Source organism: Pistacia vera, unplaced genomic scaffold (genome assembly GCF_008641045.1).
Source record: "Pistacia vera cultivar Batoury unplaced genomic scaffold, PisVer_v2 Contig1008, whole genome shotgun sequence".
Classification (NCBI taxonomy): domain Eukaryota; kingdom Viridiplantae; phylum Streptophyta; class Magnoliopsida; order Sapindales; family Anacardiaceae; genus Pistacia; species Pistacia vera.
Window position 1 is genome coordinate 54,231 of NW_022195037.1, and position 144,179 is coordinate 198,409.

At 35.7% G+C, this 144,179-nt stretch overlaps 7 protein-coding genes, 1 non-coding gene and 1 pseudogene across 15 annotated transcripts; 2 read left to right on the forward strand and 7 right to left on the reverse strand.

The window, feature by feature from the left end:
• The first annotated feature begins 3,075 nt into the window (after positions 1–3,075).
• LOC116146887 (magnesium-chelatase subunit ChlI, chloroplastic) lies at positions 3,076–5,215 on the forward strand. Its single transcript, XM_031432348.1, has 3 exons — positions 3,076–3,226; positions 3,458–3,570; positions 3,917–5,215. Exons 1-3 carry the CDS (start codon positions 3,124–3,126, stop codon positions 4,970–4,972), a joined length of 1,272 nt encoding a protein of 423 aa, XP_031288208.1. The 5' UTR covers positions 3,076–3,123; the 3' UTR covers positions 4,973–5,215.
• Positions 5,216–5,585: 370 nt separating this feature from the next.
• LOC116146363 (nudix hydrolase 15, mitochondrial-like) lies at positions 5,586–7,320 on the reverse strand. The gene is made up of 4 exons (XM_031431797.1): positions 6,994–7,320; positions 6,770–6,912; positions 6,002–6,121; positions 5,586–5,922 (listed from the first exon to the last, which is right to left on the reverse strand). Exons 1-4 carry the CDS (start codon positions 7,244–7,246, stop codon positions 5,722–5,724), a joined length of 717 nt encoding a protein of 238 aa, XP_031287657.1. The 5' UTR covers positions 7,247–7,320; the 3' UTR covers positions 5,586–5,721.
• Positions 7,321–8,051: 731 nt separating this feature from the next.
• Positions 8,052–11,915, reverse strand: LOC116104960 (nudix hydrolase 15, mitochondrial-like). 2 transcript variants are annotated; one of them, XR_004124012.1, is made up of 5 exons: positions 11,472–11,915; positions 10,767–10,909; positions 8,973–9,092; positions 8,392–8,885; positions 8,052–8,323 (listed from the first exon to the last, which is right to left on the reverse strand). XR_004124012.1 is itself a non-coding variant. In XM_031391414.1 (4 exons), exons 1-4 carry the CDS (start codon positions 11,851–11,853, stop codon positions 8,643–8,645), a joined length of 888 nt encoding a protein of 295 aa, XP_031247274.1. In that variant the 5' UTR covers positions 11,854–11,915; the 3' UTR covers positions 8,052–8,642. The 2 variants fall into 2 exon arrangements, 1 of the variants encoding a protein (XP_031247274.1); XM_031391414.1 differs by having other exon boundaries at positions 8,052–8,885.
• A 13,097-nt stretch (positions 11,916–25,012) lies between these two features.
• LOC116146541 (protein IQ-DOMAIN 1-like) lies at positions 25,013–30,473 on the reverse strand. 4 transcript variants are annotated; one of them, XM_031432093.1, is made up of 6 exons: positions 30,251–30,473; positions 29,568–29,674; positions 29,056–29,220; positions 27,236–27,463; positions 25,992–26,105; positions 25,013–25,902 (listed from the first exon to the last, which is right to left on the reverse strand). In XM_031432093.1, the coding sequence occupies exons 2-6, from the start codon at positions 29,634–29,636 to the stop codon at positions 25,225–25,227; spliced, it is 1,254 nt and encodes a 417-aa protein (XP_031287953.1). In that variant the 5' UTR covers positions 29,637–29,674; positions 30,251–30,473; the 3' UTR covers positions 25,013–25,224. The 4 variants fall into 4 exon arrangements, with proteins under 4 accessions (XP_031287953.1, XP_031287850.1, XP_031287894.1 ...); XM_031431990.1 differs by having other exon boundaries at positions 29,562–29,674; positions 30,251–30,471; XM_031432034.1 differs by lacking the exon at positions 30,251–30,473 and adding an exon at positions 30,158–30,211 and having other exon boundaries at positions 29,562–29,674.
• A 1,896-nt stretch (positions 30,474–32,369) lies between these two features.
• Positions 32,370–32,443, reverse strand: TRNAI-UAU. The gene has a single exon. It is a non-coding gene; the product is annotated as a tRNA-Ile (tRNA).
• A 2,650-nt stretch (positions 32,444–35,093) lies between these two features.
• On the forward strand, positions 35,094–36,056 carry LOC116145405. Its single transcript, XM_031430894.1, has 4 exons — positions 35,094–35,277; positions 35,362–35,687; positions 35,773–35,907; positions 35,997–36,056. Exons 1-4 carry the CDS (start codon positions 35,094–35,096, stop codon positions 36,054–36,056), a joined length of 705 nt encoding a protein of 234 aa, XP_031286754.1.
• Positions 36,057–56,010: 19,954 nt separating this feature from the next.
• Positions 56,011–60,947, reverse strand: LOC116146981 (sodium/calcium exchanger NCL2-like). 2 transcript variants are annotated; one of them, XM_031391272.1, is made up of 7 exons: positions 60,446–60,947; positions 57,936–58,169; positions 57,659–57,840; positions 57,286–57,407; positions 56,889–57,141; positions 56,485–56,790; positions 56,011–56,348 (listed from the first exon to the last, which is right to left on the reverse strand). In XM_031391272.1, the coding sequence occupies exons 1-7, from the start codon at positions 60,813–60,815 to the stop codon at positions 56,100–56,102; spliced, it is 1,716 nt and encodes a 571-aa protein (XP_031247132.1). In that variant the 5' UTR covers positions 60,816–60,947; the 3' UTR covers positions 56,011–56,099. The 2 variants fall into 2 exon arrangements, with proteins under 2 accessions (XP_031247132.1, XP_031288298.1); XM_031432438.1 differs by having other exon boundaries at positions 56,485–56,796.
• Positions 60,948–67,612: 6,665 nt separating this feature from the next.
• LOC116145495 lies at positions 67,613–74,611 on the reverse strand (annotated as a pseudogene).
• Positions 74,612–86,941: 12,330 nt separating this feature from the next.
• LOC116146152 (probable pre-mRNA-splicing factor ATP-dependent RNA helicase DEAH9) lies at positions 86,942–108,742 on the reverse strand. 3 transcript variants are annotated; one of them, XM_031431588.1, is made up of 23 exons: positions 108,582–108,742; positions 108,327–108,471; positions 107,629–107,703; positions 106,462–106,551; positions 106,181–106,260; positions 105,698–105,767; positions 105,506–105,591; positions 100,751–100,820; positions 100,479–100,574; positions 100,101–100,206; positions 94,068–94,114; positions 93,871–93,954; positions 93,720–93,773; positions 93,167–93,267; positions 92,566–92,656; positions 91,465–91,629; positions 90,357–90,446; positions 90,051–90,122; positions 89,427–89,525; positions 88,941–89,027; positions 87,838–87,891; positions 87,568–87,647; positions 86,942–87,089 (listed from the first exon to the last, which is right to left on the reverse strand). In XM_031431588.1, exons 1-23 carry the CDS (start codon positions 108,683–108,685, stop codon positions 86,942–86,944), a joined length of 2,094 nt encoding a protein of 697 aa, XP_031287448.1. In that variant the 5' UTR covers positions 108,686–108,742. The 3 variants fall into 3 exon arrangements, with proteins under 3 accessions (XP_031287448.1, XP_031287502.1, XP_031287568.1); XM_031431642.1 differs by lacking the exons at positions 105,506–105,591; positions 105,698–105,767; XM_031431708.1 differs by lacking the exons at positions 108,327–108,471; positions 108,582–108,742 and having other exon boundaries at positions 106,181–106,265; positions 107,629–107,653.
• Between the last annotated feature and the right edge of the window lie 35,437 nt (positions 108,743–144,179).

Sequence of the window (144,179 nt, forward strand, 5' to 3'; positions counted from 1 at the left end):
CTCTTTCTATTAACAACTTCAAATTTATGGACTTGGCTATGTTTATGGTCATGACATCAAACCTTCCTCCAAGAAAGTAAGCTCTACTCTATTGCTCGAAACCAACATCATGCTTAAGATACTTAGCAATTCTATCATCCTTGATTCGGATTTTTCGAAAGTGCTCCTCGAACTCATCAACTCAACAAGCTTTTGCTGCCATAGAGTATATCTGAAGGAGGCCAGTACACTTAAACTTTTGTTTTATGTTCTCACCAAGGTGCCTCATACAGAATCTGTGATGTGCTTTGAGGTAAATAGTGACAATCCCCTTCTTTGTAGAGTTGTGCCTATCAGATATCATGCACAACTCGTCACTGTCAGGCACTATCGTACGTTATTGCTGAAAAAACCAAGTCTATGACTTGTCGTTCTCAGAGTCAACCACATACCATGCAATGGGATATGTGCGATTCTCACTGTCTTGGGCAATGGCCACCAACAATATACCTCCATACTTTCCCATCAAAAAGCAACCATCAACATCCAACACCTTTCTCATGTTTACAAAACCCCTTATAGCAACACCGCAAGCAACAAAAAAATAATTAAACCTCATATTCTTGTCCCACTTCAAAGCCATTTTGCTACCTTGGTTTGGCAACTCAAGCATATAATGGTACGCTTCTAATACTGCGTACCCATGCTTTGGCATGCCCCTTACAAAATCTTATGCATGTTGTCTCCCTTTCTAGCATTTCCAATAACTAACAGCGCATCCCAACTCTGTATGCACAAGTCTCTGAATGTCCTTAGGAGATGGACATTTCCCTTAACAAACTGACTTTTGACAAATTGTCCAATAATATCAGCGGAGGCTTATTGATGCTCACCTGAAATATGTCCCAACCCACATGTGTGCTCACAGGTATATATGCTAACAATAAATGTTTCGAACTCCGCCAACCTTCTACAATAAACCCGCCACTTGCACTTTCGGTCATGACATGCAACTGTTACTACCAATGAATTAGACTTTTTTGTGATGAACTCAAAATTACCTCTCGCGACAACAAGTTTTAGCTTCCTCACAACTTCCTCTTTGTTGTCAAATAAATACCCTATGCACAAGTCTGATCCATCAGTAAAAACATGAGCTGATTCACTACTATCTGCAATTGCCGCCTCTGAACCTGCATAAAGGACCATAGTGTTCTCTTCCTCACAAACTACACATTTTACATAATCTGTATTTAAAGGAATCTCTACATCTGCGGGAACATGTATGGGGTCCTCCTCATCAACATTTTCATTCTGCCGCACATGACCAACCTCTTCTACAGTGTTCTCCTCACCACCCAAATCATCGCCTACTCTTGATTTTTCAACTAAGAAATCAATGCCCTCGTAGTTCAAATTAAAACCAGCATTCTCTCCACCAACTTTCTCGTTATCCCTTTCCTTTGAACCAACTTCCAACGATTGTTCTACAAAAGAAACCTTTAAAATCGGCCTCAAACCATTATCGGCCACATCAATCATATATAACTTCACCTTCATCCTACTTTAATATAGCAGGAGGTACCTTATAATGTTCAGAAACTCTGCTTAAAACATACTTCACAACGATATCACTACGTAAGCAACTCAAATCACCTCTTCTAATTATTTCATCAATCAACTCATCAAAACTAACCTCTGTGCTCACAGCAATTAGTATAACTTCTTTGCTCTTCCCAATCCACTTCCAACAACTTTCTTCCTCCACCCACTCACCAAAATATTCAACGCCCAAAACAACTTGTCCCATATCTAATAATAGCCAAGTACCTATAATGCAAGAAAAAAAATTATTAACTGATGTATTAAGGGTTGATAGATTTTAAAAAGCATCTGCAAAGTCGCTTGAGCGATTTGGTGTATCGCTTAACTGATCTGGTATATCGCTTATTGGATCGCTTAAGCGATCTGGTATAAATAAGCTTGATCACTTAAGCGATCTTCTGCCATTTACCTGATCGCTTAAGCGATCTGCTACCATATACTAGACTTATAGCAGATCGCTTAAGCGATCTATTACCATATACCAGACTTATAGCAGATCGCTTAAGCGATCTTCTGCCATATACCTGATCACTTAAGCGATCTACGATCTGCTTCATTATACCAGACATACTAGATCGCTTAAGCGATACACCAGATCACTTAAGCGATCCATCATATCTAGAACACATTTTCAGTTATCTCCACCTACAATCGGTGCTACCAACCCAACTACCCACAATGCAAGAAAATATTTAACAAATTTCACTCATTTCAACTTGCATTACATCAAACACAAGCCAACAACCTAAACAACTAAATCAAAATCATAACCTAAACCCAGTCCATCATTAAATCTTTGTAAATCGAAATATAAAATAGAAAGGGGAAATATACATACTTAGATGAAATGTCGGGAGAAGGCGGATGAGGAGGATCTGTGGCGAAGAAGATGTTAATAGCGGAGGAAGAAGATAGTGTTAATGGCGGGAAGAAGAAGATGTACAAGAAGGAGGAAGAAGAAGATATGGACGAAGCTTACAACAAATAGCAACTAGGGGAGGGATAAGTTAATGACGAGAGGAAGAAGAAGATGTTATGTTTGGGTTTGTTTGCAAGAATTTCAGGTTTTTGGAGATATATTATAATTTTTTAAAAATTACACAATACTTCATTAATCCTAATTAAGCCATGATTAGTGTTCAATCGTTATTAGTTTGTCTTAATAAAAAAATAAAACTATTTAATAAAGACTAAAAAACTACATGAGCTTTTAGTTAAATTCAAGCTGGGCTTTTAATCATTTGCCCCCCATATGAGGTAGTTAAATTCTTAAGAAATTATTACTAAAAAATCAAACAACGTCATCCTCAATTGCCCTTTTCTTTCAGAAAAAGAGAAATTATTTATTTAAAGTTAAAATGCGACGAAAGGGACGGCCAAAAATACAGAAGTATATAGGTGATATGACTGAAATCTATCCTCTTATCCGGAACCCAACAACCCAATCAGAAGCCATGTCAAGCTGTGAAAACCTGTAAACACACACCCCCACCCCCACCACCACCACCACCACCACCAAAACACCACTTGAACATTCACATGGCGTCGACACTCGGAACTTCTTCTACTGCTATCTTGGCTTCTCGCTCTCTCTCTTATCCAACCTCTAAGCCTACCTTCTCCTCTTTCTCCTTAGCCTCCGGTACATTTCTCAATCTTTTACTTTTTACTCTTCAGAATCTGAATTTAAGTTCACATTCTGTTAAGGTTGACCCAGTGTATGTTTATTGTTTAAATGTGCGCAAGTTTCTTTTTTTATTTTTTTGGTTTTTTTTTATTTTTTTTATTTTGTTTGTGTAATTAATTAGTGGGTTTTTTGAAGTTTTCGGTAGGGTGTTAAAGTGTTTGATCTTTTTACTGTTGTTTCTTGCAGGGCTGAATTATGGGAGGAGGTTTTGTGGAGGAATTGGGATTAATGAAGGTAAGAAGGGGAGGTCTCAGTTTGCTGTCACCAATGTTGCTACCGAAATCAACTCTGTTGAACAGGTACTGGTTTGCTTTCTCTTAATATTTCTAGTTGTTATATTTTGAGATCAAACTTTAGTTGGCTGTGAAAATGTGCTTTATACTTGGTTAAAGTATTTATTGTACCCTCAAGAATTTTGTAGCTTTGAAGAAGATTGAAGAAAATTCAGTGCAGTCAAAATGTTTTGAAAGCATTATTTGCTCTATTAATTATTGAAATTGAAATATTTAACAAAAGGGAAATGAAATTAGGGAAATTATATCCACGGTAAAGTATTGCTTTTGGGAGAATGCAGATGGCAAAATTATTAAGAATAGCTTTTGGAAATTGTGTGAACGGAGTTTTTGAAGTTCATGGTGTTTTCAGGCCCAGAAGCGTGCAGCTGCTATGGAGAGCCAGAGGCCGGTGTATCCCTTTACCGCAATAGTAGGACAAGAAGAGATGAAATTATGCCTCATATTAAATGTGATCGATCCCAAGATTGGTGGTGTGATGATTATGGGTGATAGAGGAACTGGAAAATCGACCACTGTTAGGTCATTGGTAGATTTACTTCCTGAAATCAAAGTAGTTTCTGGTGATCCATATAACTCAGACCCAGAAGATCCAGAGTCCATGGGGAATGAAGTCAGAGAGAGTGTTATGAAAGGGAAGGAGCTCTCTATTGTAATGACGAAAATCAACATGGTTGATTTGCCATTGGGTGCTACAGAAGATAGGGTCTGTGGGACAATTGACATTGAAAAAGCCCTAACTGAGGGTGTCAAGGCATTTGAGCCTGGCCTTCTTGCTAAAGCAAACAGAGGAATTCTTTATGTTGATGAAGTTAACCTTCTGGATGACCATCTAGTGGATGTTCTTTTGGATTCTGCTGCTTCAGGATGGAACACAGTTGAGAGAGAGGGTATATCTATATCACATCCTGCAAGGTTTATTCTCATTGGTTCTGGAAATCCTGAAGAGGGGGAGCTTAGGCCACAGCTGCTTGATCGGTTTGGAATGCATGCCCAAGTGGGGACTGTAAGGGAGGCTGAGCTCAGGGTAAAGATTGTGGAGGAGAGAGCTCGGTTTGATAGAAACCCAAAGGAATTCCGCGATTCTTACATAGCGGAGCAAGAGAAGCTCCAGCAACAAATTGCCTCAGCTAGGAGTACTCTTTCTTCTGTTCAGATTGATCATGAGCTAAAGGTGAAAATCTCCAAGGTTTGTGCAGAGTTGAACGTTGATGGATTGAGAGGAGACATTGTGACTAACAGAGCAGCAAAAGCTCTTGCGTCTCTCAAGGGAAGGGACAATGTTACTCCTGAGGATATTGCTACTGTCATCCCCAACTGTTTGAGGCATCGCCTTCGCAAGGATCCATTGGAGTCAATTGACTCTGGTTTACTAGTCATTGAGAAATTCTACGAGGTTTTTAGCTGAGGACGGAGGTTTTTAGAATTCCCTTTGCTTCTGTTATCATTTTTACGGAGATCTTTCTGCTAATAGTATTTTTGTCAATTTTCTCCAATTTTTCATGATATGATCACAATTGAACTTTGGAAGTATAGTTGAAAATATTGGTGTGATCATTAAAGTTGATATGACTACATATACGGTCTGTGAAATTGTAATGAATTGGAGGGAGAATTGTTATTAATGCAAATTATGCTCTTTGCACTTTTATTTGTGGAGTAACATTTTCACTTGAGAAGCTTTATAACCCTGGTCAGTTGCATTTTGTTGCAGAGAAAGGGTGCTTCCTTGCTGTCTGATGTTATTTTTTAATAAATCCTGCCATCAGCCATCTACGATGGCAGTTTTTGTTATCAATTCCATGTTTTATTTTAATATTTTATATTTTAACAATATAAAGTTTAGTATTCATCAAGTCTGTCTACCTTCAAACATTTTGTAGTTGATCAAACAAATGATGCCTTGAGCAGATGCTTTATGGATTACTATACTGTGAAACCCGTAATCTGCATTGTTTCTATTCATTCTGTTAGTTTCTGGACATAAATATCTCATCTATGATCTTAAAGCAACATTTCAATAAACTATCAATAGGAAGATAAATTATAAATGATATGGCAGGGAATGTATATATTCTTGCCATGTTCTGTTTCTACAATTCATTAGACAATGCAACCGTCAATTAAGAAGAAATGCTATAATTCTACAACTTATTATCACAAACTTCTACTCCAGAATTTAGGCCTCCTCTCAGAAAATGCAGGCAAGCGTTGGTACACAACTGATGCAACTTTGATCAAGATTCCAGCGGTTAAAGCCCATATCATGTACTCCTTGCCCTCTGCTTCATAGTCAAAGAAATGGAGTAAATACTTGTCTCCCATCCATTCTTTCTCTACTTCTCTCCGGTTCTCATCCTATGTCACAATCACGAGAAATAAGCCCCTAAAGAGAAGATTATGAGATGCTCAAGTGTAAAATGGAACAGTGTATAACCTTGAGAAACATTTCTAAGGGAGCATCAAACATTGCTTCTACTTCATCTGTACTTAGAACCGGAATGAAAGCTTTCCTTTCAGAAAGTATACCAATGACAGGAACTACTGTCATTCCAATCTGCACATAAGACCACTTCTAAATTAAAACTTAAGTTACAAATAGTCGCGAAAAGTATATATTTGCAGATGAATTGTGACCTTTCAGGTTCATAGAATGGTTCAAAGATACTTAAGTACTCCCAAGGAAGCTTTTAAAGCTTTAGAACTGACAACAAACTTAATTGCTAGAATCCATATTCACATCAGATATGATATATTGATTTACAATGATAAAGTGCAAGAAGTGGCTAAAGTTTGTAAGATTCATCCTTCGGTTAATAAACACTAGAAAATATATGATGATTGGTTACTTGTATGTTAGAAAAAAATTGAACCGTCAATGTTGATTAACCGAAGAATGAATCATAATTCTCAACGAGGCATTATATGTTGCCAGTTTTGTATCAAATCTACGACATACTCGCATCATATCATAAATTTGACTTGCAGTAAGAACAAATGGTAGTATAGATCTTGAAAAGCTAGACTCATGTTTTTCATCAAGAATTGCTCATACTTATCTCCCAATTACGACAGGTGACTCCAAACTCTAAACTCAATTCGTTGGAAGACATAAAAAATTGAGCAGTGCACCTGAAATTATGTAAAAGGGCCAAAAAATTTCAGAATTAGGAAGAAAAAACACATGCTCCTAAACAGAATATACCTTCGTAACAAAGGGTTGAAGAACTGTAACAACATTAACAAGAGAAGGGTCCAAACCGATCTCCTCCTTAGCCTCTCTCAACGCTGTTTCTACATCATCAGCATCGGTTTCCTCTCTTTTCCCACCGGGCAGTGCCACGTCACCTGAAACAAAACCCACCCATTTGGTCTTTCCATTAACTTTCAATTCAAGATAAAAAAAAAAGGTAAGTTTAGTTTTAGTACCAGAGTGAGAAGAAAGAGTTGAGGAGCGTTTGGTGAGGATTACACGAAGATCGCCATCGTTTCCTTCAAAAATGCAGACAAGAACTGCTGCTCTCTTGGTTGAAGATACTGCATTTAAATTTGAGTCTTGAGAAGTTGTTTCTCCTTCACTCCTTGGGATCTCATTCTCATCTGGTTTTTCCTCGTAGACACGAAGCTGTCGGGCTAAGGTTTCAAGTCTTCCAGATCTGTCTCCGGTGTTGTTGGAATCCATGAGCTTCTTGTCACGGCAATTCAAACACTTTAGCCGCCACTACTTACCGCATATATTATATTATTGGAATGAAGTTTTTTATTTTTCCTTAACTGGGTTTAGTTATTGAAATTGTCATATATACATACTATGGGAGGGAACTTGTATCCAATTGTCTATTACACTATCACAAATGTAATGATTTATGCATTTATGTTATGTTACAGATGTGGTCATGATATTCATGAATAAAAGGATTTGTTTGTTGAGTAACCGATTTTTTCTAACCCAAATAATAGTTTAAAGAAACTTTACCACCCTACTCTGACCGATCCGATCAATAGCAACAATCGAGCTATTAAGATTTGTATAATTGCTCTTTCCAAATCAAATTCTAATAAATCTCAACTACCAAAATTTAATATTTCACTATTAAAAGATTATCGATCTCCTCTCTTTAAAAGTCTCAATAATCTGGATTATCAAAAAATTTAAATAATAAAATAATATTTTAAAAATTAAAAGTCATTATTTAGATGGAGAAAAATCGCTAAGTCTTGTTTGTTTGTTGGTTAGTAAGGAAGATCATCACATTGAAAATTCTTGGGCCTGGTGCCGCCGTAGATAGCCGAAATATAAAACGATTAGTGTTGGAATCATGCAGGTTTCTGAATGGATTAGATATGAATTTTCAAATGCACGTGTCATTATATATTAGTGGGGAAAATGAAGTTGGACTCTCAACCTGATATTTATCAAGGTTTAAATAAAGATCAAAGTGAAACAAGTGAGAACAAGGAAATCTGGAACAGCAACACAATTTCCATACCCATTGGCCAAGAGGGGACTTCCTCGTGTTAATAATAATATCAAGCAGGGTTTAACCATCATTAGCCCATATCAATTGGCAAAAAATTACAGAGAAACATCCACTTCCTATAACAAAAACGTAAACTTCAGCTTCTCACAGTTCTCTAGTCCAATGCCTCCTTTGATCAAATACAGAAGCTCGAACCCAATGAGAAGCAGCTCTTCCAGTACCAACATTCATGTTGTTAACAAGGAACTGTGCAAGGTCTTTGCACCAAGATGCAGGTCCTGTTAAGAGTAACTTACAAATGAGATTCACATGAAACAAGTAGTTTTGAAGTCGTTCAAGAACTAACCTGAGGAAGGTGAAAGCAATAGCTCCAACAATTATGTTGTAACAACTATTTAGTGAAGAAATCCTCCAATTGCCTTCTAAAGTCCGGATATATTTGGCCGCCTCAGATTAGGGGCATCTGAGAATGAAATATGCATATAGTGGTTACTTGTTTTGATACATGAATCAGATTGTCCTTTAAAAGTTATACTAGTTCAACAAGTGAGGGCCGTGATGCATTTATTGCAGAATTTTATCTCGAGTACACCCAAGCTATTTCGTCTCAGAATTCGTTTCCATAGAGGTGTCTTTGTCTATTACTCTAGGAAACTTGAACTTGGGGTTCTGCTCTAGAAAAGCTGCTGGCTTCTGGAATACCACTGAAGCGGCCCTAATCAAAATGGCGGCAGTTAAACCCCATATCAAGTACTTCTTGCTCTCAAATTCATAATCAAAAAGGTGAATAAGATACTTGTCTCCCAGCCATTCCCTCTCCTCATCCCTTCGGTTTTCATCCTGAAGCAACATTTCTTATATAATTCCTTAAAAAATAATAGTAATATAAACAAAGGAACTGAAAGTAGATAATGTTGAGAGAAAAACCTTAATAAACATTTCCAAGGGAGCATCAAATACTTCTTCTACTTCAGCAGGATTTGGAATAGGCTTGAAGGCTTTCTTATCCCGAAGTATGCCAATAACAGGTATAACTCTGAGGAGGTGCTGCACAGAAAAATGATGATTACTAAACCCCGATAGTAAAGCCAAATACAGCTCAAGTTTCAAATATGCTAAATTAAAAAGTTTTCTACACTCTATACCATTAACCACATGCTAAATTAAATAGTTGTTCATTCATGAAATGTTGTAGCCATTTTAATATCTCTGATATTCTGCAGAATCATTCAGATTAATGCAATGGTTTCCCAAGGAATTTTATTCAGAAAAATTGACCCAACTATATCTTTTGCATATCAAACTGACAATCATTGCTTGTGACAAGTGAATAAATATTGTGGTGACCCGCACATATATATCAAGTCATTCATTAACAAGATGTGTGCATCATCTCATAGTGTGGTGCAAAAATTCTTCCACAATAGCCTGAATGTCATTAGGTTTCGTTTTAACTCTCAGTACCCATTGTAAATTTAATAATCCAATCTTTTATTCACAATATATATATCTTGATGAAGAGAGTTAAAAACGAATAGATGTGAAATGTATGCAAGCAAGGAAGTCCCTATACATGGATTTGTCATGATAACAATAGAGTTGAACTGGCCAAAAAAAAATAAAAAAAAAAAAATTCCAACAAATTGCAACACCAGAGAACTTGAGATGTAAATGCATGCATGTGCAACCAAATGCACAGAATAGAAACAGCAAACTTTTCATTTTTACATACCAGTAACTACAGTACCAAGCAAAATTCAGGAGAATTTAAGTATGTAAATTAAGATTACAAAGTAGACAAATTTTAAATTTTAGAATGAAGTCATGAATATAAGAGACCTAATGATTCAATTATTAAAGAATTCGAGGCAGGCAGAGGAAGTAATTGAGCAATTTAAAATTTGGGAAGTAAGCTGAGCTGTGTCTGTGGGTTTGTAATCAAAATACTCAATTTTGAAAGCTTTTAGCAACATATACAGCTCTATAGAACACCATATTCTTCCAAGATCCCATCTTTTATTCTCATATATATAAACTGAGACCCCAGATCCACGACAACACTTCAAACCATACATCATAAGTATTATATAGAACTCTTAGAAAAGTTCACACATTACACTATTTTCAAGGTGCACACATTCAAGATATAGATGCCCAAACCTGCAATTTTTGATACCATTTCTACTATGATGAAAATTTAGGGAAAACAGAAAAACAGGAGAAAATACAATTCTGTTTTCGACTCACAGCACCAATCTCAGATTATTTAGGTAGATAATACTAATTCAAAAAGATTTTACAAGGAATTGGAAGGAAAAATAATTCTGAAAAAGAAGCATACTCTGCTGCAGCCTCCTCTATTTACAGTGTGTCACTTCCATCTAATTTATTAAACACAGGAAATACAACACCCCTTTTCCACTCATCAAACCTTCAACTAGAGAAGTTGAAATTGCAGTCAAGAAGAAAAAACAACGAGAGGATTTACCAAGTTTATAGTCCAGTTCACATCAATTGCAGTCACCATAGCAAGACACCCATAATTCCATAAAATAATAACTACTTATAGGTCAATTTCCAGAATCACATAATTCAACTGAACCCAGGTTAGCACTCATTCAAATGACAAATAATTCAAAATCAAGAGATAAACTATCATGAGATTCTTTCAGGAAAACTACTGAAAAATGTAATGAGCATAGAATAAAAATTCTTCCATACCTTGGACAAGAATGGTTCAAGAAATGTGACAACATCCACAAGTGAAGGATCCAACCCAATCTCCTCCTCAGCTTCCCTTGTGGCAGTCTCCGCATCACCTTTATCAGCCTCCTCGGCTTTCCCACCAGGCAATGATACTTCCCCTGAAGCCAAACACATCAACTGAGTCAAATAGCCGATCTCCAAAACTCTCATTCCATGATTGTCATCAGTCAATAAATCTCCAATTGTTTGCCAAAAGACAAAGGGAAAAAAAATGAAATTGCAATCTCAAATATAAGCTGATACCAAATGCAATTAATAAAAGCAAAAACTTAAGTCCACTCAATTGAGCCCCTTTAACTCAGTAGAGGTGAAGCTTTCACTCAAAATTTTCTACTTTTCCAACTGGGCCATATACGAGCATAGTACTCAAGTAAATCCAATTTACCACTCCCCTCCTTTAATCAACATAGAACACTCAAAATTTAAGTTCTTTCCATCCTACAAAGCCATCAAAGCCACTGATCAAAAGTTCTATTTTCCTTCTAAATTCCATAATTTTCCAGGAAAACAAACAAAACCCCGGCATTCAACTAAGCCTTACACAACTAATCAATGAAGGTAAATCATCCATCATTTCAAAAGCACCGAGAAAGAAAATTCCAGAAAACAAACCTTTCCTCAATTGTCTCATCAAACAATATGGTGTTCAAAATTACTAACCAGAGTGAGTAGACAATCTTGAAGACCTCTTTGTAAGTATGACCCTCAAATCACCAGCATCTCCTTCAAAGAGACAGATCAAAACAGCAGCTTTTTTGGGTCTAAACCATTGAGGGTCCCTCACAACTGGAGTAACAGATTCTTCAAACCCCAGTTGAGAGACAACCTTGCCAGTGGTTTCCTGGATTTGTTGTTCCTCCAATTCATCTAAACAAGAAGGCGGTGGCTTGTAATGACGTAACTGTTGGGCTAATATAAGGAGTCTATGCATTTGTGAGGAGGCTTTTGCTGCTGTTGATGTTGAAGATGATGATGAATCCATGAGCCTGGTCAATGTAGTTGGTGATACCGTTAATGGGAGTTTTCTTAGAAGTGAGATCATGAGACGATCAAAGCTGGATGGACCGGAAAGTCTTATTAATGGCGCACAGTTTGATGCAATAAATAACAATTTAATTATAAATAATTAAGCTTTTTCCCTTTTATATAGCCCAATTTATTATTTGAAATTTAACAGTAATTCAAATTTTAATTAATTTAGTTTAGACCCCATCTACTTTAATAACTAAATGGGGGGACTTATACCTACCCAAAGTTTACTGTAAAGACAAATTAATACCCAAAAAGTTTTGAAACGACAAATACCCATCTTTTGTCAGAGTCTATCAGTAAAAATCATTTGAAAAATGATAAGATGGTAATTTTCTATATGACCAAAAAATCTAACACTACGTGAATACCTCCACCAAATCATCCACCATCTACACCTCCATCAAAACCTCCACCATGGCCAGAACCACGGTGGCCTGGAAAAAAATAATTTACGTACTACATAATCACCTTCCAACTTAAAAATTTTCAAATCATTCTTCTCAACTCAAACTCTCAATTGCTCAACTCATATTAAAACACAAATTTGGATTTTTTTTTTTTTTTTAGTAATCCAATAATTTTATAGAAAAGAATAAAAAAATACAGCCAAAAGGAGGGGATTCCCCTCCAAGCAAAACACCTTGGGGCAGGCCAAGGCAGCAACAGAACAAGAAACAAGGAAAGGTCCTTACAATCAAAGCTGAATAAGGAAGAAACCTTAAACGGACACAAACAGAAACAAAGAAAAAGGTAGCATGCCCAAGAGGACCGAATGCACCGAATCTGCAACAAGCACCTGGCAAAACTCCACAGTCCAACTATCCCCATTTATGCCACCTGCAATCATCATAATACGCAGTGGTTCTCCTCCAAAAACGCAACACGAACTGCAAGCAAAAGAATCAACCATCTTCTTCACCATTCTGCCTAACCAAACAAAGCAAAAGCAAAACATAGGCATTCCCGTGAAAAGCTTTCACAACAGACAAGCACATAATTTGGTTCATTTAAGGATTTACTTCACATTTAAACAATAGAAGGGAGAGGGAAGGAGGAAATGGTGGAGAGGAGGAGCTCGAGGCATGGGTGGAGGAGGAAATGGTGGTGGGTTTGGTGGAGGTGTAGGTGGTACGATTACGGCCTAATTGCATGCCGTTAGATGCGATTTATGTTAGTAATTGATCTCCTGTACGCAGCAGAAAAAATAATAATAAATCGGAAAAATCAATTACAATTGCACCAAGATTCGACTATTGATTACAATATTTTCATGTTAAAACAATTTTTTGTATAAAATATTATTAATCCATTCAAGGATTAGAACAGTTACGTATTTTTTGAGGCTCCTTCAAATGTCTCTAATTTGATTTCGTTTCCAATTCAATATAGAATCGCACAAACGTTGATCCACACGAAGACAATCTAGAGAATCGACAATTGTTTTGCTAGAACAATTTGTAAGCTTCAAGAATCAAGTAAAGAATCAAAGAAAAATTCTTTGATTCACTCTACCAAAACGTGAGAGTGAGAGTGAGAGTGGCTAGGTTTTTTTAATTTATTGAATAACGTGTTACTTGTTTTAATTTTAAGTTGCACTTATATAGTACAATTTAATTAAAACTCTATTCCACTAAGGAATAGTTATGAGCTCCAACCTTAATCCACTCTCGTAACCAAACACCCTTTAATTGATATTTTAAATTTAATTAATTATTATTATTAAAATCAATATATATATATATATATAATTCATTTAAATATATGTGCACATATATGTAAATATAATCTTATTAATTTTAATTTCAATATTAAAATTGAATACAGGCAACAATCTCAGTAAATTTAATTGCAATGTGAGATTACCAAAATACCCCTTTCACAAATTGATTCTTAAATTATCTTCTAAGTGTGTGACCTATAGACTCTTTATCATATTGACAGTGAGTAGTATCGTGATTAACACCAATTAATTGTCTCACGACACAAAGACCAAAATTGGCCCCCAGTAAGGCATCATGCTACCCAATATATTCAGATTCAGCAAAATAGCTACCTATCAACGATATGATTACCATATAGTCAAATCATTTCATTATACGTTATCTCAACGAGGCTGAGATACATAAATAGTGTCAACCTAAATTATTCTCGACATCTTTGTATTCAGTTACTGGACCAATGATCGGAATAATAAATTAGATTGAGCAACAACTTAATCCCACTATGGCCACAAATTTGATGTCATTTCCATTTACTAAATTGCGTAGTGAGATAACTTCTTCCATACCCAGGAGTGATGAATCCTTTGTCGATCCACCATAGTCTTGATGCACTCCTCGATGTAGTCAATCACTACCGTATTGATAGCTCTGAATAGAACTATGTTGGACTAATGTCAAACTACACTAATGGGTGCACAAGGTGCTCCGGTGATCTCAAGTCTAAGGATCACATGCACCACCATTTGTTAAAGGACTTATTCCATAGACACTAGGGTTATCATCCATATGGAATCCTCTAGTGGGTCTGTCTAGTGAACTTGCCTCCAGCAAGCACCCATGTGTTACATCAGGTTGTCGGCAAACAACCTTGACAAGTGCGATCAGTCACTGTCTTTTGACAGAGTCGTTCAACACTATGATAACTTTATCGTATTATTTGTGTCTTTGGTTAGAATAATACTGGGTTCCTATTCCTCCTCTCAAACACTCCATTGTGTTAGGGTGTATACGGAGGGGTGAGTTGTGATACTATCTCACATTCCTTCAAGTATTCAAAAAACCCTGAGCTCAAGTGTTCACCTCCTTGATCTGATTGAAGAGCTTTTAATACTTTTGCCTAACATATTTTGTACTTCATTCCTGAATTCTTTGAATTTATCAAAGGCTTCAAATTTATGTCTCATAAGGTAGACATAACCATATCTACTGAAATCATTAGTAAATGTGATGAAGTATGAATATCCACCTCTGGCTTCAACTATAAGTGGATCGCATACATCACTATGGATGATGCCTAACAATTAAGTAGCCCTTTCATTTTGCCTGTGAAAGGCGATTTGGTCATCTTGCCTAAAAGGCATGACTTGTATACCTCAAATGACTGAAAGTCAAAAGGGTCCAAAACTCTATCCCTTTGAAGTTTTGCAATACGGGTCTAATTAACATGACCCAATCTACAATGCCAGAGGTGTGTTTGGCTTTGATAGCTTTCTTAGTTTCAACATTGAGAATATCTTATTCAAATCAAGAACATATAATTTATTATATAACCTTGCAATTCCAAATGGAATTCCATTCAAACTAAAGGACAAAAATCCATTAGAAATTTCAAAATGATATCCTATATTATCTAAAGCAGATACTAAAATAATGTTTCTAGAAATAACATGTACAAAATAACAATCTTTGAGTTCTAATAATAACCCCATAGGCCAAGTCAAACAATAAGTCCCTATAGCTAATGCAACCACATGTGCTCTATTTCCAACTTATAGGTCCACTTCTCCCTTGGCGAGCAATCTACTCTAACTTAGTCCCTACACATCAGTACAAATGTGAGTACCATATCCTGTGTCAATAACCGAAGATGTTGAAGGAGAGAAATTAATCTCAATCATGTACATACCTAAAGTCAAAGCGTCTGACTTCTTCTTATTTGTTAGGAAAGCCTTATAGTGTTTCCTCCAGTGGCTAGGCTTGCCACAATAGAAGCAGACTACCTTCCCACCTTTCCTAACGCCACCTTCAGGTTTGAGAGCATCATGTCCTTTGGGCTTGGGCTTGGGATTGGCCTTGGCCTTTCCCTCGCCCTTACCCTTTCTTTTATTGGCAGCAACTAGAAAAACAGGCTTGGACTTTTTCATGTCTTGCGTCACAATCCTAATCATGTTCATAAGTTCTGACGGGGATTTCACCATCGTGTTCATATTGAAATCCATTATGAACGGTGAAAAGAAATCAGGTAATGACTGCAGAATTAAATTCACTTGTAAGTTTGCATCCACACCAAACCTTAAAGTCTCAAGCCTCTCTATGTACCCAATCATCTTGAGCATATGAGAACCAACTTGAGCTCCCTCAGTCATATGACTCCTAAACAATGCACTCGACACCTTATACCTCTCACGATGAGCATTTCCTTCAAAAAAACTCTTTGAGGTGTAGAATCATGGCAGCAACATCCATATTCTCATGTTGCTTTTGCAGCTTAGGTGTCATTTATGCTAGCATAATGCATTGAACATTATCAGCATCATCAAGGAACTTTTGGTAAGTGTCATTTTCTTCCTGAGTGGCATCGGGATCAGGCTCAGCCATATAAGGCTTGTCAAGGGTATACAATTTCTTTTTTTACTTTAGTACAATTCGAAGATTTCGATACTAGTCCGAGAAATTGGATCCATCTAGCCTATTTCCCTTTTCAATTATTGATCGCAGGTTGGTATTGCTCATTTTAGTGAATCTACAAATGCAAAAAAGTAAAAGTTATTACAATGTTTATTATTATTTAATAAGGTCTTTTATTAAATGCTCCCACTATTTTCCTCAAACCAATAGTCCTCACTATTAACTCGAGAAAGCCCGTTGGCTCTCCTAATGGACTGGGATCTCATCTAGCCTATTTCAAACCTTCGCTTCGGCAAACAAGCCAAAATGGGTTGATTAGGTAGGCCAACATACTTAATCCACATCAATTGATAGCTCCTACTACCAACTTCAAATGCGAAGTAAGCCAACAAATCAATCACACAATACGATGACTGAAGCCATTGTCCTCAAGTGTGATTCTCAGTATCAGTAGAGTGGACACTACATATTATCACGTACATACAACAAACCAATCATCACGTTATGGTGATGGAAGACGTTTTAATTACTAAATTAATATCCTTTATTTGAGGATTTTTATTTTATATCTCACCAATTTTTTATTTTATATCTCACCAATTTATTATCTTTGTTAGAATGTCATTGATCGACATGTTATTCCTTTAGCATGCATTCTAGGCAAAAATTAAGCGTGTCGGTATATTGCCCACTAAAACCGATTTCCTCGAGCCTAGAGAAATTAGTAGGTCAACCTAAGGTTTAAAAAAAAAAAAAAAAAAAAAAAAAAAAACTTGGGTCTTCAAGTTAATCCTCGTCATTGCTCCTTCGTTTCTTGATCACGATCATTACAAAGATTTTACAAAATAAAATCCTATTTTAATTTACATTAATAAAATAGAAAACTCGCGTTACATACGAGGGGAGTGAGATCAGAAAAAGAAACACATGGAGATATTAGAGAGAGGCAGGACAAGTAGGTCCTATTTATTTAAAAGATTACAAACAAGCCCAAAATTAAAATTAAACAAAAGGTCTAAGGGTCATGTACCGGGCACCATGCAATTATCAAACAAGAACATTGCATACATTCAAAACAATCAATTTTGAATTGGGTGGGTGAAATTATTAAATTACCGTCTTAAATGTGCAGAATATTTATTGGCTTTAAAGGTTTTGAAAAACTGTAGTTCGGACTCTGCGCAAAAAACACAAACTGGTCCAGCAGCTATCTCACCGCGGCGGAGAAAATTCTTCATTGTAGTGAAGTTCAAATACCACATGGTCGCCACGGCAAACGTTTATTTCTCCGCAGTGAGATTGAACCACCAGATAGCTCCAGAATTCCCTAATGCATCATGTTGCGGTGACGTTTTATTTCGCCCCGGCAAGATCTACTTTGTCATTTTTCGCCATGGCGAAGTGTTATTTCACCGTGGCCAAAAGCCACGATCCCGCGATTGCCACAACGAAGCTTTATTTTGCTGTGGCGAGTGCTACAGATCTGTGAACGTACAGTTCACATTTTGCAATTTTTCGCGATTCCAAATCGAATCGAATGCTTTAGTATACGACCAAGATATCAACCGACCAAAAATTCATTCATCAACACATTGATTATCATTTGATCAATCAAATCATGCAATATACAGAATTTTATAAATTTTAAAAACAGTTTATACAATAACATATTATCAACCAAATCTCATGTTATCAAACATCAAATAAAATACTACAATCATTTACCCGAGGTTTTGATACCACTGTTAGTAATTGATCTCCTGTACGCAGTGGAAAAAAAAAATAAATTGGAAAAATCAATTATATTTGCACCAAGATCAGGGTATTGATTACAATATTTTAATGTTAAAACAGTCTGTATAAAATATTATTAATCCATTCAAGGATTAGAACACTTACATACGTTTGGAGGCTCCTTCAAATGTCTTTGATTTGATTTCGCTTCTAATTCAATATAGAATCATATGAATGTTAATCCACACGAAGACAATCCGGAAAACCGACAATTGTTTTGCTATAACAATTTGTAGGCTTCAAGAATCAAGTAAAGAATCAAAGAAAAATTCTTTGATTCACTCTACCAAAACGTGAGAGAGAGAATAAGGGTGGCTAGGGTTTTTTAATTTATTGAATAATGTGTTATTTGTTTTAATTTTAAGTTGCACTTATATAGTGCAATTTAATTAAAACCCTATTCCACTAAGGAATAGCCATGAGCTACAACCCTAACCCTTTAATTGGTATTTTAAATTTAATTAATTATTATTATTAAAATCAATTAATATATATGCGCACATATATTTAAATATAATCTTACTAATTTTAATTTCAATATTAAAATTGAATACATACAACAACCTCAACAAATTTAATTGCACTGTGAGATTATTAAAATACCATTTCGTTCTAAAAGATGAAAATACCCCTTTCACAAATTGATTCTTAAATTATCTTCTAAGTGTGTGACACGTAGGCTTCTTATCATATTGGCAGTGAGTAGTATTGCGATTAACACCAATTAATTGTCTCACTACACACAAACCAAGATTGGTCCTTAGCAAGGCATCATGGCCACCCGATAGATTCAGATTCAGCAAAATAGCTACCTATCAACAATATGGTTACCGTACAATCAAATCATTTCATCATACGTTATTTCATCGAGGCTGAGATATAGAAATATTGTCAATATCAGTTTTTCTCGATATTTTTGTATTCAGTTACTGGACCAATGACTAGTAGAGCTGGGCATTTGGGACAGGGCCCAAAAGCCCAACTCCAAAAACCGGTCCAAGGATCGGTCCTAGGAGGCCTGGTCCCAAAACAGGACCAGGCCTAAGGAGGAGGGCCCGGGCCCTCCGCTGGGCCCTCCTCCAAGGCCTGGGCCTGGGCCCAAATTTTTTTTACCTTTTATCATTTTAGTCCTTTGTAAAATTATATAAACCCCCTAAAATAAGTATAAATTATAAGGACTAAAATAAAATTTTATAAAATTTATTAAAAAAAAAAAAATTAACCGTTGGCTGCCAACGGTCAACTGACACCAACGGTTATATTTATATAATTATAAGTTTTTTTTTTCATTTCCCCCCCACAACTACACTATAAATAACCCTAAAACCTTTAATTTTTTTCACACCAATCAATCTCTCATTCTTTCATTCTCTCAATCTCTCTACTCCAAATCTCCAATCAATTTCTCATTCAATTTATATTTATAATTTATTTATATTATTCAAATTTTTTTCTATTTTTCAATATCATCATAATTTCATATTATTATTTAATTTCTTTTCATTTTAATTATTTATTATTTTATCATAAATTTATAATGTCTTCCCCAAATGAGTTTTACGTTCCATCCACCGAAGAAATTGAAGCCTTCAATCCATTTTCACCATTTCCTCCAGAGGATGCAGCTGTAATTCCACAACCACATTCGGTCGGGACGAGGTGTAGCCAAACACATGTGAGCTGCGAGTCAACGGGCACGGACATAGCCCAACCCCCCCGACCGTCAAAGAGGGTCGTGTCCGATGTCTGGCGATACTTCACCAAATCAAAACGGCCAAAGACAAATGGGGAGGGGGAAGAATCGTGTGGGATATGTAATTTATGTGGAACCATTATTGGGGCTGAGAAGGGGACTTCGACGATGCGACGACACGTAGAGAAGAAGCATCCCCAAATAAATGCATCTTCAAGCGGATCAGGTAGACAAATTCAAACTCAACTTAATTTTAATCCACAATCCTCAACTCTCTCAACATGGCAATACAATACACATGTTGCACGAGAGGAAATAGCAAGATATATAGTTGCTACAGACTCTCCCATTTGTTTATCTGAAAATCCTTTTTTTGTTAATATGGTTAAAACTGCATTTTGTCCAGCATATACCCCTGTTAGTAGAACTACAAGTAGAAGAGATATACTAAAACTTTATAACAAAATAAATAATAAACTTAAAAACGAATTTCAAAATTTTAGGAATATATCTATTGCACTTACATCAGACATATGGGCTTGTAGATCAAAAACCGATTTTTTAACTGTTACAGTACATTTCTTAGATCATAATTGGGGTTTACAACAAAAATTGATAGGTTTTAAACCATTATATGAAAAACATAGTGCTGAAACTATTTATTTTACAATTCTTGAAGTTTTGCAAGAATATTTATTAACTGATAGAGTTGTAGCGCTAACGCTTGATAATGCAGCTGCTAACACCACGGCAATATCTTTATTTGAAAAGAAATTGGATCCGCTTGGTGAAGGCAAATTTTATCACCAGAGATGTGCTTGTCACATCATCAATTTGATAGTTAAAGCAGGTTTAGATGCTATACATTCAAGGATTGAGAGGGTGCGTAGAGCTATCGGATTTATCGTCGGCGGTAGCAATAAAAGATGGCAGGAGTACGTCAAATATTGTAAGCAAGAGGACCCACCGGTTCGACCTTTGAAGTTATGTACAGACATGCCTATCCGTTGGAACTCTACCTACTTGATGTTGGAAAAAGCTTTGCCAATCGCGAAACAAATTACAGATTTCGTCAACCGGAAGAACTATCCAGAGGAAGTTGTCAACTATGATGATTGGGCGGTTTGTGAACTTTTTTATTCATTTCTTAAAATTTTTTATGATGCTACTAATACATTAAGTGGTATTTATTATCCAACTACTAATTTAGTGTTAGATATTTTAGTTCAAATTGCTAAAACTTTTGATCAATATAGACATGATAACATTTTTAGTGAAATTGTTTCAAGTATGGAAGAAAAATATAAGAGATATTGGTTAGATATTCCATTCTTATATGGATTAGGCCTTTTTCTAGATCCTAGGTTTAAATTATCCTTAGTTAATGGTGTAATTACTGAGTTAGGCCATTATTTAGGACATGATTATACGTCTTATTTGACTGACTTTAAACACAAATTGGATAGGCTTTTTTCTTTATATGAGAACAGATACAATGGAAGTAGAAGTGGAAGTGGAAGTGGAACGTCTAGGAGAGGTGATCAGGACCTTGATGTAGCCCCCCCTCAAGGATCGAGCAAGTGGGCGTATGTGGGACGTGGCGGAAGCTCCAGCTCTAGCTCCAGCTCGTACATACATAGACCAAATGAGATGACTCGCTACCTACAGGTGGACTTGACCTTTATGACGATGAAGGAGCAACTTGACATGGATATTCTTCAATGGTGGAACCAACAAGAAAGTCAATTCCCCATTATATCCCAAATGGCACGTGACATTTTATCTGTGCCGGTTTCTACAATTGCATCCGAGTCAACATTTTCAACGAGTGGTCGGATTGTTGAAGACAGAAGATGTTCTTTAACCGATGAGATGATTGAAGTGATAACGTGTTTACGGGATTGGACTCATGGAGAAAGAAGACTACAACAGCACCCTGAAGATCCCGAACTACTCGAACTCTTTAGGAATACAGATTTGAATAATGTAACTAGTGTTGACGATGAAATTGAAGATGAATAATTTAATAAAAAAATTATTTAATTGTTTATTTGTGAAGCGTGAATGTGTGAAATGTGAATATTACATTTACGTTAAAAATTAAAATTAACTATTAATTTATTATTTTTTAAAATTAATTAAATTTTTAGAAATTTACTAATCAACCCCTAAAAAATACTAAAAACCCCCTATAAAATTTTGTTTTGCCCCCAAAATATAAAAAAAAATTGAGAGGGGGAAATAAAATTTTCCAAACCCCATGGGACCAGTCCCGACCAGGCCTAAGGCCTGGTCCAGGTCCTGGTTTTTCTCATGGGCTTGGGACCGGTCCCAGGCCCATGAGAGACTGGTCCCATTTGGACTAGTCCCAAGGGACCGGTCCCTTGCCCAGCTCTAATGACCAGAATAATAAATTGGATTGAGCAATAACTCAATCCCACTGTGGCCACAGATTTGATGTCATTACCATTTACTGAATTGCATGGTGAGATAACTTCTTCCGTACCCAAGAGTGATGAATCCTTTGTCAATCCACCATAGTCTTGATACACTCCTCAATGTAGTCAATTACTACCGTATTGATAGCTCTGAATAAAACTACGTTGGGGCTAGTGTTAAACTACACTAATCGGTGCACAAGGCGCTCCGGTGATCTCAAGTCTAAGGATCACATGCATCACCATTGGTTAGAGGATTTATTCCATAGACACTGGGGTTACCATCCATATAGAATCCCTCTAATGGGCCTGTCCAGTGAACTTGCCTCCAGTACGCATCCATGCGTTGCACCAGGTTGTCGACAAGCAACCTTGACAAGTGAGTTCAGTCACTGTCTTTCGACAGGGTTGTTCAACATTATGATAGCCTTACCGTATTATTTGTGTCCTTGGTCAAAAATAATACTGGGGCTATGAACATTCATAGAATAGCCACCATATGTGATCATAAGGTTCTCATTATCAAGATTTTAAACACTTGATACCCTCGTCACGGTTCTACCATCCTAAGGACATATATCAATACACACAATTATGATTTACATGATATAGAAGAATATGTCTTTTATTGATAAATAAGCATTATTACAAAGAGTCGATTTTACAATAATTGATTGATTTTAGGGAACCTACTCTAATAATTTGGTCGGAATTGCACTCACCCCAGGCAGAATCACCCCCAATCTGATACAATTCCGACTGGAATCGCACCAGTCGGTGTGATTTGGCCAAATGGGAAGATGAAGACGATAAGAGGGGGAGATGATGATGATGATGATGAAGAAGAAAAAGAAGAAGAAGAAGATGGGAGGAGGAGGAGGAGGAGGGAGAGAGAAAAGAGAAAGGGAGAAGAAAGGAAAAAAAAATAAGAGAGAGAGAGAGGCGAAGAAGATGAAGTGATGAGAAAATGGAGTAAAAGACAATAAAGAAATAGAAAAAAAAAATGGAATTCTATAAAATATAAAAAGTCAAAATTATCCCTTAGAGATGAAAGAACATCAATAATGGCATATCAGTTAACGGTTTTTATTAACAGACTCTGACGAAAGGTGGGAATTTGTCGTTTCAAAACTTTTTGGATATCAATTTATTTTTAAAGCAAACTCTGGGTAGATGTAAGTCGTTCCCCCATGATAAATACATCAAACCTCATTAAAATCTCCTCGCCAAACCAAACACAATTACAGTATATTCATTTATGACCAGTTTTCATCCCACACCAACTTTAAAATTTACAAATATTTTCATAAAAATCAATATATTAATGCCTAATTAATTATTATTATTTGATAATTTACAACTTAAATCCTAATGTTTCCCTATAATTATTAGTTAAAGGTTTACTAATTATATATATAAACATATTTGTAATTGATTTTTACAGATATACATTATTTCATTACATCATTCATGTGGTATTACAAAGTTAATTGTGATTACATTATTGAACACGTGAATTTGGTGTATTAATTTTAGTTGCAGGCTGCGCTGTAAATGACTTTATCTTGAATAGAGGATGTTTAGCTTTGCTTTGCAATTAGGTAAACAGTCGTTAACTTGCAATTAAAGAAGGAAAACGTGCAATTTTTTGTCCCCATCATGTGGTTATAATTGTCAATGCAACATAATAAAATGACCCCACTACCGACCCTTTTTTTTTTTATTTTTTATTTCCTTTTCTCTTTTTCCTCAAACGTAGACCTTTCTATAGTGGACCTATATATGAATAACTTTTATATAATTATAAAAAATTCTGGTCTTAACTTGGCAAGTTTTAAATAAAAATAAATTTTATATTATAATAATTATAATTTTTTTAAGTCCCGTCTAAAGGAATTTGCTTCTACATAATAATAATTATATGTATATTACAAAAAATATATGATATATTATATTAAAAGTTTAAGATAAAATAAAATATTTATCCAAAGTTGAAGATGACAATGATTTATATTATAGAGTTATTACCACATCTTTCATCTTACGAGTTCATAATAAGTCACCAACATTGACATCTTCTTATTGAAGTCAAAATATTTCTAGCTTCTCAAGTATGTTTAGAGCTTCTGGACACAAAACTTTTGGTATTTCTGTACTATCATCCTCAGAATTATCTCATTCCTCTTCTTGTCTAATTCTAGTAATATTTTTTTTCTTCATTTAAAGCATACATGACTTGTTACTTATTTGGATTATTGAGGAACACATTAAAATCTATTTAATTAGTGTAGTGAAGTTGTCAAATTTAATCACTTAATTCAATAATAACTCTTTGATATCCATTTCATACCATCCTAATACTACTAAAACATGAATGGAAATCATAATACTGCTAAAACATGAATTAAAAAATAAAATTTTTTTTAATAAAAAAAATAATTATTATAACTATACCTTTATTAAATTATAACCTCCTCATAATAATAAATTTAGTTAATCTCAACATTATAACTAAAGAGCGGTTCTACTATATAACTTATAGACAAATATGAAAATTAATCATGGTACAGATGAGTAGAACGGATACACCGACAATCACCCAATGAAGGTCCACCATATCACTGTGCATGTCAACACGTGTCCTCTCATTGGGTGATTGTCGGTGTATCTGTTACACCTAAGATTTGCTCTAAGATACATGTAGAGAGGCTCGATCTTGCCTTTTGGAACTATATATATATATATATATAAAATAAGTTATTTGGAAGATAAAGATAGAATGAATTATGGTCTTCCTACACATTTGAAAAAATCACCCCAATTTTCTCTATTTACATTATAAATAAATAAAACAAATTTTCTCTGATAATATACAGACCAGAGAAAAGAGAAATGAACAAAATCAATCCAAATACCCGGTTCATGGCTCTGATGTGTTATTCTGTACTACATACCAAAACATATTACTTCCACAAACACTTCATATGCACAACCAAAAAGAACATGGGAATTAAAAAAGAAAAAATGGACTTTCTTTCTGGAAATTTCAATTGATTGAAAAATGAAAACCAACTATATGCCACTCAGTGAATAAAATTGGCAGGGTATTAGGAAACTGATAGCTCCTTAGCGCTAGCTTCTTCGGCTTTGGTGCTCCCTTCAGGCAAAGATTGTTTTTCAACTGTAGGGAAAGACAACCTTCGGTCCTTCGTAGTTATTTCCTTAGTGTTTGTTTTTCCAGCTATAGCGTTCCCTCCAGGGGATGGTTTTTCGGCAGCTGGGAAAGACAACCTTCGGCCCTTTGTAGTTCTTTCCTTAGTGTTTGTTTCTTCAGCTTTGGTGCTCTGTCCAGGGGATAGCTTTTCAGCAGCTCGGAAAGACAACCTTCGCCCCTTTGTAGTTCCACTCCCATTTGGCATTGGAGGTTTCACTGAAACTGATGATTTTTGTGTCAGTGAATTTATGTTTTTACCAACCTTGCTTGCTTGTCTATGCTGTACCTTCAAGGGGCTTTTGAACCCAGAAGGTGAATTTATGTTTTTATCAACTTTGTTGGCTCGCCCCTGCTGCCCTTTCTTTGGGCTTTTGGACTTAAAAGGTGAATTTATGTTTTCAACAACCTTGTTTGCTTGCCCGTGCTGGACCTTCTTTGGGCTAATTAACTTCGAAGGAACACGGCTTTCCCATGGTCGAGCAGCAATCCAGCGTTCCTTCCAACTCCAACCCCAATCAGATTTGCCAAGTTCATATTTACTGAACCCAAGAGGATCAGAGTTGGCCCTCCACTGCAAATCATAAATTTATTTGGTCATGGCAAATTTGATTTATTCGTTCCACCACATTAAGAAGAAGACTACTTCAGTGGTTAACATACCTGATGAGAAAAGGCATAAGCCATAGCTCTCTCTCGCTTGATTGAGGCTTCTTCCCTCTGATGTATCCTTGAAAGAGTTTCATCGATTGTTTCAAAGCCACCACTCCATTCAACCTGTCACCCTTTATACTGTTACTTGTATAGAAAGAGAGTTGATTGATTTTAAATAGGCCCTATATCTAAGCACAATGATTCAAGGAAATAAAGATGCCTTCATAATTATGGTTGACAGTAAAACAAGAAAATTTTACAATTTCTTGCAGAAACAGAAACAAACAGGACAAAAGATGGATGTTTTGATAGACAGTTGTTAAATAAGCCTAGTATTTTATAAGTAAGATCACCCCTTCGATCCCTTCCAGGTTTGGGGTGCAACAAGAATGTGACATTGCAAAGCAACAAAAAATGATGGATGTTTTGATAGACACAGCTCTTAAATAAGCCTAGTATTTTATAGGTAAGATCACCCCTTCGATCCCTTCCACGTTTGGGGTGCGACAAGAATGTGACATGGCAAAGCAGAGGTGGCTCATGAGTAAAGGGAGTTGTTAGTCCAAGCTGGGTTACAAGCTGGAGTTAGTTGATAAAGGCTTCAAGTCATGTCCTAGATTCTAGCTGAAAATTCAGGGAGTGATTAAAACTGTACTTAGAGACATTAAGCTTCTGGAAAGTTCAGAACTTTTATGTAAACAGAATTTACTCCTTCAGTTATATTCAATGAAAAATAATAAGCCATTTCAGTACACTATTCTCTAGAATTTCTCACTTAAGTTTCTGCAATTTTTCTCTTTTTAAGTAATAGTAATTTTTTTGGTTTCAATTTAGGTCAGGTGATTTTACAGATTTGGATGGCCAGATTGCCAGCAAATGGTAAAATTGTGATGTTGGTAATGTGTTGTCCTAGTGATATAGGAGTACGGTATAGTTGTGGTGGTGATAGTCTGATGAAAGCAAAAGATAAAATGCATATGAGAAATTATGTTTGAGTCTTTCAAAAGAAGGGTACATAGGTCTTAGGTATTCTCAAGATAAAAATTATAATTTTTGACAATAAATTTTCTGTTAATGCCATTAATTTTTCACTAACATAGGGCACATTTGTAGGCCTTCAGAACATAAAGGGTAATGTATTTTAGACCTAAGTTTTTTACAATTTGCCCAAGAAAAACTTTCATCACTCAGATATTGAGAATTTTAGCGATGCTAGTTCCCAGAAGTGGGAAGTTTTTGGTCTAAGTTCTAACCTCTAGATCATGAAGCTTTGCCTCAAGTTTTAGTTGATTCTCTAATTTCTTCTGTTTGAGCCGGCCTTCCATTACCATATTCAGTCGGCGAGCACGAATCTCACCCTGTATTTTGCTCCATGTATGAAGATTGCTCAATGTGGTTTGGGCTTGCTTTTTAACAGAATAACGTTGGGTCGCAGCCTGTAATCTTACTATCCCTTTCAAACGACGTAAACTTTTTCTAGCCTGCAGCAGGAGCAAAGAAATGAGTGAATATTTAGTGTATATCAATAAGATGCCAAAAGCATATGATTTACAACACAGAAAGGTACAGTTATATCTCAAATACAAAACTAGCAAGCAGATAGATGCCAAGACACCGATAAATGCATACGTTTCTCCTCTCCTAGAAAAACAGTTTTTCATTAATTTTAAGGAGTAAAAAATAAAAGTTAAGAGGTTCACTTTCCCACTCAGTACATACTGGCCAATGAGTGACCCCAATTAATTGGAACTAACGCTTTGCTGAGTAAAGTGAAAATCTTAACCAGATTTATAGTTGGAATCATTAAAAAGTTCAGATTGCAACCTATAACTATGGTTGGAATGGCAGAGAAGCTATAAGACATCTCTCTGCCCTTGTATTAAAAGGAGATGTCTGAAAAGCCCCGCAGAGCACAAACATCTAGCTACTTATCACGAACAGCTCCATCTTTTGTTCAATACTATTTGGAAGTTGGAATGACCTAAAACAGAATGAAAAAATTGTAGTTTCTCAAACTACACCTTCTATCATAGAAAGTATGACAACTCTTCATACTCTAGCACAAATATCAGACCTCCGATGAGAACTGTTCCCTGAGGGAGTTCATGAAATTGTTCTATAAATGGAAATTATTTTCAATCAATATTTTTATTAAAACAAACCCAAATACAGTTAAGAAAGGTGCTGTATTTGAATTAGGCCCAAGGAGACACAGGCTATTTGCTGATTACTTTAAGATCAAAAAGAGGACTGACAACAAAACATTGCAAACAATTCCAATAAAAGAACATAGGCCAGGAAACTTATAATCCAGCTTACACATCTGCCCAGGAGAGTAAAATTATCAAATTTCATCTAACCAGTCCTTGAGACTTCTAAGATCTGAAGTCTCCCCTCCACATCATGCATTAAGAATTGTCACAGAAGAATTGAAATATTAATGGAGCAAAGCGGCTAAATAAGCAAAATCATAAGCCTTTCCTCATCCTTCACCCCCTCTGAGGCTCATTTCGTAATTTTCACATGTGAAATGTCAAAAAAATAAATAAATAAATAAATTAAAGGACAAGTCATAAGTGCAGCAAAGATGCAATTTGGGCTAAAAGTTTAATCCAAGCTTAAACATCAGAGGGTTAGGACCAGATGCACAAACAACTAAAATTTACTTGGATCTTCCCTGAAGAAATTCACAAATGGTCAAAACATTGAGTGCACTGTCATCAAAATATGATATACAAACTATGAGTTCAGTGGCAATTTAATGAAATGATTAACTTTTTTTCATGATACAAAGCAAAATTACCTCACTCTATGTTATACTGTCAGTAGTTTATTTATTAGATGGATAGGGTTCTTGCATGATAAATTCAACTCTAGATCCCCTGTAAACAAGCACGTTGCATGCATGTGCAGAATTTTACTATACACTCTTCCTAAATTGCAAAATTGAACAATGAAATTCTACATGGATAGAAGCACAAAGACAAGGAGGATACAAATAAATACGACCAATGCGACAAAAAATTGAAGAATGAATTTTTATGGCATTTTTTCATATTGGTTGTCAACATACCATGTATGCCCGGAATGCAGTTTGAATCCGCATTGCAGCTATATCCTCAACCGGCATGCCAAGAGCCCCATGATTTCCACTAATAGCGTTAGCAACACTGCTAGACTCTTTGCCTGAACGTTTTTTCCATTTGAAGCCATTGGATTTTGAAGAAGCTGAAGACCCCTGTCTCAAAAAATGAAGGAACAAATGAGATAGTATACATAACATTAATAAAAGATATCAACTAATGATAATTTCTTAACAACTACCCTCAATAGCAACAATATCACTAAATTCAAGTGATGGGTCTTCACACATATTGTATAAATGGTAATCAATAGGTGCTCAATGGGCAATAACATTGAAAAATGAAAACTTTAAATGACCAAACATAATTTCCAAAACTTTAGTTTGCTTAAAAATGAATGTTACAATCATGAAAAAGTAACAAAAAATGCATAACTTGGTTTATATTAAAATTTGAAGGAAAGTAAAAGTATCCAGATAGTTATTAGTTATTATACCTTCACCTTCTTTGAACTGCCGACCTTGACCTTCTTTGAGTTAATTATTGTCTTAAACCAATCTCCAGAACCCATTATTGAGATTAAATGTCTGTCTTTAATTCAACATAACCCTGCAGCATTTTAATGAAACAGTACGAATTAGCATTGAGCCAGCTTAGAAAAGAGTAAATTTGATAAGCTAAACGCCAAGAACTAGCAAAGTCATGTTAAATGCATATCGATTGCAGTAACAACAAAGCATCACTTCACCATATAACCATCAAACTTTATTCAGAATACTATATTATACGATTATATTTCAAGAAATTCATATTGGAAAAAGTACCACTAGTCTCTCAAACCAATCTACCAGAGACCCAGTTATCCTCACTCTCTCACAATTAAAACTCAACTACCCTCATCCAAATATCCAATAACCAAATGGTAAATCCAAATAAAATCTCCAACCAAGTAACAGGTAAATCACCACAATAAAAGCAGATAAATTGCAACATGCTTATAAACCACATCAAATATAAGTAAAATTTCAGCAGCTGTTCCTGTAAAAAAACTAACAACTAGTTTCCAAAACAAAATTTATCAAGTCAACCCACATCTCGAAGTCAACAAAAGGACATCCCAGAATCACAATTTTCAATCGAAAAACAGAAACAAACAACGCAAAATCTGAGTTGAAGACAACATACCGAGAAAACAAAACAGCAAAAGGTGATAAAGAGAGTGTACTTAGAAAATGGGCAGTAACAGAAACAAGATGGGGAAGACAGTAGGACTTGTAAAAGTTGAAGTAAAGAAGAAGGAAACTCAGGTCTGGTCTTGATATTATTTTATTAGTAAATTTAATGAATAAGAAAAATAGGTAGTTGCAAAATGTGGTATAATATGGGCCATGACCAGCCTTTTTTCCGCTAAAGATATAACACAAAATCTGTCTCTGTCTCTGTCTCTCTCTCTCTCTCTCACCAATCAAGGATTTTGAACAACTGGGTTGTGTTAGAGATTCAATGTTAGTGTGGAGTTTAGTGTTAGTTGGTCTGTTTTTGATTTGAATAATTCAACAAATGAAGGCTGATAGTGACAGCAGAACCAACTATGACAAAGTCTGATCGAGATTGCTTGCTTATCTTAATTTTAAATAATGTTTTTGTCATGAAAAGGGAATTTTATTGTCATAGCTGTTGTAACAAAGAATGGAACAAAAAGGGATTTCAGGTGTGATTTCTTCGAATTGAGAGGTGTTTTAAAGTGAAAATCTGATTTCTGATAGAGATCGAATAATGTTTTTACATTTTTTATTTAATAAGGCGATTTTTATTGTCTATAGTTGTTGTGAAAAATATAATGGAACGATACGAGATTTGATGAGATTTGATGGGCCTCGTTGGATTATTATTTCTACCCATATTTCCAATCCTATTCTCCAAATATTGTTTGACACATTATTCCAGAAATATTAGACTATTTTTTTAATTACTTTTAGACCCTTTAAGTTTATTAATTTCATAAATACCCTCAGAAAAAAATTTAAAAATTAATAAAAACACCCACACCCACCAACACTTACCAGATTCCGGCAACCACCGTTGGTGGTAGCCGGAATCTCTCACAATAGACACACCACCACGGGAAATGGCCGGTAACTACCAGATATGACCTTTTTCGGCCAGATCCATGTCGACGATGACCAAAGATAGACTTTCCTAGCCATCGACGGCCACATCCGACCTTAGATCTGGCCTTTTCCGACCAGATCCACCACGGATCTGGCCGGAAAAGGCTATATCGATGGAATACGGGCCAGATCCGACCGGTATGTGTCCTTAAAAAATTTTCCAACCAGATTCCGACGGTGGTGGCCGAAATCTAGCATTGCGGGTGGTAGGGGTGTTTTTGTTATTTTACAATATTTTAATATATTAGGGTGTTTATCAAATTAGCAAACCTAGGGGGTTTTTTTATAAATTTTTAAATTTAACCTCGTAATACTCCCCTATCCAACTACCCAATGGTTGCGTTTGGTTTATTATTTTGGATAGGATTTTGGAAATAATATTGAATAGTTAAATAGGGGAGTATTACGAGGTAAAATTTAAAAATTTATAAAAAAAGCCCCTAGGTTTGCTAATTTAATTAAACACCCCAACATATAAAATGACAAAAACACCCCCACCACCCGTAGTGCCAAATTCCGAACACCACCGTTAGAATCTGGGTGGAAAATTGCGTTACGACATAGACCAGTCAGATCTGTGTTGTAACCCGTAGCTATGGCCTTTTCCGGCCAGATTCACCACGGATCTGGCCAGAAAAGACCAAAGAAGATATGGTCGTCGTTTTCGATCAAAGATGGCCAAGATTTGGCCGTCGTTGATCGGTGAACTAACGACCATTTCTGGTCGTGGTGTAGGTCGTCGTACAGATTCCGGCTACCACCAACGGTGGTTGTTGGAATCTGACAAGTCTGCATTGATGGGGGTATTTTTGTTAATCTTTAAACCTTTTTTTGGCTATTTAATAAAATTAATAAACTTAAGGGGTCTAAAAGTAATTAAAAAAATATAATAATATTTCTGAAATAATGTACCAAACAATATTTAGGGAATATGGATAGAAATAAGGAGCCAAATGCACCATGTGATTTCTTTGGATTGAGCGTTGTTTTAATATGGAATCAAATTTTTTAATATTTGTGAGCCGTTGATCTGTTGGCAGATGATTAGATACCAACCGCTGAAAAGATAAGAAAATGATTGGACAGGGCTGAACTTCTAGATTGGAGAGAGAGAGGCTGCGCAAAATTCAAATTGGTCCCGGCGGGGCTCGAACCCGCGACCTTCGGCTCATAAGACCAACGCTCTAACCAACTGAGCTACGGGACCTTGATATTGTTTGATAATATTTTTAAATTTATTTAATGTTGATCTATTTTTTGTATATTTTTCTCCAACAACACATCCCATCAATTTAATTAGTCAAATTTGAAAGGTATGTTTAGGGATTTAAATATCATTAAATCCAAACGAAGATAAGATTTTCAAAAGAAGAGAAAGCATCATCTGAAATTATTGAAAAATAAATTGCTTTTAAAACACTATCTCATTATTAATTCATGATGGTGAGAATGTATTTTGCGTAGATCCTGATCCCACTGTGTGTTCTATAGTTACAATTTTTACATAACAATTTCCTTCATGTGTTATGTAAGTTACCAAATCTCTAACTTATGATTTTGTTAAACGATTTTAGATTACCAACAAAATAGGTTTAGTTATATGAGTAATGTTAGATTTACAACTTTCTCTCACAATCTCTGATGTGACAGTTCATCATGGTTAGTTTGAAAATGGATAAATAAGACCCATACAAGTAGACGGGACCTATGTTGTGAGCTGACCAATAACAAACTTTCATATCGAAGATTGTGAGATTGGGTTGTTAGCCTAGCATTACTCTAGTTATATAGATGCATAAATACATTTGTGAAAGAAAACCTCTCTAAGAACTGCGAAGCAAGTTCTCTTTAATCTAATCTCATTCGGCTAAGTGAGGATTTCTATATGAGCCCAACCCATCTACCATAACAAGCCCACATACACTTAATTGAGCCCAGCCCATCATAATAAGCCCTCATACACTTAATTGAGCCCAGCCCATTTTGTAGATCACGCAAAACAAGGAAGTTGGTTTTTTTTTTTTTTTTTTTTTTTTTTTTTGGGTAATCTTGATATTTGGGCTAGCTTGTGCGCCTTTAGAGTCCATTGAATATTTTACAAGCCCAAAGAAGTAGATAAGTTATAATGTTATTGTGGTGGGTAACCTCAAGGTTTGAACCCAAGCATTCAAGGAAGTAAATAAACCTCATTGACCGTCAAACCAACCTTGAGGTTTGAAATTTTGTAAGAATGAGGAAGTTGGTAGTTTTCTTTCAAACAAATAGTATTACTATCTATATATAAATTTCATTGACTCCTTGAAGCAAATGTCAATAACTCATAACACAATTTTTTAAAGTTACAATTAGGTCAGAGAATGAAGATGGTAGGATGGTTCCATGTAAAATATGTCAAAGGTCAAGTATGAATGCATGACTTTTTTCAGTCAGCAATAATGATGGAATATCATCATTTTTATTCTCCTAAGAAGAATTGATGCTCCAACCACTTCATTTGGTACCCAATTTTAGCTTTTATCAATTACATGACTATCAGACTATGGCGTCATGCAGTATATCTGGATTTATCTCTTCTATATTTTCGAGGGTTATCAATAAATGACTGCATGAGTTTTAAAATTAAAGCAAAGTGATTAGGTTATTCCAAAGCATTTCATATCATGACAGACAATGACCAAATATTCTGGCTTTTACACTGGTAAAGAAATTTGCCTTGGTTCATGTATGCATGATTAAGTTTCCAATTCAATTAACAGAGTGAAACTTATATTTGGTAAAGTTGGTGTCATCAGCTTAATTATGATATTGGGATCCTCTTCATAATGAGATAAGATAGTTGTCTCATAACCCATGTGATTGTATCTTACTCAAATATTTGTTTCAGTTTCAATTTATGGGAAAAAAATTTTGGTCCTTTCTTTCCATATCTATTATAAAGAGTAGAAGATTGGTTACCTTAAAGAACTAGTTACAGATGTCTTCAAAGCAAGCAATAAATTTATGGTTCCAGCCTGGAGAGATTTCTTTTATCAAATGAGACCTCATTTCATTTATTACCACAATTTATTTACCTATTGACAGTGAGGCTCCCTTTAATTCACTAAGAGTTTAATAATATGAAATAATAGCTGATTTTTTTTGGAAATTTGAAAGAATTAATTGCATTTGATAAACAGGTTAAAAAAAACTTAAAAAAAAAAAAAAGTAACTCTATAAAGTATGAAGGTCTTTTTCCAAAATGGGGTCCAATGGTTCATAACCAACTCCATAAATTTCATGCATTGATACAAGAAAAGAACAACTGCTTATATAAATGGCAAAGATTTCCTCAGATTTCAAGACGAATTATGCATGGCATAGGTCATATTCTGCAATACTTTTGACATTCACATAGTGACTTGAGAAACAGAAACAGAAAGTTGAGGAATGAGAAGATTTTGGTTTGTTTTTACTTCTCCTTGAATTTCTGGGCCTCCTGTGATTTTTCTTTTCTTTCTCAGACAGACAAAATTGGCTGAGAAAATCCCGAAAACTCTGTAGATATCTTCTCTCTCCTTTGTCTCTCTAATATCTTTTTATTATGAGCTGAAAACAAGGGAAGACTTTCCTTGATTTCACTTCCGCATTACGCTTGGGTAGCCGGTTTCAACTCCTTCCCTTTTATCTAGGATTTTGAATTTATTCTGGTTACTATTTTAGATTTTGTGATCTTGAAAATGGGGAATCTTGTTATTTTCTCTATTCTCTCACTTGGGTTTGCTTTATTTTGTGATTTAAATTTACATTTTGAAAAATTTATTGCTTATTACATCTTATATTACAGAGACTGAAAAATCAACAAAACAAGAGAAGAAGAAATGTGTAGCAATACCAGCAGTAGTGGTGCAGGTGTGAGTGGTAGTGTTGGTGATGATGGTGATTACGCTAGTCTTATTCTGAAGAAACCTAAGCGACAAAGAGTCCCTAAAAGAGGCCCTGGAGTAGCCGAACTGGAGAAGATCTTGAGAGAACAAGAATGCAAAAATAATGTAGACCACCAAGGCAAGATTGAAGGCAACACTATTTTTAACTTCTCTCCAATTTTGATTATCATTCCATAATTTGTTTATCTGATTCTTTTTACAGGAAACGTTTCATTTGTTCCGGATCACAATTACTTCAGTCCACCTTCTCCACCGATGTCCATGCTCTATGGTAATGGTGGTAAAAATGCAGTCTTGGGAGGTGGCAGTAAAGGTCTCAACCTTGGTGGATCAGCCATGGCGGCTTTGCCTGAACAGACCTTGCTATCCACAATGTGGAGTTCCGGTGACTCAAGCTTCTGTGAGGAAGCTCCTAAAATCTCATCTGGATATCCATTTTTGACAAATTTTCCTAACAGATCCGATCAAATGCATCATCACTCTTCTTCTATGCTTCAAAATAAACATAGTCAATACCCTTCTTCCACGGTATTGTTTGTGTTTTAGTACTTATGTTGATTTTTCATAATTTTCCTTGCTAACTTTTTAAAGATGGGTCTGAACTGTGAAACAGAAAAATCTTTTCCCCAACTCTGGATCACTGTCTTCACCAGACAGCCAATCGGCAGGATTTTTTCTCCGTCTAGAGCCCCCTTCAAACCAAAGATTACATCACAACTATATATCTCTATTGCCAGAGGAAGATAAGGCATGCAAAATCCCCATGGTTAATCTTTTGTATTTTTTTTTTTTCAAGTTTCTTTAAAGTTATACATCAAACACTTTATTTCAGCACAGATTCGTTTAGGGTTATTTGTTCATTTGTTTAGACTCCCATCATCTGATTTAAGTACATGAATTTTATTTATTCTTGGTGATAACCATTTTCAAGAATTTTAAGTTGAGTCTAACTCATTGATTTTACCGAGATTTTTTCGCCGGATCAGTAATAAAGAGAGGGATTCAATTCCTTCACATAGCGTTAAACCAAAGGGAAATTATTGTTATTGGGAAACGACTCTTGTATCCGTGTTCTACTTTGTATGGATTCATCTGATTTTATTTAATTGATTGATGAGTTAGGCTGCGAGGAATCTTTTTCTAATGTAAAACTCGGTTCCTATGAAACTAGATGACAAGCACGAAGCGGCTAAGGACTTTCTCCGTGGAAGACCCATCGGGTCCATTCCACTACCCAGTTTCTTCACCTTTCTCGCACATGCATACGCTAGATCAATCGCCCTCTTATGCTAATCATTCTGCATTTGGCCTTAAACGGAATGACAGTGTTTCCAGGTTTGTTAAAATCGACATTTTTCCTCACTTTCCTGAGTTTTTAGCTTTAATTTTAATATCATCACTTCACTTGTATCAGAGACCATCCGAAGCCTGGTGGCCCTTTGGAGCTCAACTCAAAGAAGAGCATAACAGATTATGGAACACTGAATGGAAATTTTCTATTATTTGGTTGTCCGGCAACTCCTCCTCCATTAACTCAAACTCCTCAACAAGAATTCTCCAGCTCCCAAGTAACACATCAAAACTATTCATTTACCAGTTACAAACTGTCCTCTGAAGTATGTGATGTTTATTAATTCTGTTATCTGAATTATGTCATATGATTTCAACTTGAAGGAAAGCATGGAAGGCTCACACAGAATGTCAGGACAGAGTGGTTCAGCTCAGAAGAAGCCTTATTACAGCTTCTTGATACCAGAGGATAAAATGGGGGAAACAGAAACGACTCTTAGCCTAAACCATGAGAGAGGTGGAGCAAGGGGAGAGGCAATTGATCTCAACCTACGGCTCTATATAGGTGGTTCACCCAACGCTTAATTTTCATGAACAACTACTTTTGAGTTTCAGAAAGCTCTTTGTAACATGGATGTGATGATATATATATATAGGTGGGGGCATTACTTTTGCTTTCTTTGTAATTGAAGTTCAATATAGTGTTTAATTTTCTCTTGTGGATTAATTTGATGAATTAACTATGAGACAAACGTGTATTTTCTTTCAAACTTTTTGTTTAAGAATACGTTTGCAGTAGCCTCCTGTTGGCCTATTTAAGATCGCTCTCCAAATACTTCATGTGATTACATAACTTATTCTTTTGTCAATTACTCGGATTTGACAAAATATAACACCCCAACTGATGGTTATTACTGGTTTTTGTACATATAAGCTTGCAAGAGCTTAGACAACATTTGTGCTCAGTGAAGGAATTTTAATTTCAGGGAATGGTGATTCTGTGAAGCACAAAGAGGAAAAGAAATAAAGATGACTTCACATTAATTTCGTAACCTCCAACAATACCTTGTCGTAGAGCCTAGAAGAAAACTACTCGAGAAAAAAATATTCATACCCCGCCAAAACACACTTGTTTACTCAAGTTGGATGTGAGTTCCTAGAAGGCTCGTTGGGCTGCTAAGCCCATAAAAATGGTTTTGGATTTGTAGCACAATTGTTTTAAATTGTTAAATCCAAGTAAATACAATATTACAAGTACAAACTTAAATATAAAAAATTTATGTATTTAGTATTATCTAATACAGGTAATATTATACTTACAATCTAATCTTATAAATTTTCTCTAATAATTCTAACATAATAGCTTACAATTGGTTTCTGATAAATTTTTCTCTCTGATCAATTACAAGTTATCATGTTGGGATTGTCATACAAAGTTTGTGAGATTAGATTGTGATATAATTTTTATTGTAAATCTTTTATCAAAACAAGTGACAGAAATAGTGTTAAACCCACCATTTTGTTCATGGACACAGCTCCATAAATCTTCACGCAAAAACCTTTCAGGTATTAAACAAACAACAAATCTCATATTAAATGAAGGAATTGAAAACGGATTCTTAGATGGATACGTTAAATAAAATCTGCATTGGAGAGAGAAATAAAAGAATAACCCGAGAAAGTGTTAAAGAAGAGGCCTTTTGTGATTTCTGTCTGGCAGAAGTAATTGCTCCCAGTAACTGTCCCATGCCGAAAGCTGAAGGTAACAGAATATTGAGATAAAGAATGAGGGAATATTTAGAGAAGCAGTTTCCATGAGGGGATCTCCAAGTCGAGATGTAATATCAATTCCAACCGATACTGTAAGAGTTTTAGTGGTTACCCCTATTAGTATATGAGAAAAGACTCAAACTCATGACCTTTTAAATAATATATCTAAGAGTCTTTATCGAACCATTCAACCAATTAGAAATAATTGATGTCAGTTTGTTCTTGTGTAGGCTTTAACATTAATAAAATTAAAATTAAAATATAAATTTTTTAATATTGATTAATTCATATGTATAGTTTAAATAAAAGATTAGATCTTTTATCAAAATTCTAATTATTAATTTATCTTAACCCGAAGGTGTATGCTAATAAATATGACAATATTAAATGTTAACTTTTTTATTTTAGATTTCAATTTAATTTTCGATCATTAGACCAATAAATGTAGCGAATAATAAAACTTGATATTAAAATTTTAATTAAAACATATATCCAAACCCTAAAATGGCTAATGTGAGAATAATATATTATTAACTGAAAAGGAAAAAAGAAAAAAACTGAGTGGAGAGAGGCGTTTCATACTCCAAAGCCATTTTGGGAGACCATTCAAGAACTCTTTCTCGTTTATAAGAGAATTACAAGAGGTATCAAACTGTTTCATCGCCATTTCAATAATTTTATTCCCATTCCTGGCCACCCCTTCTATTTGTAACTCTTTCTGGATGAAATTTTTCAAGCTCACCCTTGGATATTTCTCAATCATTATTCTTACAATCTCTTCAAATAGCCTGAAAATACATTTATACGATTAAATTACATTACTCTAAATCTTCTTCCACTTGTAATTATTATTACGTAGGGCATTTTGTATATACATATAAAGGAATTAGAAAAATGTTCATGTGAACCCTAAGGAGTTGCTTGACGATCAAGAAAATTTACTCATTTTATTGACTTTTTGAGTTCGACCTTTGGTCACCTATCATATTTGGGATTACTGGAATTTGGACTTGTAGGTATTCAATGTCTCAGAGACTAGTCGAGATGGGCGTAAACTGACCCAACAACCATGTCAACCAAAAAAAAAAAAAAAACAAAAAAAGAAAAAAAAAAAAGAAACATGTGTCCAACAATAACACACCGGTAATAATAATAGAAAAATGGATTAATGTATTTTTAGATGAATTAATTAAATTCATTAAAATTTTGTTTTCACTTACTCTTTCATGAGGGAATGATTAAGCATGCCGTCATCAATGAGAAGCCTTCGAAGTTGTCTCTTTGGTACATAGTTATTGAATAGATATTCTATACTTGTTTTTTGAATCCATGGCTCAAATGCCGGCGATAACATTCTATTATTTATAGTTTCAGTTGGAAATCTAATTATATATAAAATAGTTTGTAAAATAGTAATCAGCTAGGCAGTTCTAAAGTAATTAATTATTTCTAAATCAATTTTTTTTAATTAAAATAAAATATAGAAGAAGATACATAGCATGAAATGCTATAAGAAATTTGGAAGATGTGGTTATTGAAAATATAGAATATGTTTGTATAAATAATTATGTGTGTTTGTTTTATTATTTTGAGTAGTATTTTTGAAATATTATTGGTAGGTAGAGTTGGGTGATTATTACGAGTTAGAATTTAAAAATTAACAAAAAACCCCATAAGTTTGCTAATTTTCTTAGCACCCCAATATATAAAAATTTTGTAAAATGATAAAAACACCCTCATCACACACAGTTGCTAGTTCCAGCCATCACCGTTGAAATCTGTCTAGAATCTGGCGTTACGGTGCATGATCAGCTGGATTTGGTCGATCGTGTATCGAGATGATCTTTTCCAACCAGATCCATCATGGATCTGGTCGGAAAATGCTAGATCTATGGCTAGATCTAGCCGTTGATGGCCAGATCTGGCCGTGTTTGGTCATCAACAATGACCAAAGATATGACCATCATTGATTGTCAACGATTACCATGTCTTGGCTGTCGTTGAAGACCAGCTACAGCCAAAGATCTGACCGTCAATGACCAGATCTTTGGTGGTAGATCTTGCCTTTTTTGGTCAGATTTACAGTGGATCTGGATGGTAAATGATAGGCATTATACTAGATTCCAGCCACGTTTCGGCGGTGGCAGGAATCTGGCAAATGTGGGTGGGGATATTTTTGTTAATTTCTAAACTTTTTTTGGGGGGGAGTTTAGTTAAATTAATAAACTTAGGAGGTTTAAAAATAATTGAATAAAATATAATATTATTTTTAGAATAGGGAAAGAAACATGTATTTTGGAAATAGTATTAATAGGATGGGGAAAAATAATTAAACAAACGGATTATATTTTCAATTAATATGATTGTTGATATGTCAGTCTACAATATGATATGATTAAATGTTTACTTTTCTATTATTAATTTAATGTTGGTCCAATGTTTCAATTTCTTGAAGCATTTTTTTGAGTTTATGTAATGAAATAATTACTCATAATCCTCTTATAAAGAAGCCCTGTAACTGTAAATTCTTCAAGGATAATAGAATAAGTAGTAAATCTTATTTCTCACCAGACAATTTAATTTCTAGATGATTAATAAATCAGATGCATGCATAAACTTGGTCGTTTTGGATTTTATTATACATTACTTCTAACGAGTCGAGATGGGAGGAGGAGAAAAACAGTAGTACCGAGAGAGAGTTCAACGACGACCGGTGTCCTTGTGGATGAAGTTATAAATACTAATAGAAAAAGGAATTATTAGTGGGGCAAATGAAAGAAGCATGATAACTGTTGTACCTCTGGTCATAGTATCAGTTTCCACACCATAATCGCCACCTGTATGCACACCACAACATCCATTATTCAATATATATTAGCTGGTTCAGAGATTCCATGGAAAATGTTACAAATTTGAAAATGCATTGTAGGAATTAAAGTTGGTTATATTTCAGGGCTTGTGTTTTTAGTAGAGGTGTTCAAAAGAATCGATCATAATCGGAAATGGCAAGTACCCAGAGTTTGGTTCCGGTTCTTACCTGAAACCGGTCGTTAACGGGTATGTTCTGGTTCCAAAAATTTGGAACTGACATTGTGCGATTTCGGTTCCTGCAATCAGAAATAGGAACCGGAATTGGGAACCAAACTATCTTTGTTAATTTGTATATATTATGCTGTTGAGTACTTAATTCTTCTGTACGTGTTGTTAGCAGCAATAATCTCTTTGTTTTGATCATTGAGTAAGGGAAAAGAAGCATGTAAATAATACTTTTATCTATTGATAGCATACTATCACATAAACATTACATATATAAACATTATATTTACTTTAAATTCTTTTGAAGTTGAATTTGTGATTTTTCAACGGATTATTATAATTAATAATGTGAAATTCTTAGTTTTTATAAAGTTGAATTGGAGGTGGAAGGCTTGAAGGCTTTATAATGTATTTGTAATTTTTTTTTTTTTTTTTTGTTAACAAGTGCTAGGTAGGGAGGTATTTGTAAGTTTTTAAGGATTTTTTTTTGTCATTTTATAAACTTTTGGGGGGTAAAGAATTTTTTTAGGTACCCGAAACTAGAACCAAAACCGTTGTTTCGGTTCTAATTCAGGTATCATTGGTTCTAATTCCGGTTCTGAGTATTTTAAAAATGTAAGGTACATGGAACCGATGACCTGTAGTTTTCAAGGTTTGTATTTTGCAAGAATGGCCCAATAAAAATGTGAAGTAAAGAAAAGCAGTTGCGAAACAAGAAGAGAACAAAAGCCTAGAGAGAGAGAGAGAGGGGTCACGTGGTAAGAATATTGAAATATTCTTTATTAATTGAAGGGTATTTTATTCAAATAATATTGAAATATTTAGTATCTATATTGATAAAGTCGTCGTTCCTTAAGTTCAAGATACAAGATTCCTTGCCAAACAATGTCTCAGGGAATCTGAATTTTTTTTTCTTGTTAGCTGCCTTTGAGGAATCTGCAATATTATAAGCCTTTGTCTATTACACTATTATGAATAATTATTTTATCATCCTATTTGGATTAGAAAGTACAATAACTGTTTTTTACTTATTGGAATCATTATTCTAAAAATTAATCCAAATTAAATTAAATAACATTTATTTTTGTCTAAAATGAAAAGAGGGGTGATTAGTTTTCAGATTATTCAACTCTATTCAACTCAAAACATTTTTTTATCCAACTCTATTCAACTAAAAACATTTTTTTTTCCCTTTCTTTCCTTCTATTTTTCTCATATTCTAATCTGAAAATTAATTCATCCAAGACCATCACCGCCTACCAATAACCACCACCGGCCAACGTGGTCGGAACAGCGCATGACCGGCCGATTTGGCTGGAAATGGCCATATCAGTGCATGGTTGGCCAGATTCAACCAGTCGTGCTCTATTATGACAACTACCAATTATTGTTCGGCGGTGGCGGTCAGCGATCGACTGTCCTCTTGGGAGGCTAGGGTGCTTTAGTTAATTTTTAAACTTTTATTATAGATGTGTTTAGCTAAATTAACAAATGTAGCGGGTTAAAAAAACAGTAATAAATATTTTCAGAAAATTCACCAAACAACTATTCTGTCTTAACAACCTTTTTAAAAAAAATGTACCAAACAACTATTCTAGCATTTTATCCAACCCTGATATAATTTTCAGATATTTTACCAAATACATTTTCAGAATTTGATCATATTTGATTTAATCAAACTCAACTCAACTTAGAACACTTTTTCAGAATAACATTTTTCAAATAATCTACCAAACATGCCCATATAGCTTCCCTAAACAACAACACTTCCCCAAATAATTTTGAGAGAAAAGATTGTAGATCTTGCAACTAAGGACATTACCATTTTTGCCATTGATTCAATAGTTTCTACATCTTCAATGAAACCAACCACTGCAAAAGTAGAGAAATTTATGCTAGTTTTAATTTTTAATTAACCATATTACATTTTTTTTTTTATATGGAATTTATGAAACAAAGATGCATGTATATATGCATCCATTATTATTTTACCAATTTATAAATTAAACCAAAATCCCTATCCACAGTATGAGTTAGATTCACTTTTAAAAGCTCTCGTACAATCTTAAAGGATATATTATGAATAATTAATTATATTAATGTATCAAAATACTATTTGTTATGCAGGAATAAAAATCCAGCTTGAGCTCGAAGGAAGCATAGAGATTCTAGCTTAGATGCCACGCTAAATAAAACGAGCAAAATACCCATCCAAGACAAGTGTCAACTTGCAGCCAGGTGTCGACAAACCTCATATCTCTTTGCAACACCTAATAAGCCTATTAAACTGCATTAGCACCATGTGCAGTACATGCAACTACTTCATTTAACTAGTGACTACTCTCTGACAAACTCCAATTAATTACAACTATAACTAGGATTAAGTGTAATAATGCCCTGATGCCCTCGGTGGCCCAAAACTTGTTAGGGTTGACAGTAATCATTCTGCTGACGTATCCCCACTAACAATCACCATTACAACCCCTTATAAATACCAAGTTAAAATCCTGAAAAAGGGGGTGAAAACATATAGAGAACGAAAGTAGAAAGAGAGCATTTTGGTATTTGTTTTAGTCAAACTCTCTGTAATCACTCATCTCAATAAAAAAAAATCACTAGTCACAGGCTTGATTTCTTGCTTGGCCAAACCACTTTGAAAAGCTTGCCTCTTTATTGTTATTACTTGTCAATATCGCCTTTGATTCTAATCTTGTCCTAATCACCCACGCTCGCCTTCACTGGTTCCTTGGGATCATGCACCCATCCTACTCGGTTCCTCCCATGGTTAACCGAGTATCTCTGGTTGATGCATGTCTTTGTCTCAGTGCTTTAGTTGATGTGAAAATTAGCATCAACATCTTGTTGTATAATAATTAATTAAGCTAAGGGAATAAATTAACAAATAAAAGAGAGAAGGGACAAATCAAGAGAATTGAGAGCTATTGGACTTAATTAATATGGACCTCTCAAATTTTGGATTGAGTTAGAATGAAGGGGAGGGGGGGTATTTATAGCCACTACACCCGCCACCCCCCCTACTTTCACCACCTCAAGTTACCTCCACTAGGTAAATGGTGGAGATTCACCACCTCAAAGTTACAAAAGCAATGGATGACCACCTTTTTTACGACACTCCCCTTTGAACATCCACCATTTACAGATAAGTATATTTAACCTTACTCAAGAAAAATCCAGTGGGAAAAAACATAAGTAAAGAAATACAACTCTACAATGAAACTATAACGTGAAGTTGAACGTGCTTCATATAACCTCAGCTTCACCTTACATTTTCATTGTAGAGTTTATTTCTTTACTTAGGTTTTTTTTCCCACTGAGTTTTTCTTGAGTAACGTTAAACACATTTATCTATAAACGGTGGATGTCCAAGGGGGAGTGTTGTAAAAAAGGTGGTCATCCACCTTTTTTGTAACTTTGAGGCAACGGGGGCACGTAAATATAGAGGGGGTGATTTCTATCAATAGCCCACCTCCCTTTCATCCCACTATATGCAAAATATAGAGAAGGCTAGTAACATTCTAGTGTTATTATTCTTTTTCTATACATATTAGTCAATTTGCTATTGCAAAGTGTGAACCTCCATTATTTACCTAGTGGTGGAGGTAACTTGAGACGGTGAAAATGAGAGGGTGTAATGGCTATAAATACCCCCCTCTTGTTCATTCTAAATCAATCAAATATTTGAAAGGTTCATATCAATTAAGTTCAATAGCTCTCAATTCTCTTGCTTTAGAATGAATTGAAAGCTATTGGACTTAATTGATATGGACCTCTCAAATTTTGGATTGATTTAGAATGAAGGGGAGTGAGATATTTATACCCATTATATTCCCCCCACTTTCACCACCTTAAGTTACCTCCACCACTAGGTAAATGGTGAAGGTTCACGTCCTTAAAGTTTCAAAAGCGGTGGATGGCCACCATTTTTACAACACTTCTCCTTGGACATCCATCGTTTACATATAAATGTATTTAACCTTACTCAAGAAAAACCCAATGGGAAAAAACTTAAGTAAAGAGATACAACTCTACAATGAAACTATAACGTGAAATTGAGGCAATATGAAGCGCATCCAACTTCACATTACAGTTTCATTGTAGAGTTGTATTTCTTTACTTAGGGTTTTTCCCATTAAATTTTTCACGAGTAAGGTTAAATACACTTATCAATAAATGGTGGATATTCAAGAGGGAGTGTCGTAAAAAAGGTGGCCATCCATCGCTTTGTAACTTTGAGGCGATGGGGGCATGGAAATTTAGGGGTGATTGCTATCAATAGCTTCCCTCCCTCCCTTTCATTCCACTATATGCAAAATATGGAGAGCTAATAACATTCTAGTCTTATTATTCTTTCTCTATACATATTAGTCAATTTTTGTGAACCTTGACTATTTACCAAGTGGTGGAGATAAGTTGAGGCAGTGAAAGTAGTGGTGGTGGTTTTTTTTTTTTTTTTTTTGGGGGGGGGGGGGTGGAGAGAGGAGTTTTGAATGCTGTTCTCATATTATGAAAACACACGCTTAAAACTATAAGTTGATACTAAAATCTGTGAGCTAATACTGAAAACTATGAGCTGATAGCTTATTTTGAAACTGTACAAATACTTAAAACTCTCTCAGTAAATTTGAAATCCTATACTGTAATTATAGCTCATACTAATACTTAAAAACTCTTACCACAAGGGGCAATCTGTCATACCTAGTGGATATCACACACACAGGCAGGGCAAGGGATGAACCTATCATAACCGACAAGATCTAACATCGCACAGGTAAAGCCTCTGAAACTGTCATACCTGGCGAAAAGTTCATTGCTCAAGTAGATCACTAAAAATTGTCATACGCATGCGTAGAGCCAAAATCTGAAACAATCATACCCAACGGAAAGCTTGTCGCTCAGGCAGAGCACTAAAAATTTCATACACATGCGTAGAGCCAAAATATGAAACCGTCATACTTGGCGGAATCCTGCATTGCTCGGGCAGAGCCAAAATCTGTATCACTAGGGGACTGTTACTTCGTAGGGCAGTTCTAGAACTACAATAATCTCATGCATATTCTTAATTGACATATAACTCATGAACGTATCACATATTGGCTTATAAATTATGCATATTGACATAATAATTAAATATCACATCTAGGGGTGAAACTGCAAACTTTTTAAATATGTTTCAAAACTGAGAGTTTAACCCAGATTTAAAATTACTTCAACATCACATTACCATAGCATATGTACGATACCAATCATAAGCGAATATCACTTTTAAAAGCCAAAAATCAAATAACACATGGTAATTATAGTTAAACCAAAGAGCTAAAAATTAATATATAAGAATGTCACATACTAAAATAAAATAAACCTGTCCCTCCAAAATTAATAGCCAATACCATCACTTTTTCATTATCAATATCTGCACTTTTTGACATTCTTCTTTCTCTACGATTCAACTAATCCGAAACCAACATCAATCTCTATAGTATGGTTACACTCCAATTAACAATGGCGTGACATTTAATTATAAATATGAAGCCATCTTTTTACGTATAAATATACCATGCAAAGGAGAACAAGACCTAAATATTTAGAACCAAACAAATGCATTTTTCCTCACCAAAGTTTCGGCCCAGCCGAGATATACAAAACAGACCAAAAACATTACACACATACAAATGCAGATTTTTCACTCTACAAGTTAGCCGATTCTACCTCCTTTCTAAATTACCCATTTTGTTTCAATTACTCATTTCATATATCATTCAACTTTATAAGAGAAAACACACACACACACACACACACACACACACACACACACATATATATATATATATATTATATAATACAACATATAATCACACACTTAGAGCCAAAACAAATGCAATATCACCCAAAGCACAAGGCAGCCGAGACATGCAATATGGAGTTTAGCAAAATTTCACATTTTACGCACGAATTCTCACCAAACATCATAATTGAAACCTAGATTTGACATGCAAGCAAGGATTGAGTTTTTTAAAAAGAGGTTTTGGTGAAACCACTCACAAACAATTATCACTTCTACATTAAGAATCACCAGCCAATTTAGAAAAACTCCACTAATAACACATTAATTCTATATAAAATATAACATGAGTGCTAACCATTATCTACCCAAATTGACATTTGATTAAGTGAAGAATAACCATTTCTATTGTCTTGTAAAACACCTATTTCTTTCTTTTATTAACTGGGCATGCACTTAAAGTCATCATATAAGCAAAATATATGAAAAATTAGAGTATAGGTCGCACAGGGTCTTTCAAAGTAAAAAAGAATTTTGGACATTTCAAGTTATTCCCTTAAACTAAGCTTCCTTTCAACAACTCAAACTATCTCCACCCATGTAAACAAAAATTCCAGCACTCAATCATAATCAAACACTTCTCAATAAGGCTTAACCAAAGCATGGTAAAGCAATATTCAGTAAACTTCACAATTAACTCAAAACTTGCATCAAACAATAAAATGGAAAACACAACTTACACATGTAGAAATGAATTTAAGTTTTTAAAGAAAAATTTTGGTTTGATCCACTCACCAATTGAGATTTCACCCATGTATAAACATACTGATTATTCAATTTAAATGCAATTCTAAGAATTTCAACCAAAATCTTCAAGAAACAACATGCAGCCCATGATTCAAACATTTGGATGTAATGTATCTCCATGAATGTAAAATCCTTCATATTTTCAAAACAAAACTCAACAATTAACACCTAATTTCAACACCAATTTTCAAACCCAATCAAATGTCCATCTCAATTAACACATGCAAGCTTGAATATTAAGAGAAAGGTTTTTATGTTTACCACTCACTAATTCAGCTCTGTCAAACTAAAATTGAAGCCTCAAACATTCTTTTCTTCTATACCTAACACCGAAAGGCAACCAAGAATAAACAAAACCACACTTAAATTGAAGAAAAGATGAAGAAATTCACCAATTAAACCCCATGCATGTGTTACCCGAAACCAAATGGGAGTGATCTGTTTCGAAATTTCTCCTCCTCCATTTTTGCTTCACTTTCATCCTCACTCCTCTCTCCCTCTACCTCTCAGCCAAACCCATTCTTCCATCTCTTCTCTTTTTCCTTTTCCTTTCTCTCTCTCTCCCTTTGTTTTTTCACCTTTTCCTTCCCCTTTTCTTTCTCTCTTCTCTCTTTCTTCTTCCTTTCTCTTCTCCCTTTCTTCTTTCTCAGTTTTTCTCTTTTCTTTTTTATTATGGGTGAACAGCCCAGTTTATGAGAAAACAACTTCTTGAAATTATGAAAATGTCCCAAAATCCTCTTATTCTCACCATTAGGACTATTAGACGAGTCGAGTGGCTCGCGAGCTGGCTCGACTCGACTCAGCTCGTCTGGAGCTCGTTAAGAGCTCGACTCACGATTAGTCGACTCGACTCGACTTGAACTTGGTGGGGTGATCGAGTTGAGTTCGAACATGGGGAGGCTTGATTTGTGAGCTCACGAGCCTGGTGTGGCTCAAACTCGTAGGGACCTTTGGGTTAGTTTTATAAACCATGTGGGGCAGATCTGTAAATTTGGACTTTTAAAAAACTTCAAAAAATGACATTTACCCCCTGACTTAAAAATAGTAAAACAAGACAGTTTCTCCCATAAATTAGTTTCCTCTAAATCGCAAAAGAACCCTAAACCTCTCCACTGTGAATCAGGCAAATTCATCTTGTCGCGTTGCCATCACCGACCGCAAAACCAATTGGAGAAACAACGACTCCATCTTGCAAACATTGTAATCATTTCTTCACCCCCAAATCGACACAAACTGTAAACCCCCAAATCCACTTCAACCCTCAAATCTTTAGTCCACCGTGAAAGCGATGCCTCTAATCATGTCTTCTTGTCGTCGTCGGTCAGAAATTGAAGGAAGAATTTGGTGAGTTAACCATATTTGTTACAAATATTTCATTTCAATATGTATCAATGAGCTTTGGTGCCATTTTCGTTTTCTTGTTTGGCTGGAAAATTTGTAACACATTGATGAATTGGGTTTATTCATGAACATGCAAATATCAATTCTAGTGACTCAGTTTGTTCTTTCATTGGTAGAAAAATTGATGCACACCAACACATTGAGCTTGAGCAACAACCAACATGTTACTCAACAATTAGGGCAATTTCACAAAAATTCCATTTCCAGATTAGATTATTTCACTATTAAGTAACATAAAATTACACATTGAGCTTCACACGTCCTAGTAATTTTCAAATTCAGATTCCCAATTACCACAATTTTATTTGCATTTCTTATTAAATGTAAAATTAAACATCTTTCTCCTATGATACTCAAAACTATTCAGAAACATGTATATGGCCAAGCATTCTTTACTTGGGAGCATCATTTACAATCGAATACTAAAACCAGCCAGCCAGCATTCTTTACATGTATATGGCCAAACATTCTTTACTTTAAGCATTCTCCTATGATCTATATTGTTATAGAAGGTCTTAATGTATGGTTTAGGCTTAAAGTAGTGTAAAATATCCCTACAAAGTGGTAGTAAATAGTGCATATTTTTGCTTTATTTGTTTTGTTATAAAACTTGGTTATGTAATGAAAACCAGCAAGAACCTTCTCTCCAATTTGACTATTTCTTTTCTTAGTGATGTAATTTGACTATTACTTTTATTTTCTTGAGTGTTGATTTGGTTTTTCAATTGTAGGAATGGCCTTGGATGATACTTCCTCAAGCACCCCTTTATCGGATGACGTCGATGATTGTGTGACAATCAGAGCAGTTGATCAGCGTAACATTTATGCAAGCATAGGTGGTATGGAAGCAAGTGTGAGTAGCCTCGAAAATGTTGTGGACAATGACAATCCACTACAGAGGAAGGAGAGGGCCAAGACATTAGCGGTGTGGTTAGAATTTAGGGAGGTGGTTCTCCCTGGGGGTAAAAAGTAGGCGGAGTACATTTACTGTAAAACCAAGCTGAAAATGACTACCATTGGAAGCACTACCCAATTCAATAGAAATTTGGAGAGGTGTGCGAAGAGAAAACATTCCTTGAGGCAACAACAAATAATTTTTCTTACCAATTATCAAGGTACCAATACTATCCTTCCTACTCTACGGGGCCAGTTCAGTATGCTTAAGATGAGGGAGCTTATTGCACATTGGGTGATGATGCATGAGCATCTGTTTTCTGTTGTGGAGGAAAAAGGGTTGAATAATATGTTGAAGTGCGAGATTCTTGAATGGAGTCTGATTTCCCGTAATACTTGCAAGAATGATTGTTTTAAAGTGTTTAATAATGAGAAGCAAAAGTTGAAGACCATATTGAAGGGTGTTAGGAAGATAAGTCTGACCACAAATCTATGAAGTTCAGACAATCAGAGGATGGAATACATGGTGTTGATTGGGTGTTAGATTGATGAAAATTGGAAGTTGAATAGACGAGTCTTGAACTTTGTTTATTTCTCTCCTTCTCTTATCTGTGTTGCCATTTTTGATGCCATTTTCAAGTGTTTAATGGAGAGGGGAATGAAAGCAAAGGTCCACATGATCTCAATGGACAATGCTGCAACCAATGATGTGACAGTCAAGATCTTGAGGGAAAATTTCTAAGCTATGGGGAAGCTCATGTGTGGGGGCAAGTTGTTTCATGTTAGGTGTTGCGCACACATCTTGAATATGGTTGTCCAAGATGGTCTTTATTAGATTAGACACATTATTCAGGACATCCGTGATAGCGGGGTATATATAAATTCGTCAGAGAGTAGGGTAAAGGTGTTTTCAGAGATTATTTTGTAGCAGAGATTGCCGTTTCGCAAGCTTATTCTTGATTACAAAACACGGTGGAATTCAACATATGATATGTTGACAACAATAATCAAATTTAGACGTGTTTTCCCTAGCTTTGAGGAGAGGGATTTCAGTTATCAATATTGTCCCAAGGAGGAGGATTGGGACATAATAGAGAAAGTTTGTGAAATTTTAAAGGTGTTCAGTGGTGCGACCAATCTCATATCGGGGAGTAATTATCCAACATCAAACTTGTTTCTAAAACAAGTTTTTTCAATCAAGATTATGTTAGATAGTAAGAGTGAACATGAAGATGAATTTATAAGGACAATGGTTTGGAAAATAAAGCAAAAGTTTGACAAATATTGGGGGGAATGTAATTTGCTGATGGTTGTGGGTACTATATTGGACCCTAGACTCAAGATGAGGGTGATTCAGTGGGCGTTCCCTAAGATGTATCATGAGGCTGAAGCGCGGGCAAATACTATTACTATTCAGGATGCCTTGTATGAGGTCTATGGGGAGTATGTCGATGCCAGTAGAGCCTTGACTACTGCCCGCGCTTCTACATCTAGAGGGGATGGACTTCAGGTAGTTGGTGAGAGGTCGGGGGCAGCGGCAGATAGGCTAGAGGTTTGATATGATTTTAGTGAGTTTTTGGGCGTGGTTGAGATGGTTGAGCCAACTAAATCAGAGTTAGATTGTTATTTGGGAGAGGGGTGTCATAAATGTGTGGGGGATCCTGCGACTTTTGATGCTTTGACATGGTGGAAGGCAAATGCAACGAAGTTCCCTATTCTGTCTACTATGGCCCATGACGTATTAGCCATCCCTATCACTATAGTTGCTTTTGAGTCTGCTTTCAGCGTCGGGAGTAGGGGTTATTGACACTTATCAATCGTCATTGGCTCCCAACATTGTGGAGATGCTTTTATGTGGATGCGATTGATGTCGGACTTTGAATGGAGTGAAGAAAAGATGCAAAGTAAGTTTTATTGAATATTCTTTTGATTAAATTCATTAATTACATTATATTTATACTAACTAAATTCAATTACTCCTCCTATGTCATTTTCAGGAAGATCAGCAATCTTTGTAGATCACGCTTCCTATCCCGTAAGTTCCTGACATTCAGTACAAGGTATGGCTGTGGTAGGAGGCACACGCAGGTAGAAGTTTGATTAATTTCGGTTCTGTTGCATGATTATTCATTTTAGTTACCTAAAAAGATACTTACTAAATTTAACATTTTTTGCAGTCGGGGGAAAATGGTGGTTTCAATATAGGACAACCCATCTACAGAAGACAGCCACCTATATTTTGATTGTTGGACAATTATTTTTTTCATTTTCTGAACTGTATTTTTTTCATTTTTTGGATTGTATTTCGATGAAAACTTTGAACACTTGTATTTTGTTGTATAACTATCATGGTTAATATGATGCAAGCTATGCAGTAGGTATTAATTGACACAAATTTGTGGATTTAAACAGGTTCTGGAGGAAAAAATAGACTGTAGGGCTAGAATTTGACTTGGTCAAACCAAGTTTGACCAAGCCTTAACGAGCTAGGCTCGAGTAAAGGTTCGCGAGCCCCTTACCAAGCCAAGCTCGCGAGCCAGCTCAAGCTCGAGCCTGTTTTTCTTGACTCGATAGGCTCGAGCTCGATCCTTTAGCACACAAGCCGAGCTCGTTAAGCTGAAAGCTAGGCTTGGTTTGGCTCGTTTACACCCGTACTTACCATGACCCCGCCACATTAGCTTTTCCTTACAAAAACCTCTAGATTTTGCCCCCTAGTTACATGCAAACCCAACAGCTTCCATTTCTTTCAATTTCACTCCAATAAACTTTTATGATAGGGTTTGGGACATGATCTGTTTATATGAGGAACAGAGACCTCCAAGAACAAGAGATAGAAAGATTAGTTGACAAAATTCTTTCTTGACACAATCTAGATTTAGGCTATTATATAGCCTTACACTTGACTCCATTGACTCCCGAAAAGACTGTAATTATAAAGGGATAATAAGTCACAAAAGGACTCTAATTATAAAGAGCTAATAAGATAATCCTAATAAGATAATAATGAAAGATAATTATAAAAGACTTAACATAATTATAAAAGATAATAATAAAAGACTTAACACACTTATCCTAATTCTAAAATAATCCTAACATTGCCTTCCCCTTCGCCTCAACCTTGTCCTCAGGTTGCAAGGTACGACACCATCAACAACAATTATCCTAGTTCATCCTCGTGCTCATCATCATCCTCCTCCTTCAGCAAGAGAAAGAACTTGGCTGTGCAACAATGCCCAGGGTGAAAGTGCTCATCGCAATTATAGCACAAACCTTTGTTGCATCGTTCTTGCATCTGTGTTGCTGTAAGTCGCTTAACAAGCAAGGAATCCGATTTGTTTGGAGTAGGCAAAAGGGCTGCTGCATTGAAGGAACATTAGGAGTTGATTTACTAGGATCGCAAGATACAGGGTCGACAGAATGCAAGTATAGGTGTAGATCTGCAGCTTGTCCTCCTGTAAGCGGGCAAGACTCATGGCATGGTTGAGGGTGTGAGGCCGAAAGGACTGCACCTCCTTTCAGATTTCTGGTTTGAGCCCTGATACAAAGCAACTTAAAAGGAACGTACCCGGAAGGCCAGAAACTTGATTAGAGAGTTCCTCAAATTCTGTTTGATAAGCGACTACATAACCTGTTTGAGTAAGTTTCGCCAATTGCCCTTGGTAATCCACAAATTCCGAAGGCCCAAAACGAACATCTAAATCCTGTAGGAAAGAATGCCAAGAATGGATCTGCCCATTGGAATGCATCCAGTGATACCAGGAGAGAGCTGGCCCATCCATGTGGAAGGAAGAGATCATCAATCATTGCTCAGTAGAGATATTATGGTAATCAAAGAATTGCTCGGCTTTAAACCTCCATCCACACGGATAGGCGCCATCAAAACGAGGGACTTTTAAACGGAAAGATTTGGGAAAAAAAACTCCCGAAAGTCGATCCACCTCGCCCAGCCAAATTTGAAGATGATTCATCGGAATGTTGGTTTTGTTGTTGGTTTTGCTGGCAGGTTTGATCGAACTTGTTGTTTAGAGCTGAAATCTGCAAAGTAACATCTTGAAAACCAACTGTCAAAACTTCCAATTTCTCTATTAAAGAAGTGAGAGTCTCTGCCTAGGTAGATTGTAGAGCCATAATTTTAGCAAGCTGCTCATCCAAAAGACGCAAGCGAGTGTCTTCAGCCATAACTAGGGAATGAGAGCACCAATGATAGGGCTTGGGACATGATATGTTTATATGAGGAACAGAGACCTCCAAGAACAAGAGATAGAAAGATTAGTTGACAAAATTCTTTATTGACTCCCACAATCTAGATTTAGGCTATTATATAGCCTTACACTTGACTCTATTGACTCTCAAAAGGACTCTAATTATAAAGGGATAATAAGTCCCAAAATGACTCTAATTATGAAGAGATAATAAGATAATCCTAATAAGATAATTATAAAAGACTTAACATAATTATAAAAGATAATAATAAAAGACTTAACACACTTATCCTAATTCTAAAATAATCCTAACATTTTAAAAGCTAACAAAAATCCCCTTCCATAACAGTAAAAATCACAAAGAATATATAATAGAGCAATGTTAGTTTTACAAAGACACATACAAAGGAGGCATACACAAACAATCCCCACCTTTGATTTTCATGATTTCTCTCTCTCTCTTTTTTTCCGTTTTTTCTTTGTTTTTTTTTCTTCTGGATGATATCACTTTGTAACCCTCTTTATATGGGTCTTTGTAAGGATAACATTTTTGTATGTAATTTATCCAACTAGGACAAAAAACGGGGTTTTACACTTATCATTGTCATGGAGACACTTACAATTGCTCCAGTGCTGGTTAATCAAATCGCAACTCTTAGGCTCGTTTTATAAAGATCCCGGATAAATAAAACCTTTAAAACTTAAACATTCATTATGGGTAGGTATTAACGCCCTCTTATGTCAAAATCAATCATAATTCTAACCTAAAACCAAAGTACAATATTGTAAATTAAGTTTATATTGACATGTATTCCGTTAGGTAATTGGATACCAGCAGTTGGAGTTCCTGAACCTTTTTGAAGAGTTTCAAATGTGAAATACAGTTGACATTATGTTTCCATAGAATATATAGCTGGAGCTAGTGAAGTCACATCTTCTGATAAAGGTATGGATCTGTGGTTCGTTTCACATTAATTTCAAGACTCGCTATAAAGAGCCTATCAGGGCTTGGACAAGTTCGGACGAGATGCTTGCTGATATTTGAAAGCTAGTCAGCGCTCCCCAGAGCCAATATCTAATAATTAATTAGAATTATATTATTGTTAATTAATTAGCAACTCCAGGTGCAGCGTGTAACAAAAGTATATATCCATATTAATAAAGTGGGTTTGGGTAACCCAAGCCTAAAAGCTAACTTAAGGGAAAAGAGAATTCAATCATATATATATATATATACACTATAAAAATCCACAGATTAAGTGATGTGAGATAAATTCAACTTCAATATCCTCCTTCACGCTTGACTTGCAGCTGGATCCAAACCCAACATCACCTTAAGCAAACGTGACTTCGATACCATAATAAAGTAAGTTTGCACAATAGGATATATAATTATGTGATTTCTATATACACTGGTTTTGACGTTGTAGATCACGGTGAACTATTTGAATTATCAAGAGGGAAGTTACCAATAATGCAAAATATGCCAGAAATTAATGGTTAAAATATCAACGTGACTAATATGTTAATATGTGTTTAAATTAAATTAAAAAGACAAAACTTTGATTACTTTATGGTTGGATGAAACAATGATTGTTGTGAATACAGAAACAAAATAAACATGTACTTGATTGGAAACATACTCCTCTAGTAAACTGTTCAGTACATAATTTTTTTTCAAATTTTGGAATTCGCTTGCCTCCAATTATTCTTTGTTAATTAATATCTTAATTTGCTTGCTTAAGCCCAACCAAGAACTTCAGTGAGAATGTAAAGCAGAAGCAGAGATATGGGGTACAGAAGATATACTATTATGCATGTCCAAAATGGAATCTTGGTGGTGAAGCTCCCAAATAACCCCATCGCAGTGCAAATTACTAAAATAACCAGAACTTCTGCCGACACATCCCAGGTCAAATCTCTTATGTAAACAAGCAGCAAGAAGATGGCTAAACCCATTATGTTATTCATGAATACTCCACCATAAAGCTGCACAAAAGCTTTCACTTATCAGACCACCAACAGATTAGAAAAGTAGCTATATTGATTCTTTTCCTTTATGTTTTTCCATTCATCAAATGATCAATTGAATATCTGAATGAAAGAGGGAAATAATTTGATTAACCTCAGAAAATGTTAAAGAGGCAGCCTTTTCTGTTTTCTCTCCAGCAGATTTAATGACTAAAAGCATCTGTTTGTAGCCCAAAGCCAGAGGTATCACTACATATGAGACCGCGAATGAAGGAATGTTTGCAGAAGTGGAGAATTCTTGCACCGTTTGCATGAGGGGTGTCCCAATCACTATTGTAATTGTGGTTCCTGCAATCACTAGAATAGCAGCTTTAATGTAATTCCACCAGGATTTGTTATCAGCCGTACTCTTGCTTTCCTTTTTCTGAGCTAGCAGACTCTTATTCTCTTCACTAGTATTCTGTAACTGCAGTTCAATTAGGATATATTGCAATTTGATTACACTAATTTAAATAAACATATCATGTATACCATATAAACGTGGGTTTACATATGTACCTGTGACTCGGTGTTAGAAGATTTCGCTTTCTTGTTGGAGTTATTACCCTTTGTAAGCCATTTTGAGAGACCATTAACAAACTCTTTCTCATTAATATGAGCATCTCCTGAGATATCAAACTCTTCCATCACCTTTGTTGCGAAATCCTCCTCATCCAAGCCCACTTCTTCAAACTGTATTCCCAGGATCAGTGCTCTCAGTTCATCATTCGATATATACGCGTCACCACTCTTGTCAATCTTGCGAAACAAGCTGCAAATTTATTAAGGAAAGACTAATTAATGAGATAACTGGACAGCCGACTCCTGAAGCTCACATGGTTTAAAGGTTGAATGACTGAAACATTGTTTCCGGCAGAGACTCGCTCAAGAGCTGGGTATAAATCACAAAACTTACTCTTTTATAAGGGTAACATTAGGTTGGCCATTTCTGGCAAGAAGGCTCCTTAGTAGTTTCTTCTGTACAAATTTATTCAACAGGTAATCTAGTCTTCTGTTTTGAATCCATGGCTGAAACACCTGCGCACCAATTTTTTTTTTTTTTTTTTTAGATTATAGAATTAGATATATATTCGTGAAAATGTGGAGTGAATCTATGAAATCATGCATTGTCTGTAAAAGATCGTGCGGATAAAAACGTTGTTAAGCATAATACTACAAATCCCCTTGTTTAAATTTGTTGTAGCTTCTAAGTCATACTTCTTTCTTTGAACTATAAATATGCATAATCCATATAATTGCTGCGGATCTATTCACTTTTCTTATTTTACCTGATAAGTCATGTAGCAGATGAGGAAAATTAACGTTATAACGAGAGAAATTAGGACGATAATTCGTGTCCCGGTTGATGAATTGATAACTTTTGCTAGCTGAAGAATAAGAACTGGGATCATTGATAGAAGCATGATCATTGAAGTGTACCTCGTCTCCTTATCAGTTTCTACACCATAACCTGCATAAATAAAAGCAAATTAGTTTATCAATTTATTGAATTACAAGATGTTCGTTTTTATTAATTAAGAGAAAATATGAGAGTAGAGGATATACCTGTTAAACTGAATGGTTTTTTGTTTTCTGAATTTGATGATGCTGAAGCCGTCGTAGTGTCTGAAGCAGCAGTTGAAGTTTCTGAAGTTGAGATATCTGAAAGATCATAGCTACCAAAAGCAACAACAGAACCCCAACTCACAGTGAGTTGCATAATAGCTGATCCTGCAAGCATGGCCATTCCCATTGCTGCCATTGATTGAATTGTGCTTGAATCTCCTGAGACTCCGATCACTGTATAAGAACATGAATCATATTAATTACATAATTTGAAATGGAACTATATAAAACAGATTAGAGTATAAAGCACATGGAATTGCTTGGATAAACATTACCTTAGTAGATTAATTGACATCTATGACTATATACTTGGTGAAGAATGAATAATTTCATTCCAAAGTTCATGACATGATTAAACATTAAGATATCAACCGAAATCCGACCGTCAAGCTCCACAGAAATACAGTTTTTTTATGCATAAATAACGACATTGCATCTCCCTTGGTGATACAAACCTATAGTTAAACTATTTAGAGAAGATGAAGACAAATTCTCTGTTTATTTTCCAGATCAACTCGAATTGTGCTTATATATACCTTCTAAGAATCTTATGTTCGTGTCTTCTTCTTTCTTTTTTCAATAATATTGCTCCCCAATATTTAGGGTTTGCTTAAAAAATATTTATATCTTTTATTGGGTAAAAGCTTAGATCATGATATATTCACTAAATAAACCCATAGCTATTTTTGATAATATTGGAAAATGTAGGATAAGTTTGCATTTTCTGCTAGAGTAAACCACTTTTTCCCACCCAAGGTTTGCCTTCATGACACTTTCCCACCTAAAATACCACTTTTCTACCCAAAGTTAATATTCTGTTACTACTCAAAATCGATTCTAATAGCGAAAATTATCTCCGTCACCACCATTTGAATTTTTGGTCTCCTCTCTACAAAATCCCTCTCACTTTAACACCTAATTTCAGGTTTAAATAGAACTATGAAAAGTGAGATAGTTAGTTATTTGGGAAGCGAGAATAAAGATAGTCAAGGCATGGGTACAGAAACCATAGATTAGAAAAGGTAGGATGGGACTCAACCAATACACTCTACAAGATGAGCTAGGAAATCCCCTCATTAAGAAGATCACTGAAGGAATGAAAGAAAGAAAATTGCTTAGTACCGTCAATTATTGGCTACCGTAAAGCTAGGGTTTCCTGTTCTTAACTAATTTTCACGGCGAATATTCAATTGGTCATTACCATTCGATCCACTAACCTCTACTCTACAAAACCTATTTTATCCTAGCTCCTGGTAACTCGTCAAATGTAGGCTAAAAAAGTGAAATATATTTTGGGTATCAACAGAATATTAACTTTGGGTGAAAAAGTAGTATTTTTGAAACTTTTTGGATGGAAAAGTGTCATTAAGTCAAACCTTGGGTGGGAAAAAGTCAGTTTACTGTTTCTGTTAACATTAAAAATCCAGCATGTAATTGGAAACCATTCTAAACTAATGCATTGTAAGGCTACCTTAAGTATTGTTAGAATTCTAGCGGGCACCGAGATGAGATCTAACTTAATATTGACAGACAAAATGCAAAAACAATATCTACCTACATTAAACACTATTACATTATTGATTATTTTATTTTTTTGAGATAAAATTCACTACAAAAACCTTATGATTCATAGAATATTACGCTACATCAATTAAAAAACATGTTGACCTAGAAAAATAATATAAAGTACCAGCGCAGATTGAAATGTTCATCACTTATTGGATATTTGACTGTTTGCTTGTGCTTTTAAAAAGTTGGTTTAGTTAAGTTGAGTCGATGGTGACATTTTCAATTCCTAATCTTGTCAGCTTATATATACAAGCTATCTTTCTTCCAAAATAATATTATTTATTCCTATTTTCAATTTCTAACATCTCTATACCATATCTTACTCTTAAAAAGTTCAAAATATTTTTTCTTAAAAAAAGATATTTTTTTTTAAATAATGTTTTCATTAATTAAAAATGACTCAAAATTTAGATCAACTCCTTAAGAACTTATGATAGAAAAAAATAAAATGAGCAAATTATCCTATGCCAAATCTTAATAATTGACAACCAAATCAATATCTTTTTGGAAACTTTGACAGAAGAAATTATGTGAGCTATACTGTGTTCACACTACAATGGTCAACGGTTACCCTTCCTAATTATAGCTACACTAAAATTAATTAATTTGCTTCATTAACCATTGACGAAGCTTAAAATAGCTACATATACTATATTATGAACATGGTGATCGATAAACAATATACCCATCCAACATTTACTTGAAAAAGCTGTGGAATGGTGAAAAATAAACAGAAGTTTGCATGAGATGTTTACTGCATGCAGTTGAATATTTCATGATAAATATAAAAGCATCAAAATTTTGGCTTCTGTGAGTGAGTTGAACCATATTTGAGAAACAAAGAAGCCGGCCAAGATAAGAGCTAGGTAGAAGGAGCTTACCGATAACCAATATGATTTGAGGAAACATGCCAAGTACGTTGAACAAACTTGCACCAAATATACCAGTTCCAAACATTTGAAAGAAGAGGTTTGATCCACTTTGAATGATTTGCTGAGACAAAGACAGCAACAATTCATATACTACCAACATGAAGAGCTGACCCCAGACAGTGGATGAGCAAGGTAAGAAGCTGTAAACTGGCTCACAAGTCACTGTTGTTCCAAGCTCGATAAGTTCCAGGACTTGAGACTCATGGGTCGTTCGATTCATGCCATCGGATAAAAGATTGAGATTTTGTTTAATCGAACGACTACTTCCGTAGTAAATCATGGGGAGGAGTAGAAACATAAACAATGCAGCTCTAGCCATTCTCCAGAAATGGTTGATTAGGATGAGAAAACTGCAACTCAGGCGTGTTTATAAAGACTTGGATGAAATAATAAAGAACTTGCAAGTTGAAGATGGAACAGATTTTTTCCATTACTCTTCCCCTTGTTTGCGAAACTCTTAAATCTAAACCAGTTAGTTAACTGTATTTCAGCACAATGCAGTTGAACTCCGACTGTAAGCAACTATATATTTAGTCAACCTATGAATTATCAACTAATCCTCTCAACAAGCAATTAGTTTGTTCTTAAATCTTGTATTTATCTGAAAGTGCAACCCATAGTTGGTCATTATTAATCGATTAAATTCATTGATCAACATTAAATATTGAAATGTAATCAATGGTGAAGCGAGCTAACAGTCCATATGGTTGTCTAGTAGATGGAGTATAAACATTCTTCAAAATCCAAAGGGACGTAGTGGAGTGGAGATAACTTGATTTTAATAAGTCATGGCAGACCCGTATTAGGTGAGGTAACATGGCTTCCGAGTTCGATTTACGCTATAGATAATAGATAATTCTTAGAATAGTCCACGTACGACTTTGATTTACGTGGATGGCAGATTAGGTTAGGTTGACTATTCTTATTTTTCCAAGAATGTAACTGTTCGATGCCAAACAAGATTTAAATTGTCCGTATATGGCTATGTATTATGATACGATGATGAATAATATTATATTTACAAAATCATTTCACAACTATATCTATACACAACATAATAGTATGATATTATCCTTTATAATTGACATACAAAATCATTCTTAATTAATAAATTAACTTTTCATATTTAGTTTTTCATTTCATTTTTTATGACACAATGCATCATTTCCTTTTAAAAGTCGTTTGGTTCAGGGAATATTGTATTACTGAAAGAATAAAAATCCTAGTGAGATAGATTACTTTGAAGATTAAACGGAAATGTTAGATTATATAGTTTAGTTGATTACTTTGAAGATTAAACGGAAATGTTAGATTATATATGTTTAGTTAGATTGGTGGGTATAAATAATTAATATGTTCGGTTGGGTGGAATAAAAGAATTTTGGGAGACCCTTTTACAGAATTGCCCTTTTTATAATAATATTATTATAATATTTTTATTTTTATTTTATCATTTAGATTATTAATTTTAACCTCATAACATTTGAGAATTTAGCTAAACCCCATAACCACAATAAAAGTTTAAAATTTAACAAAATACCCTAGCCACCCAAGACAACTGCCAGTTGTCGGCAGTCATCGGAATGATGCATGCTCCCTAGATCGATGGGTCTGGCCGAAAATGACCATGAATCTAAGTGGAAACAGCCAGATCCGATCGTCGTGCGCCTTTTCGATGATTGCCCACGGTGGTGGCCGACAACCGACAATCATCTTGGGTGGTTGAGGATATTTTATTAAATTTTAAACTTTTATTTTGGCTGAGGTATTTTAACCAAATTCTCAAATGTAAGGGGTTAAAAGACATTTTGCATAGTTGGGCTAATTGCTATTTGATAGACATACGAAGACATTTATGTCTGAAATGTTAATTAATTAAGGGTTAAATGAGAACAAAAATTGGATTACCTCAGTAATATTAAATTAACACATTTTTTTCGATAATCAAGGGTGCGTTTGTTTTGTTATTTGCAACCCTATTCGTTATCCTATTTTCAAAATATTGTTTGTTTTATTATTCAGCAAACAGTATTTTCAAAATCTGATTCTGACACATGTGACCGTTGCCTGCAGATTTTGCGGTCTTCTTTTCTTTCTCCACTTTTTTTTTTTCTGTCTGTTTGTTCTGTCTTGACTCTTTCACCACCGTCACAACATCTTCCTCTCAATTCCCAAATCCACCGTGAGAAACCATCTTCCTCTCAATTCCAACAACACAAACCCACCTCGCATTGTCTGACCTTCCACCTGCAAACAATCTTCCACCTGCAAATACAATCTTCCACTTGCAAATACAAAACAAACCCACCGCACATTGTCCAAACGACCTTCCACCTAAATCAGAAAACAACCCCACAACACCAACCAAACACATTATTCCACCATCATCACAATAGAAACGCACAGCCACCACCCATCACCATTTGCTTTTATCATCACAAAACAAAACCCACCGTCACAAACCATCTTCCACTGCCACCATCATCACAAAAGCAAACCATCATCACAATACCATCGTTAATCGTTCATTGTATGCCACCTTAGAACCACCACCATCGATCAAGATCTACCACGAACCACCACCGTTGTGGTCTTTTCTGCCACGAACCACCACCATCATGTTTTCTGCTAGGAACCACACCCATCGTCATCTTTTTTGCCACGAAGATTTCCCGTCGTCATCGATCTGCCACGAAGATCTCTTGTCGTTGTCTTTTCTACCACGAAGATCTCCCGTCATCATCGATCTGCCACGAAGACCTTGCGTCATCGTCGATCTTCTGTTAAAATCTCCCGTCGTTGTCGATCTGCCATGAAGCGAAGACCGCCGTCGCTGATCTGCGATGAACCACCACCATCGTCGCCTCAATGTGAACCGAATCCCACCATCTGATACTAACCACCCATCACCATGCAAATGTAATGGCGTTTTTGCTTTGACAATTTGCATCAATATATGTAAATATATAAAGCTAAAAAAAGTGAAAAAAAAAAAAAAAGTTATTTATTTTGTTGGTATATATTATTTTTAACATTTCAATCTTTACAGGGAAATTTGTAAATCGTGAAAGGGACAAACAATAAAAAGAACATATCGGTAATGGATGAATTTTGAGAGTAAAAAATTGTTGGATTAGTGGAAATATTTTTTTGGGATTTTTCTAACTGATATATTTGTTTTGCAGATTCGGCATCGTTATTTGATCGTAAGAACAAATTACGATCATATGTACAAATGTCAGTATAATTTGTCCCGATGTCGCAGGATTGATTACTACTTGTAGCAGAGGCGAAAGTTTCAAAGTTTTTCCAGACTTGGAGTTCGTCATACACCTTGTTGGTCAACATTGCATGTATTTTCCCCTACATTGTCAGCTGCAAGCAATGTCGGATCGAATGAGGTAACAGTTTATCTGTGTTTACTTTATTACGTTTAAATGTGCGTATGTGTATTTGTAATGTGTTTGGTGATTGGTATGGTGTCCTAATCTTGGTTGTCGTTCTCACCGTACTGTGATTAGATGAGTGATATTGTGAACTGGTCCGCCGAGATGACCCACAAATTTCTGATCCTGTTATCTGAGCGGGTGAAAACTTCGCATAGTACTTCAATGAAAACAGTAGATTACCAAGAAATGTTGGATGACTTATCATCATTGGTTGGGAGGAGACTGACTGAATGTGACACAATTAACCTCTTAAGTACTTTTGCCTGCAAAAAGTATACCAAGCATGGCGAAAATTACTGCAACACACGGGCTTCGAGTGGGATTATGAGTCGCAAAGTCTAACGTGTTCCGTAGAGGTTTGGCAAGAATATGTCAAGGTAAAATTTCAACTTTTTTAACTAATATTAATCAACGACCCCGTATTTGTATGCAATTTTTTTTTGGGACTGTCAAATATTAATATATTATTATTTTGCATTACCAGCAAAACCCACAGGTTCAACAATTCTACCACAAGGGACTTCCTCACAAGGAGCTTTATGAAATCATATTTGAGAAGCAAACTGCCATTAGGAGATATGCGTACACATCTACATCTCAACCGGTGGACACCTTCACTTTTTCCAATCAAGGCACGGTTGACATTGATGATAGTGACTTTGAACCTGATCCAGATCGGACGACAGGGGAAAAACGGGCAAACACATCTGGCCATAGAAGAGTGAAAAATAGGAGGAAGAGAAGCGGCTCGGGACAAGCACTTATGGATGTCATTGGTAGATTGACGGACGTGCTTATGGAGAGGCAGAGTATGGGATCGAGGGCTAGCAATTGTAGTGGAGATGAGGGGGACGAAGAGAACACCAGTGGTCTATCTAATCTGTTTTCTATGAGCAATTGTATTGACATCTTGACGGCCATGCAAGTACCCACAAAGTTTTACATGCCGGTTGTCAAGTACTTATATCAAAATCCAGGGTGGCGGGAGGTATTCGTGAAACTCCCGCCTGAAGAAAAGGCTAATTGGATTTATAACGACTTTCGCAATTTGTAGATGCCACTGTATGTCCTAAGTGTTTGCCAACACTTTTGTATACGCCCGTGGGCACTTGTCCTTTTATGGCTAAACCAAACTTCTGTTCAGCACCTTGATTTGAAAATGTCCCCAAATGTGTGCTACTATATGAACTTATTAATTGTGCTATTGTTTTATGTGAGATTACGTGTTTCATATGAGTTTTGGATTGTCATTAGAATTAAATATTGACTCTTATATTTTGCTAAGTAGTACAACATCAATGTTTTGGAAATGTGCAGGTTTAAATGGCGTCGTCTAGCCATACAAGAAGAAGACGACGTTCTAAAGATGAGGAAGAAGAATACTGACAGATATAACCATTGCACTCTATGGTGTTGCCGCATTAGAAACAACTAGGCTTCAACTACGACATACATCCATATTAACTGGTCATGAGTACATGTTGGAAGTACTCAATTGGTCATGCTGACAGGATCTTTGACAAGTGTCGCATGGACAAAGACTGTTTTACATACTTATGTTACATTTTGGCACAGCAAGGCAAATGCAACCAACCAGAAGGACGAGTTTGGAAGAACAAGTTATGATATTTCTAACAATCTGGTAAAACGAGACAATTAGAACGATGACAGGGGATTTTCAATATCGGTGAGAAGATCTCTAGATATGTTGGCGTAGTTTAAGAGGCGATATGTGAGTTGAAGATGAGTTTATCAGGCCACCTGACTTCATGATGTTCCATGGGAAATATCAACCAATCGAAAATATTACCTTTCTTTAAGGTACTTCTCATTATGTTTTCTATTAGTGGATAGTTAAGTTCATCTGTTTTTAATGTTGATAGTCGTTAATTGACTAAAATTCAATTTTGATGATAGGACCCATGTATATGCTTCGGTTCCACATGAATTTGGCATAGTACCAGAATCGCAAATGAACGTTGTCATAGAATGTAATGGCTGTATGCGACTTAGGATGATGTTCACTTATGTTGTTACTGGATGGGAAGGATATGCGCATAATTCAAGAGTTTAAATTCAATTCTTGATGATCCTAATTTTGGATTCCCATATCCTCCACCAGGTACAGTATTTTCTTGACCTATTAAGCGTATTTGCTCAACTGTTAGGCCCTAGAATTCAAATAACATGTCTGATTTTATTACAAGGAAATACTATTTGGTTGATGCGGGTTATCCAAATAGAGAGGGGTTCCTCGCCCCTCACAGGCGAGTGTGTTCCATATTTCTGATCACCGTCGTAACCGAGGGGGCCACAAGAGTTTTTTAACTACAGACATGTTTCACTCCGCAATATTGTCGAGATAACCTTTGGTTTTTTTCAAAGGACGGTTCCGTATTCTGAATGGAATGAACATTACCTGTTGGACAAACAAGGGAAGATTGTTATGCATATTGTGTACTTCATAATTTATCAGAATGTACAATATAGAGGACCCTTCTTGAACGGTATACTGAAAATACGGGTAATCAGCAAGTATATTGTGATTGCTAAATGGCGCAGAAGATGACAGAATTGGAAGACCGAGTCAACCGCAGTAAGGTATTATAGACACATGACGACTGTACGGATAACATAAAACTGAACTGTGGGCAACACATATGACCATGTCATAGTTGTTAATGGAGTATATGTGTAAGAACGATTGTAAGGGTTGATAATTAGTACCTTGTCATATATGTATTATGTGGTGTTTTTAACAATTGGATTAGTACTTGAAATTAATATGAGTTTTTTTTTTTTTTTTTAATATTTACTGTTACAAATTACCAATAAAATGTTTAATGTTAGTAAAATGTAAATTGATAAGTTTAAGATTATAATAATACATTTTTTTAACAAAATGTACAAAATATTATATTAATAAATCATTTCTAAAATATATTATCAAATATTCACACAAATAACAAAGTCAAAATACTCTACCAAACACAATTATTCAAATTATATTCTCGTAATAATAACCATACTCAACTACCCAATATTATTTACAAAATCCTATCCAAAATACAAACCAAACGCACCCCAATTACCCACAATATCACTTACAATAATCACTATTTGTATTAAAAGATTACTAAATATTTTATTACCAAACAACTAAATAAGATAATCCAAATTTTAAGATAGATTACCGGTATAATTTTATTGCTGCTAAGCAAACGGCCCCTTGGGAAAATAATGATGTACATTAATTTTTAATAATATTGTATCAGAAATTTCAATAAATTCTTAGATCGAAATTGATTCAAAGCAATGGCCTCCATAACTTAAATTATGTTGCTTATGAATAACCAATTTCGGACTAAAAATGGGTGAAAGTTTCATCATATTCATATAAGATGATATCTTTCGCATTTGAAGTTTAAGAAGCTTTATTTATCTTAAGCCCTAACCTTTAAGGAATGGAAAAACGAAAATACACATAAATGATGAAAGAAGTTGGCCCAGAAAGTCATAATCAGAACAAAAATTCTATTAAATCTTCAAGAAGAGCAATAAACAATGCAGGAACTATTATCCTTCCATGCTCTATAGTACAATATATTTTTCGAAAACTTGGGATCATGATTGTTAATGGTATTGATAATCCACAACAATAGGCCAGTTAGTGGCCGATGGGGTTGAGCCGCTGGTGCTGGTAAAAATGAGGAGCAGCTTCTAACAGCCAAGAAGGATCAATGGAGATGACATTACGCATGTATTGTTGTCTGTTGAAACCAGGGAGTGGTATATTACCCACTTTGGATTAACTCTGCAAGTAGAAACACCATATCACACATATTTAGCTTGCATAAATATAATTAATACTGAAAAACATACATTTTTTTCTCACGATTCAAAAGGAAGACAATCATAAGCAGCAACCTGATTTCATTGATAAATCAGCTATATATACAGAAATACAAGTGAACTACTTGAATCACTGTTGTTATATAAGATCTTGCGAAGCAAGAGCCTCCTATACATTGAAGTGCCATGATGTGTCTATATTCCAGAGTATCAGTAATACCAGAATTGAGAAAATATTTCTAGATTGGAACACCATTGGCAGCAGCAGGAATACAGTTAGGCGTGCAGTGACAATTCCCGAGAGGACTTTCCAATTAACCATGTATTTTATTTTACGATCCTTGTATAAACATAATCCAGTAAACCCTGATAATTATTTAGCACATTTCCTACTTGAGAAAAAAATATATCCAGCCTCTACACTGACCTGAATAACACCGACGATGGATGAATATAAACTTCTTGAGAACCTCTGACAGTCTGTACATCCCATTTTGACTATATGCCTTTTAACAAAATAAACAACTCAATTCATCAGAACACACCTAAGAAAACTTCTGGAAGCCATTTTAATTTGATTAATGAATGAACTAAAATACGAAAATGGAGATCCGAAAATATTTGACCTACTTAAGAAAGACAAAGCAAAAATAGGTGAATACTTCAAATTGTGGTGATAAATATTACTCACTTCTAAATGGCATGCATTGGCGAAAAATCCTGCAGTAACTGCCTTTTTACAATCTGCATGTGAATAGTAGAATAGCCACAGGCTCCATTTGGTTAGTTTTTAGAATAGAATTCTATGCTAAATAACATTTTTGGGAAATAGGATAGGATTTTGAAAAGTTTTTTGTACATTTTAATAACATTTTCTGAAAATAGATTGTTTTTAATCCCTTGGTTTATTAATTTAACTAAACACTCCCAACAATAAAATTTATAAACTGACAAAAACACCCCTACCCACCCACATATTGTGGCAGCCGACCACCATCACTGGAAGTGGCCGGAATCTGTCGGAATGGCGCATGACCGGCTAGATTTGGTTGGTAATGAGCCGTTCTGGCCTTTCCAGCTAATCTATGACCACAATTTGTCCGTTGACGACCAGATCTAGTCGTTGTTGACAACCAAACGACGGCCAAGATATGGCCGTCATCAACGGCCAGATGCGCTAAATCGCCGTCATGTCCAGATTTTTGGCCGTAGATATGGCTGTTTTCGCTAGATCCATGAAATGACAATCAACGATGACCGACCAGATCCAACCGATCATGCATCGTTACGGCACCAGCGGCGACGGCTAACAATGGCTGTTGGCGGTGATAGTGGCTTGGATGGGTGAGGGTGTTTTTTAATTTTAAAACTTTTATTGAGAAAAGTAATTGTTAATATTTTGCTTGAACATGATTTGATTGAATTTTGAATAATATTGAAACAAATGCATTTTTGGATTTTTAGGATAATAGTAGAATAAGATAGTGGAAAGGTAGTGTACCAAATGGACCCCATGTTTCTCATTTGATTAATGCGTCTGCCAGCAGTTCACAAAATGACAATTTATAGTGTAGCTGTACTAAAATTTAAGACAATGCCCAGAAAGGCTAAATTATAGCAATGGCTAATCAACAGAAGGTATGCGTTGTCTCTCTCACTTTTGGTAAATCATATTCCATTTTAAACTTTTATTCACTAATCAGTAAAAGCGTGAAAAATACGTTTCCTTCAGTAAATCATGAAAGCATGAAATATACTTACTTGCATATCACTTTCACAAGATTTTAACACTATGCCTATTCTCTGGGCAATTCTTCTGAGTTGTTCTCTAATTTCAATAACTTTTTTCTGCAACACAAAACATAAATACTAACATCAACATAAGTCCTATATCTATGAATGCACCAAATAATTGTCCCTTAAGGAGAGTAAATCTAAAAATATCAGATTCTCTGCATGTAAGTCAAAAGATATATTGAAAAGTTCTTATTTGTTAAGAGCAACTAAATCCAGTTATGTACCATGGCCTGGTAGTTTACAAAGTTCTATGACACCACCGTGAAGATTTACCAGACTGAAGAAAACCTTTGTAAACATTTAGAATGTGACATGGTCACCCTGCAGGTATGACAACACAATCAATGAGATAAAACATACACAGCACACGCAGAAAAAAATAAAAAATAAAAGAAATAGTAAGAACAGTTGAAGAAATATCTATGGTGTAGTTAAAGTATTCGAAGGCATGGATAAATGAATTTACACAAATATTGGATTTTCATTTCAGGAAATGATTATACCAAGTGAATTTCAACATGCAATACAATTATAGTCACTCCAGAATTCTAACCATATACCAGGAGTCAACAATCACAATGAAGGTCCATTTTACACCACAGAGTAGCAAGGGGGAAAAAAGTGTAGCACTACTAAACAATAAAAAGAATAGCACTGACAAGGCTTCGTACAATGCACAGGCCTAAAAGGCAAACACTACAAGGGCTACAAGTATCTCACCAATGATTTAAAGTACAGGAAAAACAAAGATAAAACACATGCAGAAAAGATGTGTAAATCTAGTCTAAAATTCATAAAGTTCATTAAATCTTTCACAGTTTGAATCAAATACCTCAGCAGCGCAAACCTTAACTTGGCTTCATCCAGTTCCTTTTGTGCTCCCCTAGCAGAAACCCATATAGACTGCAAACAAAAAATTTAATGAAAACTAGAACTCACCATAGCTTATTTTTTCTCTTAGGTAATTACAGGTAATTTTCAATATTCCTTATCCCCTATACAGCTTTTGCCAGGTTTGTTACTCTAAAATTCTAAATTCTAATATTGTCCAAGTAATGATATAAGTAAACTTATATTCTTGTCTCCAACCAAAAAGAGGGTAAACTGACTATTGCACAATGGAGTAAGGGTAAAACGTTACTTGGATGGAGAGAACCGCAGCAACTGTTATAATCTCCTCTGACATCCAAGTTCATTTGAAGCCAAGATCATTTTGGAGATCATTGGGTCCTAAAGAAAATAGAAAAATACACAAATGCATTCAAAAATTCAATTTATAACATAAATCACCATCAGATAAAGAGTCATAAACATAACTTGAAATTTCAATGCCATCCAAAAACAGCAGCCAATGGTTCATCAGACAGCAGATAAACATTTGAAATGAAAACATGGTGTGAGAAAAAGATAAAACATCTACACTACTCAATAATAACTAAAAAACACCAGGGTGGAAGGCTTTTAGCTCAGTGATTATCACCCTCCTAACTACTTCAGCGATGCAGATCTCAAATTGCAAAGGAATGATAACATAAAAAATGCAAGAATCAAACATGAAGAACTGATATATGCAACGTAGTTCATATAGTTTCACCTCTTCAAATCCCTCGCTGGATGGACCATGAATAAATAATGAAGTGCAAGAGATCTAATGATTCCAGGAAACTCAACATGTTTTAGCTATTTTGCAAGTCTTGGCATGATTATAAATTATATTTTGATTACCTATGTCACAAAACATTTTGTATCATGCATCATAAAAAGTGTAACAGCCTTCAAACTAGAAAATAAATTTTGGATGAAACTTTTTCGAGGATAAGATAATGACTCTCATATGAATGTACCATTCAACATTTTACAAAACGATGGATGTTCAATTTAACACAAAATCCACTGAAGATTAGGACATAAACTCAAAAAATTTTATCGGTTTTAGAAACATGCCACCAAATCAGGCAAAACACAGAGAGAAACATAGTGTCTTTGGGCTATTCATAAGAAAGACAAGATAGGCACATTTTTAAGCACATCCATCCAACAAAAATGTATGCCCATTTCTATATTTCATGTTGCATTCATCTCCTTTGTGAATGATCCTAACCTCAGGCCAGGGTGCAGTTATTTGTTTTACATGGACAGGAAAGCACCCAACACAACATACATAAACATCAGCAGAAAGCGTAAATTAGTTATATATATAATGTAACGTACCAAAGGAATCTCTGCAACTTGAAACCCAGTAGGTGATGTAAGTTTGGCATCATCATCAAGAACTCCAAGTGAATAAAGCACTTCAAGTGCTCGGACCATTGCTTCAGGCGGTGGAGATGCTGGCCATCAAAGCCCAATATATTGTCTATCCCAAGGCTTTTAACTGAAAAATCAGAATAGAATAACAAGCATTTTAAACAAAATTAAGCATACACTTGCGTAGGACACTCAATTGCCTACAAAACAAAAGAATAAAATATATTCACAACCAGCATAATATTACTTCAATCAATTAAACATGGATAACCTCCAGAAGTAATTTCAATTTAGCAAGCTGTTGTAAGAATATCTAACACAAGCGACAGTTTAGGCAAATGATACAACAAGAAGACTGTAATACTTAGTTGGCATTATACCTAGTGTCAAGGAACGGAAGCATGCCAACTACACCAAGGGCTAGTCTATTAAGTGATGTTGTCTAGCTACCCTTACAACCTAAGACCAAACCTACTTATACACGATGTGGGATCTCAATATTATCCCCAGCTAATCACATGACACCCTCATCACATTTGCACTATTCTTGACCAGCTCAATCCACCCTTGGTTTGTCCACCCCCTACTACCTTGACCTTTTTTAGGCACTTGGTGTGGAAATAGGGAACCCACATAACGAATGAGAACTTGGACATGCTCTACTATCATTTGTTACGGGTCGGGCACTAGCTCACTACCCAAAAGTCTAGCCTATTAGTGATACTGGCTACCCACCCTTATAAGCCCAAGACCAGTCTCTTTCTATTTTGATGTGAGACCACAACACTAGGCAATATGAAATAAGGAATTTCTCTTCCAAAATTTCTTCTTGTTGATGGCATATTTTTCTTTCTTCAAATAGAGCATAGATACCCAACCATAAGTGAGAATATTTAGGAAGCAACCATTGCAATAAAACAGTTTAATCTCATTAAGAGCTTTGGGACCAAAATGCAAGCAAAAAGAATGGGGTGGTCCAGAGTAAGGGTTCGAGCAAATGCAACACCATATGATAACGCTACCTATAGCGATTACAACAAAATGAACCTGAATGACACAAAACCAGGTTTGATCTCTGCATCTCTGGGATCCCCTCAGCAGACATCTCATTTACAAAGTACTCTTCTGTGTATAACCTGCTTGCAGACACCAAAAATTAATTTGTCACAAAAAGCTAAGATTAGTGGCAAGTATAACTTCAAGTTGTATGGTAGATAAAGAGATGTCAATAGTATCATCACAACTTCAAGATGCAACTCTTGCTCATTACTCAACATACAACACAATATCAAGTATAAGAAATATATGGATATAAAATTAAAATAAAGGTGAGGATCATTCCCTAGACAAGATAGAAGAGAAGATTCCAACAAATAAAATGTAGAGAATATGGACTGATGAACCTACAGATCACAAAAGATTAGTTTGTTATAAAATCGGAAGCCACACCTTTAGTTTTGAAGTGGTTAAAAAAGGTAGAGATGTCCTTCATAAATATTAATGCTAAGGTTTAATAACTGAAAGAAAATAAATCAACACTGATAATATAGTAATGATAATGAACATTCAATTTACACAACTACAGACAAAAATTATCAACACCAATGTAATATATTGACTGCAGTCAGCACCTGTAACATTTTCCTGGCCGAACTCTTCCAGCCCTACCAGCTCTTTGTCTAGCAGATGCCTTTGATATTGGAGCCACTACCAGATTTTCAATGTCTGAGATCTGTAACAAAGTATATGCAAGAGATAAAGCAAATCAGTAATAAAAACAATATAACTACCAGTGTACAAGTAGCGGTATCATCACCAAAAGACGGAGGAAAAATTTAACCAATAATGAAGATTTATGTTACAAAGAGAAAAAATTAACCAACAATGAAGATTTATGTGACAGAGATAATTGAGGGTAAGTTTTTCCTAAACAGTACAAAATAGCAAATCTCCCAATCTATTAATATTTACAGTGATAGATGATTTTAATCTCATCAACAGAGAAAAACTTCACATAGAGAAAAGACTATAAATCATTTAGATTCATCACATCACAAAACCAGTCACTGCATTGACACAAGATATAAATTTGCATAAGAAAAGAAAAAGATGCAGCTCCTATACCAGCTCAGGAAACCATAGCAATACATAATTTAAGCATAAAAAATTTAGCAAAGAAATTACTGGATTGTAGAACCGCTGTTTCGAGAAACCACTGTCAACAACATAAACAATTCCCTGCATACATCAGAAATAAGGGTGAATCAGAGTACCACTTGATCACTTCAGACAAATCACATCCAATGGATACTGATCTAATCAGCAGAGATGTTACCTCCAAGGTCAATGATGTCTCTGCTATATTTGTTGATATCACCACTTTCCTCTTTCCTCTAGGAGTGGGAGAAAATACTAGCTCCTAATAATATCAAGAGAGTATAAAGGTGGAGTCAGCAAACCAAAAATTTTATGAACTAAAATCCAGAAAAACCAGCATATCAGAACCCAGATACTTCAAAGTACATTACTAACCTGTTCTGCCCGAGAAAGTCCAGAATACAAAGGCAATATGATCAATCCTGAAATCGAGAATCAATAAAATAATGAGGTTTAATAACTTCATAAAACAGTGAAAGACACAAAAAGATAAGAATGTAATCTATATATTCATTATCGAGAAATTAGTCCAGTGTGGAAAGTAATAAGCAATGATCAGTCTTTGCTAATTAAGAAAATAATGTTGTCTTTAAACACTGTAATCTTGTATCATAACTGCACAGTTACGAAATTTTTAAAAAGTCAATTATTTGGGAAATAATTGTCCTCATCCACTATTGCAAGCCACCTTTGATGTCAAACCTTTAATACCTCAACTCAGAATAGTTACAAATGCATTTGCAAATAGGTGTGTGAATGAATCCTTTCATTTATATCTATGTATGTGATGAGCAACCAAGGGGAAGGGTATACCGTAGGAAGAAGTGTGGTAAGAAGCAGGGGAATAATTGCCATGCAGGAGGTTAGAATTTGTTATGATGGGGACAGGTGGCCTGATGGGAGTGGAGAGAAGAGAAACTCTGTTATGAGTAAACTTAGGTGCCAGGAGGGAATAATGAAGAGGAGGAGAAAAGGGAGAGGCATTCAGAAAAGTTGATTAAGGATTGGAAGGGAGGTGACTGACCCTCGAAGTTCAGTCTAATCCTTTTGTTTTCTCTTTTTGTACTTAGCTTATTTGCGGGATTCTCATTTGTTGATTGTTGATTGAACGTAGTCTGGATGTATTATTCGGATGTACTGTTATGCTGCTATTAATATAGAGATTCACTTGTTGGTTGTGGAATTGATTGTGAACTGTGGCTAGTTTGTTAGCGTTATTTGGTAAATTGCAAGTCAGGTTCTCATCGAGTGGTATCAAAGCATTGAGTTCTGGGTTATGGTCTTGACAAGAATGGATAATGTGGAAAGAGAAGTTACGAAGTTGGGAGTTGAGATGGGTACCATTCGAGAATGTTTGGTTGAGATACAGTCATGGGTGCGAAGAAAGGATGAGGAAGAAGCAGGTAGAACTGAGATGCATTCATCGGAAAATATTCGATCTCATCAGGAAGAAAATCCAAATGGAGCGAGCAGGTCTGGCAACAGTAACCAAACCCGTAGTGAAATGGCTAGAAGAAAGTTGGAGATGCTGATATTTTCTGGCGAAGATCCTTACGGATGGATTTTTAGAGTAGAGCGCTACTTCCACCTCAATGGAATAATTGAGGAAGGAAAGTTGACAGCAGCAGCTGTCTGTATGGAGGAGGAAGCCATTAACTGGTTCCAGTGGATGGAATCCAGAGCTCCGGCGAGTTCATGGGCCATGTTTAAGCTGGCACTACTTCAAAGATTTAGTGGGTCTCAAGAGCTCAACCCGTATGAGTCATTAGTTATTTAGCACATTTCCTACTTAGAGAAAAATATATATCCAGCCTCTACACTGACCTGAATAACACCGACGATGGATGAATATAAAATCTTGAGAACCTCTGAAGTCTTGTACATCCCACTTTGACTATATGCCTTAACAAAATAAAAAACTCAGATTATCAGAACACACTAGAAAAACTTCTGGAAGCCATTTTAATTTGATAATGAATGAACTAAAATACGAAAATGGAGACCCAAAATATTTGAGTACTTAGAAAAGAAAAAGCAAAAATAGGGGAATACTTCAAATTGTGGTGAATAAATATTACTCACTTCTAAATGGCATGCATTGGCGAAAAATCCTGCAGTAACTGCCTTTCTTACAATCTGCAAAATGTGAATAGTAGAATAGCCACAGGCTCATTTGGTTAGTTATTTAGAATAGAATTCTATGCTAAATAACATTTTTGGGAAATAGGATAGGATTTGAAAAGTTTTTTGACATTTCTTAGTAACTTTCTGAAAATAGATTTTTTTAATCCCCTGGTTTATTATTAACTAACACCCCCAACAATAAAAATTATAAACTGACAAAAACACCCCTACCACCCACATATTGCCGAGCCGCAAATCGCTGGAAGTGCCGGAATCTGTGGAATGGCGCAGCACGGTAGCTTTGGTTGGTCATGAGCCGGATCTATGACCACAAATTTGTCCGTTGACGACCAGATCTAGTCGTTGTTGACAACCAAACGACGGCCAAGATATGGCCGTATCAACGGCCAGAGTCGCTAAATGGCCATCAATGTCCAGATTTGGCCGTAGATATGGCTGTTTCGGCTAGATCCATGGAAATGGACAGATCAACGCATGATCGACCAGATCCAACCGATCATGCTCGTTACGGCACAACGGAGCGGTACAATGGCTTTGCAGGTGATATGGCTGGTGGTGGTGAGGGTGTTTTTGTAATTAAAAAATTTATTGAGAAAAGTAATTGGAATATTGATGAACATGATTTGATTGAATTTTGAAAATATTGAAAAATGCATTTTTGGATTTTAGGATGGAAGTAGAAAGATAGTGGGAAGGTAGTGTTCCAAATGGACCCCATGTTTCTATTGATTAATGGTTGCCAGCAGTACAAATGACAATTATATAGTAGCTGTACTAAAATTTAAGACAATGCCCGGAAAAGGCTAAATTATAGCAATGGCTAATCAACAGAGGTATGCGTTGCTCCTCTCACTTTGGTAACCATATTCCATTTTAAACTTTTTATTCAACAATCAGTAAAAGCGTGAAAAATACGTTTCCTTCAGTAAATCATGAAAGCATGAAAATACTTACTTGCATATACTTTCACAAGATTTAACACTATGCCTATTCTCTGGGCAATTCTTCTGAGTTGTTCTCTAATTTCAATAATTTTTTCTGCGAACACAAAACATTAAATAATAACATCAACATAAGTCCTAATCTATGAATGCCCCAAATAATTGTCCCTTAAGGAGAGTAAATCAAAAATATCAGATTCTCTGCATGTAAGTCAAAAGATATATTGAAAAGTTCTTATATTGTTAAGAGCAACTAATCCAGTTATGTACCATGGCCTGGTAGTTCAAAGTTCTTATGACACACCGTGAAGTTTACAGACTGAAGAAACCTTGTAAACATTTAGAATGTGCATGGTCACCCTGCAGGTATGACAAACACAATAATGAGATAAAACATACACAGCACACAGCAGAAAAAATAAAAAATAAAGAAAAATAGGTAAAAGAACAGTTGAAGAAATAATATGGTGTAGTTAAAGTATTCGAAGGCATGGATAAATGAATTTATACACAAATATTGGATTTTCATTTCAGGAAATGTATTATACCAAGTGAATTTCAACATGCTAAATACAATTATAGTCACTCCAGAATTCTAACCATATACCAGGAGTCAACAATCACAATGAAGGTCCATTTTACACACAGAGTAGCAAGGGGGAAAAAAGTGTAGCACTACTAAACAATAAAAAGAATAGCACTGACAAGGCTTCGTACAATGCACAGGCCTAAAAGGCAAACACTACAAGGTGCTACAAGTATTCACCAATGATTTAAAGTACAGGAAAAACAAAGATAAAAAACATGCAGAAAAGATGTGGAAATCTAGTCTAAAATTCATAAGTTCATTAAATCTTCCAGTTGAATCAAATACCTCAGCGCAGCAAACCTTAACTGGCTTCATCCAGTTCCTTTTGTGCTCCCCTAGCAGAAACCCATATAGACTGCAAAACAAAAAATTTAATGAAAACTAGAACTCACCATAGTTATTTTTTCTTAGGTAATTTTCAATATTCCTTATCCCCTAATAAACGCTTTGCCAGGTTTGTTACTCTAAAATTCTAAATTCTAAATTGTCCAAGAAAGTAAACTTAATATTCTTGTTCCAACCAAAAAGGGGTAAACTGACTATTGCACAAGAGTAAGGGTAAAACGTTACTTGGATGGAGAGAACCGCAGCAACTGTTAAATCTCCTCTGAGCATCCAAGTTCATTTGAAGCCAAGATCATTTTGGAGATCATTGGGTCCTAAAGAAAATAGAAAAATACACAAATGCATTCAAAAATTCAATTTATAACATAAATCACCATCAGATAAGAGTCATAAACATAACTTGAAATTTCAATGCAACATTCAAAAACAGCGCCAATGGTTATCAGACAGCAGATAAACATTGAAATGAAAAACTGTTGTGAGAAAAAAGAAACATCTACCTACTCAATAATAACTAAAAAACAAGGGTGGAGGCTTTTAGCTCACAGTGATTATCACCTCCTAACTACTCAGCGTGCAGATCTCAAATTGCAAAGGAATGATACAATTAAAAAAACGCAAGAAATCAAACATGAAGATGATATATGCAACAGTAAGTTCATATAGTTTCACCCTTCAAATCCCTCGCTTGATGGACCATGGATAAATAATGAAGGCAAGAGATCTTATGATTCCAGGAAACTCAACATGTTTTAGCATAGTTGCAAGCTCTGGACATGATTATAAATTATATTTTGATTCACCTATGTCACAAAACATTTTGTATGCATCATAAAGTGCAACAAGGCCTTAAAATAGAAATAATTTTGGATGAAACTTTTTCGAGGATAAGATAATGAACTTTCATATGAATGATACATTCAAAAATTTACAAAACGATGGATAGTCAATTTAACACAAAATCCACTGAAGATAAGGAGCATAAACTCAAAAAATTTATCGGATTTTAGAAAACATGCCACCAAATTCAGGCAAAACACAAGAGAGAAACATAGTGTCTTTGGGCTATTCATAAGAAAGACAGATAGGCACTTTTTTAAGCACACACCACAACAAAAATGTATAGCCCATTTCTATAATTTCATGTTGCATTCATCTCTTTGTGAAGATGATCTACCTCAGGCCAGGGTGCAGTTATTTGTTTACATGGACAGGAAAGCACCCAACACAACATACATAAACATCAGCAGAAAGCTAAATATAGTTTATAGTAATATAATGGTAACGTACCAAAGGAACTCTGCAACTTGAAACCCAGTAGGTGATGTAAGTTTGGCATCATCATCAAGAACTCCAAGTGAATAAAGCACTTCAAGTGCTGACCATTGCTTCAGGCGGTGGGGATGTGGCCAATCAAAGCCCAAATATTGTCTATGCCCAAGGCTTTTAACTGAAAAATCAGATAGATAACAAGCATTTTAACAAAATTAAGCACACTTGCAATAGGACACTCAATTGCCTACAAAACAAAAGAATAAAATATATTCACAACCCGCATAATATTACTTCAAGTCAATTAACAACATGGATAACCTAACAGAAGTAATTTCAATTAGCAAGCTGTTGTAAGAATATCTAACACAAGGACAGTTTAGGCAAATGATGACAACAGAAAGACTGTAATCTTAGTTGGCATTAACTAGTGTCAAGGAACGGAAGCATGCCAATACACCAAGGGCTAGGCTATTAAGTGATGTTGTCTAGCTACCCTTACAAGCCTAAGACCAAACCTACTTACACAATGGGATCTCAATATTATCCCCAGCTAATCACATGACCCTCATCACATTTGGCACTATTCTTGACAGCTCAATCCACCCTTGGTTGTCCCACCCTACTTACCTTGACCTTTTTTAGGCACTTGGTGTGGAAATAGGGAACCCACTAACGAATGAGAACTTGGACATGCTCTACTATCATTTATTATGGGTCGGGCATAGCTCACTACCCAAAAGTCTAGCCTATTAGTGATACTGGCTACCCACCCTTAAAGCCCAAGACCAGTCTCATTTCTATTTTGATGTGAGACCACAACACTAGGCAATATGAAATAAGGAATTTCTCTTCCAAATTTCTTCTTGTTGATGGCATATTTTTCTTTTTTCTCAAATAGAGCATAGATAACCAACCATATGTGAGAATATTTAGAGGCAACAATTGCATATAAAACAGTTTAATCTCATTAAGAGCTTTGGGACCAAAATGCAAGCAAAAAGAATGGGGTGGTCCGAGTAAGGGTTCAGAGCAAATGCAACACCATATGATAATACGCTACCTATAGCGATTACAACAAAATAGAACCTGAATGACAGAAACCAGGTTTGATCTCTGCATCTCTGGGATCCCCTCAGCAGACATCTCATTTACAAAGTACTCTTCTGTGTATAACCTGCTGGCAGACACCAAAAAATTAATTTGTCACAAAAAGCTGAATAGTGGCAAGTGTAACTGTTGAATGTAAAATAGGAAATAGATTATTCTCTTTGTATATAGGAATAGAATTATTCCATTGTAAATAGGAAATAGAATTATAATAGGAATAGGAAATAGAATTATAATAGGAATGTAACAATTTACTTCCTAGATTACTTCCTAGATTAGTTTTTTGTTTTTGCTATAAATCATTCGTACATCTCATTATGAAATACAAGAAATATTTCTCCACATGGTATCAGAGCCAGGTGTCTGAAATTTCAAATTTTTTTTCTTCTCTCTTTCTGGAATTTTTTTTTCCGACAACTGTTCTCCGGCACGATCAGAATGGTCTGTCACACTAGACTGATCGTCTTCCCATCGTCGTCATAACCCGAGTGATTTCATGCCGGCCGCCGCTGCACGGCCGTCGTTTTTCGGCAAGTGTTCTGTTTTTCGGCGAGTATTCTGTTTTTCCGGTGCACGTAAGTTTTGCTTTTCTGTCAGCTTCAAGACACTCTGACCTTCTCATGGATTCCTCAAAATCAGCCTCTCAGTCACATACAAGTGGTTTTTCTTTCCCTCCCATCACCACTGAGCGACTACCCGAGCTGCTAAATTGCCAGGCTGATCACTCGATTCATTCTGAGTCCTCTAAGTGCCATCCAGCCCTCCTTAACTCTCACAGGTACTGATTATGATGAATACTTAAAGTATCAGGCCAGTAAGCAGTCTTCTTCATCTATTGTCTCCGTCGCTCAAACGGGTAATTCAATTGCTTGCCTTTCTCAGTCTTCCGCTTTAGGACCTTGGGTCCTAAATTCAGGTGCCTCGGATCATATTTTGGTAACCCTGTTATTACTCAGATTACAAATAATGTATTTTACCTCTGTTACTTTAGCCAATGGGTCTAAAGCGATGTTCAAGCTATTGGATGTGCAAAACCCCTCCCCTCTTAGCATTAGACTCTGTGCTTTATATTCCCAAATGTCCATTTAATCTCGGTCTGTTAGTAAACTTACCCGCTCCTTAAATGCTTATTCGTTTGATATGACGGTTGTATACAGGATCGCGACACGGGACGGATGATTGGCACAGGACGTGAGTCAAGGGTCTCTATCATCTCCATATCCCATCTACAGCAGCTTGTCTCCGAGTCTCCAGATCTCCTTCATAATCGTTGGGGCATCCTAGTCTTTCCAAACTTCGGAAAATGATCCAGGTCATCTACATTATCATCCTTGAGTTGTGAGTCGTGTCAGCTGGAAAGCATACTCGTAGTTCTTTTCCAAAGCGTGTCAATAAAGGGCTAGTCCCCCTTTGAGTTAGTGCATTCAGATGTGTGGGGTCCTTGTCGTGTTAACTCTACTTTGGGATTTAAATATTTTGTTACATTTATTGATGACTATTCCGTTGCACTTGGTTATTTCTTATGCGCTCTCGTTTGAATATTTTCCATATTTTCATCATTTGTGCTGAAATTAAGACTCAACACAATACACCATTCGTAATTACGAAGTGATAATGTCGTGAATATTTCTCTGATTCTTTACTAAATTCATGACATCTCAGGGAATTCTTCATCAGTCTTCTTGTGCTTATAGTCCCCAACAGAATGGCATTGCTGAGCGTAAAAATAGACACCTCATTGAAACTGCTTGCACTCTTTTTTACATAGCCACGTCCCTTTCGGTTTTGGGTGACGCGGTTCTAACCGCCTGTTACTTAATAATCGCTGCCTTCTTTTCTTACAGATCAGGTTCCCCACTCCATATTATTCCTGATTCTCCATTATTTTCTCTTCCCCGCGTGTCTTTGGGAGCAATGTTTTGTTCACATTTCTCCTGGTCAGGATAAACTGTCAGCCAAGTCTACGAAAGTATTTTCTTAGGGTATTCACGTCTTCAGAAGGGCTACAAGTGTTATTCTCCCGCCACACATCGCTATTCATCTCTGCTGATGGTACGTTCTTTGAGTCTTCTCCATTTTTTTCCTCATCTAGTGGAGTCTGATCCGGTAGTGGATGTTCTACCAATTCCATACGTTGCTTTCCCACATTCGTCTGTTTCGATACCTCAGGCTATACTAATACCACTCTTCCTGTCGACAATAGTCTTGTTCCTTTTACAGGTGATCCTGATGTTCCGTGCCGTTCCTGAGATCCCGTTTACTGCAGGTCCTGTGCCCGATTCCTCCAATGCCATGGTCTTGTCCAGCTGATCAGTTTCCCATTGCTATTCGTAAAGGTATGCGGTCTACACGCAACCCTCATCCCATCTACAATTTTTTGAGTTATCATCGTTTATATCCTTCATATTATGCCTTTGTCTCCACCCTTTCTTCTGTTTCTGGTCTGTCTAGTAATGTTATGAGGCACTTTTCACCTCGGGTGGCGTCAGGCAATGGTTGAAGAAATGGCTGTTTGCATCATAATCATACTGGGAGTTAGTTCCTTACCTCCGGGCCATTCGACGTTGGTTGTCGATGGATTACACTGTCAAGGTTGGTCAGATGGTAAGGTTGATCGGCTGAAGCCCGTTTGGTGGCCAAGGGATAACCTCAGATCTATGGGACAGATTTTTTGACACTTTTTTTCCTGTTGCTAAGATGTCTTCCGTCCAGTTGTTCTGTATGGTGCCATTCGGAACTGGCCTATGCTCAATTGGATATTAAGAATGCTTTTCTTCATGGTGAACTTCAGGAAGATATTTTATGGAGCAACCTCCTGGTTTGTGGCTCAGGGGGGTATGGTTTGGTATGTAAACTTCGTCGTTCTCTATGGTCTAAAACAGTCTCTGTGCTTGTTGGACGATTAGCACAGGATCCAAGAGTTTGGTATGATTCGATGTGAGTCTGATCACTCTGTTTTCTATAGACATACATCATCAGGGAGCATGTATCTATCTGGTTGTCTATGTCGATGATATTGTTATTACAGGAAGTGATCAAGATGGCATGACAGTTGAAGCAACACTTGTTCAAACACTTCGACGAAGACTAGGGCTATCAGATACTTCTTGGCATAGAAGTCGCTCAGTCTAAATCTGGTATTGTTATTTCTAGAAGAAGTATGTACTGGATATTCTAGAGGAAACAGGGATGTCAGTTGCAGACCATAGATCTCCTATGGATCTAATTTAAAACTTTCACCTGGACAGGGGGAGCCTCTTACTGATCGGAAGGTATCGAAGACTTGTTGGAAAACTTAACTATCTTACTATCACACGACGATATTTCCTTTTCGTCAGTGTTGTGAGTCAGTTTCTTCAAACTCCGTGTAGTCATTGGGATGCAGTTGTCCGGATTTTGAGGTATATCAAGGGAGCACCAGGTAGAGGCTACTGTATGAAAATAAGGGCCATTCGTATTGCGGATATTCAGATGCTGATTGGGCAGGTTCCCATTGATAGACGTTCTACCTCAGGATTTTGTGTTTTGTTGGAGGAAACCTGTTCATGGAAAAGTAAGAAACAAGCAGTTGTTGCAAGGTCAAGTGCTGAAGCAGAGTATCGTGCAATGGCCTTAGCCACTTGTGAGCTGGTTTGGTTAAAAACTAATTCAAGAGTTGAGATTTGTCGAAGTATCACAAATGAAGGTTCTGTGATAATCAGGCTGCCTCAATTGCTTCAAATCCAGTGTTTTGAGAGGACTAAACACATAGAAATTGATGTCACTTTGTTCGAGAGAAAGTTCTATCAGGGTGTATTGCAACTAGTTATGTTAGTTCCACACGAACAAGTTAGCAGACATCCTCACTAAGCTTCATAGGTTCTGTGTTGACTTTATGTAACAAGCTTGGTGCATTGACTTATAGCCCAGCTTGAGGGGGAGTGTTGAAATGTAAAATAGAAATAGAATTATTCTCTTTGTAATAAGGAAATAATTATTCTCATTGTAATATAGGAAATAGATTATAATAGGAATAAGAAATAGAATTATAATAGGAATGTAACAAATTACTCTAGATTACTTCCTAGATTAGTTTTTGTTTTTGCTATAAATTCATTGTACATCTCATTATGAAATACAAGAAAATATTTTCCACAGTAACTTCAAGTTGTATGGTAGATAAGAGATGTCATAGTATCATCACAACTTCAAATGCAACTCTTGCTCATACTCAACATAACACAATATCAGTATAAGAAAATATATGGATATTAAAATTAAAAATAAAGGTGAGGATCATTCCTAAAAAAGATAGAAGAGAAAATTCCAACAATAAAATGTAGAGGAATATGGACCGATGAACCTACAGATCCAAAAGATTAGTTGTTATAAACGAAGCCACACCTTTAGTTTGAAGTGGTTAAAAAAGGTAAGAGATGTCCTTCATAATAATATTAATGCTAAGGTTTAATAACTGAAAGAAGAAATAAATCAACACTGATAATATAAGTTATGATAATGACACATTCAATTACACAACTACAGACAAAAATTATCAACACCAATGTAATATAATTGACTGCAGTCAGCACCTGTAACATTTCCTGGCCGAACTTCCAGCCCTACCAGCTTGTTAGCAGATGCCTTGAGATTTCTTTAAGGTACTTCTTCATTATGTTTTCTATTAGTGGATAGTTAAGTTCATCGTGTTATTAATGTTGATAGTCGGTTAATATGACTAAAATTCAATTTTGATGATAGGACACATGTATATGCTTCGGTTCCACATGAATTTGGCAATAGGTACCAGAATCGCAAATGAACGTTGTCATAGAATGTAATGGCTGTATGCGACTTTAGGATGATGTTCACTTATGTTGTTACTGGATGGGAAGGATATGCGCATAATTCAAGAGTTTTAAATTCAATTCTTGATGATCCTAATTTTGGATTCCCATATCCTCCACCAGGTAACAGTATTTTCTTGACCTATTATAGCGTATTTGCTCAACTGTTGAGGCCCTAGAATTCAAATAACATGTCTGATTTTATTACAAGGAAATACTATTTGGTTGATGCGGGTTATCCAAATAGAGAGGGGTTCCTCGCCCCTCACAGGCGAGTGTGTTACCATATTTCTGATCACCGTCGTAACCGAAGGGGGCCACAAGAGTTGTTTAACTACAGACATGTTTCACTCCGCAATATTGTCGAGATAACCTTTGGTGTTTTCAAAGGACGGTTCCGTATTCTGAATGGAATGAACAATTACCTGTTGGACAAACAAGGGAAGATTGTTATGGCATATTGTGTACTTCATAATTTTATCAGAATGTACAATATAGAGGACCCTATCTTTGAACGGTATACTGAAAATACGGGTAATCAGCAAGTATATTGTGATTGCTAAAATGGCGCAGAAGATGACAGAATTGGAGAAGGACCGAGTCAACCGCAGTAAGGTATTATAGACAACATGACGACTGTACGGGATAACATAATAACTGAACTGTGGGCAACACATATGACCATGTCATAGTTGTTAATGGAGTATATGTGTAAGAACGATTGTAAGGGTTGATAATTAGTACTTTGTCATATATGTATTAATGTGGTGTTTTTAAACAATTGGATTAGTACTTGAAATTAATATGAGTTTTTTTTTTTTTTTTTTAATATTTACTGGTTACAAAATTACCAATAAAATGTTTAATGTTAGTAAAATGTAAATTGATAAGTTTTAAGATTATAATAATACATTATTTTAACAAAATGTAACAAAATATTATATTAATAAATCATTTCTAAAAAAATAGATTAATCAAATATTCAACACAAATAACAAAGTCAAAATACTCTACCAAACACATATTATTCAAATTATATTCTCGTAATAATAACCATACTCAACTACCCAATATTATTTACAAAATCCTATCCAAAATAACAAACCAAACGCACCCCAAATTACCCACAATATCACTTACAATAATCACTATTTGTATTAAAAGATTACTAAAATATTTTATTACCAAACAACTAAATAAGATAATATCCAAATTTTAAGATAGATTACCGGTATAATATTTTATTGCTGCTAAGCAAACGGCCCCTTGGGAAAATAATGAATGTTACATTAATTTTTAATAATAATTGTATCAGAAATTTCCAATAAATTCTTAGATCGAAATTGATTTCAAAGCAATGGCCTCCATAACTTAAATTATGTTGCTTATGAATAACCAATTTCGGACTAAAAATGGGTGAAAGTTCATCATATTCATATAAGATGATATCTTTCGCATTTGAAGTTTAAGAAGCTTTATTTATCTTAAGCCCTAACCTTTAAGGAATGGAAAAACGAAAATACACCTAAAATGATGAAAGAAGTTGGCCCAGAAAGTCATAATCAAGAACAAAAATATCCTATTAAATCTTCAAGAAGAGCAATAAACAATGCAGGAACTATTATCCATTCCATGCTCTATACGTACAATATATTTTTCGAAAACTTGGGATCATGATTGTTAATGGTATTGATAATCCACAACAAATAGGCCAGTTAGTGGCCGATGGGGTTGAGCCGCTGGTGCTGGTAAAAATGAGGAGCAGCTTCTAACAGCCAAGAAGGATCAATGGAGATGACATTACGCATGTATTGTTTGTCTGTTGAAACCAGGGAGTGGTATATTACCCACTTTGGATTAACTCTGCAAGTAGAAACACCCATATCACACATATTTAGCTTGCATATAATATAATTAATACTGATAAAAACATACATTTTTTTTTCACGATTCAAAAGGAAGACAATCATAAGCAGCAACCTGATTTCATTGATAAATCAGCTATATATACAGAAATACAAGTGTAACTACTTGAATCACTGTTGTTATATAAGATCTTGCGAAGCAAGAGCCTCCTATACATTGAAGTGCCATGATGTGTCTATATTCCAGAGTATCAGTAATACCAGAAGTTGAGAAAATATTTCTAGATTGGAACACCATTGGCAGCAGCAGGAATACAGTTAGGCAGTGCAGTGACAACTTCCCGAAGGACTTTCCAAATTAACCATGTATTTTATTTTACGATCCTTGTTTATAAACATAATCCAGTAAAACCCTGATAATTATTTAGCACATTTCCTACTTAGAGAAAAAATATATATCCAGCCTCTACACTGACCTGAATAACACCGACGATGGATGAATATAAACTTCTTGAGAACCTCTGATAGTCTTGTACATCCCACTTTGACTATATGCCTTTTAACAAAATAAACAACTCAGATTCATCAGAACAGCACCTAAGAAAAACTTCTGGAAGCCATTTTAATTTGATTAATGAATGAACTAAAATACGAAAATGGAGACCCTAAAATATTTGAGATACTTAAGAAAAGACAAAGCAAAAATAGGTGAATACTTCAAATTGTGGTGAATAAATATTACTCACTTCTAAATGGCATGCATTGGCGAAAAATCCTGCAGTAACTGCCTTTCTTACAATCTGCAAAATGTGAATAGTAGAATAGCCACAGGCTCCATTTGGTTAGTTATTTAGAATAGAATTCTATGCTAAATAACATTTTTGGGAAATAGGATAGGATTTTGAAAAGTTTTTTGTACATTTCTTAATAACATTTTCTGAAAATAGATTGTTTTTAATCCCTTGGGTTTATTAATTTAACTAAACACTCCCAACAATAAAAATTTATAAACTGACAAAAACACCCCTACCCACCCACATATTGTTGGCAGCCGACCACCATCACTGGAAGGTGGCCGGAATCTGTCGGAATGGCGCATGACCGGCTAGATTTGGTTGGTAATGAGCCGTTCTGGCCTTTCCAGCTAAATCTATGACCACAAATTTGTCCGTTGACGACCAGATCTAGTCGTTGTTGACAACCAAACGACGGCCAAGATATGGCCGTCATCAACGGCCAGATGCCGCTAAATCCGGCCGTCAATGTCCAGATTTTTGGCCGTAGATATGGCTGTTTCCGGCTAGATCCATGGAAATGGACAGATCAACGCATGACCGACCAGATCCAACCGATCATGCATCGTTACGGCACCAGCGGCGACGGCTAACAATGGCTGTTGGCAGGTGATAGTGGCTTGGATGGGTGAGGGTGTTTTTGTTAATTTTAAAACTTTTATTGAGAAAAGTAATTGTTAATATTTTGACTTGAACATGATTTGATTGAATTTTGAATAATATTGAAACAAATGCATTTTTGGATTTTTAGGATAGGATAGTAGAATAAGATAGTGGAAAGGTAGTGTACCAAATGGACCCCATGTTTCTCATTTGATTAATGCGTCTGCCAGCAGTTCACAAAATGACAATTTATATAGTAGCTGTACTAAAATTTAAGACAATGCCCAGGAAAAGGCTAAATTATAGCAATGGCTAATCAACAGAAGGTATGCGTTGTCTCTCTCACTTTTGGTAAATCATATTCCATTTTAAACTTTTTATTCACTAAATCAGTAAAAGCGTGAAAAATACGTTTCCTTCAGTAAATCAATGAAAGCATGAAATATACTTACTTGCATATCACTTTCACAAGATTTTAACACTATGCCTATTCTCTGGGCAATTCTTCTGAGTTGTTCTCTAATTTCAATAACTTTTTTCTGCGAACACAAAACATTAAATACTAACATCAACATAAGTCCTATATCTATGAATGCACCAAATAATTGTCCCTTAAGGAGAGTAAATCTAAAAATATCAGATTCTCTGCATGTAAGTCAAAAGATATATTGAAAAGTTCTTATATTGTTAAGAGCAACTAAATCCAGTTATGTACCATGGCCTGGTAGTTTACAAAGTTCTTATGACACCACCGTGAAGATTTACCAGACTGAAGAAAACCTTTGTAAACATTTAGAAATGTGACATGGTCACCCTGCAGGTATGACAAACACAATAAATGAGATAAAACATACACAGCACACAGCAGAAAAANGTAAGTCAAAAGATATATTGAAAAGTTCTTATATTGTTAAGAGCAACTAAATCCAGTTATGTACCATGGCCTGGTAGTTTACAAAGTTCTTATGACACCACCGTGAAGATTTACCAGACTGAAGAAAACCTTTGTAAACATTTAGAAATGTGACATGGTCACCCTGCAGGTATGACAAACACAATAAATGAGATAAAACATACACAGCACACAGCAGAAAAATATAAAAAATAAAGAAATATAGGTAAAAGAACAGTTGAAGAAATATCTATGGTGTAGTTAAAGTATTCGAAGGCATGGATAAATGAATTTATACACAAATATTGGATTTTCATTTCAGGAAATGTATTATACCAAGTGAATTTCAACATGCTAAATACAATTATAGTCACTCCAGAATTCTAACCATATACCAGGAGTCAACAATCACAATGAAGGTCCATTTTACAACACAGAGTAGCAAAGGGGGAAAAAAGTGTAGCACTGACTAAACAATAAAAAGAATAGCACTGACAAGGCTTCGTACAATGCACAGGCCTAAAAGGCAAACACTACAAGGTGCTACAAGTATCTCACCAATGATTTAAAGTACAGGAAAAACAAAGATAAAACACATGCAGAAAAGATGTGCAAATCTAGTCTAAAATTCATAAAGTTCATTAAATCTTTCACAGTTTGAATCAAATACCTCAGCAGCAGCAAACCTTAACTTGGCTTCATCCAGTTCCTTTTGTGCTCCCCTAGCAGAAACCCATATAGACTGCAAAACAAAAATTTTAATGAAAACTAGAACTCACCATAGCTTATTTTTTCTCTTAGGTAATTTTCAATATTCCTTATCCCCTAATAACAGCCTTTGCCAGGTTTGTTACTCTAAAATTCTAAATTCTAATATTGTCCAAGATAATGATATGAAGTAAACTTAATATTCTTGTCTCCAACCAAAAAGAGGGTAAACTGACTATTGCACAATGGAGTAAGGGTAAAACGTTACTTGGATGGAGAGAACCGCAGCAACTGTTATAATCTCCTCTGAGCATCCAAGTTCATTTGAAGCCAAGATCATTTTGGAGATCATTGGGTCCTAAAGAAAATAGAAAAATACAACAAATGCATTCAAAAATTCAATTTATAACATAAATCACCATCAGATAAAGAGTCATAAACATAACTTGAAATTTCAATGCAACATCCAAAAACAGCAGCCAATGGTTCATCAGACAGCAGATAAACATTTGAAATGAAAACATGTTGTGAGAAAAAGACAAAACATCTACCCTACTTCAATAATAACTAAAAAACACCGGGGTGGAAGGCTTTTAGCTCACAGTGATTATCACCCTCCTAACTACTTCAGCGGTGCAGATCTCAAATTGCAAAGGAATGATACAATTAAAAAATGCAAGAAATCAAACATGAAGAACTGATATATGCAACAGTAAGTTCATATAAGTTTCACCCTTCAAATCCCTCGCTTGATGGACCATGGATAAATAATGAAGTGCAAGAGATCTTATGATTCCAGGAAAACTCAACATGTTTTAGCATAGTTGCAAGTCTTGGACATGATTATAAATTATATTTTGATTCACCTATGTCACAAAACATTTTGTATCATGCATCATAAAAAGTGTAACAAGGCCTTCAAACTTAGAAAATAAATTTTGGATGAAACTTTTTCGAGGATAAGATAATGAACTTTCATATGAATGCATACATTCAAAATTTTACAAAACGATGGATAGTTCAATTTAACACAAAATCCACTGAAGATAATAGGAGCATAAACTCAAAAAATTTTATCGGATTTTAGAAAACATGCCACCAAATTCAGGCAAAACACAAGAGAGAAACATAGTGTCTTTGGGCTATTCATAAGAAAGACAAGATAGGCACATTTTATAAGCACCATCCATCCAACAAAAATGTATAGCCCATTTCTATAATTTCATGTTGCATTCATCTCCTTTGTGAAGATGATCCTAACCTCAGGCCAGGGTGCAGTTATTTGTTTTACATGGACAGGAAAGCACCCAACACAACATACATAAACATCAGCAGAAAGCATAAATATAGTTTATAGTAATATAATGGTAACGTACCAAAGGAATCTCTGCAACTTGAAACCCAGTAGGTGATGTAAGTTTGGCATCATCATCAAGAACTCCAAGTGAATAAAGCACTTCAAGTGCTCGGACCATTGCTTCAGGCGGTGGAGATGCTGGCCAATCAAAGCCCAATATATTGTCTATGCCCAAGGCTTTTAACTGAAAAATCAGAATAGAGTAACAAGCATTTTAACAAAATTAAGCATACACTTGCAATAGGACACTCAAATTGCCTACAAAACAAAAGAATAAAATATATTCACAACCAGCATAATATTACTTCAAGTCAATTAACAATATGGATAACCTACCAGAAGTAATTTCAATTTAGCAAGCTGTTGTAAGAATATCTAACACAAGCGACAGTTTAGGCAAATGATACAACAAGAAAGACTGTAATACTTAGTTGGCATTATACCTAGTGTCAAGGAACGGAAGCATGCCAACTACACCAAGGGCTAGTCTATTAAGTGATGTTGTCTAGCTACCCTTACAAGCCTAAGACCAAACCTACTTCTACACAATGTGGGATCTCAATATTATCCCCAGCTAATCACATGACACCGCTCATCACATTTGGCACTATTCTTGACCAGCTCAATCCACCCTTGGTTTGTCCCACCCTCCTTACCTTGACCTTTTTTAGGCACTTGGTGTGGAAATAGGGAACCCACATAACGAATGAGAACTTGGACATGCTCTACTATCATTTGTTACGGGTCGGGCACTAGCTCACTACCCAAAAGTCTAGCCTATTAGTGATACTGGCTACCCACCCTTATAAGCCCAAGACCAGTCTCATTTCTATTTTGATGTGAGACCACAACACTAGGCAATATGAAATAAGGAATTTCTCTTCCAAAATTTCTTCTTGTTGATGGCATATTTTTCTTTTCTTCAAATAGAGCATAGATAACCAACCATATGTGAGAATATTTAGGAAGCAACAATTGCATATAAAACAGTTTAATCTCATTAAGAGCTTTGGGACCAAAATGCAAGCAAAAAGAATGGGGTGGTCCAGAGTAAGGGTTCAGAGCAAATGCAACACCATATGATAATACGCTACCTATAGCGATTACAACAAAATAGAACCTGAATGACACAAGAAACCAGGTTTGATCTCTGCATCTCTGGGATCCCCTCAGCAGACATCTCATTTACAAAGTACTCTTCTGTGTATAACCTGCTTGCAGACACCAAAAAATTAATTTGTCACAAAAAGCTGAAGATTAGTGGCAAGTATAACTTCAAGTTGTATGGTAGATAAAGAGATGTCAATAGTATCATCACAACTTCAAGATGCAACTCTTGCTCATTACTCAACATACAACACAATATCAAGTATAAGAAAATATATGGATATATAAAATTAAAAATAAAGGTGAGGATCATTCCCTAGACAAGATAGAAGAGAAGATTCCAACAAAATAAAATGTAGAGGAATATGGACCGATGAACCTACAGATCACAAAAGATTAGTTTGTTATAAAATCGGAAGCCACACCTTTAGTTTGAAGTGGTTAAAAAAGGTAAGAGATGTCCTTCATAATAATATTAATGCTAAGGTTTAATAACTGAAAGAAGAAATAAATCAACACTGATAATATAAGTAATGATAATGACACATTCAATTTACACAACTACAGACAAAAATTATCAACACCAATGTAATATAATTGACTGCAGTCAGCACCTGTAACATTTTCCTGGCCGAACTCTTCCAGCCCTACCAGCTCTTTGTCTAGCAGATGCCTTTGATATTGGAGCCACTACCAGATTTTCAATGTCTGAGATCTGTAACAAAGTATATGCAAGAGATAAAGCAAATCAGTAATAAAAACAATATAGCTACCAGTGTACAAGTAGCGGTATCATCACCAAAAGACGGAGGAAAAATTTAACCAATAATGAAGATTTATGTTACAAAGAGAAAAAATTAACCAACAATGAAGATTTATGTGACAGAGATAATTGAGGGTAAGTTTTTCCTAAACAGTACAAAATAGCAAATCTCCCAATCTATTAATATTTACAGTGATAGATGATTTTAATCTCATCAACAGAGAAAAACTTCACATAGAGAAAAGACTATAAATCATTTAGATTCATCACATCACAAAACCAGTCACTGCATTGACACAAGATATAAATTTGCATAAGAAAAGAAAAAGATGCAGCTCCTATACCAGCTCAGGAAACCATAGCAATACATAATTTAAGCATAAAAAATTTAGCAAAGAAATTACTGGATTGTAGAACCGCTGTTTCGAGAAACCACTGTCAACAACATAAACAATTCCCTGCATACATCAGAAATAAGGGTGAATCAGAGTACCACTTGATCACTTCAGACAAATCACATCCAATGGATACTGATCTAATCAGCAGAGATGTTACCTCCAAGGTCAATGATGTCTCTGCTATATTTGTTGATATCACCACTTTCCTCTTTCCTCTAGGAGTGGGAGAAAATACTAGCTCCTAATAATATCAAGAGAGTATAAAGGTGGAGTCAGCAAACCAAAAATTTTATGAACTAAAATCCAGAAAAACCAGCATATCAGAACCCAGATACTTCAAAGTACATTACTAACCTGTTCTGCCCGAGAAAGTCCAGAATACAAAGGCAATATGATCAATCCTGAAATCGAGAATCAATAAAATAATGAGGTTTAATAACTTCATAAAACAGTGAAAGACACAAAAAGATAAGAATGTAATCTATATATTCATTATCGAGAAATTAGTCCAGTGTGGAAAGTAATAAGCAATGATCAGTCTTTGCTAATTAAGAAAATAATGTTGTCTTTAAACACTGTAATCTTGTATCATAACTGCACAGTTACGAAATTTTTAAAAAGTCAATTATTTGGGAAATAATTGTCCTCATCCACTATTGCAAGCCACCTTTGATGTCAAACCTTTAATACCTCAACTCAGAATAGTTACAAATGCATTTGCAAATAGGTGTGTGAATGAATCCTTTCATTTATATCTATGTATGTGATGAGCAACCAAGGGGAAGGGTATACGGTAGGAAGAAGTGTGGTAAGAAGCAGGGGAATAATTGCCATGCAGGAGGTTAGAATTTGTTATGATGGGGACAGGTGGCCTGATGGGAGTGGAGAGAAGAGAAATTCTGTTATGAGTAAACTTAGGTGCCAGGAGGGAATAAAGAGGAGGGGGAGAAAAGGGAGAGGCATTCAGAAAAGTTGATTAAGGATTGGAAGGGGAGGTGACTGACCCTCGAAGTTCAGTCTTATCATTTTGTTTTCTCTTTTTGTACTTAGCTTATTTGCGGGATTCTCATTTGCTGATTGTTGATTGAACGTAGTCTAGATGTATTATTCGGATGTACTGTTCTGCTGCTATTAATATAGAGATTCACTTGTTGGTTGTGGAATTGATTGTGAACTGTGGCTAGTTTGTTAGCGTTATTTGGTAAATTGCAGGTCAGGTTCTCATCAAGTGGTATCAGAGCATTGAGTTCTGGGTTATGGTCTTGACAAGAATGGATTCTAGAATGGATAATGTGGAACGAGAAGTTACGAAGTTGGGAGTTGAGATGGGTACCATTCAAGAATGTTTGATTGAGATACAGTCATGGGTGCGAAGAAATGATGAGGAAGAAGCAGGTAGAATTGAGATGCGTTCATCGGAAAATATTCGATCTCATCAGGAAGAAAATCCAAATGGAGAGAGCGGGTCTAGCAACAGTAACCAAACCCGTAGTGAAATGGCTGGAAAAAAGTTGGAGATGCCGATATTTTCTGGCGAAGATCCTTACGGATGGATTTTTAGAGTAGAGCGCTACTTCCACCTCAATGGAATAATTGAGGAAGGAAAGTTGACAGCAGGCTGTCTGTATGGAGGGGGAAGCCATTAACTGGTTCCAGTGGATGGAATCCAGAGCTCCGGCGAGTTCATGGGCCATGTTTAAGTTGGCACTACTTCAAAGATTTAGTGGGTCTCAAGAGCTCAACCCGTATGAGTCATTAATGGCCATGAAGCAAACTGGTTCAGTTATGGAGTTTCGTCGTCAATTTGAAGCTGTCGCTGCACTTCTGGTAGGGGAGAAGGAAGAGATACTGCAAGAAGCATTTATCAATGGGCTGAAAGTTGAAGTGAGAGCTGAAATCCGTTTAGCTCAGCCCACGTCATTAATTCAAATAATAGACCTGGCCCAACGAATTGAGGAGAGAAATCATGCAATAGAGGAGGCCCAAATCGGAACAATTAAAGCCACACGCTTTACCGGGCCTGGACCTTCAAATGGGTCCAACAACCATGGATCCAGACCCACGACCCGATTGGATAGCCTCAACTTAACCAGATTCGAGAGTAACCTAAACCCAAAATTTCCTAACACATCTAAATCCCTAAAATCACACCAATCTTCCCATTTCAGTCGACGATCGCCGGAAACCTCAATACAAGGCTTGTCGATGCACTTCTCCAGTCGCGACCACACCCCGTCATCGTTTCGGCCCTATGAACGACCAAACTTCCAGCGAAGAGACTTTCCATTTCGATGAATGACAGACGCGGAGATCCAGAAGAAAAAGGAGAAAGGTATTTGCTTCAGATGTGATGGTAAGTTTTCGTTTGGGCAAAAATGTGGGGAGAAGCAATTTCAAATTATTTTAGTGGATGAGGAAGATGATCCAGACCCGATTGGTGGTGGGGAGTCTGGCGAGTCTGGAATGGAGCAACGACAGGAACAAGTTGAGCTTTCTCTTAGCTCGGTGGTGGGGATTCATGGCCCAAAAACAATGAAACTCAAAGGAAGAATTCAAGGTAAGGACCTGATTGTGTTGATTGATAGTGGGGCTTCCCACAATTTTATTAGTTCAAAGGTGGTTGAATGCTTGGGAATTTTCGTGGTGGGAACTCAGTCTTTTGGGGTCAAAGTAGGTGATGGATATAGCGTGAGATGTGAAGGAGAATGTAGAAATGTTTGCATGGAGTTATAGGGAGTGACGGTTATTCAGAATTTTTTTTCATTTTATATGAGCAGTGCGGATGTTGTTCTGGGGATTGCGTGGCTGGAAACTTTAGGGGAAACAGCCATAGATTGGAGGAAGCAGAACATGCGGTTTAAACTGGGTGATCAGATTGTGTGTCTGCGTGGGGACCCATCTCTGAACAAAACCATGGTTTCGCTCAAGGCTATGATCAAGGCGTTGCAGAGTGAGGGACAGGGGTGTTTGATAGAGTTTGGTCAGATTCAAAAACAGTGTGATGACAGTGGTGATGTGGATAATCGGTTGATGGAGGTGTTACGGACCTTTAGTCGAGTTTTCGAGCCACTCCCGGGGTTACCACCTGCCAGGTCCAGAGACCATGCCATTCAGTTAGTTCTAGGGGCTCAACCACCAAACCTGCGATCGTATAGGTACCCTTACTATCAGAAAAACGAAGTAGAGCGTCTTGTCAAGGAAATGCTCGCTTTGGGAATTATAAAGCCCAGTATCAGTCCATTCTCGAGCCCAGTTTTGTTGGTAAAGAAGAAGGATGGGGGGTGGAGATTCTGTGTGGATTATAGGGCAGTTAACCAGGTGACCGTTCCGAACAAATTTCCGATTCCAGCCATTGACGAATTATTTAATGAGTTAGAAGGCGCGATAGTGTTTTCTAAACTTGATTTGAAATCAGGTTATCACCAAATCCGAGTGAAACCAGCGGACACACACAAAACTGCCTTTCGGACACATGAGGGGCACTATGAGTTTGTAGTAATGCCCTTCGGTCTCACCAATGCACCGACTACTTTCCAAGCAGCGATGAATGACGTCTTCAAGCCTTATTTAAGAAAATTTATGCTGGTCTTCTTTGATGATATACTGATATATAGTAAGGAGATGAGCGACCATGTGACGCACCTCAGCATTACTCTGCAGGTCCTCTTAGACAATCAATTGGTGGTAAATCAAAAAAAATGTAATTTTGGGCAATCACAGTTGGAGTATTTGGGGCATGTGGTCTCAGCTCAAGGTGTGTCGATTGATCCTTCAAAGATTGAGAGTATTATCAAATGGCCGGAACCGAGAGACATCAGAGCACTCAGAGGGTTTTTGGGATTGACGGGGTACTATCGTCGATTTGTTTGAGATTACGGAAAAATTGCCCTGCCACTCACTGCCCTATTAAAGAAAGATTCGTTTGTGTGGAATACAGCAGGTCAAGAGGCTTTTGAGGCGTTAAAACGACTCATGACCAGTGTACCTGTTCTCTGGATGCCTAACTTTACGCAGGAATTTGTCATTGACACCGACGCTTTCGGGAGTGGATTAGGAGTTGTGCTGATGCAAGAGGGACGTCCGATTGCTTTTCTCAGCAAAGGTGTATCCTTAACTTCCAAATTGAAGTCAGTCTATGAAAGGGAATTTATGGCGATAGTGCTAGCTGTGCAAAAGTGGCGTCATTACTTGTTGGGAAGACGTTTTGTTATTTAGACGGACCAGCGCAGTCTTCACTTCCTCACTGAGCAGAAATTATTGACTGAAAATTAGCAAAAATGGGTTATCAAATTGTTGGGGTTAGACTTCATCATTCAGTATAAACCAGACCCTCAGAACAAGGCAACAGATGCTCTTTCTCGAATGCCAGACCAGGTAGATCTTCATGCTATTTCCGTGGGTTACTTTTCGAGACTAGACAGTTTGGAAGATGCCATTCAGGGTGATGATAAGTTACGTGGAATAATGCAGCAGCTCCTGATAGACCCCAATAGTCATTATCCTTTCAGATTACTAGTCCGCCACCTGCTGTACCATAACAGATTGGTACTACCTAAATTTGGACCTCACATCCAGAAAAATTTACAAGAATTCCATGCATCGCCCATCTGGGGCCATTCGGGATTCTTTCGAACATATAAGCGGCTAACAAACGTGGTATTTTGGGAGGGAATGAAGCATGATATCAAAGAATTTGTGGCTGCTTGCCCTGTTTGCCAACAAAAAAAATATGACGCCATGAGTCCAGCGGGTTTGCTTTAGCCATTGCCTATTTCTAACCAAGTGTGGAAAGATGTTTCGATGGATTTCATCATGGGGCTTCCGAAAGCAAAAGGGGTGGATACAATTTTGGTCATAGTGGATCGTCTGACTAAATATAGTCATTTCTTAACTTCAAACATCCCTACACAGCCAAGGTGGTCGCTCACTTGTTTATCAAAGAGGTGGTTCGCTTGCATGGGTTCCCCGTACCATCGTTTCAGATCGGGATAGGGTCTTCATGAACAATTTTTGGAGCGAACTGTTTAAACAATCAGGGACCCAATTACACATGAGTTCTGCATACCACCCACAGACAGATGGTCAGACAAAGGTAGTAAACCGTTGCTTGGAGACATACCTCAGATGCTTTGTCAATGGCCAACCCCAGTCATGGCCAAAATGGGTTCCATGGGCAGAGTTTTGGTTCAACACTACTTATAGCCGTTCCATAGGAGTGTGTCCCTTTAAGGCCCTCATTGGCCGTGATGCCCCAACAGTGTTGTGTTATTCAAACCACAATTCTTTAGTCGACGAAGTTGACCAGTAACTCTAGCAACGTAATCATGTTCTTGACGAGTTAAAAAGACCATCTCCTCAAGGCCTAACACCGCATGAAGACTTCTGCAGACCACCATCGCCGAGAAGTTACATTTGAGGTAGGGGAACCTGTATATTTAAAGTTACAGCCATACAGATTGAGGTCTATAGCCCGTCGATATAATGAGAAACTCAATCCACGGTTTTATGGTCCATCTGTCATCACGGACAAAATTGGGGCAGTCGCATATAGGCTGGCACTACCATCTTCAGCACATATTCATGATGTTTTTAATGTTTCGCAACTGAAAAAAGCTACTTTTCCTATTTCCAATAGTCAACCTCTACCAGCAGCCCTCAATGAAGACCTCATTCTACAACTTGAACCTGAAGCTGTTCTTAAGAAAAGGAAACTCCTCAATGGACAGTGGGAGGTGCTGATTCAATGGAAAGGTCTACCTCCCTTTGAAAACACTTGTAAGGATTTTGAAACTATTCCCTGCCAGTTTCCTTCTTTCCACCTTGAGGATAAGGTGGCTCTCCTTGGGGAGGGTAATGATGAGCAACCAAGGGGAAGGGTATACCGTAGGAAGAAGTGTGGTAAGAAGCAGGGGAATAATTGTCATGCAAGAGGTTAGAATTTGTTATGATGGGGACAGGTGGCCTGATGGGAGTGGAGAGAAGAGAAATTCTGTTATGAGTAAACTTAGGTGCCAGGAGGGAATAAAGAGGAGGGGGAGAAAAGGGAGAGGCATTCAGAAAAGTTGATTAAGGATTGGAAGGGGAGGTGACTGACCCTCGAAGTTCAGTCTTATCATTTTGTTTTCTCTTTTTGTACTTAGCTTATTTGCGGGATTCTCATTTGCTGATTGTTGATTGAACGTAGTCTGGATGTATCATTCGGATGCACTGTTCTGCTGCTATTAATATAGAGATTCACTTGTTGGTTGTGGAATTGATTGTGAACTGTGGCTAGTTTGTTAGCGTTATTTGGTAAATTGCAGGTCAGGTTCTCATCAGTATGCATATGGACACAAACATGTGGAAACACAAAGCATAAAAGCATACATATGATGAACATCTTTGTACCTGAAGAGTTCTTCCGACTGATCCGAGCTTCTTCAGTAAGTAAATGAACAGCAGTATCAATATCATCTTGACCAGTAAGAAATACCAGGATATCACCAGGAGGTTCCTGATGGGGAAAAAAAAAAGATATAGCAAAAAACTGTTAATGAATCACAACGCAACATCTCTGCTACTATTATAACGAAAGACTCCCTCGACATTATCTAGCACAAATACTAGAAAATGCCGGATAGAGAAGATAAACCTGCTTGCCTGAAAAGAAAATAAAAAAGCTTGCAATAGAAGCTTTCATCTCCTGAAAGAGGGACTGGCCAAAAAGTAATCACCCTATAGAGGAGAAAAATAAATGAAGAAATAACATAACAATCTTCAAGGTACCTGATCATTAATTAATACCATTGTTGAAACAGCTGCCTGTACATAGTCTGAGACAGGCTCCTCAACATAGTGAATTTGTACATTAAACCCTCTACCCTGAAATATAAGCAGATACAATAACACAACAATTTTGTCATTCCCACTTCACATAAGAATGTCAAATAAAGATAAATTCTCTTTAAAAGTACAGAAATTGGCTTCTAAAGAACAAGTTTGAATACATAAACACAGACACAGAGAGAAGGGAGGGATTACTGTATTCTAAATCATACCTCTACTGATAGGATTGCAGGCTCCATCTTGGGTACAAACTCCTCTCCTTCCAAACCTCGACGGTTTTTCCTGTTTACAGGAAATAGAAGATATTTGAAACAATCGCCACGTTGTCAACCAACATAACATCAGATTCTCACAAAAGAGAAAAAGGTCGGAAACTGGTGGAAGCATAAAATTGCCACCACGATGATAGCATGAATATGCTTTGGCAACAAATAAAGTTTTAAAATTGTATGAAAGTTTTTAACTTGTGCGCACCAGCTAACTCCAATGAAATACAATAATAAGAGACTTAATTTCACATCATGGACTAGACAACCTAAGAGTAGCTAGAACAATCTCATGACAGCAAAAAATATCCAATATCATCTGTGCATTAGGCATACATATCTCCAAACAACTGGGAATAAATTAGGTTCATTTGCCAAATAGATATGAAGAAACACTCACAAACAAATAAAAATCTTTCTTTATATACATATGAATCCAACCACGCCATTTTGGGTCGGCTAAAATGAAAGAAAAGCGAACTCTTTAGACAACCTTAGGTCTATGAACTTGCCTAAGTTTTGTAGCCTTTAAACCCACAAAAGCTTCCAACTCTTCAAAGTTCTATCTGCTTAATGACTGTTCCATCCTATAAAATATTATTTTTTTACCTCCGTGGAATGAAACCAGAATTATAAAAGTTCCCCAAGTTCATCCTCTAAAAAGAAATGCTCTGGAACCCAAAACATGAAGACTTGTCAGGCCCAAACAGAGAAGTCATCTCAAGAGATAATTTTTCTGTACGCTTAACAAATTTGAAAATATTGGTTTTCGATTTCCTTCATTCCTTGTACTTCAGTGATTTTCAATTTCAATAGTTTCTCTAGCTGCATTTTCAATCAAAAGATCTTTCATTCCAATAGCACCAAAATTGAAGTTTAAAAGTAAATTTCTCCCATCAAATTGAACTCTCTCTGTTAACCATCACCCTAGCATACCATTACCAATGGAATACTATCATCTTTTCCACTGATTTACACGACTAGCAGAAAAATAAAGTGAAAACTACTAACAAAAAAATTCTTGCGCAGATATCTGTTGTTACCCAAACAGATTTCATTGGCAATCATGTATGCTGTTCAAATGGGCAAATCTTTTCTTCCTTGGGAAAAGAGGGAAAAGAGTTAACCTGAGAAGTTATATTAACATTCTCAGTTAGTTGAGGAACCTGGAGGATAACTCGCTATACCATAAGACAATTGAGTAATATCACTGACAACATGTAACAAAACATCAGAGCTAGCAATCACTAGAATTTCAGTCAGGTTAAGAATACATAAGCAGAAAAAGACTACATTACAAAATGAAACACCCATTTCCAATTCTCAACCTCCATAAATGTCAAGTCATTTGCAATAATATTAACATATCAAACACCAATGACAGAAAAAATAGTGAAAATAAAAACATCGATAAATTGAGGTAAATCAGATGCCTACAGACGCTAAGAACAATTATTTTCATGGATATCAAACTTTTTTGAAATTTAAACTTGTAATTTATTTAAAGATTTCAAAGTGCCAAGGCTAGAAACATTAAACATTTTCTACATGCACAGAGTTTTTATGCTTATTGTCACGACCAATTTGCTTGGCGACGCAAGTACGCTACTTAATGGTTAAGTTAACTTCAAGGTTAAGCATACTTAGTAGCTAAGTTAACTTCATGACTAAGCTTCCTCATTCCTAAAGTTGCCACCTAGTGTTACTTAAGGATTAAGTATACATGTATCTAGTCATATTCCTTGAGGAGATTTAGCCTATAAATAGGTCACTCCCCTTTGTAAAGTTCATAAGTTGTAATCCTTCAATAGAGTTTACATTTTCTCTACACTTATCCTTCTCACTTGCATACTATTAGTCTTTAAGTTTGTGTGAGTGTTAGGCTGCTTAACACATTTTCGAAGTGTTAAGGCCGCACGAATTTAGTAAAAAAGTTAAGTGTGTAACAAGTATGATCTCTATCATCATCTCTATTCGCTTTATCAATTCTCCTATCCCACCTAGGTTTATGAATTTATCTATCAATTCCATTACCTTATCCTTACCCATGAGGTTCCAACATTTGATCCTTAATTGACCTAGGAGTTGTTCCCAGGCATCCTCAAAAAAAAAGGTTATTCCCAACCCCATCTCTTAGAAAGAAAAAGGTAGCACCGAAGAAAGGAAAGAGCGAGATGGTGGTTTTTGTTGTTCCTGAGAAGCGAAGATAGGAATTAGGCAGGACTAAATAAAATTCTGCATCCCCGAAAGTGATGCCCAAAAGTCTAAGATAGGAATGGCTTTAAGGCGTCCAGCTCGTCCAACAGTTTGACCAGCCAGTGAGAGGCAAGTATAGCTAGAAAAAATGCCCTGTTTCGGTGACCGGGCTTACTAATAGGTTCAGATTTCCCAACCATTCACGCACTTAACTTCTTTGCTAAATTCGTGCTGCCTTAACACTTCGAAAATGTGTTAAGCAGCCTAACACTCACGCAAACTCAAAGACTAATAGTATGCAAGTGAGAAGGATAAGTGTAGAGAAAATGTAAACTCTATTGAAGGATTACAACTTATGAACTTTACAAAGGGGAGTGGCTTATTTATAGGCTAAACCTCCTCAAGAAATATGACTAGATACAATGTATACTTAATCCTTAAGTAACACTAGGTGGCAACTTTGGGAATGAGGAAGCTTAGTCATGAAGTTAACTTAGCCACTAAGTATGCTTAACCTTGAAGTTAACTTAACCATTAAGCAATGTGCAGCATTCTTGCGTCGCCAAGCAAACTGGTCGTGACATTCTCCTACACCTAATGATGCGATGCCCTCGTCGCATTATCCTTTTAGCGCAGGATTGAGTCTTGGAATTGCCATAATGAGTCTTGGGTCTCCCAACTGGCTTCGGCATCGGGAAGTCCCTTCCATTTGATGAAGTATTCCCGGTAATTTGGCACACCACGTCAGCGAATGACTCTATCAACAAGTATTTCTTCAACCTCCTTGTCAAAGGATGTTACAACGGCTGTTAGTGCTTGTTTAGAGATTCCTCGTGATGGCTCCTCCGGGTCTTCATGGAATAGCTTTAACAAGCTCACATGAAAGACCGGGTGTATCTTCAGTTTCGGAGGAAGTTGGAGTCGATACAAAACTTTGCCAATGCACTGTTAGAGCTATATTTGAGGCACTATGTGAGTGCTAGCCAACAGGATTGGGCAAAACTCCTTGACATAGCCCAATTCTCATTCAACTTGCAGCGGAATGAGGCAACCAACAAGAGTCCCTTCGAGATCATCATGGGACGACAGTCAAACACACCTCTTTTCCTAACCACACGCTATGATGGGAAGAGCCCCGCAGCCTTCAGGTTAGCCAAGTCATGGCACGAACAAATTGTACTTGCTCGTGCAGTTCTACATAAAGCAGCAAAGAAAATGAAAAAGTGGGCCGACAAGAAAAGGAGGCACGTTGAGTTCCAAGAAGGTGATCTTGTCCTTGTAAAGCTACTGCCCCAACAATTCAAGACACTAAGAAAGGTGCACAAAAGCCTAGTGCGCAAATATGAAGGGCCATTTCCAGTGATACAACGCGTCGGCAGAGTTTCGTATCGACTCCAACTTCCTCCGAAACTGAAAATACACCCAATCTTTCATGTAAGCTTGCTAAAGCCATTCCATGAAGACCTAAAGGAGCCATCCCGAGGAGTCTCTAAACGAGCACCAACAGCCGTTGTAACATCTTTTGACAAGTAGGTTGAAGAAATACTTGCTGATAGAGTCATTCGCCGACGTGGTGTGCCAAATTACCGGGAATACTTCATCAAATGGAAGGGACTTCCCGATGCCGAAGCTAGTTGGAAGATCAAAGACTCATTATGGCAATTCCAAGACTCGATCCTGCGCTACAAGGATAATGCGAGAGGGCGTCGCATCATTAGGTGTGGGACAACGTCACGCCCAGTTGGCTTGGCTTGGCAACGCAAGTACGCTGCACATTACTTAATGGCTAAGTTAACTTCAAGGTTAAGCATACCTAGTGGCTAAGTTAACTTCATGACTAAGCTTCCTCATTCCCAAAGTTGTCACCTAAGGTTGCCACCTAGAGTTACTTAAGGATTAAGTATACATTGTATCTAGGCATATTCCTTGAAGAGGTTTAGCCTACAAAGAGGTCACTCCCCTTTGTAAAGTTCATAAGTTATAATCCTTCAATATAGAGTTTACATTTTCTCTACACTTATCCTTCTCACTTGCATACTATTAGTCTTTGAGTTTATGTGAGTGTTAAGCTGCTTAACACATTTTTGAAGTGTTAAGGCCGCACGAATTTAGCAAAAAAGTTAAGTGCGTGACATTATGCTAAGTAAACTACACATTGCATAGAAAAACACTGCAGAGGCAAATTTGTCAATTCTGTCAACAGGTCCTGATTTGTTTCATCTTGAAACACACTGTGAATCAATGAGAACAGAATATTAAATTTCTCATTCTGACAACATAGACTTTTTAAGTTTACACTACATAATGCCATAAACTAAGTCCAAATCCTGTAGCAGACTATGAATGATTTTGATAAATGGATGTTGATTATTTTCAAGCTCAGAAGTTCTTTTACTCAACGTGAATGGATTTCTCATGCATTTAATGAGGTTCCTAAAGTTTCTATAACAAAATTACGGCGTGTCAAGAAAAAATAAAACCCAAGTGCAAAGCTCAGATGATAACCTCGCCTGAAAGAAAGAAGACATTGATTTTGCTTCAATTGTAGCAGATGAGATGATAAGACGCAGCTGTGGTCGACGCCGTTGGATCTGAAATCTCAATAATTAACAAGCATAAATGAAGACAATGCAAAAAATAATGACTTTTAATTTCTTATGCCAACACTTGTATATCCTTGGCAGCTACAATTGATACCTTTTTCAAGAGGCCTAGTAAAATGTCAGTTGAAATAGACCTTTCATGAGCCTCATCCACCATTATGACACTGAGATGGTCACATGAAGAAACATTAAACAAACAAAAATCATATTACATAACAATAAGAAAAACAACTTACAAAATTTAAAATTCTGATAAAACAAAATAATATGCCAAATCTAAAATGTAAAATTGCAAAAAGGAAGGTACAGATAAGAGTTTTGGTACTTACGAACCAACAGTTATATCAAATGTCAATAAAAGTGCATTTCTAGTTTTCCAATTTCAGAATATGCTTTTGTACTTCAATGACCAATACACCAAATTGTCTATCATTTTCAAATAATACAGTATTCTGGGAAGTTATTGTTAAAACCATGAGTTTCTGCAGCTATACTTTGAGGGGAAAAAAAAAAAATTAAAGCATATGCTTCAGCAAAAGGAAGGTACTAAAAGAATCGCTGCAGTGATAACTAGTACCTGTATTTAGTCAAAAGAGGATCATCCATCATTTCTCTGAGTAACACCCCATCGGTCAGAAACTTTATCATAGTTACACCCTGCACTGCCAAAAGAGGAAGTCCCAGCATTCATAACATAGATTATCATAATAAATAATGTCAAAGAAATTTTCAAGTGATTATGCTGATGCTCAGATATGGCATCTGTAATTAGTATAAAGTTACAAAAGCAAGGAAATAGTCTAATAAGATGATAGTAAAGAGCTTAAACAGAAGAAGAAAGATGATAAGATCTCTCACTTTTTTTGTCAAATCTTCAAATCGAATTGTGTAACCAACTTCCTCCCCAACCTTGACCCCCATCTCTTCTGCCACTCTTGAAGCAACTGCCTGCACATTACTACCACTGAATATTAGTACAAAAAATATTTAGGCATTCTAATAATAACAGGCAATACTTAGTATGAAAATCATACTTAGGCATCTGGGATTTAAAAAAAAAAAAAGAAAAATTGAAGAATCACAACCAAAAATATACCACCCTAAATATAATACTGCATCATGAACGATTCATGCGAAGTTATCAGTTAAGTGAATGATGCTCAGCATTTTAAAACCAGTCAATCTAATTTAATCCAGCAAAACCTAAGAACTGGAGTGATTTTCAAGAATTTCAAATAATCCCAATTGTTTACTCATGGCCATGCTAGAGATTGCTCAGTACAGTTTACACTGATACCTTGAATACCTCAGGTTAAACTAAGACAATAACGCATTACCTATCGCATTCAGCTTTGTAATCTCTCAACAATTGAAGCAAAGCATAATAATAGTAAATTAATTATGAAAACATGTCTCCTCTATGCTTAAAACAAAGAGCTAGTAGTTAATGAAAGTGCTTTTTCTTCTCATAGTAAAATTATGAATATATTATCACCCTATTTGTCCGTCTCAAGAGCCAAATCATTTATTAAGCTAGATATGCCAAGTAAATGCTCCAACTATGAGAATGCCTCTGCACATGAAGTATGTAATAGAGCTAGATAAAAAATATTTGAAAATTCTAATTGATATCCAATATAGATGTCACAAACTGAAAGCCTGGAAAGGTTCTCTGCCAAAGCTATGCCAAGACAAAACCAATTTTAATTTAGCAGGTAGTTTTATGAAGTCATTAGCTTAGATTATGTGCATATGAACTTACACATGGCTCTCGAAGAACATTTCTTATTCATGTACACACAAAGGCACTTAAAGGGTCTGTTGGCCATGAGACAGTAAAAATGTGAAGGTTATTTCGTTTAAACATCGAACTTCACAAGAACAAGAACAAACATCAACCAATTGCTGTGCAAAAATGAGCTCTTACATGAGTCAAATATGATGCTACTAAGAAATAACTCCAAGCACAAATAGTGAAAATCACAAATCACTAAAGAAAAATGACTAACAAAGCTGATATATTACCTGGACAGCCAATCGTCTTGGTTGAGTGCAAGCAATAACACGACCACCATCAGCCCAGCCTGCTTCTTTAAGGTACTGTAATACCATCATACAACAATCACGATTCAAAATTTAAAAAAGAATCTCAGTAGCCCCAACCAATGTAGAAACCACGAAGAGAAAACATTTCCAAAATGACAGTTATTAAAAGATATTACGCTCATCTTGGTCATTTAACGGATATTAAATCATTCATTCTGCTTCGCAATTGTATAGAATTGAAAATGAGAATTTCCTGAACCATTACACATATATTCAATAATATCTATCACATTTGTCTATTCATCAAACACAGCCGAATTAACCAAATCTCTAAAGGGATAATCAAACCCACACCAAGGCTGTGTTTGGTTGTCAATTAACTTGCCAACGTGACAAATCTACAAAAACAAACTGAAAACATATAAAACAGGAAGCTAGATGGTCTATTTTCTTTCATTTGCCTTGACTGCTCAGCAACAAAATATAACTACATAATCTCTAATTATACAATTAAAATCATGTAAGCAATTAACAAAATAATCCACTAGATTGTTACCAAAACTAAGACTAATAAAGCAGCAAAAAAACCTTTTCTCTCAAATTATCTCATCATAACCAACCACCAAACAAAGCCCAAGAAAAGAAGAAGCAAAATGAAACTTAAAAAGCGAAATAACCTGGGGAATCTGAGTGGTTTTGCCACTTCCAGTCTCGCCAACAACGATAGTAGTAGCATGTGTCTCCACCAAATAAAGAAGAGCGGTACGGTATTTGTACACTGGCAATCTCTGCCTCTGTTTCTCAATACTCGCATGCCCATATCTAAGAAAAAACACAAATATAAGTAGAAAAAGGCATATTAAATGGGCGTACCTTTAAGTATGAAATTGAGTAAGAAATACAAATATTTAATAAATGAGGAAAAAACATACCCGGAGGAAGAGGAAGAGAGAGAAGATGACAAGAAAAGGACGCCGCCTTCTTCGTCGTCGAGGAGGCGAGGCTTCTCGGTGCCAGGTTTCCAGAACTGAGCCATTCGTGATTCCTCTTCCTAGTTCCTACTCTCAACTCTGTGCTAATAGCTATCGTAACAGTGAACACATTGGCATTATTCATTATGACCACTTAGTACGAGCAGCATAAAATTGGTTGTTATTCACAAAAATGACCAAATTTTAAAAATAATAACCCACTTTTTGAAAAATAATCAAATTACTTAAAGAGACCAAATAAAAAGAAAAAATTACCCTATATTTTAGAATAGTACTACTTATTGACTTATTCCAATGTTTATTAACCTTAACTCAAAAAATAATTGTTCATTGTTTTCAAAATTAAGGAAGGGTAATAAACATGGAATAAGTCAATAAGTAGTATTATTTATCTAATAAATATTGTTCTATATTTTTGTTCCTTTAGGATGCGTTTGGTTCAGAGAAGATTATATCACTAAGGAATGTTGTATTATTAGAAAGATAGATTACTAGGGAATCTTTAGAGAAATATAGTTGATTGGTTGGTTGATTAGAATAAATTGGTGGGTATGTTATAATAATAAGTTTGGTAGGAAGGATAAATGAGTGGGTATGTTATATAAATTACTAAATTACCCTCCTTTTTAAATAATAATATAATATTATTTTAATCTATTATTTTTTAAATTGTTTCTTTTAACCCCTTATATTTGAAATTTTGCTAAAACACTCTAATCATATAAAACTTTAATTTGTAACAAAATTACCCCCAACCACCCCAAGCCACCGTTGGCAGCTAGCCACAACCGCCGGCAGTAATTTGGCACCAAAAACAGTTAGATCTGGCTGTGAATATGACCGTTTCACAACCAAAGATCTGGCCATGGAATGGTCAAACCGGAAACATCATTATCGGCACACGACCGATAAGATCTCGTCAGTCTTATGCCGATATGACGACTTTCGCCAATGCCCAAAGGTGGTGGCTAGCGGCCAGCGGTGGTCTTAGGTAGTTGGGTGTATTTTGTTAACTTTTATTGCAATGATATATAATATGGCTAGAAAGACGAAATATTTGATGATATATAAATCTTTACTACTAGGTTAACAAAAAAAAAGTATGTAATTGTTAAGTTATTAGAGTTTTACTTGGTAAGTTGTTATTGTTTAATAATCTCTGTTGTTTAGGGAAATGATTGTTTATTTGATCTATTCCTTAATTAGTTACCACGTAATTAGGGCTTGTTAAGCCTGGGTTGAAGTCTTCTATTTTCAGTTTCTTTGTCAGACTATTTAAAGGTCAACTTGTTTTGTTTAATTAAATAAGATAAATTCACTCAACTCTTGCATACTTTACATAAGATATTCAGTTCTTAACATCTGGTACCAGCGCCATTTAAATTTGAGAAGCAACAGTCTTCTGAGTGAGTAGTAGAAAGAATGTGGCGACAGAAAGCAGCTTTGTACAACCAACATTTCTTAAGTTTGATGGGCACTATGATCATTGGTCTATGCTCATGGAAAACTTCCTACGTTCAAAGGAATATTGTAGCTTGATGGAGAATGGGATCCCTATAGCAACAAAAGGAGTTGATCTCATTAAAGCACAAAGTAATTGAAGATCAGAAGTTGAAAGACTTGAAAGTTAAGAATTATCTTTTTTAAGCAACTAATTGGTCGATTATGGAGACTATCCTAAATAAAGACGCATCAAAGAACATCTGAGGTTCTTTGAAGAAAAAACACCAAGGCATGACATGAGTCAAGCGTGCACAATTAACAAGCTCTTCGAAAGGAGTCTGAAGTTTTTCACATGACCGCAGGAGAATCTGTAAATGAGTATTTTGCTCGTACGCTCCCCATAGGTAACAAGATGAGAATACATGGTGAGACAATAAGGGATGTTGTAGTCATTGAAAAAAATTGAGATCTATGACTCCCAAATTTGATTATGTTGTGTGTTCTATTGAGAAGTCTAATAATCTAGACACTTTGTCTATTGGTGAGTTACAAAACAACCTTCTTGTGCATGAGCAACGCATGAATGGCCATGTTATAGAGGAATTTGAAGATCACTTTTGAAGATCATTCTAGCGGGAGGATTCAAGGTCAATAAGGTTTTAGAGGAAGAGGAAGAAGTAGACAAAACTTTGACAAGTCCACCATGGAGTGTTACAATTGCCATAAGCTAGGACATTTTCAATATGAATGTTCTAGCAAGGAGGAGAAGACTAACTATGCAGGGATTGAAGATAAGATGTTGTTGATGTCTTAAGTGGATGTCCAAGTGGATGTCCATAAAGCTTGGAGAGAAGATGTGTGGTTTTTCGATTCAGGAGTAACCACATGTTTGGCAACAAGGCTTTGTTCTTAGACTTTGGCGAAAACTTCAGGGCCTCTATAAAGTTCAGAAACAATTCAANCATCTCTACCATCAAAATTTCATATTGAGAACACATCTACACTCTAGGGTGATTTGGTTGGAGGTTGAGATCTTTTATGCATATGCTTGCAGAAAAACTAAAACCCAGAAATCAAGATGAGAAATGAGATGAATGGAAAAATAATTGTTATAATCAAGTGAATGGCACTGTTTTGGGGTTTCTTTGCCATGCTACTTATTGTTGAAAAAAGATTCCCATAACTCAAATGCAAAATTAAAGTAAACAACTAAAAATAAAGAAAACAAAAACACAAGAATTTTAAAGTGGTTCTGCCCAATCAATTTAGCCTACGTTTGTTAGTGTGTGCCCTAGGAACCAATCGTGTTGTCGATTTAAAGACATTATATCTTGTAAATGTATTATGAATAAAAGAAAGTGTTCTTATTTCACATGTTGATTTACTGCTTCATTTATATTATAAATAATATTGCATGTGAAATGTTCGGATGACACGGATCTTCAAAAGATCAGATCATCGAAGAATTCCCTATGCAAGTAATGTTAATTGGGCAGTAACATTGCATAGTAGGCATGCTGAATGTCTCCATTGAATATCATGTGATGGTATTAGTGTGGGTGATTATAAGAGGTATGTCAGTAAGACATTAGCATGGATAAACGGTTAGTGAACTATTTATCGAAAACGACCGATTACGATGAATCACATGGACGTGGTCAATGATGCATTGTAGGATCATGCTAGTGTACCACTGATCCTTAGACTTGAGACATCATGGTTGAATTCAACATATGATGCATATGGTTCATACGGTGTATAAGCACGAGGCTAGTCATGTCTTGTGTAATAAGTCGGTTTGGTCATATGTTATTCATGTGCGAGGACAAGTGATGGTCAAGATGGAATTCGTTAACTCAAAATAGTCCAATCTTGAGTTCCCAGATGAATATCAATAAACAATGGAAAAAATAAATCTCTGGCTAGAGTATAATGAATGTCAGATGAAAAGTAGTTTTCATGTTGATGCGTTCCATTGTATTGATCGACAATTCGATTAAAGATTAAATTAAGGGTTTTGACATACCATGAACCATTCCTAATTAAGATTAGATAACAAAGAGATTTTACTACACGGTATGTACAATCAGAATATGTTCACTGGAGTTTACACTTCATTATAGTTTAGGGGTTATGGAACGTTGCTAGACGTCTACCATAATCAGTGGGAGTTTCAATTATAAAGAATTATAGTGAAACATATCAGAATCTGATATTGGGCCCACGATTAGATCACAGTGAACCAAAATGGTCACACATAAAACCAAGCTCAAGAAGAGAGAGTAATACATATCATTGATCAGATTAATGATGTTCGGACGTAAACAGTTGCATTCGAAATAGTGTATTGATGAGAAATGATTATCCATGGATAACTAGCACTAACCAAGGGTAATAAGGATTTATTAAATATTATTATTGAATTGGATTCAATAATGGGGCAAAAGTACATTGGTTTTATTCTAAAGAGTTAGAATAATTAATAGGATTAAAATTGGGCTAATTATGAATTAACCATAAAACCAAAGACTTGACATAAATGCTCTTTCCCAAGATTAATTTTAAATTGTTTGAGGACCTTCCAAGACAATTTAAAATTATACTTTGTGCCCATGGTATATAAACCAAGTGTTATACCATTTTCATTCAATTTGCAACAATTGAAAACAAAAGGCAATCTCTCACTCTCTCGGCTCTCTCTCATCTTTGGCTTGGGTGGATTACATTTTGAGTTTCTTCATTCTCTTTTGAAGAATCTAGACTCCAAGTTTCAACATCAAGCATTTAATAGCAAAGGAGTAGGTAATATACTATTCTTTTTCTTTAAAAATTATCATTGATGTTATGTTTGTTTTCTACCTTGCATCCATCATCTTGTTCATCCATTTTACACCATTTCCATGTCCAAAATGCATGAATCCCAACAATGGTATCAGAGCATGTTTAAATTCATGCATGCATGTCGCATTTTTGGTGAAAAATGGCTTGGTTTGGACATGAATATGTTTTGGCTTTAGATGCATGTTGAAGTTATTGTGTATTTTGAATACAAATGATGATGGATATGTGATATTCATGCTTCTATGAATTTTTGATATTTAGAATACATAGTTTCTTGTTTTTGAAGTCATATGTAACATGCATGTATGATTTATTGCATCTTGATGCATTTTTGTTAAAATATGAATATATCTCATTCATATGATACATGCATGTGTAATGTGAGCATGTTTGATGCAAATTTGATGACTTTGAAAAGGATGAATTCGGCCAAACATTATTTGGATGCATAATGTACTTTGAATGCATGTTTGAGAAGTTATATGTGATATAATGGATTATAAATGCATTTGGGTTGGATTGTATTGTGAATGCAAATGTTTGCATGTTGATTAAGGTTAGTGTTTAAGCTTGTTCCATGCATAAATTGTATATGTGAAAGAGGCATGTTTAGTGGTAATAAATATGTGTTTTCTTATGAATTTTGCTTGAAAAATCATGTGAGAATTGAATGCATGATTGATGCAAATTGGTATCATATTTGGCCATATCATAGATTGAATGGTGCTTGAATTGTTCATGTTTTGATAATGATCAAATGGTGTATGGATTAAGGTGATATGCATGTTTGATTAATTCTTTGCTCATCACATGTTTTCTTTTTGGATGGTGATTCAGGTAAAAATCGGTGCATCATGAAGCATAGGTTTGCATTTTTTAATTTTATTTGATTGAAAGTGATGTGAGAGGTTTTTTAATGTGATGGGTAATATAATATTTTCTATAAATATTAGGGTGATGAAATTATGCATGTACCCTTAGTTTAATCATGACATATTTTATACATTTATTGCATGAAATCCTTAGGATAATATATATTTCTTTATATTCATGTGATGGATAATATAATGATATTATATTTTTAAGGGTAATAAAATTATGCATGTACCCTTTGTTCAATCATGGCATGTTTTTATGTATTTATTACATGAAGCCCTTAATTTATAAGTATTGCAACTTGCATAAATATTTATTTATATGCCCTTGATTGAATTAATATTTATTAATGTGATGGATGAATATTAATTAGGGGATGATCATGGGTTTATATTTATTTTTCCCAAAAATATTTGATATTAGGGCATGTAATATTCTTTCAATGGCTTGTAATAATAATTAAATTTATTATTAGGTTTTTATCCGGGTCTGCGTGTCCTAAATTAGTTTATGTAATCGTACGACCGGACGGAGGATGGAGATCCGAACAATCACCGGATGAAGATCCGCAAGGAGTGATAGGATTAGGTGATTAGTTTACCTAATTAGGATGTATTTTCAAAAACCCCCATGATCATCCCACCATGTTTTATATTTATATAGATGCATTTGAATTGATGTATGTGATAAATGTAAAACATTTTTTTTAACGAACAATATTAGATCTAAGCCTTCCATTATGGGCCAATTAATTCTTTAGCATAAAATTAGAGATCCCAAGATTTCTATTATGTGAGGGATGCTAATTTTATGACATGGAATTAATTGTCTTAGTTCTTGGATAGAAATTTTCATAATACCCAAGATTTCTATCGTGTGAGGGTATAATGGGAATTCTATTTTAAGAAAGCATAATGGGTTGGATTTAACTAGTCTAGGGTACCAAGATTTCCATTATGTGAGGTATCCAAAACTAGAGGCAAGGTATGAATCATACATTATATAGTGATATAAAATGAAATAGTTTCTTACTTGTTAAATTTAATTGACCAAGATTTCTATTATGTGAGGTTTAATTAAATTTAATAAGAATTTGATTCCCCACTAGAAATTTATTTCAACAAAATTTCCAAATCGTCATTTAGGGGAGTATGAGATTTGAATAAAATAGTGGGAGCTAATAAGATTAGGAAGGGTCTAAATTTACAAGACACTAATAAAACTTATATTTTTCCTTGCAGTCTTTCGGTATTTTTGTGATATTTAGTTAATGAAAATGAGCAATAACCTGCTCTTGATGATTCTCGATGAGAACAAGTTGATCAGACCAAATTTTAATAATTGGTTAAGGAATTTGAGAGTTGTTCTGAATCCCAAAAAGGCCGGGTATGTCTTGGAAGCACCCCTTCCACTTTCTTTGCCTCCTGATACCACACCGCAAGAAAATGAAGTTTTCGAGAAGGGGTAAGAGAATGTTTTTGCAGCTTCTTCTAGTAAGGCTAAGAAGAAGCAATGGAAGCAAAACAAAGGTCCAAAAGTTGGACCACATAAAAACCTTTTAAGAAGGATGCTTCTAAGACCAAGAAGGGCAAAGAAAAGGTCGATGATAAAGGAAAGTGTTTCCACTGTAAGAAAGATGGACATTGGAAGAGGAATTGTCCTCTTTATCTGAAGAGCTTTAAGAAAGCTTGAGCGGGTATGTTCCATTCTTATGTTATAGAATTTGAATTAATTGTTAGTTCAAATGATCATTCCTGGATATTAGATTAAGTTGCTACATCTCACATTCTTGTTTCATTGCAAGCACTGCGAAATAGTTCTGCACTGTTAAAAGGTGAAGTCATTTTGAGGATGGCAAATAGAGCATAAGTTGCGACCGAGGTAGTAGGGACTTGCCATTTGACATTGCCATCAGGACACATTTTGTATTTGTACAAAACTTTGTATTTTTCCAAAGCAACTAGAAACCTCATTTCTATTTATGTTTTATGTAAATCTGGTTACAAAATACAGTTTAATGGAAATGAATGTCTAATTTATTTTGGAAATGAATTAGTTGGCAAAGCAATTAATACAAATGGTTTGTATATTTTGGTAATGAATGATTATGACATAATTAATACCATTACAAATAAGAGATCTTGAAGTGAAATTAATCCAAAATTACTTTGGCATCATCGATTAGGTCATATAGGAGATAAAAGGATAATCAAGTCAAAAGCAAATGGGCTTTTAAGTCTATTGGGTTCAGAACCCTATCCAGCTTGTGAATCTTGTCTTCAAGGAAAAATGACCAAATCACCCTTTAAGGGTAAAGGGGAAAGATCCAAAGAATTATTAGAGGTTATACATTCAAATGTATGCGGACCATTTAATGAAATGGCTCGAGGAGGTTTTCAATACTTTATTACTTTTACCGACGATTATTCTAGGTATGGGTATTTGTATTTAATGAAATACAAATCTGAATCCTTTGAAAAGTTTAAAGAGTTTAAGAATGAAGTAGAGAAACATACTGGAAAGAGTATTAAGTCTTTGCGATCAGATCGTGATGGTGAATACTTAAGTACAAAAGTTTGAGATTTTGTAAAAGAGAATGGTATAATATCCTAATTGACTCATCTGTATATGCTGCAACATAACGGTGTGTCTGAAAGGAGGAACCGTACTCTATTGGATATGGTACGGTCGATAGTAAGTTTTACGGACTTGCCAACGTCACTATAGGGATTTTCCCTTGAATCCGCTGTGTACATTCTGAATAGGGTACCGTCTAAATCTATTGAGATGATACCATATGAGATGTGGTATGGTAAATCTTCTAGTCTCAAATATATGCGAATTTGGGGTTGTCCAGCTTATGTCAAGATTGTCAAGACAGATAAGTTGGACGTTAGATCTGAAAAAGGTCGGTTTATAGGGTATCCAAAAAATAGCTTGGGATATTATTTTTACTTCCACACTGATCAACGAATTTCAATAAGTAGGAATGCACACTTTCTTGAGAAAGAGTTCTTAGAAGAGAGTGGCGCGAGAAGAAAAAATGTGCTCCAAGAAGAGTTCGGGGAGCCTTAGATCGAAAATACTCAGAGGGGTGGTGTTAGGAAATGATACATTGAGGCAACGGAAAACAAAAACAATAATAACAAGGATCGTTCCATAGAACCAAGATCAGGGTACAATTTTACAGTTTATATCAAATAAGAATCTGCAGAAAATTAATCTAGAGTTTAAGAAATCATACGCACGTTTGGAGGCTCCTCCAACTTTGTCTTTGAACGTTTTGCTACTGATCCAAGTGTAGGATCGAACCGACGTAGTCCACACGAAGACAATCGCAAGGAACTAAGGAGGGATTTGCTAGATCCCTCTTTAGCCTTAAGAAACAAGAAGAAATGAAGAGTTTTTTTGATTTTCAATCAAAACCAAGTCTGGCGTGGGAGAGAGTGTTTAGGGCTGTGGCTTTTCTATCTTTTCAATGAAAATGAGTTAAATGAAATTCACACACTTTTACAATTAACACATTTCTTTTATAGTAATGTCTAATTGCCCTATTCCCATATGGAATAGGCTTGAGCTCCAACCCAAACACTCCATGTTTCCAAATACTCCTAATTAGATATTTTAATATTAGTTCATCATTATCTCAATTAAAATCAATTAATATATATTTAATATATATATTAACATTTAACAATAATTATAATATATTTAAATATATGCGAACACATATTTAAACGTAATTTCACTTATTTAATTTTTCTAATAAATTAAATAAAGGCTACGATCTCAGCAAATTTAATTGCACTGTGAAATTACCAAAATACCCTTTCACCCAAAAAGACAAAAACGCCCTTCCTTCTTCCTGGCTCTTAAATTATCTTCTATGTGTGTGACCTATATGCTCCTCATCATACCGGCAGTGTATAGTATCGCGATTAACACCAATTAATCGTCTCACTAATACACAGACCAAGATTGGCCCCTAGCAAGGCATCATGGCCACCCGATAAATTCGGATTCAGCAAAGTAGCTACCTGTCAACGATATGGTTACCGTACAATTCGATCCTTTCATCATACGTTATCTCGACGAGACGAAGACATAGAAATAGTACCAACCTTCGGTTACTCTCGATATTATGTATTCAGTTTCTAGACCAATGACCTGTATTATAAACTGGATAGAGCAACAACTCAATCCCACTGTGGCCACAATTTTAGTGTCATTGCCATAAACTGAATTGCGCCATGAGATAACTTCTCCCGTACTCGGGAGTGATGAATCCTTTGTCTATCTACCATAGTCTTGATACACTCCTTGATGCAGCCAATCACCACCGTATTGACAACTCTGAATAGAACTGCGTTAGGCTAGTGTCAAATTACACCAATCGGTGCATAAGGCGCTCCGGTGATCTCAAGTCTAAGGATCATATGTACCACCATTCGTTAGAGGATTTGTTACATAGACACTGGGGTTACCATCCATATGGAATCCTCTGGTGGGTCAGTCCAGTGAACTTGCTATGGTGTATTCGCCTATAGCAAGCACCCATGTGTTGCACTAGGTTGTCACCAAACAACCTTGACAAGTGAGATCAATCACTGCCTTTCGACAGGGTCGTTCAACACTATGATAGCCTGACCGTATTATCTGTGCCCTTACTTCAGAATAATACTGGGGATACGGACGTTTCTAGAATGACCACCATATGTGCTCATAGGATTCTCATTATCAAGATTTGAAACACTTGATACCCTCGTCACGGTTCTACCATTCTAAGGAAATATATCAATACATATTGCAATAATAATGATTTACGCGATATAGAATAAAATGCCTTTTATTGATTAATGAACATTATTACAAAGAGTCAATTCTACAATAATTGATTGGCTCTAGGGCATCTACTCTAACAGGTGGCCCCTCTCAGGAAACCTTAATACCTGAAATGGTTTCGGTTCATAAATTATCTAGAGTATCTCAACCTTCGGAAAGATATGGGTTACTTCATAAAGAGATTTTTGAATCTATCATGATTGGAGAAGTCAGTCATGGGGATGATTCTAGAAGTTATGAAGAAGCAATATTAGATATCGATTCTGGAAAATGGCTAGAAGCTATGAGTTCTGAGATAGAATCCATGTATGCTAATCAAGTATGGACTCTCGTTGATCCTCCAAAAGGAATAATTCATATTGGATGTAAGTGGATCTTCAAGAGAAAGATTGACAAAGATGGAAAGGTAGAGACTTACAAAGCAAGACTCCTTGCGAAAGGTTACACTAAAAAGCAAGGGTTGGATTATGAGGAAACTTTCTCACCAGTCACTATGCTTAAATCAATCAGAATTATGCTAGCCATAGCTGCACATTATGATTATGAGATATGACAGATAAATGTCAAAATAGCATTCCTCAATGGATTTATTAAGGAAAATATTTACATACAACAACCTGTAGGTTTTGTATCCAGTTCTGAAAGAAATGAAGTGTGCAAGTTGCATAAATCCATTTACGGGTTAAAAAAAGCTTCAAGAAGCTGGAACATCCGGTTTGATGAAATAATCAAAACGTTTGGTTTTATAAAGAATTCGGATGAACCTTGTGTTTATAAATGGACAAAGGATCAAGCAATCATATTTCTCATACTGTATGTAGATGACATACTATTGATGGGAAATGATATTGGGATGATGATTGAAGTTAAGTTGTGGTTATCTGGAATTTTCTCCATGAAAGACTTAGGAGAAGCGACCTACATCCTAGGAATTTATATCTATAGAGATAGAACGAAAGGATTAATAGGCTTATCCCAGAAGATATACATAGAAAAGATGCTGAAACGGTTCGGCATGCAAGACTCCAAAAGGGGAATTTCGCCTTGCAGTCACAGAATTCATTTTTCAAAAAATATGAGTCCAAAGATTGATAAGGAGTGTGAGCGGATGCATGGGATACCCTATGCTTCAGCTGTAGGTAGTCTCATGTATGCTATGTTATGTACTAGGCCTGATATTGCATATGTTGTGAGTGTTACAAGCAGATATCAGTCCGACCCGGAGGAAAAACACTAGTCAGCTGTTAAGACGATCCTTAAGTACTTAAGAAGAACTAAGGATCTAATACTAAGTTATGGAGGTTCAGAGTTGAAAATTGATGGATACTCAATTTGATTTGGATGATAGAAAGTCTACATCCAGGTTCATTTTCACATGCAATGGAGGTGCAGTCAGTTGGAAGAGTTCAAAACAGTCGACTACTAACGATTCCAATATAGAAGTTGAATACATTGTCGCTTCAGAAGCAGCAAAGGAAGCTATTTGGATGCACAAGTCCATGATTGAACTTGGTGTGGTTCCAAACATGGTTTATCCGATAACCTTGTACTATGACAATATTGGTGCTATTACACAGGTAAAGGAGCCAAGGGTGCACCAGAAGTCAAAACATATTCAACGTAAATATCACATTTTGAGAGAATTTTTTGGAGCAGGAGAAATTCTAGTGCAGAATGTAGCTGACCCACTTACTAAAGTGATGACACATAGGCAGTTGGACTATCATCTTGAGAAGATAGATATTAGATACTACAATGATTTGCTCTAGTGCAACTGGGAGTTTTGTTAGTGTATGCCCTAGGAACCAATCGTGTTGTCGGTTTAAGGACATTATATCTTATAAATGTATTATGAATAAAAGAAAGTGTTCTTATTTTACATGTTGATTTACTGCTTCATTTATATTATAATTAATATTGCATGTGAAATGTCCGGATGACATGGATCTTCAGAAGATCAGATCGTCAAAGAATTCCCTACGCAAGTAATGTTAATTAGGCAATAATATTGCATAGTAGGCATGCTGAATGTCTCCATTGAATATCATATGATGGTATTAGTGTGGGTGATTATAAGAGGTATGTCACTAAGAATTAGCATGGATAAATGGTTAGTGAACTATTTATCGAAAATGACTGATTACGATGAATCACATGGACGTGGTCAATGATGCATCATAGGATCGTGCTAGTGTACCACTGATCCTTAGACCTGAGACATCATGGTTGGATTCAACATAGGATGCATATGGTTCATATGGTGTATAAGCACGAGACTAGTCATGTCTTGTGTAATAAGCCAGTTTGGTCATATGTTATTCATGTACGAGGACAAATGATGGTCGAGATCAGATTCGTTAACTTAAAATAGTCCAATCTCGAGTTCCCAAATGAATGTCAATAAACATTGGAAAAAGAAAATCTCTAGCCAGAGTATAATGAATGTCAGATGAAAAGTAGTTTCATGTTGACGCGTTCCATTATATCGATTGACAATTCGATTAAAGATTAAGTTAAGGGTTTTGACATACCATGAACCATTCTTAATCAGGATTAGATAACGAAGGTACGTACGATCAAAATAGGTTCATTGGAGTTTACACTTCAATGTGGTTTACGGGTTATGGAATACTGCTAGACGTCTACCATAATCAGTGGGAGTTTCGATTATAAAAAGTTATAATGAAACATGTTAGAATCTGATATTGGGCCCACAACTGGATCACAGTGAACCAAAATGGTCACACATAAAACCAAACTCAAGAAGAGAGAGTAATACATATCATTGATAGGATTAATGATGTTCAGACGTAAACAGTTGCATCCGAAATAGTGTATTGGTGAGAAATGATTATCCATGGATAGCTAGCACTAACCAAGGGTAATAAGGATTTATTAAATATTATTATTGAATTGGATTCAATAATGGGGACAAAAGTGCATTGGTTTTATTCTAAAGCATTAGAATAATTAATAGGATTAAAATTGGGCTAATTATGAATTAACCATAAAACCAAGGACTTGACATAAATGCTCTTTCCCAAGATTAATTTTAAATTATTTGAGGACCTCCCAAGACAATTTAAAATTACACTTTGTGCCCATGGTATATAAACCAAGTGTTATACCATTTTCATTCAATTTGCAACAATTGAAAACAAAAGGCACTCTCTCTCATCTTTGGTTTGGGTGGATTACATTTTGAGTTTCTTCATTCTCTTTTGAAGAATATAGACTCCAAGTTTCAACATCAAGCATTTAATAGCAAATGAGTACGTAATATACTATTCTTTTTTTTTTTTTAAAAAAAAAAAATTGCCATTGATGTTATGTTTGTTTTCTACCTTGCATCCATCATCTTGTTCATCCATTTTACACCATTTCCATGTCCAAAGTGCATGAATCCCAACAACGTCCACTGTCCACTTAAATAATCCACTAAGCAAAAGCTTACAACTATGCAATTTTTTGAAGAAAAAATTGCAAACTCCTAACATGATCCCCAAAAGCCCAATTACACCCTTAACAATAGCCCACTAAGACTATTCTTTTAGTGAGATACTATAAAAGCCCAAACTAGTAGTCTCATTAAAGGGGAGAGTCCCCTTATAACTCTCATTCCCAAGCGATATGGGATTTAAGGCACTATCCCAACAATTCCTCCCTTGACTTGAATCCCTAAACATCACTATAGCATATGAAAATCTTACTCGGTTAATAGTCTTCTTTTCTTTTACAATAGGAACTGGAACAACTTTATCTCTTGATTTCTTAAGACATACCTTCACCAAACAAATATAGTTGTTTTTCATTCATTTTGCCTTGCAAAATCAAAACATCATCTTTATATACTTCGCATCCATCTCTTTGACCAATGTAGGTATATCTACGAGAAGCCAACTCACCCAAAGAAATCAAATTGTGACTACAACTCGATACATACCTTACATGAAGAAGATTCTTGACAACACCATTGTAAAGCTTGAGAAGAACTCTACCAATGCCTTAAATCTTCACTTTCTCGTTATTACCAACAACAATATTTTCGTAATTTCCATCTTCTTTCAATTCAACAAAACAATCTTTATCATTATAAACATGCATAGATGCAACAAAATCTAAAACCCAACCTTTTTCACCCTTTGAAGTTTGAGTTTCATCTTGACATGTTAATAAAAATTCACATTCTTTATTAGCAACCCAAGCATCATCATTTGAATCCTTCATCTTTTGAGCCTTCTTGAAAGCAAGCATATATCCTCCCTTAATTTCGTGCAGTGCGGTTGGATATGTCTCTTTTCTCCACAATAATAACACTCCTTATTACTGTAATCTTTGACTTTTGATTTATCTCCTCTCTCTAGAGTCCTCCCTTGATTAGAACTTTTTCCAACTAGTAGATCTCCTCTAAGTGATGAGTTCTTTGATCTCATAAACTTTTCATTCTCACACAACAAAGTAGTCACATCATCTAATTTTAAAGTAGATCTGCTTACCAACAAAGTTTGAACTAAAGGTCTATAATATTTAGGCAAAGATGACAACAATATCAATGCCTTTTTTTTTTCATTCTTTAACTCATCAAAAATAGCCAATAATTGAGATACTAGCCTATTAAATTCATTTAAATGATCATGGGGACTCGTACCTTTATCCATCTTCAGAGAATACAGATCCATCTTCAAACACAGTCTGTTAGTCAATGATTTTGATGCATAAATACCTCAAATTTGTCCCACAAACCCTTTGGTGTAGACTCAATGAGCACACTGTACTTTATCTCTAGAGCTAAAGGCAATCTGATTGTACTGATAACTTTCCTCTGAATTCTATTCCATTCTCTATCAGACATCTTCTTTGGCTTACTCTCTTCTAACGCCTGATCAAGACCTTGTTGTACCAAAGGTTCTTATATCGTACTTTGCCATAACATAAGTTAATTTTACCATAAAATAAAGGAACCTCAAACTTAGACATACCTCCAGAAAATTTGAGATGCTTGACAGTCGCCAATCTACTATTAAATCCAACCTCCTCTAGAGCTTGCCTTCTCCTAGATCACTAACTGTGGGCTTTAATATCGCTTGTTGAAAAAAGATTCCCACAACTCAAACGCAAAATTAAAGCAAACAACTAAAAATAAAGAAAACCAAAACACAAGAATTTTAAAGTTGTTCGGCCCAATTAATTTAGCTTACATCTACTATCCACTCAAATAATCCACTAAGCAAAAGCTGACGACTATGCAATTTTTAGAAAAGAAAAAATTGCAAACTCCTAATACAATCCCAAAAAGCCCAATTACACCCTTCATAATAGCCCACTAAGATTATTCTTTTGGTGTCTTTCTTACAGTTTTTAAGATACTTTAAAAGCCCAAACTAGTAGTCTATTTAAAGGTTAGAGTCCCCTTGCAACTCCCATTCCCAAGCAATATGGGATTCAAGGCACTATGCTAACACTTAATGTGGAAGGGGATGTTGAAATTGAACTTGAACGCCAAAGTGAAAGTGAAAGTGAAGGTGAAGGCGAAGGCGAAGGCGAAGGCAAAGGCAGAGGTGAAGGTGAAGGTGGAGGTGAAGGTGAAGCTGTTGTTGTTGATATTGGAGGCTTATAACAAGGAGTGAAACTTCTAACTTGACCACGTATACCTTTGTTGCAACTGAGTTCCTACCATGCGTTTATCCACTGTAAAGTCATTGGGATTTCGTCCTCTACATTATTTTATGACAAGTTGAAAGAATGTATTGTATTCATGAATTTAGGGATGTTGACAAAAAAGTTGTTGTAGAAAACATCCAAATTTCTTAACAACAACAAATTTCCAATTTCTAGTGGAATGTGTAGAATATTCTTGTTTGTCAAACTTATGACTTGTGTGTGCATGTTGCATGATTTCATAAACATGCAAATGTAGCAAGTGTACTAATCGCAAAAAGTAATAAAGTGATAAGAAGAGTATCGTTCCCACAAGGATAGTGTTACTAAGTACCGATTTCTCTAGTTTAAGTATTAATTGAAGAAACAATAAATTGGATTGATGGAAAATTAACAGACTAAATACAAATTAACAAAATATAAATGAATGATAATGAAATTAAAGCAAAACCCAACAACTTAACTAATTAAACCAATGCTAAAAAAATGCTAGGGTGTTGATTTCACCTAGATACGCTAACCCAATTCATAGAATCTATTACCCAAGTTCTAATTCCTTGATTGAAAATCGAATTCCCTAAGTTGTAAAACATACCTTCTCAGGCTACATTTTCCTACTTATCCATATTAAGCTTCCGCACTCGACAAAATGAAGATTAATAGTTCAAAGTCTTTTAAGCTTTATGGAATTCTATCTAGATTTCATAGATCGCTAAACCTATCTCTAGCATTTGCTTAATCTACGGTATTTATCCCAAGAGGCACAATCACATATCACTTCCTAGTCTCATTGTGAACAACACACATTTGAATGGTGATCAAGCATCCAAAAGTCATTAAGCAAAAAGATAAACACTCAATCATGAAATTAAAACTCAAAGTAAATCAATTCATATAAATTTGAATCATTGTATCAAGGTTACATCAAACCCTAGCTAAATAACTCAGTTCATATTCAAAAACGAAATAAAATAACAAAAACAAACTAAATCAAGATTCATCATTGAAAAACAAGCAAAAGATGGAGAAATCTTCTCTAATTTGAAGCCCAAATCTTCAATACTCTTCTCCTTCCAAGAGCTGCCTTTCAAATGACGAACCAAGCCCCTTTTTCTTTCATTTTTGTGCTAATTTATACCTCTTTCACTTAAGGACCAAGCCCTAGCAAGCCAAAACGCGTCGTTTTATTTTTCACATCTGACGCAGTTTTGCCAAGGCGAGAATCTTTCGGGCCAGATTTGAGCATGAAACAGTCTGGATCTGGAAAATTTTTAAACATATGAATTGTATCCCTTTAAATTATATTTCTACTCATTCAAGAATCAGCACAATCCGAGGTCTACAACTCACATTATGGCAGAAATACTGAAGCACGTCCAAAGACGTTTTTCTTCAGTTTCCAATGACTGTACACGACTTCAAGCCAAGTTTTCACCCTTGTCCAGTCTGAATTAGGAAAAACCCAAAACATGAAAGTTGTAGCTCTGCTTCTTAGCTTTCCAAAGCTTCTAAAATCAGGTAATTCTGAGTTTCCAAGCTCAAGTTACGCAATTTACGCTCAAAACTGTCATTTATATTCAAAATCACGTTTAGGCCTGCAAACACAAATTAATAGAATTAGGTTGCAATTATGGCCCAAATTGTATGAGAAGTATCCTAAATCCTATTGAAATTCAATGCAAAATCATAGGGAAAAATAGGATTATCAGTGCACGACAATTATGTGTGTGCACTGGTTGCCAATCTTATGATTTGACTTGTTTCTTTTGTCTTTTCTGTGCACAACAGTTATATGTGCACACTGGCTGCCAGACTTATGTCTTGGCTTGTTTCGTATTGAGTGTGTGTGCAGAACAGGTTGTGCTTGCACACTCGCTTTAGATTTTTGCAACCCAACACGAGTTGCATGTCTGATAAAGTAGCAAAGATATTTGTTTATCTTTGTTGCTACCTTTTTAGGACATTTTACATGTGTCATATTATCCTTAAGTGGTCATAGGGAATAAATATGCTTTTCCCGATTTGTTTTGTGGTCCAAACCAAAAGAAGGAATACTTTTCTTATTTGGACAAACATGGGTCAACCCCTTGTTGGCTGACATGGCACAAATGTGTTGAGCAAGAAACCCTACATTATATAATATCTCTTCTTGCGTATTTGAATATAACCTTTTGATCTTTTATTCTTCTTAGTACTCTGAAATTTCCTTTGAGTATTTTTCATTTCAAAGGTTCATAGGTTCAATTCATTTTGTCCCAAAACCTCACCATATCATTCATTGTCTTGATGGCTGTTGGAACGTGGTTCCTTTGTTGATGCTGGTGCTTGGGGTCGGTGCATGAAGCTTGGTGGTTCACAAGGTGTTCTCAAGTGTGTTCCCAGTGTGAACAAGGTCTAAGGAGTTTTAACACGTTAAGGATTCAGAGTGTAGTGCTAAGTGTAAAGTTGAACAGGGAGTTCTTTTACTGTATCGTAGATCAACTTTGAACATTGTCTTGTAATGTGTTTTTTAACTTAGTGGATTGCTTCGATTTGGACAAGGTCCATGGATGTAGGCTAAAAGTGGATTTTAGCTGAACCTTTATGCACTTGTGGATGAAATGTTCAAATCTGAAATCTCCTAATCTACTTGGTAAAAATATTCCGTTGCACTTAAAAAGGGTAATCTAACACCAAAGTGAGTTATCAAACTCCCACAAAACTGCTTCCACTAAAATTGTTGTGGTTCAATGTCAAATCTTACAACCTTGAGCAATTGCCAATACTATCTAGAACACGATTGTTAAGTTTGTTATCAGAGAGGTCAAGGTATCCAAGGCTGAAAACTTCTCCAATTTTGGATGGTATTTGACTAGAATGTTGGTTTGATGAAAAATTGAGATGTTGAAATTGGGTCAATTGGGTAAGCTCTTCTACTCTTGTGAAATGACACCATATATTTTGTTATTTGAAAGGATTATATAAGTTATACCATTTATACGCCCTAATTATGGAGGAATTGAGTTGTTGAGTTAGTTAGAATAAAGATTTGAAGGAATAACTCCAATTAGGTTGTTACCCTGTAGATTTAGCAAAATCAGTTTCTTTAGATTCCCAACTTCTTGAGGTATCAAACCATCGAGTTCGTTGAATGGAAGGTACTGTTGGAGATCCCACATTGACTAGGCATGCTCAAGCCTTTTAGGTGAGGAGTTAGGCCCAAAAACCAACAAGTGTATCAGAGCGTGCCTAGTCCATGTGGGATCTCCAACACTCCCCCTCACGGTCAAACTCATATGTTGGGTCATGCCTGTTGATGAAGGTAGTTGTTGGCTCTAACTCCTCACTCAGTGTGGGACTTTAACACTCCTCCTCACGGTCAAGCTCATATGTTGGGTCATGCCTGTTGATGGAGGTAGTTGCTGGCTCTAACTCCTCACTCGTTGGTCAAGCACTCAACTCAATTGAACCTGGCTCTGATACTATGACAGAATTTGAGGTGGACCTTACTCCTCACCCAATAAGGCTTTGTTGAATGAGAGGATTATCCCGTCTTATGAACCAATGGGCTTGAGTGTACTTAGTCGATATGGGTTCTTGGTAGCGTGTCGAATGCACCAAATTAATTAACCTTACTAACCTAACTACTAAATTGTATATAGGGTGAGCAAGGGTCGATCCCACAGGGAATGATTCGATTAAATCCTATGTTCTAACCAATAACCACAACGAAAACAACAGAAAAATAAAATAAAATCCTAAACAGTAAACATGACAACAAAATAATGAAAAGGGTTGTAGACAATGCAATCTAAAGTGAAACGAATAAATCTCCAATGATAGAAAATATCAGATTAAAAACAACCAGTTCTAGGTTCAAGATCCACCTAAACATGCATTGGATATGAACTAACCGTAACATTATTCTATCTTGTTATTATGGAATTATTGACCCTAGGAAACAACAAGCTCTGTTACCCGAATTTTCCCTTAATTATCACTACTGAAATAAGCTCTTCAACTAGATCCTAACCCTTGAACAACCTAGAATAAGTTCTCTAAGTTTAATTCAATGGCAGCCTTAAGCATTAGGAAAATAAATCAATCCAAGCAACAATCACGCAAGATCAGATTATTTAACTTAGGTTATGTTATTCAAGGTGATAGACTGAAAAATTGTCCATAATAATCTATCATCATGTGTTACTCATTGAATAGAAAGAGGACAATTACGTATCACAATTCCTAATTCTAACATATAAAATTCCGATTAAACAATTTAGCAGGCCATTACTAAATCACCTAAACAAAATTCATAAACAATTAAAACAGAATAACATAAACAATTCCAATAAGAATGAGATTGAGAACAATGTTACTGAAGTTAAGTTACATCAATGACATGAATGCAGGCTTCAAAATCCCTTTGAACTGAAGAAAGATCAGCTGCACATCTTGACGTCGAAAGTGAAAAAAAACTAAAAACTAACTCTATTGCTGTTCTCCCTCCCTGTTTAACCTAACAACTCCTAAATAAATAATGTGTTTTTTCTTTAATTCTCTCCCATGAAAAACGGAAATTACTTTCCTAGATCTTTGCTAAACGATAGACTTCCAAAACTGTCAAAATCTTATCAGATATTAAAAACAGAATTCGTAATCCAGCTTGCACCAGGATTCTCGCAATGTAAAAGAACTCTTCTGGGCTTGGTCACTTCATAAAAGTTGTAGTCCTGGATGTGTAGATGAATTCGAGCTTTTGAATCACCTGCTTTCGATATCTTAAGCTCTAGTTAGACCCATTCGAAGACTCAATACTCAGCTAGGAAATCCTTCCGCGAATAGGATTCCAGGTCCGGTTTTGCAACAACTAATGATGTCCCAAACGAACTCGGATTCTCGCCCATAATACCTTCCTGGAAAGCTTGATTCATCTACTTTACTTTTTCTGAAGAACACTTTTGCAATCGAGAAATCTGAAAAACCTAAAAGACGCAGCACTGGTCAGAATAACAAAAAATCTGGAATTTCTTAATCTTTTCTCAATTATTTCATAAAGTCTATCCAAATATGTCAAACTTACAAAATAAATTCTAATCAACTCAACTAGGCATAAAACATAACAAAAAACATAATATGGAAGGAATAAAAATATATAAATTACACTCTTATCAGTTCTCCAATAGGTACTAGCGCTTTAAGTTGATTAAATTACTTATGGTTGAAGGGATAGGTCCAGTGAGATTGTTGTTACTAAGATCAAGGTCCTCCAGATTTCTCAAACTCCCAATTTTTGAAGGAATGACTCCTATAAATGAGTAAAGAAAAGAACATAATATCCAATTATTTATATGAAAACATGGACAGATGGTTTAATTTCTCTTAAAACTTTTCACCCTTTCTTTTCTATGGACAAAAAATTATTTTGGATTGTTAAAGAAAAATAGTCATGCTATACAGTATACACTCTTACTAATATTATAATTTTTTCATCCCAGCTGTGTCATCCTATATGAGTAATCCATATCATTTGTCAAATCAACATATTTTACATATCAATTTCATATATGAAAACACTACTTGAGATTGAAAATTTTAAACATTTATTTGAGATATGAAATATTACTAAAATAAAAAAATGTTTTCAAAATATCGAGCACATCTAAAATAAAAATGGAGTTTTTAATAGAATAATATATAGATAAAATATAACTAATTAACTTTTCCTTGTTGGATTTTACGAAATATTTTTTAGTATAACTTTGCTACTCTGATACTAAATTCCTGGCTAAGTCCATGTATGAAAGGATATCTCACAAAAGCATTCACCTGTAAGATAAATTATGGTTCACAGAGAGAGATTTGAGTTTTGAAAGAGAACCGATTTGCGGCGGAATGCTTCCATGAAAATTAATTAACCGAAGACTGAGACTTTCCAAGTTTGGAAAGCAAGAGAAATTCAATTGGCCGAGCTCCCCTTTCATTTTCTTATTGAAATAAGCTTATCTGGGTGATGCTTCCTGCAGAATTACAAGTGATGCCGTCCTAATTACAACTATCCAAATAATTGTTGGCCAAGCTGTTACTCCACCAACCGCTAGTATAGATGAAAATTCAGGTACTGTTGCAGATTGAGTCTTTCGATTCATTAAAAAATATCCCAAAGGGCAGGAATTCGCTTCAAAGAAAGAGGATTTTTCTCTTTACGAAGCATGAGAATTTCTCAATATATAGAGGATAGAGATCTGGTTGTGGGGTTTCCACGATACTTGTTGGCTGGTCCTAGTCCATATTAGGGATGGGCATAAAACCCGGTCCTGTGGGGACCCGCCTTGCCCTGCCCCGCCCCGAATGGGGCTGAGTTTCCCCGAATCATTCGGGATTTGGGTCGGGGTAGGGCCCAAAATTAGTCCCAAAATTCGGGACAGGCTGGGTTCGGGATAAGTCTTGCCCTGGCCTCGGCCCCGTTTTGTCCTTGCCCCGAAATCCCCGCCCCGCCTCGGCCCATATATATATTAAAAAATCAATCATATATATTATATATACCTATATTAATTTTAATATTTGAAAATCAATTATATATTATACAATAACAAATTATAATTGTGTAAGTATTTTATGAAACCATATACAAATAAGTAATAAATAAAACTAGATTAAATATAATAATCATTATAAATATTTGTTATATATATATATATATATATATATATATGTTAATGCTATGAAATAAAAGTTATACATTCGACATTATACGTTATATATGGTATACATTTGACATTATACATTGTATATGGTATATAAGTATAATGTATATAACATATATATGTTATACATTATACATAATATGTTATTATCTATAATCATATGTTAATACATAATATATATGTTATATATGTGTAATATATCATTTGGTGTTTTGATTGATTATAATAAATTAATAAATCATTATAGATTTAATTTCTTTTTGGATGGTATATTATAATTTGGAGAAAATGGTAACAAGGACACAAAACCCCCAAATGGGGAATCTGGGGAATCCCCGAATTCCCCGTTTGGGGAACGGGCTTTATTTAGGGATTCCCCGAATTCCCCGAACAGGCTACGGGCCGAGATCGGGGAATCCCCTTAGGCTTTTGGGCCGGGGCTGGAGACAGGGGTCCCCGGCCCGGCCCGTGCCCATCCCTAGTCCATATTATGATTATTAGTATCCTACGATAAGCGATACGTATCATACGATAAGATTCGATACAGCTCGCCAATAATACGTATTAGAGAGTGCATCCTAAACCTTTTGTTACATTGATATATATTCTCCGATACAATACATATCGGTTTGTATTCTTAAAATATCGATATAAATCAATACAACTTTCTTAATTTGGGTCGAAGGCCCAAAAAATAGATCGGGTCAGATTTGGGTCACCCAACCCGGTTCACTGAAACTAGCCCAAATTTACCCATTTTGCATGGAGAAAGTGAAGAAGAAGATGTGTTGCCTATTTTGCATGATAATAATAACACATGAGGAGATATAGATATTGACATTGATCTTGTAAATGATATGAATGGTTGATAGGAAATGATATACGTTCTTAATTTTGTGATTAATTTTTATTATTTAATACCATAATTTAAAGTCAATAATATCACAAAATTTGTTAATTAATCTTGGGAATGATATTAATTTTTAGAAATTTTTTATTACTTTATTTATTATTTTTTTGAAAAATGCGTATCCTATGATACAATACAATATGTGATACACGATTAAAAAAATTAGGTTTTCGATACACTATATGATACGGGATCTGACAATCTTGGTTCATATAACAAATACTTTGGAAATCGAGGATGGAGACACCATTTTTGAAATCTTTTGGTTGATTCTTCAGATGTAAGCTAGCGAGTCTCATTTTTACACAGATGCTTACATTGACTTTAAAATTGAATTTTCATAAACGAGTGAGATCAGTCAACCTACAGGCGTTGGACTCAACGTCTTTAGGCCTTATTTTATATGATGGAACTTTGTGCTGAGTTTATGGACAACTAGACAATCATCCGGTTTAAGCTTTACGATACATCAATTCGTGTGAACATTAAAAAACAAAGCGTTGACAACTGATTTTACAGGGGATTAAATACACTGTAACTGAATATGTTGGAATTGGGAGTAACAAAATTCAATCTACACCAGCCCAAAACGTGATGAACGACATAGAGAAAACTAAAATCTACTTTTATTAATTTGAATGGCTTTTTTACAAACATAAACTTCCACCCTTTTTATAGTAAAAGACCAAATCTAAAACAAATTCCATTCCTAAATTAACTCAAAGAGAAATTCTTCCCAAATAACAAATCTCCTAAAACAGTTACTCTAAAACAGGAATTTAAGAAAATCTAAACTTCCTAATTCATCTCATAATAACAGGAAAACACATATTCTCAACCTAAAACTCCTAAAACGAGACTTTCCTTAAAACTCAACTTCTTGAAGTCAAAGTCGTGTTTTTGCCGTGGCATGCGTTAACCTGTGCTGTAGCATGCATTACTTCTTCCTTGTTTCTTCTCTGTGTCGCAGCACAAATGCTGCGACATGCCTAAATCAATAAACCAATAATTTTTTTGTTCTTGAGCATCCACCCTCAATGCGGTAAATAGTAGTTATTCTTCTCCTTCATCTTCTTCTTTCGCAACGTTTACTTGTTGTTGGGGTTGACTAATTTGCTCTTGTTGTTGGTTCTTCTTTTGATCACAATCTCTCTGACAGTGACATGGTTTATTATAGAGCCAACATGCATTTGATGACTTATTCTTGAACCAACAATCATCCTTTGAATGATTTTTCTTCTTGCAATGGTTGCAACACACTTGACTTCTTCACTTGCCATCTCCCTAACCTTTTTCGGAAATCACAGCCTTTGTTCGTAGAGCAACCTCTAACCCATATTCACTTCTCATCAACCTTCTTTGTTCTTGTGCTTCAAGAACACTCATCAAGTAAGCAAATGACATTGACCTAATATCCCTTGAATCTCCGAGAGACGAAATCTTGGACTTGAGCTTTTCTAGCAAACTTACCAAAGCTTTTTCTACTACCCTTTCCTTTGGAAGGTCTTCACCCAAAATTCTTATCTCATTTGTTAGGAATCGATCTACCCTACACAGTAGAAAAACAAAAATCAAAAGGATGAATCGATTCCTTTTATGCCAAGATCCGAGTATAGATTATATAGTGTACATGTTAAATCAAGATTTTGCACAAAATAATATCAACCCATTCAAGATTAGAGATCTTACGCACATTTGGAGGCTCCTTCAAGTGTCTTTAAATTTTCTTCACTACCGATTCAACGTAGAACCACACAAAGACAATCCAAAGAACCAGTCCTTGTTTTGCTAGAACAAAGGGATGGCTTCAAGAATCAAGTTGTTTAAAGAATCAAGAAGAGAAAAATTTCTCTTCAATCTTTGCACAGGACGTGAGGGAGGGAGTGTAAAGGGGCAGCCACTTTTTCTTTCAATAATGATTGAATAAATTCTTTACCACGACTTGCACTTATATAGTGCATGTGCTAAAACCCGATTCCTATATAGAATAGACATGGGCTCCAACCCTAATCCACCCTTGTATCCAAACTCCCTTGTTATGGTATTTTATATTTAATTAATTATTATTATAATTAAAATCAATTAATATATTTATAAAATATATTAACATTTAATTAATAATAATAATTCATTTAAATATATGCATACATATATTTAAATATAATCTCACTAATTTAATTTTAATATTAAATTAAATACAGGCAATAGCCTCAGCATATTTAATTGCACTGTGAGATTACTAAAATACCCTTTCATCCTAAAAGATGAAAATACCCCTTGTACAAACTGATTCTTAAATTATCTTAGGCTCCTCATCATATTGACAGTAAGTAGTGTCACGATTAACACCAATTAATCGTCTCACTATACACAGACCAAGATTGGCCCTTAGCAAGGCACTATGGCCACTCGATAGATTTGGATTCAGCGAAAAAGCTACCTATCAACGATATGGTTATCGTGCAATCAAATCCTTTCATCATTTGTTATCTCATCGAGACTGAGGTACAAAAATAGTGTCAACCTCAGTTACTCTCAATATCTTTGTATTCAGTTACATGACCAATGATCGGATACATAAATTGGATTGAGCAACAACTCAATCCCACTGTGGCTACATATTTAGTGTCATTGCCATTCACTGAATTGCGCAATGAGATAACTTCTCCCATACCCAGGAGTGATGAATCCTTTGTTGATCCACCATAGTCTTGATACACTCCTCGATGCAGCCAATCACTACCCTATTGATAGCTCTGAATAGAACTACGTTGGGCTAGGGTCAAACTACATCAATCGGTGCACAAGACGCTCTGGTGATCTCAAGTCTAAGGATCATATGCACCACCATTTGTTAGAGGATTTATTTCATAGATACTAGGGTTACCATCTATATGAAATCCTCTAGTGGGCCAGTCCAGTGAACTTGCCTACAGTAAGCACCCATATGTTGCACCAGGTTGTCGGCAAACGACCTTGACAAGTGAGATCAGTCACTACCTTTCGACATGGTCGTTCAACACGATGATAGCCTCACCATTTTATCTGTGTCCTTGGTCAGAATAATACTGGGGCTATGGACATTTCTGGAAGGGCTATCATATGTGATCATAGGGTTCTCACTATCAAGATTTGAAACACTTGATACCCTCGTCATGGTTCTACCATCCTAAGAACATATATCAATACATATAGATACGATTTACATGATATAGTAGAAAATATCTTTTTATTGATTAATAAACATTATTACAAAGAGTCAATTCTACAATAATTGATTGGCTCTAAGGCACCTACTCCAACATCATTCATTACCTTTATTAATCAATCAGAATACTATGAAACACTCTTCGTTTCAGTCATTCTCATATTCTAAAGTTGTCGCTTCAATGTGATGATCTTCATGTTCCTTGTCTTCTTAGAACCTTGATACTCTGTCTGCTACTTCTCCAAAATCTCCTTAGCGGTAGTGTAGTCAGTGATCTTTACAAAAATTGCATCGATCATAGCCGATTGCAAATATGACAGAGCCCTTGCTCTCTTCCTATCTGTTGCATTTTGTAACTCCAATTGACCGATCGTTGGATCCTCTAATAATTCTTGAAAGTCTCGTCCTATCTTGGTGACTTCCCACAAATTAGCAGCCTGTAGAAACCTCTGCATCTTCACCTTTCAAATATGATAGAGATCTCTTGTAAATATAGAAATCGGTGACATTGAGCTTGATGGAGCCATCTTCCTTTAGATTTTCTTGTCTCTTGAGTGTATCTTCTCTCCCTCTTAAGAAACTTTCCACAAATCCTTTAAGAAAACTCTGCTCTGATACCAATTGTTGGAATTAAGAGTGACAAAATTCAATTTACACACCCCAAAACGTGATGAACAACAGAGAGAAAACTGAAATCTACTTTTATTAATCTGAATGACACCATTTCAAACATAAACTTCCCCCTTTTTATAATAAAAGACCAAACCTAAAACAAATTCTATTCCTAAATTAACTCAAAGAGAAATTCTTCCTAAATAACAAATCTCCTAAAATAATTACTCTAAAAAAGGAATTTTGAGAAAATCTAAACTTCCTAATTCATCTCATAATAACTGGAAAACACATATTCCCAATCTAAAACTCCTAAAATGAGACTTTGTTCAACATTCAACTTCTTGAAGTCAAAGTCGTGTTTGTGCCTCGACGTGTTAACCTGTGTTGTGACATGCATTACTTCTTCCTCGTTTCTTCTTTGTGCTGCGGCATGCCTGATTTTGGAATTTTTCCAGATTTTGGCGTCCATCTGTGTTGCGGCATGCTGCCACAACACACTCTTCTCTGGCCACAAATCTGCCTTCTACTTCTTCTTTTTCTTCTTCAACACTTCAGCCTTTGTTTCTTCAACTTGAGCCATGTTTGCTTGCACCAACATAGGTTCAACTCTTAACAAAATATTCATGTGAAACGAAGTTGTGAATATGAACCTTTTGATTTCTATAAAGTTTCTTCAGTTTTTAGATTGTTCATCATCTCATCCTTAGTTGTGTGAAAAAGGTGTAAAAGTTGGTGCTAAATTGATTGTGCTTGCGACAACCATAACCACATATTATCATAGTAAGTTTTCACATTAACGCTTGATATCTTAATTAAATCTCTTCTTTTAATTAAAAATTCTAAGAGCTAGTTATCTTCGAGAATGTTAAGCTTCTTCGCAAGAGAGCATGAGATGGATTCTGCCAGAGACACATGGGATTTGTAGAAGCAACGAGTTCATTTGATTTGGCTATTAGAAAAAAAAAAAAAGAATATCTTTCTACTTAATTTATCGTATTCTTTCATCCTAAGTTATAAAAATTTTGACAATAAAAAGCGTTAAGGCTAGAAATGTAAGTTAAAGTTTGGTCAATACTTACAAATTCTGGAAGTGTATTTTGGACATTGGCAAGAAAAAATCCATGATCCTCGTAAAGCATAAAATATAGATTATAGAGAAGCAGATAAAAAGAGATTCTATTTTTTTATTATACAAAAGAAAAAGAATGAGGAAATCCAAGACCACATATAAGAAATTGTTATAGAATACAAAAACATTAATGAATTACATTCATGCTTATCCATCATATTCACAAAAAATACATGTCTTGGTTTCTCAATTTTGAAATGGAAATTTCATGAAAAGATTTAGCCAATGATGTTTTGCGTGTAAGGAGTTCTTTAGACATGAGTTTCATTATGGGTCAACACTTTGGCTGGGAACGCAAACATGCAAATGCTATTATTGAAACAAGAAAAATATCTTGCATAATTGATCGATTAACTGGAGGTGAGAGGCATGGGTCTAATACATCAATTAGCATTTCATTTTGGTTAGATAAAGACAATGAAAAACATAGAAATTCTCCAAGATGTTGTCCGATTAATATTTCGAGTACGACCCCTCCAAAGATATAAACATCACATTTCTCTGTCATAACCACAATATAAGCAAGTTCTACAAAAGAAATAGAGACCATTAAACAAAGCAAAAAATATATTTTCTTTTGGAATAACATAACTCTTTATAATTAGTTTGTCAAGAAGTAATCCAATTTTATTTAGTACTTTTACTACTTCATTATGCTTAAATTCAATTATCAGGCTTATATTGGTAACTATTTAAGAGTAACTAGTTGACTCTACATGTTTACTTAAAATGATCTAAGGAGTACAATAAAAAGTAGGTGTGAGCATGGGTAAAGGGTAGACCTGGATTGAGTAGGTACCCAGATCGCCAATTTCGGGTAGGAACCAAAAACCAACCCTCATAGGGTAGGTTTTAGTTCTGGAAATTTGGAACTAGGAATTCCTAGTTTTGTTTTTAGTTCTTACACTACAGGAATTGGGAACTAGAATCGAAACCTACATTAGGTACCCTATTGGGAATCGGTTTAGGAACGGAGGGTGAATATGTGAATTTTGTGAACTTCCAAGGTTGTACTTGTAATTTTAAGGTGTATTTGTCATTTTTTTAAATTAATAGGGGGTAATTAAAATTTTACAAGGTACCCGGGAAAGGAACCGAAACCTAAATCTCAGGTTCTGATTCCAGAAACTGAAGAACCAACATTGGTCGGTTCCGACTCTGGTTCTTTCGCTAGGAACCAGTCGGTTTCGGTTCCTGGCAATTCCGACGGGTACTCAAAACTACTCACCCCTAATAAAACGCATGAAAAATAGTATTTGACCAATACTTCACCTAGAGCAATATATCCATTAGAAAAATATAAAAACAAGAAAATAAAAGCAGAGATAACCAAGTACTTCACCTAGAGGTATATATCCATAAGTTCCTGCTAGTACGGTTCGATTGGACGAATCAACGTAAAAAAGTCTAGCTAAGCCAATGTCAATAAAAAAAAATCTCAAATTCTGGGTTTAGTAAAATGTTGTTGGCTTGTTGCTTGATATGTTACGGTGAACAATTAATGGTGTATAATCGTGATATAAGTAAGTCAAAGCATGCACCATACTCTTAACAAGTTCACCCTCTTATTCCAATCAAACTCAACAGCTTCATCATCATTGTGTAGAACATAAAACAAGCTTCCTCTCTCCATGTACTCATAAATAATAATAAAAAAGGAAAAACATACATTTTTGGTGTAAACAAAATCCATAAAGCTTTACAATGTTTCTATGCTGTATTTTGGACAATACACAAGCCTCATTCTAAAAACTCTTAAGGACTACTAATTCTTCTATTTCTGAAGTATGAAGTTTCTTCAAAGAAAATACTTTACCACCAAGTAGTTGTGCCTTGTAAACACTGCCATAAGCTCTGGTTCCAATGTAATATTTGATATCAAACTCCTCTGTTGCTGCATCATGTCTTCAAATGCAATTCTACCATCATAATTCCAAATTGAAAGCACATCTCCACTTTTGGTTGACCCTATCTTGAGTTTAGGATTTTTATCCTTACGTTTAAGTAGAAAAAGAATCCAAAAATTGAAAAGGTGAGATATGTGGTGATAGGAAATAAAGTTATAAGAACATGAGAGACCTTTGATCAGGAGAAGCAGGACAGGGAGGAAAAGCGTCATTATAATAATATTGGTCGCATAAACCTTTGTTGCCTATCAAGTGGCTAACTTCCAAATTTCTTGGAATTTCTCCATCCAAATTATTATATGAAAGTGTATGTATGGTACCATATGGAGTGATATAGGGATGTTTCCAGTAAGGTTATTATGTGAATGATCAAAGTATACTATGGCTGTAATTTCTCCAAGTTGAGAAGGTATTTCTCCATTAAGAAATGTAAAACCCTACATGGTAATGCTCTTAGAAAGAGAAGGACTGTGCGGGTGGTGGGTGGGGGGGGGGTGGGGGGGGGGGGGGGGGGGGGGGGGGGGTGGGGGGGGGTGGGGTGGGGGGGGGGGGGGGGGGGGGGGGGGGGGGGGGGGGGGGGGGGGGGGGGGGGGGGGGGGGGGGGGGGGGGGGGGGGGGGTGGGGTGGGGGGGGGGGGGGGGGGGGGGGGGGGGGGGGGTGGGGTTGAAATGGAAATTAAAAAATTTAATTCGAAATAATTAAAACCCCAACTACTTAAAAGCTATAAGCAATAAATGACAATAATAAAAAGCAATAAATAAGCAACAAGTAATAAATGAGTTAAGGGAACAGAGATGCTTAGTGATTTATAGTGGCTCGAAGCTTTGATCAAGAGCCTCTTACATCCACCTCTTCAAGGCAACATCCTTGAAGTTCCACAAGACTTGGATTCCACCTTTACAATAGTTTGACGAGATTTCGCCTACAAGATGTATACATTTTTTTTTTTTTTTTTTTTTTGTAAATGATTGCCTCTAAACTAGGCTGATACACAATAAGTGCTTTGAAACTACTCTTTAAAGATTACAAATATGAGTACAAATGAGAGTGAATGCTGAGACTGATCGTGCTCTAGGGTTTGCAATAAAATGTTGCACAACAATATTCAATCTCTCTTTTCTTTTGTAATAACTCTCTCTATTTATGTCTTCACTAACCCTTGAAACAAATTAGAGTTGTTGCTTCATTTAATGGACAGTTGTAGCTTTTTGCAAAATTGGAGAACTCAGCAGAACGGGTGTTCCCTTATTGCGAATGGGCATTCCCCTATCGACAACGAGCGTTCCTTCTTGGATCTCTTAAAGTCCAAAAATTCCAAAATCATGAATGACTTCTTGGAATGGTGTCGTTCCTTCTTGGAATGGCTTGATATTTTCTGGGAACAAGCGTTCGTCATGGTCGTTCTTATCTAACTTGAGTTTTCCAAAACCTTGACTTGAGCTCGAATCTTTTAAGTCCAAAAATCTTGACTTGAGATGGAACGGGCTTTCCTCTTTAGATCGCAAATAGTGTCAAGATTCCAAAACAATGAACGATGTGATGGAACAACGTCCTTCATGTGGAACAGTCTTGAAGAACGGTCGTTCATTCTGGTTGTTCCTCGTCAGATTTATGTTTTAGCCTTCTCATCTAAGTCCTCAAATATGTTTGGAACGGCTTGACTGAATGGTCATTTGGTTTGGAATGACTTGACTGAAGGTTTGCTTCATTTTGGGCAAAATGATGAATGACATCATGGAATGATGTCATTCAAACTTGGAATGGCTTGACTGGGAGTTATTTTATTTTGAATTGCATGGGAACCCCTTACCAAGAACGGTTGTTCCATCTGGAGTAACTGCATTTTCATTTTTGGTTATGACTTATGTCATACCTTTGCACATTTTTTAGTCCTTAAACATTCTTTTGATTAGTTTTGGCATATCAAAACACATGAGGGTTCAACAAGAAAGTTACTTGACAAATTAAGATGATATAGTCTTGGAAGGTTCCCAATCTGTAATAGTTGCCAAAAGGTGCTTATAACAATTTGGAATTGATTACAATGAGACTTTTTCACGGTTATCGATTTTAGACACAATTAGATCCTAACCAACATTCATGTTTAATCATCATGTTATCTTAATCATTCATTGTATGATCAATATAGATAAAACAATAATAATCAATAACAGTGTGAGATGTAAAAATATCAACTGTCATGATATAAGCTTAGGAGCAGTCTAGGTTAAAATTGTTTGGGTTGAAGTATTAGAAATCAAAATTTGTAAGAAACACAGCGTTTTGTATCAATGTCTTTATAAAAAATTCATGTGTGTTATTCTAGTTAGTTATGAAAATCCCAGATTTCTCTTCTCTTCAATTCCATTCTTATTCTCTATTTTCTTCTAATTGATTCTAGCAAAATCTTCACATGGTATTAAAGCCAATGACTAGCGTCAAGCCTGATTTTCCCTCATTTCCCAACAACCAGACAGTCCTAAAAAATTGCTAAATTCATCCTCCTCATCAACTCGCATCATGTTATCCACCAATCTTCAAGTAATTTCACCAAAACTAATCAAAGGAAACTATCGATTCTGGAGATCTCAGATGTTGTTCATTGTTGGACCTCACGAAATTGAGGATCATCTCATTGGGTTAGATCCATGTCCTTCTCCTTTCATTATAAAAAAATTGAAAGTATTGATGATAATTCTAATGGTTTGATTCTGTTCAAGAAAGTTCCAAACCCTAAATATACTGTGTGAAAGTGAGTTGATATAGCACTAGTTATTTGCTTGCTTGCTTCAATTTCAGAATCAATGTTTGGTCATATCTCAAAATGTAATTCAACATCTAAAATTTGGAGTACTCTGGAATGTGAGTTTCAGTCTGAATCTAACGCTAAAATGATGCATTTGCGAAGTCTATTATAGTCCACGACTACAGAGAATTTAAGTGTGAGTGAATACATCCTAAAAATGGAAGAAATTGCTAATCAATTGTCGGACAATGGTTAAGTAGTTTTTGGTGAAGATTTGTTATCATATATCTTAGATGGATTAGGATATGAATTTGATGTAGTTGTGTTCAACTTATTGTCTAGAATTGATTCTATATCCATGCAAGACGCTCAATTCTTGCTACAAAAGTATGAGTTGTGACTTGAGAAGAATAATAACCTTCATTCATTGTTACCTATGGACTCCCATGTTAGTTCTGTTCATAATGTAACCACTGTTATTCCAAACAATAGCAACACACTTGGCAATTCCTCTAGAGTTTCAGCCTTACCATCATTTTTACCCTCACAAAACTTAAAAAATTTCAACCCACAACAACACTTTCCACCTGTTTCCTTTACACCACACAATTATCTCCCTTACCAATATCTTGGCAATTACCTTCCCTCACCTCAAAATATGTCGACTCCTAGTTTTATGTCTAGTGGAAGAGGAAGAGGTAGAAATTTTGGAAGAGGGAAACCCATTTCTCAAGTATGTAATAAGGCTGATCATGTAGTGTTGTAGGGTTCCCATCAATTTGACTTCATTTTTCAAGAAAACTATTCATAGAGAGTTGTTCCAAACTTTACCTCATCCTTTTCTACACCTCATCCATAAGCTACTTCTCATAAATTTCCTATGAACTCTCAAAGTTCAAATGTTTTTGGACATTCTACTGGTTAGAAATGGCAATGGGTCAGGCCGGGACTGGGGGGCCCCTTTGCCTAGGCCCGACCTGACCTTTATGGCACAGGCTCGAGCCTGGCTTGGGCATGACGGGTAAAGCCCAAGCCGGCTCGATGGGCTTTTTGTAATCCTAGTCCCAGCCCAGTCCCGACCCATTTTTATAATTTTAATTTTAGAAATAATTTTTAAATGGTAATCTTAATAATCATTGTGAAATAAAATAAATTTCAATTCTTTTTTATATTTTTAATTTTAGAAACAATTTTTAAATATTAATTTATTTTTAAATACTCACCAAATATATAAATAACAATCCACCCTCATTTTTTTTATATAATTTCCATTTAGAAGGTATATATATGTAGGATAATTCTGTAATTAGATATATATTATAAGGAGAATTTAGTAAAATTAATAGTAAAATTGTCGGGGTGGGCTGGGCCTGGTCGGGACTGATGATTGTCCCATACTCGGCTCGTACCCGAGGGTGGGCCCTAAAATCTGTCTCAGGCCCAAGCCCAAGCTTGCTAACACTGGGTAAAGCTTGACCTTTTCGGGATGGGCTAGGTCGGGTACCCGAAAATATCGGGCCCATTGCCATCTCTACTATTGGTCTCACTTAAGAAAATCATCATGGATCTGCTTGAAATTTTCCATCTGGTTATCTTACTTATAATCATCAGATTTCACCACAAACAATTCAAAATTTACAAGTTATAGGTTCTCAATCTTCTTTTTAGTATTAGTCGGGAAATAACAACACTTCACTAGCACTGTATGCAGCTCAACACACTAGTCTAGAATAATCTTTAGCTCAAGATTTGATATGATATATAGACTCTGGAGCATGTACACCTAACAAAAGTCAACTGTAGTTCTCCAACAATTGTCATGGTTTAGCCAAACTGTAGGTAGGAAATGGTGAGAATCTTTCTATTTCTCATACTAACAACACCAGTTTTTCAAGCAGTTTGATGAATAGATATGTTCACTTAATTTTTTTTTTTTTTTTATTGTGTACCTCAAGTAACTCAAAATTTGTTGAATATTTCTAAGATTACTATAGATAACAATGTCATTGTTGAATTTTCTTTTGATGGTTGTGTTGATAAGGACAAAGTATCCAAGATTACTCGACTACAAGGAACACTTAACCAGAGGCTGTATCAGTTTTCTAATTCAACTCCAGCTACAAGACATTCTACTGTTTCAAACAATGTTATAGCCTTGACCACAATTACTGATTGTTCCATCATTTCTTCTCCATCGCAACTAGTTAGAGGTGCAACAACAACTGAAGTTTCATAGAATAAAGAGTTTTCCTTAGAATGTTATTCTAAATGTCAAAGTAAAGAAGCAAATAGAACTCCAGTGTTTTCTACTGCTTGTTCTATAGTGTCAAATTCTTGTAATAAAATTGTGTCCTTGGATAGCGAGTTATGCCATATGAGACTAGGGCATCCAAACTCTCTTGCTTTGCAAATTGTTTTGTAGTGTATGAATGTGAAGTTGTCCAAAGTCAATAAAGATTTTATTTGCCCAGCTTGTCAGTATGACAAAATGCATTAGCCTTCTTGGTTTCCTTCTAGTTCCAAACTCTCCTCTTGACCTTATACATTCAGATTTTTAGAGACTAACTCCTGTTACATCTGTTAAAGGTTTTAGATATGAAAAATGATACAGTTACCAAAAAAAATACACCGAATTCATGCATCGACAGATGTGGCACCATCTTAATCATCCATTAAT

What these genes read in the sequence shown, in the direction of transcription:
- LOC116104960 (XM_031391414.1), bottom strand. Translation starts at nt 11,853, where the DNA reads ATGATCTCACTTCTAAGAAAACTCCCATTAACGGTATCACCAACTACA. An exon ending in AAGATTGTCTACTCACTCTG is followed by an intron (nt 10,910 to 11,471) that starts GTTAGTAATTTT and finishes GTTTGGCTTCAG; the next exon opens with GGGAAGTATCATTGCCTGGT. An exon ending in TTGAACCATTCTTGTCCAAG is followed by an intron (nt 9,093 to 10,766) that starts GTATGGAAGAAT and finishes TTTTCTGTGCAG; the next exon opens with CACCTCCTCAGAGTTATACC.
- LOC116146152 (XM_031431588.1), bottom strand. Translation starts at nt 108,685, where the DNA reads ATGGCTCAGTTCTGGAAACCTGGCACCGAGAAGCCTCGCCTCCTCGAC. An exon ending in AAACCACTCAGATTCCCCAG is followed by an intron (nt 107,704 to 108,326) that starts GTTATTTCGCTT and finishes ATGGTATTACAG; the next exon opens with TACCTTAAAGAAGCAGGCTG. An exon ending in AACAGCGGTTCTACAATCCA is followed by an intron (nt 93,268 to 93,719) that starts GTAATTTCTTTG and finishes ACTTTGTTACAG; the next exon opens with ATCTCAGACATTGAAAATCT.
- LOC116146887 (XM_031432348.1), top strand. Translation starts at nt 3,124, where the DNA reads ATGGCGTCGACACTCGGAACTTCTTCTACTGCTATCTTGGCTTCTCGC. An exon ending in CTCTTTCTCCTTAGCCTCCG is followed by an intron (nt 3,227 to 3,457) that starts GTACATTTCTCA and finishes TGTTTCTTGCAG; the next exon opens with GGCTGAATTATGGGAGGAGG. An exon ending in AAATCAACTCTGTTGAACAG is followed by an intron (nt 3,571 to 3,916) that starts GTACTGGTTTGC and finishes TGGTGTTTTCAG; the next exon opens with GCCCAGAAGCGTGCAGCTGC.
- LOC116145405 (XM_031430894.1), top strand. Translation starts at nt 35,094, where the DNA reads ATGTGTAGCAATACCAGCAGTAGTGGTGCAGGTGTGAGTGGTAGTGTT. An exon ending in AAATAATGTAGACCACCAAG is followed by an intron (nt 35,278 to 35,361) that starts GCAAGATTGAAG and finishes TTCTTTTTACAG; the next exon opens with GAAACGTTTCATTTGTTCCG. An exon ending in GTCAATACCCTTCTTCCACG is followed by an intron (nt 35,688 to 35,772) that starts GTATTGTTTGTG and finishes ACTGTGAAACAG; the next exon opens with AAAAATCTTTTCCCCAACTC.
- LOC116146541 (XM_031431990.1), bottom strand. Translation starts at nt 29,636, where the DNA reads ATGGGTTCTGGAGATTGGTTTAAGACAATAATTAACTCAAAGAAGGTC. An exon ending in CTGCATTCCGGGCATACATG is followed by an intron (nt 27,464 to 29,055) that starts GTATGTTGACAA and finishes CTCCTGCTGCAG; the next exon opens with GCTAGAAAAAGTTTACGTCG. An exon ending in CAAAGCTTCATGATCTAGAG is followed by an intron (nt 26,106 to 27,235) that starts GTTAGAACTTAG and finishes AAAGGGTGACAG; the next exon opens with GTTGAATGGAGTGGTGGCTT.
- LOC116146981 (XM_031432438.1), bottom strand. Translation starts at nt 60,815, where the DNA reads ATGGCTAGAGCTGCATTGTTTATGTTTCTACTCCTCCCCATGATTTAC. An exon ending in AAAACCATTCAGTTTAACAG is followed by an intron (nt 57,841 to 57,935) that starts GTATATCCTCTA and finishes TTATTTATGCAG; the next exon opens with GTTATGGTGTAGAAACTGAT. An exon ending in CTTCTAACACCGAGTCACAG is followed by an intron (nt 56,797 to 56,888) that starts GTACATATGTAA and finishes ATTGAACTGCAG; the next exon opens with TTACAGAATACTAGTGAAGA.
- LOC116146363 (XM_031431797.1), bottom strand. Translation starts at nt 7,246, where the DNA reads ATGGATTCCAACAACACCGGAGACAGATCTGGAAGACTTGAAACCTTA. An exon ending in AACTCTTTCTTCTCACTCTG is followed by an intron (nt 6,913 to 6,993) that starts GTACTAAAACTA and finishes GTTTTGTTTCAG; the next exon opens with GTGACGTGGCACTGCCCGGT. An exon ending in CCTTAGAAATGTTTCTCAAG is followed by an intron (nt 5,923 to 6,001) that starts GTTATACACTGT and finishes ATTGTGACATAG; the next exon opens with GATGAGAACCGGAGAGAAGT.